The 144,179-nt window shown below is 28.2% G+C and overlaps 1 protein-coding gene across 1 annotated transcript; it reads right to left on the bottom strand.

Annotated features, from left to right (window-relative positions):
* Positions 1–42,053: 42,053 nt before the first annotated feature.
* On the bottom strand, positions 42,054–116,086 carry LOC129962820 (neuromedin-K receptor-like). The gene is made up of 4 exons (XM_056076821.1): positions 115,295–116,086; positions 77,451–77,551; positions 68,229–68,319; positions 42,054–42,353 (listed from the first exon to the last, which is right to left on the bottom strand). The coding sequence occupies exons 1-4, from the start codon at positions 116,084–116,086 to the stop codon at positions 42,240–42,242; spliced, it is 1,098 nt and encodes a 365-aa protein (XP_055932796.1). The 3' UTR covers positions 42,054–42,239.
* Positions 116,087–144,179: the final 28,093 nt, after the last annotated feature.

The raw sequence follows: 144,179 nt of genomic DNA, 5'->3' as shown, positions 1-144,179 counted from the left end.
TTCTCTTTCATTATTCCTCAATATGTCTGAAAAATTGTTATACTCTTTTAACTAAAATCAATGTGAAATAAAATTTAATTTTCAGAAAAATGCCATAATTATCACTTATTGAATTTCAGATATGCTTTAATTATTCAAGACCCTTTCTTTTTTTGCAAATATATTAACCAACACTAGAAAATACCAACCCATCTAGACCAACTTTTAGCCAACCAGTCATATCTCAGAATTGTTTGTCAAATTTACTCATAAATAACGCAATACAAAAATATATGCACATCGGCGGAGTCTTAAGAATTAAATCAATTGCTTCCTTTTTGTGGGGTCACCCCAATCCATATTGCTTACCAACAAGCCAATCAAAATTGGACAGTCATTTTACTAACAGAAAAAAAACGAATTTACAATTACAAAATGAAATTTCTACATCAAAATAAGAAGAAACCTTCAATGAAATTAAAATTGCACTGACTTTTAGCCCACCAACTATAATAAAAAAATTGCCTTGAACGCTTGTTCAAAACTTTAACCATAAAACGGAGAAAAAAGTGGTAAATTGGTCCTTATTAATTTCTTTTTCTTATTTGCACAGAAAAAATGTTTTAGAGGCATAAATTTTTAAAAAGATAGTATGAATGTAATTTGTAAAATTGGTGTTTATTCGATTTGATGTATACGGTTCATATACTGTATAAAACTGTATAAAAACTGTATGTATACATCAAACTGTATAAAAAAATGTTGCCCTTCTCTTTCAATTTTTTTTGAAAAATTTACAAGAGGCATTTGTACCTGTAATGTATCAAACAAATTAATTTCTAGTATTTAATATTATTTTTAAACTATAGATCATTTTATTGAATGTATGGTGAATTTTAAAGAATACAAAAGAAAAAAAAGTCAAAAGAAAACATTAGCGATTATGTACATTTCATGCCTTTCATAGCATCCATTCATATGAAGAATTATTAATCCGTGTTCATAATGTTTAAAATGAAATAAAAATATATTTTTCAGAAATAATAGCAATAACGTCGATATTTCAAATTTGAACAAAAATATATCCGAATAGAGGGAAAATAATAGTTGTAAAATACTTATTTAATTGAATTAAATTGTTTTGGAATTATAATAATGGGTCAATATTTTACAACCAATTTTGAATATTAATACGCAAAATTCATACTTTTCCTCTCACAACACCTGGTATGATCGATTTGACGTTCGAAGGAAGAAAAGGGAAGGGAAGAATAAATCCATACATATCTTTCTAAATAAAAGAGACGCATTAAAGCTTAAAATCATAACAGCGACGGAGTTAAGCTGCCCTTTTTCATAGTACGCGAAACTATTTTTGCTGATTATGTCGATAAATTGCCGTTCTGAAAAAAATCCTTTCAGGTGAAAATACAGGGTGTCCCACAAAATATGCAGCGTCTAATATTTACAGATTCGGATTGAACGAGTATTAAGACGAGTATTTTGATGTGTAACATGCTGGGTCCTCGAATACTCTAGTCATAGTCTAATTACCCACATGTTATACATTAAAATACTTGTCTTCCGTACTTCAGAATCCGTAAATATTAACCGCTACACAGATTGTGGGATGCCCTGTATTACATATTTATACATATATGCAATAAATTAGATATAGTGGTTAATCATTCTCTTCCATAGTCTGTTTCACACTATCAGGAAAGATCTGATTTCCATGTCCCATTTTACTTGTGGATAATTTTGTACACTAAACATGAGTCTCATAATGCGTTTTTTTCAATTCTTTTTAAGCAAATTTAAAATTTTGTTTAGAACTGATTATGCTATATCCCATTATTCCTTTCTTAATATATATATATATATATATATATTCACCCATAATCTACTTTTGTATTAATACATTTTTTTGTTGATAATATGGCCAAATTCTTATACGCAATTTTTGATACTAATAACTATTGGTATCAAAAATAATATAATTCGCGAATAATAATATAATTCGATATTGGTTTTTTAATAGCAAAGCAATATTATTTTAATATGGTTTGCTATGCAGACTTTATCATCAATACCAGAGGTAATCGAAAAAAATGAATCTGCACCCTGAAAAGTTACTTTAGTAAAGGTATATGTTTAAAGAAAAAGTGAAAAACAGAAATTTTGGAATAATATCGGATAAAGGAAAAGCACAGAAACAGTACTTTTCCTTTTCACATATTATTAAGATCTGATAGCTAATACTGACATATTTAAATTGTAATACCATTGTTATTCCATAGAGAGACAAATTTATAGCAGTTAGCAAATTAAAAACCATGCAATTCTCAGATGATACAAATATGATAGTTAATGACGAACAAATCGTGTCCGTTGCCTTAATCTTTTTTTTCTCTAAAATTCGTGTTTGCTCGTTTTTCAAAATTTTAGAAATTATTTTAAAAAATTAAATTAGTTTTATGAAAAATAAAGCAATAGGAAAAAGGTATAAATGAAAATGATTTGCCAAAGAATGCTCATAGTTTTTATATATTTTCAACGTTCTATTTAGATCTTTGGCGGGTTCGCGATGCACGAGGATGGAACCTGGGACCTTGTGGTTCGCAGTCCAGTAACATAACCATAATGTAAAAGCATTTGACTGTACAGCGTAGTTGTTAATTGGCTTATATGCTATTCACCACAGATCCTTATATTTTTTTTTCTTTTAGAATATATATTGTTGGCGCCAATAAATCAGCATATCACCGCCTACTAATTTTGTAGTACCATCAAGCGGCAAAATGATACAACCCTTTAGTGTGTTCCCGTGAGTCTTGAAAATAAAGCAATAGTGATACAATTCAATATTTTGTGTTTGGTTTATATGTGATTGTGTTTTTTTAAATTTTTTTTTAAATCTGATCTATCATGGTTCGTTGAGCCGGAGATGGTTATGCATCTATTGAATAGTGATTCATTATATGTAATGTGTGTGATTTATTAATGGTGATGACGAACTTAGTGCTAAAATACCAAGAATAAGAACTTACTTATGGATACTAGGTCCCGTATGACAGCAGTTTCAACAAAGAGTAGGAGCAAAAAATTCGATCAGAACAGTAAAATAGAACTAGAGCGTCTCATATTAGAGAAAACTAAAATAGAATTATCACTGACTTTTCAAGTCAGTGGGCTTGTTTATCATAAGTGCCATTAGAAACAACAACAACAAAATAGAATTACAATTAGCAATTAAAGGCTAATGAAAATAGTATTCAGACTTCCGAAAATCAAGGATGTAAAACAGAACTGTAATAGTCACTGGAAAGTTTATTACAGTCTGTGCGAATATAGTATATTAAACCACCAAATAATGTTGAGGACTGGAATTTCTTTTTTTCTTCGTTAGAGAGAGCATTTAGTACTTAAAAAATACCTGAGAAGTTTTAAGCTAAGATTTTCTTGTTTTGTTTGTTTGTTTCTTATGGCACTAAGCCTGAGGGGGACGTCTCTTATTTTTTTATAGCAGCGCCAACTAGGGCCAAGAGTACGACTTTGCCACTTCACGCATCATTCATTCGCTTGCACAACCCCTTTTTACAGGAGGGCACATTCACACATCTCACAGATAGAACAACAGAAGAACAACCATGCCCAAACCGGGACTCGAACCCGGGACGCCCAGATCACGGGGAAGACGCACTACCCCTATGCCAGGACGCCGGCAAGATTTTCTTAAATTTGTAAGAAGGAAAAGTTTCTAATATCCTAACTTTTATCGCTGAGAAAGATTTAAATAATTATGATGAAGTTAAATCAATCGTAAAGAGAATTCGAACCAACAACGGAAGCGGTTTTAGAGATGTTTCAAGAGATAACGGATGTCATGTGTAATTCGCGTCATGCTTAGTGACGAGTTTTAAATATTATTTAAAATTAATAAGGGGTAACAGATTTCGGGACCCTAAAACAATGGTTTCGGATAAACTATTCGAAACTCTAGATAAAGAACAACAACTCATATCAATATTAGACAAAATTAAAAGTAGTTTACACCTCTCGAATTAGGAAAAGAATGTCATCTATATTTTGCTTCCAAAAGCAAATTCATAAATGAAACGGAAAAATTTACAGCAACAAATTGAAACCGGCATCAAAAGTATTTTTCCACGAATTACGAATGTAGAAACCACTGAAGTCATAAATAATTCGCAATCGGAGGTGGGGGGGGGGGATTCTGATCAAGGTTCGGTTTCTCACAATGAGTAGAGTATGCCTGTCGTTGCAACTAATCTAATCGAAAGTAAAAAATGTAGTTTTGTCTTCCGTAAAAAGTTTAATAAAAGACAGATGTTCGCAATGGCAAGAAGCGAGGCGCCTCTTGGAAAATGGTTCACAGTCTTCTTTTATGAGTCAGAATTGTATGCAGAGGCTACAACTAAAAAGTGAAAAAAATAAATCACATTATTTCCTGCATTAATTTTGTCTCGCTGGTAATTAATTGCAGAGTTACAGCTACTGTGGCTAGTAAAAATAAGAGTTTCGAAAGAAAAATTTGGATGTTAGTGGTGTCAAAAATAGAGGATTTATTACCAAATTGGATGATCGATACGCGTGTACTGATTCCAGAATCAGTTGACCTTGCGGATACTAATTTTAATATTCCGGGGGAAATAGATATTTTGATTGGTGTTGAATACTTTTATGACAGCTGGGAAAATTAAATGCTTAAAATGAAAATTGAAGTTACTGATATCTCCATTTGGGTATATTGTAGGAAGTAGCGTTATGAGTTCAAATAAATTAAATTCTAATTATTGCGGTTAATATGTAGGGCAGAATTAAATTCAAACTAAAGAAAACTTGGGACATTGAGGAAGTAGGCAGGGAATTACCTAAATGTAAAGAGAATGCGAGAACACAAGAGAAGAAATGAATAGGAACACAAGAGAAGAATTAGGAAATATACTGTCGCGGTGTGTGTGTGTGTGTGTGTGCGTGTGTGTGTGTGTGTGTGTGTGTGTGTAAGGATAGTTTTTATCTATGAATTATGATTACACGATTAAAAAGATTTAGAAATGTTCACTTATATTAGTATAGTCAGAAATGATTTTTTTTATTTAAAACTAGCCGCCTTTGGCGACCAGCCGGTTCGCCAATCTTAATGTTCGTTAAAATTTTAATAATTAAATATTTTATGCAATTCCAACTTTAATAGATTCTTCAGCAAAATATTTTAAAACTTCAAATTTTGATAGTCATATAATTCACTCATAATATTATAAAGGCCTTCAGTCATAACGTGATATGTATCTCTCTAATTTTCTGTTACCCCTCGTAGAATTTATGCTTTAAATTAAAGTGTAAATGATTAATCTGCAATGAATATAATAATATTTTTTACTGAAACAAAGAATTTTTTTAATAATATGATTACTGATAATAGAGTCACTGAGCGTTTAAACTTTATGGGCACTAAAGAATATCTTTCTTAATTTATGTCATATCTCAAGAATTTGTCAACAAAATTTCTCAGATTCATCATGAACAGATCGATTAATTAACAATATTTCATTTTAAATGCATCAAACACTAAGAAAATAAAATAAATCGTTTAAAATAATCGGTCGAAAACAGGTTTAAAAAAACTTTTTAAAAAACGATGTACTTAAAACTATAAGCATATACAAAAAAAAATATATAACTAACATAAATACAATTTAATTACAAAAGCATGCAACTAACCTAAAAATAATTTAAATCATTGAAAACAGGTTAAGAAGAACTACTTAAAAAACGATGTATTTAAAACTATAAGCATATACAAAAAATATATAACTAACATAAATACAATTTACTTACAAAAGCATGCAACTAACCTAAAAATAATTTAAATCATTCGTTAAATCCGTCATGGTTGTCATGACAACAATCAGAACCCAATGAGCATGCTTGAATTTTCTTCCCCAGTTACGATAACGCAGATGCGTGAATTTTTCTACGCCAGTTGGGGTAATGCTATGCAGATTATACATTTTTAATTTCCTTTATTCTGTGTTATTTTAATTCAAAAGTACTTCAGAATGAATCTGAAACATGGATTAATTAACAATGTTTAATTTTAAATGCATCAAACATTAGGAAAATAAACAGAATCGTTTGAAATAATCCGCCGAAAAATGTTAACCCTAGCCTCATTACTGTTGGAAGAAAAAAATACTGAAGCCTTACTCATTTGGCGGTGGGAAAATGGAAGACTTTTTTGGCGGAAAAGTTGGCGGTGAGGGAAATGAAAGATTTTTTTTTTTGGCGGGAATGTTAATTTTTAATTAATAATTAAAATTTCAAAAAAGGGACCCCAGGTGCACATTCCCGACCTCTAAGGTATACATGTACCAAATTTGGTAGCTGTAGGTCAAATGATCTGGCCTGTAGAGCGCCAACACACACACACATTGAGCTTTATTATAAGTATATATTACAAAAATGTTTTGATTGATTTTGTTGGAAATAAATATTTTATGAATGTTGCTTCACAAGTTTTCGAAAAATAGGATTTTACAAATCAAAATGTATTGAGCAGACACATAAAATCCAAATTTTTTTAAATAATCTATAATTACAAACTAAATAGACATATAGTAACATATGAGCTCATATGACATATAGTAATAGATATATAGTAACATATGAGCTCTCTCTTTAATTGAAACTCTTAATAGAAATTGAGAAGGCAATGAGAGTAAATAAATGAAAGAATAATTAATACAGTCTAATTTTTTATTAATTGCGAAAAAAATTGCTGCTTCTTTTAATAAAATTAAGATTTCCCAATCATCCATCATTTCCAGTTAATACAAATAAGTACATTATTTTTCTTTTCTCTGTTTGGTAGCTGAAATATTATTTAAAAAATATTTTTCAATACTGTGATATGGGAGAAATTTCTTGATCAACATTCATTGCGAAAAACATAATTTGTAAAAGACTGAAAGTAATTACTAAAAACTTTTAGTTATTTTTTTTTTTTTTTTTTTTTTTTTTTGTAAAAGGCTGAAAGTAATTACTATAAAGGTTTAGTGAAAATAATTTTTGTAGCTTTTAGTCGACCTTGAAGGTTTAAGCAATTAAAGTATTGGTAAAATTCAAAACTGGTTTTGAGCATAATAATTTGAGGAATCGAAAAAACTATCAAATTTGAAAATTGTATTCAAGGACATTCAAGAATTATTGATTTTTTTTTTCAAAAAGAAAAAAAAGAATCAAGAACTTTCAACTAAATTAATAATCTGTACTTATTTTATTTTTACTCAATCCATACCTTTGCTAATTTTGAAACTTGAATGCAACAATTATTTTAATTTTCAGTTTTCATTGTCTTTAAAAATTAGTTCACTACATCAAAAAGAGTTTTTGTCCTTTTTCTTTTTGAGAAAAGGAACTGTTAATATTCTGTAGGTTCCACACATGTAGATGAAGATGGGTATTTTTATTTTGTGAATAATTATGCATCGGATTCCTTAGGGCAAAGATTTAATGTGTTGAAGTAATTTTGATGACATAAATGTCTGTTGAGAAGTCCTATATCCATACTTCTCTGACTTCTGAACCAACTTACCGAAAAAACAAATGTTTGCTTATCGACTTTTTGCTATCAAATTTCCGCAGGTAATCCGTCTGCACTTTTATGTAGCACGTTCATTTATTTCGGTTTCTTTCTTAAACGCAACATACAAATTATTCTTTTCCTTGCTTATGATGATGATTGGCCATGATTTATTTATTAATGCTGTTATCAATATTCAACTATTCATTCAACGCAGCATTCAATTTTTACCAATAATATAATTTAAGAGATTTAATTTTTTTTAAAAAAATTCTATCGTAGTGTGAAATGTATTAATGTACATGAAATAAGTTGGCTAACTCACACTACATATACATTATTATTTTCCTTGCTTTTGGTGACGTTTAGCCAAGATTTACTAATGCTGTTGTCAATATTCAACTATTCATTCAACGCAGCATACAATTTTTATCAATAATACAATTTAAGAGATTTAATTTTTTTTAATTTTTTTTTTTCTGTCGTAGTGTGAAATGTATTAATGTACATGAAATAAGTTGGCTACCTCACACTACATATACATTATTATTTTCCTTGCTTTAGGTGACGATTAGCCATGATTTATTAATGCTGTTGTCAATATTCAACTATTCATTAAACGCAGCACTCAATTTTTCACCAATAATGCAATTTAACAGATTTTTTATTATTTTTATCGCAATTTGAAATGTATTAATGTAGTCACTAAAACATTTAAGAAAAAAATCCTCTTAAACAAAATTACATTCCATTACATGAAATAAGTTTGAATAAGTCACGCTACATATACATTATTATTTTCCTTGATTTTGATGATGATTAGCCATGATTTACTAATGATGTTGTCAATATTCAACTATTCATTCAACGCAGTATTCAATTTTCACCAATAATGCTATTTAAGAGATTTTTTTTCTGTCGTAATTTGAAATGTATTAATGTAGCCACTAAAACATTAAGAAAAAAATAATCATAAATGAAATTGCATTCCATCACTTGAAATAAGTTTGGTAGATTCAGTTTGAATAAATATGATGTATTTCAATATGTTTCTTCCCATTTTTTAAGAACTTTATATGCATATGTATGATTGCAATTTTTTTGTATGGAATTAATTTCTTTTTCTATAGAATTAATTATATTATAGTTTAATAAAAATATTTGCATTCAGAATGTTAATAATTGACTTTAACTACGATGAAATAAATAGTGTTTTGAATATGTAATGTTGCTTGCATGCGCTGTTAGTTCAATCACTGGAAAGATCGTTTTATGATCAGCTCTGTTGGATGCTGAGCGGATGCCGAATCAGTGATCTCAGGGGTTGGCAACAAACTTTGTGACGAATTTGGCAACAAAATAGATAATACTGGAATCTTCCAGAATTTTGGTAATAGAGCCAATAGAAATCGAAATACGCCTGATTGTTCCAGAACCTTCTCTGCCCAGCTCCGGGAACTATAAAAGGTCGGCAATCTAAGCTGAAGATAGTCTTGGAAAGAGTTACCGAAAGATTTAGAGTCGCATAACGAGTCGGCAGCGAAGTAGTTGGATTAGTCCAGGTGTTGAGTGGAGATTAAGCGATTGCTAAATTGAGCTCTGTGCCGAATCCTGGAATTTATTGTAGAAGCGGCATCGAGTCGTGCGTGGAGTAGCCAGTGATGTAGTAGTGAGTCGGCAGTTGGATACAGCCAAATTGAGAAGACAGTGAACTGCAGGCAATTGGAGAGACCGAAGAGAGTAGCTACGAAGATTCTCTCCTCCTGTTGAATTCTGTCTGGCCACTTTGTGTCCTATGGTTGTTATTACTGCCGATTACCACTTGTGGACTGCTGTCTGTTATAGTGTCTTCTGTGTGTTGCTTGTGTACGTTTCCGTTCGCATTTGTTGTCTGCGCATTCTTGTTTTCGTGTTAATAAAAGTTGTCGTTTGTTACTGAGACCTGTTGATTGTGTTTTTTCATCGACTAACATATCGAAAGAACCCCGAATTCCTTGCAACAGGAATGACACTTGAATACGCATTTCGATTCTTTCAATTATATTTGCTACAATAACTATAAAATAATACACCACTCACATTTTCATTTTACACTAATTCATTGCTTATAAAAAGTCATAAATATTTAAAATGCGCATATAATATTTAAAAGAGAACATACAACGAATCAATTATAAAATAAGTTCAGATGGTTAAGATGAAATACTTAAATTCTGTAAACTATATTGCTACCATTTCATCTTTAAATAAAATAATTATAGAATAGTATGAAACAAGAAGCATTAATTCCACGCATTTTAGAGAAGAAACTGATTTTTTAGCGACTCTATAAGAATTAAATCTTTATCCCATTGATAAAACCTATTTTGATTTTCTTCATCTATCTTAAATTTTCTACTTTGTACTTATAGCCATACAAATATGTATTAGGTTTAAACAGCTTTATAGCAATACATCTTCTTGAAAATAGGGCACATTTTCAACTTTTGCTCCGAGCAAAGCAGTATAAGGTCTCGGTTTCGAACCCGGAAGGTTTTAGGTTCGAGACCCGATTCCACCCCAGAGCCGTGGTGTAGGCGGGTCTGGTCATGTTAAATTAGTCGGGGCCAAACGTTCTCCCGCTGATGTGGAGTGTAAGTTTGGAAAGAGGGGTGGAGGCTCAATTGTCGTCCTCTTTATCTGACCGTGGATCAAAATTACGTCCCCATAATATCCCTAGTATTGCTTTAAAATGGGACGTTAATAATATAACTAAACTAAACCAAGGTGAATTCATTTTTGAAGTAGTATATTATATCATTCAATTCATTTGATCAGATTGGCCTTTAAAATATAAACTTATATATGCATGGTAAAATTTAAGAAATCTTTTCAAAAAAGTGGATCTTTGGAGTGCGAATATTGTTATCAGTTTCTATAAATATATGTCAAGATCAGGTGAAGAAATTTTGTTTTCAGCTTAATCAGTTCCTTTTCTGTAAATATCTCAATTATTCTAAAATAACCGTACAAATTCTTTTCGATAAAATATTGTCTAGAATGTGTAAAAATCGTTTTCAAATGATTGCCTCAATTTGTTTAGTGCTTGAGAAATAAGTTAATTATTTGAATAATGGAATTATATTTACTTTATTCTTAAAAAATGAGATTATTTGTTGAAATTAATATTCAAGATATATACTAACCTCTAATATTGATTTCTAAAGAATTCCTGAAGACAGTTATGAAGTCAGTTATAATTATTTTAATAAGATAGTGATTTTCCATTGAAATTGATTACATTTATAAAAATGAAGAGAAAAAATATTAATGTAGACTGTACATTAGTTTATAGTAAATGACTTCCATTTTAGTTGAAGACAGTTCTACCTTAAAGTACATACTTTCATCAGAAAACTGATTACAATATAAAATTAAATTTAATTTTAGATATTTATATTTTTCTAAAGTGAATGCCGTATGATTGAGTATATAGGTATCAGTTATTAATTTAAATAAATAGATTTTAATTTGAGTATATAGATCAGTTATTAATTTCAATGCATTTAAATTATTTTATCCTGCTTTTGAATTATTTCATCAAAGTATTTATATACATTTGAAAATCTTCGTGTATGTAGTATTTTTTCATGCCGATAGGTGGCGCGTAGAAGCACGAATTCCATCTTTTACAAACGTTGACAAAAAATTCTCTTTCACTCACCTTTAAGTTCGTCTCATTCTGTGCGAGATCAAATAAAGTCATTTATTTTAATAATTCAGAAGATTTTCCTATTACATAATTGACACCCATTCTTTTATTTCGATTAAAAGCCAAGCAGATTAAATTTCCATCTTAAAATGCAAATCGAATCTAGGATTTGGACTGAATAAAATTAAATACAAAATAAATCGAACAAGAACACCTTTTCTTTTCAAATCGATTAATTTGTATTATTGTCTTTCGAAATTGCTCCCGCATCACAATTCTTTGTTTGTGTTTGCCTTTTTATTTTAAAGTTATAAATGAAGTATAAAATGTAATTGAATCAAAAGTTTTAAAAAATAAACATGAAATGTATCTTTTCCTTTTATTTTATCATTTATCTTGTGAGAAAAAAATTTCTAGAAACACTGAAACAATTATTTATTGAAAAGAAATTAATTACTTCAATCTTTTTCCTCGTCTGATTTCTCGTGAATTTTTCAAACGGAAAATGTCAATCTCTCAAACAGAAATATCCATTCAATTTAAATTGCGTATTTTGCACCGTTATATGGCCTGAAACTGTAATTTTCTTTTCTATGAGACAATTTCTTCGTAGCAAAATTCATCGGAAGAAATTATTTTTTCCATATAAAAAAATATTTCAATAAAAACAATTTCCATAGTAAAAAAAAAAAAAAAAACATTGAGAAAAAAAACCCTGCGAACTCTGCAAATACAACAAATAAAGAAAACATTCACAATACTTAATAAATGCAGTGAATTAACAATGTTAAACAATCAATCATTCATTTATGAGAAATGAATTAATTTTATAGCATCAAGATATGAAATAAAAACAGTTCTTTGCAATTTAATCTCGTCTGGAAAAATAGAAAAAAAACTATTCTTCATTTGTTTTTCATAGCTAATTTTTTTTTACATAACTTTAGCGGAATTAATTTTTTACATAACTTTTTAGTAAATATTTTTTTAATAATGGTAAGAATGGTTTAATAATGGTAATGCAATTTTAGAATCAAAAATGATTTAGAATATTAAAGAAATTGCAAAATATATATATGTAAACACATAATTTTTGAAGCAGTTTCGTGGCAGAAGATAGGGAAGACATTTTTGAATTTTAAACTTCCATTCTGGGAGGCATGATTTATGTACAAGAAGAGCGGATAAAACTGACGTTCGTTCATCCTCGATACAAGAACATAAAAGCGAAAAGAGCTCGAAAAATTTATCCTCAATGATTATATACTATGAGATTCTGTTAGCGATTTCTTTACTTTTAGGTAAGGGAATTATAGATATCTTTTAAATGAATAATAAACCTTTGACATTTTTAATGACAAATAAACCTTTTTAATGACAAATAAATCTTTTACTAAAGTATTTCATTGAAAAAATTATATTCTATATTTCCCCGTTTTATTAAAATGTTTCTTGATCATTAGCTTAGCATTGAGGTAATCATAAACCGATATTAAATCGTAAGCTCAAAATATTGATTCCTCTCTTATTTATTATTATTGATATTCTAATGGGAATATTCAAATTCTACTAGAATTCAAAAAATATATGAATGGCTTTATGAATTGATTAAAATATATTTACATCACAGTTTCACTTACATTCTTTAAATGCAAATGATGATGCCGACTTTTTCTTCCTTATTTTAAATATTTTTTCATCTCATTTAGGTAAAAGCATCGGAAATTAAGAAGCTGTAAACAATTCGGCTGCAGTTTTTCATTTACTACATAGTTTTTCAATATTTTAGGACAAATCATTCTTTTCAGTTTATCACGTTAAAAAATATTTGTAAGAGAGAAATCATCAAAGTCTTTATAATTTTAAGCACTATGCCATCAAAATAAATTTTTCGTGAAGATTACATTTCATTATAATATGATAACTGCTTTTTTTTCTGCTTTTATTTCAAATACGTTTTATTTCATTGAGAGAATTCAAAAATTTGTAATTTCTGCTTCTTCATCAGTATTAAATTAATCAATATATGTTTTATCAAGAAAATAAGATTAATTTATTAATTAAAATGAAATTTAAAGTATTATGAAGATAGTACCTTCATGAAATGAGAGAAAAATCTATCTCAAAGGTGTTAATTCGAAAATTAACTTTCCTTATTGTTTTTAAAGTATGATAGCTTCAGTTTTGTAAAAGACTTCTAATTATGATCACAAAAGATATTAATTAAAAAATTAAATTTAAGAAACGAGGATGAATAAAGTATATTTATTCTCTAACACCGGAAAGGGTACAGTAAAATTAATAAGATAATTAGTCAGATAATGGAATATTTAAAATAGGGTGTATTATGAACAAAATATATTTTAGTGCCTTCTCAATATTGTTATTATATTAATAAATGAAAGTAACTTATTTTAATAATTAATAGCCTTTATGGTAGAAAATCGAAACGACATTAATAATACGTTTTTAAAGAGATAGGAAAATTTTGTTTTTAATATTACTTGACACTATTTCGACACATCACAATCTTTGATAATTATCAACATTCTTTCAAACTTTTTAACAAACGGCAGTTAGGAAAATGGGAAATGCTTAGGAAAAAACTTCAGATTTTAATTAAATAGAATAAATATTTAATTCATGACAGTAAATATTCAGAAAATTATAGTGTATTTCTAGATTACTCTAATATATATTAATCTGGATATATGTAAAAAAGGGGTCTACGTATCGTTTTGAAATTTTAAATAATGATTAAAAAAGAAGTATGTTAAACAAAAATAGTACATTCATGTAAATATGAAAGACAACATGAATTAAAAGTTTGATAAAAATATTAATATCAAAGTATTTCTCACTTGCATAGATTGCCGTCCATGTTGAAATTATTTACACAATTTTAAGACAATAGAAAGTATTTAATAATGTTGAGGCCATGATTTTTCAAAAATATTGATAAATATTTTTTTGCAAATGATGATTACGTTTAATGAAAAATGATTGAGATTTAGGAGTACGTTCTTCAGAAATAAATTTTATTCTTGTTGTTGTTTCTTATGGCATTTGCCACGGACAAGCCCGTTGTTCAAAGACAGCCAAAATAAGCCTAAGGGGGAGCGCTTCTTGTTTTAATCGTAGAGCCAACATGGGCCAAGAGTACGACTTGACTACTCACGCATCACTCATTCGCTTGCACAACCTCTTTTTACAGGAGGGCACATTCACACATCTCACAGATAGAACAGGAAGAACAACCATACTCAAAAAGAGGACTCGAACCCGGGAAGTCAGCTACGTGAGGAGCTGCACCGCGGCCAATGATTAGCCCTTATAGCTCAGCCTTATTTTCCGCTAATGCTGTCCAGTCATTCAGATTTTTTTCGTGTGCCTTCTGGCCAATTTTCACCCTGGGTCCTGCGGCATGGTGTGAGTATCTCGTTTTGAGCTTACCCTATTTATTTAATGGAAGCTAAAAATATTTTTTTTACGATAAAGTTAAATCTATTTCTCACAACTCTAAGCAGATAATCTTTATGTTAACTTCCTTTCATCAATAATGTGGAGAAGGAATTCATAAAAAATCTTGCATCATTATTTTTGATATCATTATGGTGGTCAACATATCATTATTATTATAACAATATAGAGACTAAAAAATAAAAGTGTTCAATAAACATCAAAATAGTGATTACTCCAGAGCTTTCGAACATTTTTAAATAAAAATCTCTCTAAAACTCAACCATTGAAAGTCGATAATTCTTTAGAAAAATTCAAAGTATTTTTGAGGAAAATATCTATTTATATATGTCTTATTCCAATCAAACTCTGAAAATTATTTCCTCCTGTCTGAAAGTTACCATTTTTTCATATCATTAAGGATAGTTTCTTTTGTTGTATTATTTCCTATGAACTATGTTTTTATTATTTTATATATATTATTTCTTTTATCAGATAGCATTTACTAATTTTGTATACATAAACTAGTTTTCGAAGTATAGATGCCCTAAAGCATTTGCTATGAATGCAAGGAAGAGAGGTTTCATGAAATATATGTTACTAAATCTTTATTTAAAAATAACATATTTTTAAAAGATTTTATCATATATATATATATATATATATATATATATATATATATATATATATATATATATATATAATTGCACGGCTATAAAATTTGTGTAAAAAGAATGGTTAATGTAGAATATATTTAAAGGAATGATAAACTCTGCAGATGGAATATCAAAACTATTAGAAAAAAGTCTAACGCTTCGCGTAGTACCTTTTTCTTCGATGTGCTTACATTATGGAAATTCTGTAGAAGCATATAAATTTATTACTCTAATTTAATGTACATTTTTTTATATTTCTGATTTAATATGCATTTTATATTCTGGTTTAATGTATAATTTATCCATTTTAATCATCGAGATGATAAGATTTGCCAGTGGAACAGAAGCATTTTCTTACAACCATTTATATTTTCTTCTTTACTTTCATTATGCGCCAAGAATGCTTGAAAAATATCTTGTAAATAGGATTACAAAATTTATTGAAAATTTTTTTTTCCATATGACAAGACTAATGCATTTTGTATCTCAATTAATTTATATGATTTATTAAAAGAAAAAATACTAAGAACCTAGGTTAGTAAATGAATGTTTTATGCAATTTAATATTCAATAATTCTATATATTTGAATCACGATTAAAGCAAATACACCTTTACCCCATTGTAATATCTTGATTAGTGCCGATCAAATCAGAGATCAGCAGAGGTCTCGATGAAATCAGAGAATAAGCCACAAAAAAATCCGCTAATAGGCTATTATCTCTAAACGGCTATTCCATGGCAGTTTCAGAAATCCATTGATCTTCATGGGGGGGGGGGATCACTAGTAATATAGAAACCCGAATTACATGGAGCTTCTCAAAAAATCAGAAAAAAACTTCTCCGAACACCGACGTCTCTCCAAATCCCAATTCCAAACCTTTCTCTCCTCGCTGGACAAAAAACCGCTTTTTATTTTCATCAGATATATGGCTCTGGTTTCATTAGTGGATTTGTGTTTCAGCAACGCTACCTCAATGGTCTCAACTCGGTCGAGGGAATGTCTTTCAGGCCTACCCCTTTGAACACATGTTAATTATAATCAGTTCGTATCTAACATCGGCTGAAGTGCACCTGGGTTTCTCACTAATGACAACGATTCCTGGTTATTGATCGTTTCCTGATGACTTTCGGAGTCTCTTCATAAGGAAAAAAAAGTTTAGCATCTGGATGTTTTGACATTTTTGACATGATAGATTTGTTTGAAACGACAGGACAACCATCTGTGTTCCCACACTTGGATAGCAATAAATGACCAGATACAATGATTCTCCTAATAAAAGGGATCCACATCTGGCGGTCCTTATGCACTTATTTATGTATGGCGAAACGGGTGACGTTACATGTAACGGAAAAAGGGAAACATTACACCATAAACAAAATCACTAGAAAACTATAGAAAATCATTCTAGTTTACGTCTATTGAGCAATTGAAACATTTTAATTGTCATTTCAACACTGCAAGAAATATGCTTGAGTATGACATTTGATTCAAAAGCATATTTTATTTCGTGTCAATTGATATCTAATTGCATGTTGCTAAAATTTTGTATTTCTATTCCTCTTGTAACGTACTTGGTTGATTAAAATATTATAATGGAAGGCGCATTTTTGTTGTTTTATAAAACAAAATTTATATTATACTTTATATTATACAAAAATTATTCTTTCTCATAGAAATTAAAGAATAAATAGTATTTATCTTTCCCTGTATGGGGTATGTTAATGAGCATTTTCGAGGGTTTGGCATTAGATTCCAGAAGAGGTGATAAAATAATGTAAAAATTCATAACAACATTTCCAAAGAATAAGAGAAAATAAACTTTTTCATTTTTTAGCTTTCTGCAAAGAAAAAAAAACTGCACTTTTTTATATAGAATTTTACAGAGAACAATGTCCATACAAAACTGTTTAAACTTCACAAGAGCAATGAAATGTGTTGTTTTAAATAACACATCAAATACTTCAAGAAATTATTCAATGCTAAAAAATTACTCGATAACAAAATTAGCATTATCAAAAACATAGTTTTTTTTCTTTTTTTCCAAATTTAAGAGGGTACAAAACCCTTTTGCGTCAGATTATGCCATGATATTGTCGAGGAAAAATGCCAAATCTTTGCTTAATACTCAATGGATTATTCCATGATACGCATTTTTATTCTTTAAATTATATCTTTGGTTATTTCGGTCGATTGAATGATCTGCCTTATTGAGGGCAAGTGACAGATATATGCATTCGTCTTTGTTATAATTATATATATTAAACGGTTACTTTTTTCAGTTTGAAAAAAAAAACCTTTGTAATTTATGTATTTTTAAGAAAGCTAAAACTAAATGAGCGAATAAATTTTTAGTTTACTTTTTTTTACTGTGTGATTACAGTTTTGGCCACATTATTATTGTGTATCCACTCACTGCCAGTGTGTATTACTAAAAAATGTTAGAGTGGGAAGTAGAGAGGAGATTTCGTTTCCTTGAAATGAAACTATCTTGAATTCATTCAAATCTGAATAGGCTGTACATTTTTAATGTGTTTTGTGATTTCTTATTTTAAACATTAGGATGAAGAATATATTCTGCTCATTATATTTTAACTATGCGAAGAATTTTCTCCTACTTTAAAAGTTAATTGCAAATTTAAGCTTGTATGTTAGATTAATAAGAGATAAGACTGATACTCAAATTTATAAGGATTTCGAATGACAACTTAATAGGTGCAAAAACACTTCCTATTTCCGAATCGAAAATTACTTGAAGTAAAAAGAAATCTCGCTGATACATTTATAATCAAAGAAAGATGAAGAAAAGCGTGCCTAGCAGAGATATATTTAGTATCTGGATATGGCTATTTTATTCGTCGATGATTCTTACTTTATCTTCCTTATCTCATTGCAATCTTATGTAGAAAGTCCAAACAACTTAAAAATTAGTGTTTTTGAGTAAAAATCATCAGCCTTTCATTGTTTTTTTTCTCTATACAATTTATTTCTTTTCTTTTATCGCATAATAAAAAAAAAAAAGCTTCTCTTATCAAATGTGAACATTTTTGGAGTTACCTGCAATTTTTAGTACATAAAAGGGTAGATACAGAATCTATGAAAAATATATGAAGGAATTACAAATGTATCAAATTATTCCTTACAGGTGTTTACATATTTTTAATTATGATTCATCTTTGTGGAGATAAGATTTTGTAATCGATATTTTATTCATTGATTTCACAATTGGCAGAACTTATTTTTAGATTAATTATTTAATTTAATGAAATTTTGATTCTGTGGTATTGGTATGATCTATTAATAGAATTCATAAACAAATTATGTTTCGATTCCACTAAATTAAAAGTAATAAGACAATAAAAATAAATTGAAGATTAAAAAAAGATAAAAATAATTGAAATAAAAAATATCGACTTTTTAGAATACAAACAAAAATGTATTTTAAAAATTGTTAAAATTATTCATTTTTATTCTCTAAGGAATATTTAGTTATAGATCATTTTATAGAATATAAATATAACTCCACTTGTAAAGGTCTTTTTTTAACACTTATGCTTCAGTTTCTTTATCTTTTCATGTTTTTTGTTTAAGGCTAAAGTTCCGGAATAATGCTTTGAAGGATAGTTTGAATAAAACCGCATGAAAGACAAGAAAATAAAATTTGAGCGGAAAATTCCTAAAGTATTGTCTTTAATGCATTATTCAAAAGATTCCCTCAAAATAATATAAGCAACACGGGACACATTTCATGTCTTTACATTCATTCTACAGCTCCAACTTTCTTTCTTTTCCTCGAAATGTTTGTTCCCTTTTTAACATTTTCAATTCTTGTTCTTCTGAAACTTATAATATTCATCGGAATGTATTTTTTGTAATGGAATTAAAGGTCAAGCATATGCACACATTTAAATATAAAAGAAAAAATTTAAAATTCGAAAATTCACGATATGAAAAAACGAGAAATATGGAATTTCAACATAATCAACATAAAAAAACATCCTATAATTCAAACATTAAAAGAAAATCTAGTTTTCACAACTAATTTGATAAATTAGAAAGTATATAATTTTGACAGTTGTCAGATATCACTTGTGAAATCACTTGCTTCTTTAAATTTTCACACCATGCAGGAAACAAGCATTTGATCATGGGTGATTTAATATTCCGCACGCAAGAATGAATAACATATTGTCTTTGGAAATAGATCACATGATCTCTTAATTATCACGGTTACTCAAATAACTTTTGGGATCATGCACTTCACTGTCATTTTTCACACCTCATCAGTAGAAAGAAAGTTGATCTCGGTGTATTTAACATTCCCATACATAAATGAATGGCACATTTTCTTTAGAAATAGGTTACACGAATCTCTTAATTTTCACTAGTATTCAAATGACTTTTGGGATGATGTTCTTCTCTGTAATTTTTCACAGCACATCAGTAGAAAGAAAGTTGATCTCAGTGGATTTAACGTTCCCATACATAAATGAATGGCATATTTTCTTTAGTAATACATCACACGAAACTCTTAATTATCACGGGTACTCAAATAACATTTGGGGTGATGATCTTCTCTGTCATTTTTCACACCTCATCAGTAGAAAGAAAGTTGATCTCGGTGGATTTAACATTCCCATACATAAATGAATGGCACATTTTCTTTAGAAATAGATCACACGAATCTCTTAATTTTCGCGAGTATTTAAATAACTTTTGGGATGATGCTCTTCTCAGTAATTTTTCATAGCACATCAGTAGAAAGAAAGTTGATCTCAGTGGATTTAACGTTCCCATACATAAATTAATGGCACATTTTCTTTAGAAATAGGTTACACGAATCGCTTAATTTTCACTAGTAGTCAAATAAATTTCGGGATGATGCTCTTCTCTATAATTTTTCACACCTCATTAGTAGAAACAAAGTTGATCTCAGTGGATTTAACGTTCCCATTCATAAATGAATTGCATATTTTCTTTAGAAATACATCACACGAATCTCTAAATTATCACGGGTACTAAAATAACATTGGGGGTGATGATCTTCTCTGTCATTTTTCACACCTCATCAGTAGAAAGAAGTTGATATCAGTAGATTTAACATTCCCATACATAAATGAATGGCACATTTTCTTTAGAAATAGGTTACACGAATCTCTTAATTTTCACTAGTATTCAAATGATTTTTGGGATGGTGCTCTTCTCTGTAATTTTTCACAGCACATCAGTAGAAAGAAAGTTGATCTCAGTGGATTTAACGTTCCCATACATAAATTAATGGCACATTTTCTTTAGAAATAGGTTACACGGATCTCTTAATTTTCACTAGTAGTCAAATAAATTTTGGGATGATGCTCTTCTCTATAATTTTTCACACCTCATCAGTAGAAAGAAGTTGATATCAGTGGATTTAACGTTCCCATACATAAATGAATGGCAGATTTTCTTTAGAAATAGATTACACGAATACCTTAATTTTCACTAGTATTCAAATGACTTTTGGGATGATGTTCTTCTCTGTAATTTTTCACAGCACATCAGTAGAAAGAAAGTTGATCTCAGTGGATTTAATGTTCCCATACATAAATGAATGGCAGATTTTCTTTAGAAATAGGTTACACGAATATCTTAACTTTCACTAGTATTCAAATGACTTTTGGGATGATGTTCTTCTCTGTAATTTTTCACAGCACATCAGTAGAAAGAAAGTTAATCTCAGTGGATTTAACGTTCCCATACATAAATGAATGGCACATTTTCTTTAGAAATAGGTTACACGAATCTCTTAATTTTCACTAGTATTCAAATGACTTTTGGGATGATGCTCTTCTCTGTAATTTTTCACAGCACATCAGTAGAAAGAAAGTTGATCTTAGTCTATTTAACGTTCCCATACATAAATGAATGGCAGATTTTCTTTAGAAATAGGTTACACGAATCTCTTAATTTTCACTAGTATTCAAATAACTTTTGGGATGATGCTCTTCTCTGTAATTTTTCACAGCACATCAGTAGAAAGAAAGTTGATATCTGTGGATTTAACGTTCCCATACATAAATGAATGGCACATTTTCTTTAGAAATAGGTTACACAAATTTCGCAATTTTCAAGGGTTTCGTTTTCAAACCTAACTTTGTAACTTTCGAGACTTTGTCAGCTGAAAGGTACTTGATCTAGACAGATTTAACGTTCTCATACACAAATGAATAACATATTTTCTTCTAAAAAGGTCTCGGCAGAACTATTAATTTTCAAGGGTAGTCACAAAAAATTTGAGATAACACTCTTGTGATAATTTTCATGGATGCTTATATAACGCTATTCGACTGAATATTTTTTTACATCATACCAACGGAAAGGTATTTGTTCTCAACGAATTCACCATTTCCGTATAAAGAGAAATGAAGAATTTAATTCGGAAAGGGACATCGAGACCTTTATCATGAGATTTCATATCCAAGACAATAGCAGAACATTACTGCTATCATTAACCTCTTCGTCGTCCTTAACGCGTCTAGCGCGTTCAAGTGAAACTTCTGCAGGACGGCCGTAACGTGCTTCAAGCTTTCTTTTAGATTTTAAAACTTTTAAACGTTTAAAACGCTTTTTAAATGTTTACTCGTTTGAGTTTTGTTTGTTCTAATGCGGTGAAAAACAAAACTTTTTGAGAACAGAAGAGGACGGCGAAGGGGTTAAAGCTTCACACCACACACAAAAATCACTTTTATAAAAAAAAAATTAAAATTTAAGTGGAGAAATATGTTTCAGAAAATGCATTAAAATTCAAAAATAAGTATTCAGATATTTAAATTATATTTTTAAATTTTATTATGAATGACTTAATAATAAACTGGCTCACATATCTCTTAAACAAATAACTCAAATAGCCAGCAGTAAATTTAAATTTACTTATTCCACCACACATCATTTATCTACACTTATCATTAATTCATCATTCAATGCGAAAAATGTGTAAATCATCTTTATTATATGTCTGCATTTATGTTAGCAGATAAAATACTGCTATTTTAAACTATGCATTGAATCTGAATTGAAGTGCATTGATTGCATTTTGAAACTCGGACTTTCAAGATGATGAATAATACATACATCTCAAATATTTCAAACGAAATAAGACTTCAATAATGCTTTTAGAATGCATTTTAGATATCATATACATATTTATAAGCCGTTTCCTGACTTTCAACGCTATATAATGTAATATAAATGATTGCTATTTTATATGTAGCAGGATAAGTGAAAATTCTAATTTATTATTAAGACAGCCGTTCGATTGTTAGTATTTAGTTTATTAAAAAACTCTTCCAAGCTTTCAAGCGGTGATATTTTTTTAGACTTAATATACATATCAATACCCATTTGTTCTAATTATAAAATGTTACCTTTTTTTATATACAAAAAGACATGTTTTCTTCAAGATTTGTTTTAATGATCCTCGTTTAATTAATTTTAAGACTCTTTACGATCTGACTGTAAGGCTATCTGTTATTAAGTCAAGAAAAAATTAACTTAAATTTTGAAAAATAACGTTCATTACTTAAAACCTCTATTGCAAAAAATAGTACTGTTATTGCTATCGTTTACATAAACAATATTATGACATAAATTTGATGCAAAAATAGACAAACTATGAATGAAATTAAGCAGTCATTATCTAAAATCTATTAATTTCACATGAAATGACAATAATACATTATTGGATTGAAATTAATTAATTACAACTTGTGCATGAAAAAGTGATTAATTCATTTGACAAAGGAACGTTGCTTATTTTGTATCATTTGTAGAAATTTTTGATTGTCTAAAATCATTAATGCAAAATTTACATTCTTTGTAAGTTTAGAACAAACGAAGTTTTATTATTCTCATTGGAATTGTTTGGTTTATTTTTAGATTATGATAGTGAAAAAATTTAGATTCATCCTCAAATTTGAAACTCGATAAAAGGAGTAAACTTACAACTAACATGAAGCTAATACTGCTGTCTGAATTAAAAATAGTATGTGAATTGAAAAAAAAAACACTATCTTACTCATAATTGAAGTGGAAGAATTGATTTATCGAGCATTGATATCTAACTGAACTTAGAATTTGCATCCGTACAAGCTAAACAATTGAAAAATTTAAAAAAAAAATATTGTGCATTGAATTTTTATTTCACTGAAAGGGCTTAAAATCGGGAAGAATAAAGAAAACCCCCAAACTTTCTATTCTCCTTAAAACTATGCAGACTGCTGATAAGTTCCTATTCGTGTCTAAATATTAAATCTTAACAGTTTGATGACACAAAATGTTTGTTTAAAAACCATACATTAAATGTTCTCACTCCTTAACCCTAATTTTCTACGAAATTTTATAAAATCTCGGTGTTTTAACGACATGATAATGTACTCAGTATTTTAATAAACAAAAGCAACAACAAAATACACTCCGCACAGTAACACAGAAATATACCTTGAGTGCAGAAACGATTGAGTTTATTATTACGTTTGAAGAAAAAATAGCTGATAAAATATGAAAAAATGAGTACTGAAGAATGAGAGAAAATGAGAATAAGTAATGCTGAGTCAATACCATTAATATCGGCAAGTGGACTTAGTAGAGAGATAAACAAGTGTAACTGAAATAGCTTTAAAATAATGAAAATGGCATTTGGGAATCGGAACTCATTGATTATGGTGGTAGAAACAAACATAAGATATGAAGAGTGGACAAAATAGTATTATCCGTGACATGGATGTCTGGATTAGTTCCCCTTCCTAACTCTAGATGGAAGCGCATTCCCGTGGCCTTGAAATTTATGCAGAAACGATTTCTTGTTTGCTTAATAGTCGAGAAAAGTAGACGTTCACGTGTAGTGTGAGCGATCAGTAGCTCGCTAGCAGAACACATTTATTTTAACAATTAATTTTTTTTTTTTATTATTCAATTATTTTTTTATTGTTTTTAAGAAATATTCGTAACCGTGATATGGAATTGTTTATTAGAAATTGTATAAAAACAAGGTGTGGCTTGATGTGAATAAATGGAAGACTAGTCATGCAAACTGTTTACTGATTTTTCTTGCTTAGAATCTTCTATGTTTTGCAAATATTTCGTTAGGGAAATGTCCCCTATATTCAACAATAGAGATCCCGATGCGTTCATTAAAGAGGTACTTTTGCTCTTTTCACTGACATGGGCAAGTATTCAGACATTTATATGTGTATTTAAATTGGAAACTGCATAGAACAGGGCCATTCACTGGAAAATATAATAGAAAAATGAATTAATTCCGAAGGAGCACCTATTTTAAAATTCTAAGCAATAAAATTGAATGAAACTTAATCAAGTGTCTTATTCAAGATAAGATACATTTTAAATGTTGTCAGAACAATAGAGACAAGAGAATATTTTCAAGATCTAACAGCATCCTCACTGGATTTTATCCACCCTACCTAAAAGTATACGTATTAAATTGAATGAGTTTCGTCTGACAACAAAGAGATGGTTAATTCTTAATGACCATCATCAGCCACAGTACACTTCCTCTAGTAAAAAATATGCCCCGTAACTACCAGAGAGTGATTTCTTGCATCCATATTATTATTCAGAAGTGAGAACTTACCACTATACAGAAAGCTTTCCATCCCCATAATTTCCTTCCCTTATGATTATAATTGACTGTAAAAGATACCAGAATTTTTAATCATTCACAAAGAATGACCTGTGCAAATCGTTTCAGAAGGTTGTTCATTTAGGAAATGAGTCTTGCAAACGAATTCTTTTGTATAACTTTTATAATATCTTGGTCTAGATCGATCAAATTACGGAGTAGCATAATAAAACAATTATTTTATTTACAGTCTTATAAATGTACAAAAAACAACTTGGGCTCATCTAGGTTAATATTATTTACAAATATGAAATAACATTTCAATCACGAAATAATTTCTTGACCAAATTCCTAGAATAAGTGACTAAAAAAAAACGCTAACAAATTGTTAGCTCTAAATGGCTGTTCCAGGGCCATTTCCAGAAATTCACCGATCTCTATCAGATGGATCCTAACACTGAAACCCGAATCACATGCAGCCCCCCCCCCCAAAAAAAAAACAGGGTCAATTTCTCCGGACACCAACACCTTCCGAATTCAAATTTGCATTTCTTTCCTCTCCATCTCTGAGAAAAAAATACCGCATTTTAATTCAATCAGATATCCGCCTCTGTTTTTCTCATTGGGGAACTTGAGTTTCCTTTCAGCCAATAGCTGTTCAGGAACGCCTCCTCAATGGTCCTAACTAGATTGAGGAAGTGTCTGTTTAGGATCCATCTTTGAGGCCGAGTCTACTGGAGCACATGTTAAATATAATCAATTCACGGCTAACACGGGCTGGAGTGCACTAGGATTCGACCTTAATGACAACAGTTGCTAGTGATTGATCGTTTTTTGGTGATTTGAGGAGTCTTTTCATAAGGGGAAAATATTTAGCATCTGGATTTTTTGACGTTCTTCTTCTTTGAAGACATGATGAAGACGAGATAACGACGGGACACACATTTGTGTGCTCTCACCTGGATGCAACAAATGACCAGACACAATGATTCTATTTGTGATAAGGATTCACATCTGGCGGTCCGTATGCAATTAACTATATGTGACAAAATGGATGACGCTACAGCTGATCAGAAATCCAATTGCCATGTGAGGGAAAAGGGGAAACATTACGCTTTATACATATTTCTGCCTATTTCTACATATCAAGATATATCAATTCGTGAACTGAAGTATTCAATATATTTTGTTCTAGCAGCGAAACGTTAGCGAGATGGTATTGAAAGAATCAACCATGCTGTGATTAAATGAAACTTGTTTGCTTGTCACTCAGGAAAAGTGTTGTGGATTATGATTTTGGATGATAAACAGCATAAACGAGAGCCGAAATATAGAAAAGTATAATGGGCAATAATCAAAATCCGAAGTTTGTAAGACCTTTTAAAACACCCTTAACACATTTAATGCCATAGGCTACACTGATATCATAAATTGGATAAAATTCAAATTGTCAGCTTCTCGAATGAAGAAAAAATTAATATAATATTGACCAATGAGAGAAAAATTTCATCCTATTTTCCTCTTCTAGGAGAAAATTATGCACAAATGTTGATCAGAATATCTTTAAACATTTATTTTGTTTTCCAAAATTATATTTTTATTCCAAAAAACATACATTACATCAAATGTTTATTTATTTCATGCATTTTTTACTACTGACTTCATAACGGATGTTTCTGATTTCTCTCATTTCAACCACACAAAGACTTCTTTTCTTCCTTTGTAGATCTTCGTCTAATGCTTCAAGGTTGTGTTTTTTCTGCACTTTCTAAAGGAAGGAATTTTGACAGAATTTATTTTATTTTCGTATTACTTTGTCATATATATATATATATATTTGCGATTTCTCATTCTATTCCACTAGAAAAGCAATATCTGGAATCTAATCAATATCTATGCATGATTGTCCCTTAGCAGAGAAGAATAGTATGAGATTTTTCTCTGGATGTTCAAACGGATTTTTTTCATTCCAGCAGAACTGAGTGAGTTTTTTTCCACCGAAATATCTAAATATATAGATATTGCATTTCAAAAACCAGAATGTAGTCAATTTTTGAGATTCCGTAAGAGATAGAACTGGTAGGACAAGAATAGATGTTACTAAATATATAATACGAGTTTTAAAATAAATATAAAATCGGATTTGTGCGCAACCGATATTGCATAGAAATGGTGAATAGAAAGGAAGACGGATAAAACTTCATTCTACGAGTGATTTAACTACACTGGTACGCAAAGGTTGCTTAACAACAGGTGCTTTTTTTGCCATATATCCATGAGAAATCATCTGAGAGATATGAAATTCAGAAATGGGAGACAGCATTTTGTAATTAAACGATGGCGGAAGCATAGTTTCCCAAAAGTGAATACAATGCATATAGTATGGAATCAAACAAAAAAGTCTTTGTTGAACTCATAGTATCGCTACACATGATCATCTGTACATGGGAAGAACAACAAGCAGATATTCCTTAGTATGGGATATGCTCTCCCCTTATTTCAATGGTTATTTCCCACCATCTCCCATATTCAGCACCAGATTGTCGAAGAGTTTTTGAGATGATAGTCTCAATTCCTCAATCAGCATCTGTTTCAGTTGTTGAGTGTTCCCCGGAGGATGTAATCGTACTGCAAGGTGTCTCCCCAAAGCAACCCACACATGTTCTATGGGATTTAAATCAGGAGAGAACGCAGGCCAATCCATTTGAGTGATATTTTTACTTTCCAGTAGCTGCTGAACATCAGCAGTTCGATGTGGCTGTGCATCGTCACCCATAAAGAGGAAGTCTGGTCCAATAGCATCTCGGAACAGACGCACATGGGGAAGGATCACCTCCTTACAATAGTGATCTGCGGTTACAGAACCTTTGTCAAAATAGTGGAGCTCTATCCCCCCCTTCAGTATAATGCATCCCCGACGACAACTCCAGGACCACCAACCAGCATAGCTCTCCCCGTGATGTTACTGGGATGAAACCGTATCCTCACCTTTCTCTAAATCAACTGGCGTTGAGAATCACTTGTGGCATTGAAACGACTCTCATCTGTAAAGAGGACGCGACTTCATTGATGAGACGTCCAGTTTTAGTGCTCCTTAAACTACTCTAAACGGTGCCACCGATGGTCAACTTTCAAGGGATGCAGCGGTCAGGAAGGAGGGCGAATAGGCCACCTTGTAAAGGTGTCTGGCTACAGTAAACCGCAATAATTGTTGCCGTACACAGTTGCTGAGCAGTGGTACTTGCTGACTGATATCGGGCTCTTTTCGCCTGCAGGACGATATATCGGTCATCCACGGCATTTGTTTTCTTATAGCCGCCACCACCAACCTTTCTAACAACTGTACCTATGGTTTGGAAGGGTTTCCAAGTGCGAGAAATGACACTTTTGTTGATTTAGAATTCTTCAGCTACGCTGGTCAAACTGCGCCCATCCTCCGGCTTTCATTCTTTCACGTGTGAAGACGTTCAGGTGATTTCTTCTAGCCATATTTCACGATAGAACTTACTTGCACTTGCAGAGAATGTCTTTAATTCAGCATCCGTTCTTACTTTCCTTGTAGTGTTGAGCTGTGAGCACCGACTGAACACGTTTTGCGGACAATCACGTAGCCTATGATGTTTTGTTCCTGACATTTGCATACCAATCACTTTTCTACTGAATTACGTGTTAATTTTACTGATCGCAATAACCCCTTTTCTGCAAATTTATATTACTGCTTAAGTTTTGCACACCTTTGTGCTTGTAATTGATTTATTCATAAATTTTCAATGAGTCATTGTCCATCAGATCATTCTATGTTTCATTAATTCAAAGAGTTATTATCAAAAGTATCGCAGCAGCATTTGTGGAAGTGTAAGTTACCATTGTGATAATTGCAACATAAAGAATAAATAATAGAAGAACAAAATGTAAAGAGAGACGAGAATAACCGAATAAAAGATTGGAACTGCTAGAAAGAAACTAAAATTAGAATAGGCCTGCAAAGTATCAAAAGCAGCGTTTATAAGGCATACAATGTGATCACGAGGTGAAATTCCCGATTTCGTCCATAAAATATATTGGAAAAATATGGAGGGTGTCCTGAAATAGATTGACTATTTTCAAAAATGCATAACAGGATAGCGGCTAAGGTTAAGAAAACAATTTTTGAAGCAAAACCATGCAACAGGGAGTAAATTTTTACTCCCACAATTTTTGGTTTTAGTTCAAAAAGTTGTCGATGGACAGTAAACATTGAAATAATTGAAAAACATATAACTAGTTTTTTAAATCTTTTAATAAATGAACATCAATGTACGTTACTTTAAAAATGCCCACTATGAGCCGAAATTCCATGTCGCTACCTGAGGACAAAATTGGTATTCATTTTCAGGAAAGTGACTGAACGAATGTCTCCACATGCGTAACTGATTATTTCTGCAAGTTCCCCAAGTGTTCGGAGATTTATCTGGTACACCACATCCTTCAAGTGGTACCCTAAAAGGAAGATATCGCAAGGATTTAAGTGCGGTGAATACGGTGTCAGTGCATTCGTTTTCGTGTGAAGCATGGGTAATTTAAAGCGATTACATGATTATGAAATTATTCCTCTCAGGAATGGAATACGTCAGAAGAAATATAGTGATGCCTAGTGCCATTTTGCATAAACCAGGATGCCGCAAATGGTTCGACTAAACCATTTACAATGGTCAAAAAATCATGGAAAATTTGAATTTATCGTTTTGAAATCGTTGCATCATATAGAAAAAAAAAGGTCCAACTACACCCCTATTGGGTACAGTTGCCGATACAGTTACTTTTTTTGAGAATAGAGTGATTTTAGAACACCTACATATAGGTTCTCAGTTCCGCAAGTTAGACAATTTTGCTTATTGACGAATTTATTGAAATGGAAACGTGCTTCATTTGAAATCCAAATAGAGTTCACATCAATATTGCTACCGTCAGTTATGTAAAGGGATTCATTCGCAAACATGTTTCTTTTCTCTATGGAAACGGTATGAATCGTTTGATATGTTCTAATTTTTTACGGGAACAAGGCTAAGCACTCACGTATTATCTTATGAGTCACCGCTTTGCTCACTTGACACGTGGGTGCATTTTTCTGACAGATTTTCTAAGAGAATTTGCAATTGTTTGCTCAACTACCTGTACATTTGCTTCTGTAATAGCTGAACGGTTATCAGTCTACAACAGTACCAGTTCGCTTGATTTTCTCATTCAACTTCTTCATTGTATTCGAATGCGCACCCTTAGAGACTTGGAATTTTGCATTGAAAGCTTCTTCTTGTGAAAGTAATACTCTCCCTAATCAGTGAAATTCCATTACAAGAAAAAGCTTTTTTCCGTCATTTTCAAAACTTTCTAACAGAATTTTCTGTTCAGTTCTCCATTGCTCGTCCCCACACAGAACACTTCTTTTAAAGTCAAAACAATAACCTCTTCTAAAGCTGCTCATTTCTATGATTTGCATACGGAAAGAACGATAAACGCTACTAGCATCGCCATCTATCGACAACTTTTTGAACTAAAGCCAAAAATTCTGAGAGGTAAAAGTTATGCCCTGTCACATGAATTTGCTATAAGAATTGTTTTTTAACCTTAAGAGTTTTCCTATTATGCATCTTTGAAAATCGTCAATCTATTTCAAGATACCTTGTATATCCATTTATGTTTCCATAAGAAAAAAATGGATTGACGTTTGAATGGTAGTATATTTCAGATCAATTTCAACCAATCAATTTCATAACATCGTTTTTTATAAAAGAAAATTAACTTGTTCATTAACCTTCTCAGTACTATTGCAACCCATCTGATTGTGCATGTTCTGCATATACAGTTGGACCGTTTTCTGTGTCAAACAAAAGATACAAGATATAACGAGAATTATCACCAAGAGATAATTACCAGCTATTCATATTTAACAAGGATAAACTACTTTTTTTCCCAAGATCGTTTCAGAATTTAAAGAAAAAAATTAGGCGTTAAATCAGAATAAATTCAAATGTTAACTCAATACAGAATATTTAATTATATTATATTCAAATATAATACAAATCTTGTATTAATATTCAAATTATATTAATTAAATTGAGCATTCATTTGAATGGAAAACATATTTAAATAACAGAATATCGAATATAACATGTTTTTAGACTTTCATTTATTAAATTTGATTTTGTCAAAAATTTTAGAATTAAGTCAAATGTAATTTGTGCCGACAATTTTGATATACAATATTTCTTATAAACTAAGTAAACTTACACTCCAGAAAATAAAATTAAAAAAATATATGTATATTTATGCATGAAAAATAATTTTTGTGATGATTTGGCTTGATTAAATGAATAAAGATTTTAAAAATGAATAGAAAACCTACCAATCCGTGGTAAGTGTTTCTTTTTGGTAACTAACTGCCTTTGGCGACCAGAAAGTCAGCCAGAATTTATGGCCGCTAAAATTGTTAAATAAATATTTTATGTGTCTTAGTCTTAATGCCTCCTCAGTAAAGCATGTTTAAGTTTCAATATTGATGCAGTAAAATATTTTTAAACTTCACTTTAATTCAATTGTTATGGTCATTTTGCTTTACTTGTCATTTATTCTTTGTCAGTACAATTAGTACAAAACAGATATACTCGGCTATTTTTAGCCTTTTTACAATGTAAACTAATTTCTAACCTGAAAAAATGAAAAGCCTTGCATTTTCTTCATGCTAATAGTGTTTTAAATATAAATTCAAATATTTTGCAGATTTTTATCAGAATCAAGAAAATTTATTGCTTGCTTTCCTCCAACTTGTTTTGTCTCTAATAATTTATTTTTAAGGACACAAGTTAAATTCCATTATTTTGTTTGTATTAATAAAAATAATAATATGGACTACAAAACCAATGAGAAAAAATATCTGGTATTTTAACAATGGCCCTTTATCATGAACTTTGATATTCTTTCAGAATTCTTATGTAGTTTATATTTATATTTATATTCAGGCAGAATATTAAGCCTTTTATATTCATAATATTAGAATTCTTACATATATTTGTAATCTTGTTGGGCGACAAAAAATTGCTTCACTGAACAGATGAATATCTAAGTTTGAAAACATAATGTAAAAATAATTTTTTACAATAATATTTTCTATAGTTATTGCAGAAAAACTCCTAACTTGAGCTTAATTTTTAATTAAAATTGAAAAAATCCACTCTGAGATGCACATTTCTGTTTCCCAAATTATATATTTATACCACGTTTCGTAACATAGGATCAAACTGCCTACCATAAAATACCAACAAAAGACATATATATTCATCTTTAGCATAAGTAAAATAAATAAAGTATAAGGATATACTAGAATTTCGAAAGTTGATACACTTTTGTGGTCTATCGTGCATAATTTTAACATTTTCGTAACCAAATTATCAATGTTAGATCAACTCTAATTTCAATATACGAAACGCTCCATGGTTACAAATTCAATTAAAAATTATATAATAATAAATTTTGAAATAAAAACTAATAAGTGAAAAGTAATTAAAATATTTATTTATTTATAGCACGCTTATAAAAACCCATCCTTAAAAATTGTTTTCATTAAATTTGTTTTCTTTCAAAATTAATGCCTCATATGACAAAAATTTGTAAAATTATTAATTAATTAATTAATTAAATTTCAGTTTATTCATTAAATAATTAATTCCTTAAATTCCAATGCTTATAGTTAAGAAATATCATTAATGAAGCAAATATCAATAAAATGATTTCATTTTTAAATGTATTAACGGTTAATAAAAACATTAACAGTTTTAGACGTAACCTTTTAAATAACAATATTTAAAACACTTGCAGTAATGCGTCTTCTAAACATTTTCAAATTTAAAAAATTTAAAAAGCAAATACTTTGTTAAAAATATTTTACTTTATACATTTTATAATATAGATTTAGAAATATATGATAATATCCACAGAATCCAACGCCGAAGATTTTCTTCTATCTTAGTATCATTCAATTTTCTTTATTTTATATTTGTATTATGAGTGAGCTTATGGGTTTAAGGAAAAGAATGATTTTTTTATTGATTATTAGGTATTATAAAAGACTTCAGTTAAAATTTAATTAATCACAACTATGTTATTCTAGAATCATTGATCACAATATAATATAATTTATATAATAGTTTGTTAGATACGGCAAGTTAAATGCATCCAATATTTTGAATACATGTTAAGTGCGTAAATTACATAAAACTGTTTTCACTTTGTTTCTTTTTCATTATTGTGTGAAGAAATATAGACATATATAATTTCGTTTGATTTAAGTACAGAAGCTTGTGCATTTTTCAAAAAGTCTATTCCTTTCTCTTGTAACTATTTTAGACAGTGGCTGATAAAAGACGCATGTATTTTTCATATAGAAACATAAGTCTCTCTATGTGAAAGAAATCCTTTAACCTGTTTGAATTGCTAATTCAGAATCTACCGTCAAATCAATCACAAGAAGTATATCCAACTTTTTTTTGTATTCGACAGATGTCTTAAACCTTCAAAGAAGAGAAAAAGTTACACATTGCGATAGTAATATATTTAAAAATATTTTGTATCTTAAGAATGGTAATATTACAATGAAGAGGTTTCAAACTTAGTCTGTTACGATATGAATCCTGTACTATAAAAAGTTTGTTTTCATTTTTGCAAGGTGAATTCAAAAATGCAATATGAAGAATAAAAATTATTTTCTTAATGTTCTTTATTCACAGGTTCTTTATTTACAGGTTGTACCTCGTGGTGCATCTCAGAATGAGAAGTTTTCAGAATGGTGGTTGGTTCGTACCGTCCTGATGGGGATAAAAATAGGGTGGAGTGGCTACCTCCTACCAATGAAGGAACATGCTTCCTTCGGGAGAGGTTGTACTGTGACCTGTGATAACCTTTAAATCCCGTCAATGTTTCATTCTGTGTTTGAAATGACTATTCAGAGATGCCTATGTGTCTTCGGGCTTTTGTAGTCAGTGATGATTCGTGTACGACATGTTTCAAAGTCTAAAGAAAATTAACATCTGTTCAAACTCGATTGCTTACTGTATCAGTCAATTATGGTTTTCCCATCATTTATAGTGATAGTGAAGATCGCAAGTGGCGGGCGAGCCCACTTCACCATTCCATATGTATAAAAACCTACCAATGACATTATACTCAAGTTTAGACTAACCTTCAGGAATCAGAAGGATAATTATCTTAGATACTGTCAAACTATGGCTGAGACTACAAAGAAATAATTGCTGGAGATTACACATAGAAATCTTATATTGTTAAATGTTGCAAAGTTATTTGGAATATTTTATCCTATCTAAATATGATTGAACTGAAATGCCCTACCTAAATATGGAATCGTGTACTATTAGACTTTTAGTTGAAAACATTAGGAATAGTACTTAAATTCAAAATATATGATTTAATTTACAGTGTTTATCTACAATTATTAGACAATATTTTGACAAGTATAGTTATGATATAGTTGTAATTATCTTGGGTAAAAGCAGCAAAGAATTACAAGTTATTTTATTAGCCTAAAAAGGCATCTGTTTATTACAAACAACTTACACAAATACCCAGGATTTAAACATATTTTTGAGGGCTGTTTGTAATAAATTTAAGAAAAGTTTAAAAATGTGATGCGATTTTCCAATAAAACTCTCATACTGCAAAATGCCGAACTATTCGCAAAAAGCTATGCTTTCATAATTGATCTACGTCAGTGTCATCACACATATAGAAAAATCAGTACGTCAAGAAATTCAAATCTAAATCTTAAATGTTGTGAAAGCTGTTATTATGAATTAGCTATTTTGTGAAAACTGTTAGAACGAATCAGCTAAATGGAAATCAAAGTTCCTTTCAGGATAAACTATTTTCACTGGAGGTTTTTTTTTTAATTTTTTTTTTATTTTTTTTTTATTGTAATGGTACTAAAGTCACTTATTTCAAGTGCCATTATTTTTTTTTCTTTATATGATAATTAGATTATTTTCCGAGATATATTTCCTATTTTCGAGCCATGACATTTTGAAAATTCTTCCCTTTTTCAGAATAATTTCTTTTTCTTTTTCATATATTATGTATATGGTGAACAGTCTTTGGTGAAACAAAGGAATATTCAAAAGGATATTTTAGGACAAATTCCTTGATTTTCAAATAACTTCTTGAAAGCTTTTGCCTACGGTCAAGCTTTTGCCTACGGACCTAAAAGACCTGAATCACAAAGTACTATGCATACTTTCAAAACCTTTTACCTTATCAAAATAATGCTAACGATGAGATTCAGCATTAAAGGGATGACATTTTAAAATATTTTTTTTCAATTTTTATATGTAGATGTCTTCAAATTGCTTAAAATCCGTAATACAATTCTTTAGTTCAGATAGATTTAAATAATAAATAAGTAAATAAAAAACTTACTCTCAAGCTTCTAATCTAGCCTTATGGCAAAAAATCACCATAAATGTTAAAAAATTGTGCGGAATAATTTCAATGCTGTTATTTATTTACAAAATAAACAACCTATTTTTAAATAAAACACCTGAACTACTCAACAAATTTAAACTTGGTCAGAAATAGAGGATGACATCTGAATTTGCACTCCATTTCCAAAATTACTCATTACATCAGCGAGAGAACACTTGTTCCAAATTGTTTTTTAATTATTATTTTGATTCAATTACTATTAGTACCGAGAAATAAGACTTTTATGTCGAAAAATCATAATTTTAATATATAATTTGAAATATATTGAATTACAGAATATGTTAAAGAATAGAAATAAGAAAATGAAAAAAAAAATATTTTTTTAAACATACGCACTTTTATTAGTTTAGTAACGAGTGATAAGTAGTTCAGTAAAAAGTGATAACGTAATTGTTAATTGTTAATGAAATAATGAAATTGAAATGAAAATGCGAAGTAAAATTCATTAAAATTTAAAATATATAATAAAGGTGATTTAATTCCGGTTTACTTGCAATATTTTTATCAGAATTTTACTTCTTTACTGAATTTCTTAGACATCTATATTTTCGATAAAAAAGTATCTCACTATTATATGAAAATTGTCATGTAAACCTCGCATTTTATTCGCTTTGTGATTGGTAGATGGCGAGACATGTTACCTATGACATTTGAGGTTTATTTTGCCAGTGTTGCTTGAAATATTTAATGAAAATAATTATTATGACGTAGTAAGTATTTATATTGCACTTGAAGGTGAAATGGGGACGAAAAAATGAAAAGTATTAAATAATATTAAAGTAACATCCAATGAGTTTAAAACTATATAATTTGTTAATTCAACTTTTAGATATACCATTTGTGGCAACAGCAATGAATATCTTTCCCGTTCAACTCTTTCGAGAAACGAGAATTGGTTGGCTAGCAATCATCTGAATACATAAGCAATGCAGGTGTTAACTCTGCATTTTTTTAAAAAAAAGTAATAATGAGGCATCCAGCGATATCAGTTTGCAATATGCTCTATTGCATTTCATTTCTATGCAAATTACTTTAGAATTTAAAGTTGTAAATAATTGTGTTTTTTGTATCCACTTCTCTCTAAAATATATCGAGTAGTTTTTGTGTAAATGAGTGTTTATACTTTGTAAAATATACAGAGTTTTAATGTAGGTTTGCCTTCTTATTGTCGACCATTCAACTGTACTATTACATGAGCCATTTTAAGTAAATAAAAGTGAAATTAAACCATTTTTGTTACATGTGAAGATTAAACATACATAAATTAAAGGATCACTTTGAAACACATTTATTAACACAAACCAACACAGTTACATGATAATTCAAGAAATGACATTTATATGAACAATAAGAAGAATCAGTACATGCTTTAACACATTTTATATTTTCCATAGATATAAAAATGTATTACAGGATAATTGAAGTCAATATTTAACAATAAAACATGAATAATTCGCATCAATTTATTACAAAATGTTCACAATTCCAATTTTCAACAGCTTAATGCCTGAAGTGCATAACGAAATTGAATGTATAGGAAATATAAATATTGTTCATTTAAAGACAAAATGCCGTGGAATATCAATTTGTTTTTGAAAAAAAATTACTAATTTTCTTATTTCCAAAATTATTTTGATTTACTTTTTCCCATAATTATTTCAGAAAATAATTGATTTCTGTTATTATATTCAAATTTTATTAACGTTTTTTTTTATTATTATTTTATTTTATTTATTTATTTTTTTGCTTTGTATGCGTGCAAAAGTTTTTTTGAATCCACATTGTTATTTAATTTTATATTAATGAATAAACAAATATTTTATAAAAAAAATATTAGAATCAGATAGCAATCGTTTAAATAAATGATATAATTTCATTCAACTTCTCTTACCTTGTATCTGTAAACTCCAGAAAATGACGAACACTCTTGCAAGCTTTGCTAATATTTCATTAATTAAATAAAAGCTATGTTGATATATTATTAATCGAATAAAACTATACAATTTATTAGAATATTCATAGATTTAAAACGAATAGTTATGATAGATATTATTTCCTATAACACATTTTTTTTTATTAAAGCGTTAAGTGATCAAAATCAAAGTATCTGTCGATAAAATATTTCACATTCAAATTTAATATTTTTTGGAAGCAATGCCAAGCACGGTTGCAATATTTCCATAACAAATGTTTGTTCTCATACACTTCATTCACAAGGTTGGTTTTGTGGTGTTTTATGGCGCAAAAGCCATATCTGGCCATACTGCGCCAAGCAAATAGTTAAAAAACACAGTTAAAATAAGAAAGTTCGAAAATGGAGACAATTCCATATAGCACGACGAAAAGACAATGAAACCATACGTAAAAACTTGAGCAGGAAATAAAATACAGAGAGCATATGATAATATTTTATAAAGGAATAAATATAAACAATGCATAAAACATTAAAATACAAGTTGAATGATAGGCAAAATGTTGAATACAAAGATAAAATGTGCTAAATCCAATGTAAAAACCTAATAAAACTCAAAAAGTTAAAAATATTAGGGTGGTGTTTTTCACCTACTAAGTCGGGAAGAGTCAATGATGTTGAATTAAAAAAAAACGAATAGGATAGGAGTTAAAATTTGGACACTCAATTAAAATGTGCTTCACACTAAGGTCGACATGACATCGAGAACAAACCGGTGGTCTCTCTCCGAGAAGAAGATGTCGAGGAGTAAACCGAGTATGCCCTATGCGAAGGCGTGCCAATTTAGCATCAGGGCCACTCATAGGCAAAGCTGGCCATATGCAGATAGAAGGCTTAATAACGTGCAGTTTATTATGGATATGTTTATCCCATGTCTCTTGTCACAAAAAGAAAATATGTTTTGCAATTGATTTTTGAATATCACAGTACGATAGTTCATAATGAAAAAAGGTAGATGCAGTTTTAGCAGCGTGAACGGCCTGTTCATTTCCAATGTGACTAGGGATCCAACAAAACCAAATGTTAGAGCCCCTATGAGGGAGAGTCTGCAAGAGTCCCAAGATCTTAATAGCAACCGGATGAAAGTTAAAATGATGGAGCACTTCTAAAGAGCTCATACTGTCCGTATAAATACAAAATTGTCAATTCATTCACAAAGATAAAACTTTAAAAAATAATTTTTTTTATTTTTTATAATATGGAGGAAACAATAATCAACTTATTTTTATCTCAGGTTAAAAAAAAAAGAAGAAAAAAAAAGGAGTCAATATGTTTTTTCGAATTGTTTAGCAAATTGTAAAGGAAACATTTTAGAAATTTCTATAAGCTTTTATTATTAAATAAAAAGTGCAAATATTAAATATATTAGAAACGAAAAGCACGTAAAGCTTGCCTTATGAACATCATTCTTAGAGGTTACAGAAAATAAAGTGAAACCTCTTTTGTACGTTTCAACAAATTTATAGATATTAGAAAGTTAACAAAAAATGTTCGAGTTTCATTTTTTTTAATGATTTATAATTAAATTTACTTAAAATTGTACTGCATTACAGCACAACAAGCTATTTTGTATAAAAATATTTTTCTAAAAGGGTTTTAAAATATTTATTCTATATTGTTAACGATTCCCGATGTATGTTTGTGATTGATTTCTTTCTCGTAATAAAAATTAGTTACAGCATTCTTCGAACATAGTCAGAGATAAACCTGCATGTAAAATATGAAATTGCTGACAAATGCCGAACTGTATATTTTGTGTAAAGCCATAATTAACATTTAATTAAATGCGGTATATTACCGCATTTGCGTAAAATGAGCTAAATAAAAATTGTTTTAAATACTTTTTTTATAACGATTTCTATACGAAGCTTTATTTAAGTTACGAAGTTTAAGTTTATTAGATACAGTTCAGTAAAATAAAATCGTATAGCTTATATTTCTTTTTTTCTTGTAAATCATTCTTAGTGTTTTTATTATTTTTTTTCGAGTTAAAAAATTCCATATATTGAACTTCTGCGATTTCAAAGATACAGGAAATTTAGCAAATAATACATTTAAGATATATTATAAGTAGCTAAATAAAAATATTAAAAAATTAACAGTTCATATTTTTATTGAAAGATATTACACTTAATAATATATAATACAACAATTGCAAGTAAGAATATCAAATTTATATGCTTCATTAAATAACGTAGAGTAATGATATATAGTGCAAAACAAAAACATCCAATACAGACAATGTATGATTAAAATCTGAATACTTGAGTTAATTCTCAAGTTATGCATAAGAGCACACCGAATGTTCAATCACATTACACATTAATGCTTCCTTTTTTTAATATAGTGATATGAAAGCAATATTTATTCTTATAGAAATGAAAATGATATCAGTGATTAGAAAATCAATGCATTTTTAACTAAGACTTAAGTTACAGTATGCATGCAAAACCGTTGTAGTGATACAAGAGCAAACTGAGAATAAAATTAGAAAAGCAGTATGTTTTATTATTAGAACTTAAATCACAATAGGCATACAAAAACATTGTTTTGATTTAAGAGCAAAAGTAATTATTAGAATATAATATCCTTCTTGAGAAGAATAAATATTTCATGGATCAATTTAGAATTTATCAGATATATATATATATATATATATATATATATATATATATATATATATATATATATATATATATATATATATATATATATATATATATATATATAACACTGTGCAGAATACATGATAATATAACTTGAGGAAGCTCTCAAGATACTTTTAAATGCAATATAATTATACAGAATGTTTAAAAACATCACATGACACAAAGCTCGCGTATCTTATATACAGTGATGACAATAAAATGATATTTATCCATATACAGAGATCTCAAACATGATACTAATGCTAAACCAGTGATATTCTCAATGAGGGATGTTTTTTACAAATAAGTAGAGGAACTATAAGGAGTGGAATAAGAATCTATTCATAAGTGGATTTGAGACGATGACGATTTCTTTACTTTTCATAGTTTTGACTCACTTAATAAAAGTGAAAACAAAAATTTACTATGAAACATTTCTATATTCAGATAAAAAAAACTACACACTAAAGCTTATTTTATGTCCTACAACAAAGCGTCTTAGAAACATCTACCATAAGAACAACGCTAAACATTATACACTACAATATATATTTTTTTCTCAAAAAAACACATTAGGTTTTAAAAAGTAACAAACATTTTTAAGGACTTCTTTAAATGATAACCAGAAGCATCTACGTAAAAGCTCAGAAATATTTCTTTGCAGAGCTTTGAAAAATCAGTTAAATTCTCATATTAATTATTCATTACAAAAATATGCACTAATTCAAAGCTTCCTTTGAAATATTTTGGTTGAATAATTTTTATTGATAATATTAATCAGTAAATGTGTAGTTTTCTTTTTCTCTTTTCTTTACTATTTTAAATTAAATGCATTAGTGCAGGATACACTTCTTCATACTTGTCCAAATCAGGTTGCTTAAAATGAAAAGGAATTATTTAAATGAATTCAGTTTACTTCAAACTTATACTGTACATTTTATTTACTTATTACATTTATTTAGAAAATATGTGTAAATATATGTTAAGGATCTGTCAGAGATAGATTAGAATAATTATAATTTCAATCTTTATTAATTATTTTCAATAATAGCTCGACTATCTTACTTAAATAACTTGACAAATATACTACCAAATTTTTATTTAAAATTAAATAATAAAAATATTAAAACCCGAATAGAAGCTTTTAATTTTTTTTTTATTTCAAATGAAGCATTTAGCAATAAACACTTTTTTTTCCACAAATCATCATATTTTCTAAAACCTGACTGAAAAAATTCAAATATGTTAATGTTTCTAATAGAAATTATATACCCGCTATTTGGATAAGTTTATCATACATGCCTAATCCAACTGGTGTGAAAATATATAAATAAATGCAATTTTTTACATAGTTTCAGTTTGCGGGATTCATTAAATTCGCGCAATAAACAATTTTTTTTTTTTTTTTTTTTTTTTTTTGCAATTTTTAATTTTAGTCAGTTTTTCTAATTACTTAAGTAGAAAAAACTTTCGCTATTTACATAGCGGTATCAATATCAATTCTTGGTCAAACTGTCTCTATAAATGCAATTTAATTTATACTTATTTGTTTTTTTCAGCAGTTTCTTAACATTCACTTCAAATTATATGTACATATATATGATTCCTAATAATTGTCCCAATTTAAACTGCTTAATTTACTCAACTAAAATTTTATTTCAATCATACCCATTGATTTCGCAGTCAGTCTTATATTTGAAAATATATAAAAGAAGTAAAAATAATACAGTGTAATGTATTAGATATAGGTATTAATACATCCACATTAAGATTTAACCAAAATTATCTATAGACATTCAGTATTGATAATCACATTACAAAACAGCACCATTTGATTATTTTTAAACATCAAAGAACAAACATCATATCTCTTCTATGATATTGAAGATAAAATTGACACACTTGTACGTTCAAGAGAAACATCGATTTACATTTAGCATGCTTATTTAAAGAACAAAAGTATTCAGACGCTTTCCTCAATCTCCATGCTGTCTTCATAGTTATGTTTGTGACGGCAAAAAGTTGTCATCCTCCTAGCGTCCTCATCTTTCCTCAGAGTAGTTGTCCTTGTGTTGGACATAGCCATCTGTCAGCCGTATCGTGAAGATAGGGAGGAATCGGTTGCTTTTTCTCCAGAAGAACGGCGGCGGAACAAACTCATGCAACACTTGAATTTATTTTTGAATTCTGTGTTGAAACGCTCCTAGAATAAATATAAAAAATATTAATCAGAGGTGTAGTTTACATCTTTGTATAAAATGTGACACTGATTATCAAACTTCCCCCTCAGGTTTATCATGAATCCTTATGTTAAAATCTTATTCCTCTTTTTGATATTGTATATGAGAAAGAAAAGTAATAAATCTTCTTGATTTAGAGGCTAAATAAGATCATTTGTTCAATAATATGTAACAAGGGAATATGGATATGCTAATGGAACCAAGATAGTTCTAATCCATGGCAATAAAGCAATAGACTATACTTTAGCGGTATGCAATGCGCGAAGGATAGAACTTGGGACCTTGTGGTTAGTAGTCCAGTAACTAACCCATTATACCAAAACGATCGCTAGGGTAGAAGAGTTGTTAACTGGCTTATATGCTATTCACCACAATACCATAAAATGATTTTCCCTCTTCAAAGAATGAAAAGTTTGTTAAAATGGTTTGATCATTGTGTATATCCACTAACATTAAGGGTATAGTGGCAGGAGGTACAACAGAAGGGAATGGAAGGGGGAGGGCAAATACCCGTAACCAGTCCTAGGGACCTTCATGAAGACTAAATAGTAGTGTCGTTATATTATTTATTTAATATAAAATATCCTGAAAGAGCAGGAAAATAATGTCATTCTCCAAGTTCAATTCATACTTGTTAAAACATTCCCTATGGCTGTGGTCGAAAAAATTAAATATATGGATTCTATACCAATTACCCTCAAGTTTCATTCATGAGGCTCAAACGCCACTGGCTGAAGTTTGAAACCTCTCAAATAAGAGATAACGGAGTGTACAACTGGATTTTAGCATCAAAATCTTGCTTTGGTAACGAGTAGTATGACTGACTTCCGAGCAAACAATGGTAACTCTGCATACTTCTTTTCCCGTGATTGTTCAGTCAAAAATTTGGTGATAATCATCTGAAAGCATCCTTATTCTCTAGAACTAATTTTACCAATCTTTTTTAATATTGAAATGAAATCTATCTTGGAAAGTCAAAGATTAAAAAAAAAGAATAAAAAAATGAAAAGAAAATTCGCTGCGAGTTTTTCGTCCAATCACATGAAAGGATTCGCAGAAACCATTTCAATAATGGAAGATACGTTAGAAACAGTATAGAAATAGAACCCAGTATCTTGAGAAAGTCCAGTTTTTTTAAAATATATTCTTATCGAATGATATTTTATTTTAGAGTTTTAATTTCTTTTCTATAGATCGTGTATCAGTATGTCCATATTCTACGAAAGTTTTTTTTTTTTTCATATCAGAACATATTGTAAGGCAATGGACTGGTAGAAATATGTTAAAAACACTCAGGCGACTGCCTAACAACTTCTATTCTTAATCTAAAAGCTAAATAACGCATATCTGCTAAAAACTGAATTATATTTTTAAAAAATTGTCCAAGGATTTTTCTACTAATCTTAATTTCAGAGAAAACAACACTCATTATATATCAAGTGAATAAACAAAAATTGATAAAAATAACAAATATAAAATTTTTAAAAAAAACCTTAAAAGTGATCAAGACATGTATTTGGTCTCTTCATTCCATTTCCACCCAATTTATTAAAAAGACCTCCCCCCCCATTTATCTTTTAAAACTGGATAATCCCATACAAAAAGCAGTTATTAAATTCCTGTTTTTTTTTTTTTTTTTTTTTTTCTGTCATGAAGTTCCTTTGCTTCTTACAAATAATTTCTGTTTTAAAAGATGCCCCAAAAAGTTGCTCGAAAACTTGAATGATAATTTAGGTTACAGAAATAAATCATATTTATTATAAAATGTAAGAAAGCAAATAGTCAGTGTTATAAATGACATCATGTGAATGTTGTCTAGCTTCAAAATGCAAATCTTTTGAACACTCCTTTTTAGTTCTTTGAATGTTATTTGTTGACGCTGCTTCTATTTATCAATAAATGTACCAAACTGCGTACTGCTGGTGATATTGTTATGATACAATCATGTTTTTGTAATATGAATGCATGTTCTACTAAACCTTTGTTTAAAACTTTATCTGGTATATCATATTAGTATTATTTAAAGCCTAGGCAAAAAATTGTATTGTGAAGATGACTTTTTCCTTTATGTCTGATATATTCTTTAACATTCATAAACGACTTTTTGGATGCTCTATATGTAAATCATTTTCAATGGTTCATGCTATTTTATTATACTTTATAATCATAAATTATTTGTAGGGAAGAATACTTACATGGAACATATTAGTTATAAGGAAATACTATCAATTAAATAAAGAATCCAATAAGGATCTCGAAATGAGTTTTCTTAAAAAAATTATCTATATTTAATGATACCTCTAATGATATATTTAATCATAATCTGTCGTCGCAATATTTTATAGAAAAAAAACCCCAGCTATATAACATGCATTTTATTATTAGCTTGAAGGAAGAATCCTTATTCAGTTAATATAAAAGACATTCATATTTTTTGAAAAGACATTCTCGACCTACTGTAAAAATAAAATTAATGAAACGATCAACTGCAGTGAATGTCGAAATTGTTACCTCGTTCCGACTGAAAGGTTTCACTCAATTTATAGCGTGAGATAGAAAATGCAGGAAGAAAAATAAAAATCTGATCCATGGAATATGTCTGAATGTGTTTTAATATGTGTTTTTTACTGCTTATGTTTAAGTCTTATATTTAGAGAAGTAAATTTTATAGCACAGGAGTCGTAGTTTTCAACGCAAAATAGAATTGCCACAAAACAGAGAGATATACAGACAGACAAATACATAAAATATTAATGAAAGTAGAATATGTATTTCTTTTGTTCCAAAAGCTGTTTCAATCAGATGAAGCAAAGTAGCTGAGATTTTCTAATAAATCATATGTGAAATAAAATGAAAGTGTGACGCAGATTTATGATATGATTAAAATAAAGCATAAAATAGAAAGATATGTTAGTATATAAAAGAATTCCTTTCAGACAATCATTTCCAATTTAATGAATTTCGCAGAATTGTACATTGAATAAGTTTTCTATGAAAAACTGAGCATATATTAAACTGCGGTTTAAATGGCATACTTCACAAGAATAGAGTTTGACTAAATATTTGAAAAATAAAATAAAATATTAAGAGTTGGTAACATTAGAGAATCAATTCTTTAATAATGTTTTCTTGGAATCTTTCACAATTTTTCATAATATACTAAATGATGAATTTAATTTACATGAAAGAAAGAGAAGAAAATTCCCAAGCAATTCTTCAAGCAGCGGAAAATACTGCATCTGGTCGATACATCCATATCTTGTTGTAAAGTTTCCGACAAAATAATTTTAGCAAAAAAAGTTAAATCGGATTCATAAATATAAAATATGCAGATATTTCACGATGGTTTTGAAAAGATGAGCTGAGCAGAAAATGCAGGTTAACGAGTCATATCTCGAAAGCTTTGAAGTTGTTTCCGAATCAGAATATACATTACAAGTAGCAGATGGTTCTAAATGTTAAAAATGATTGGGAGAATTTCAAAAATAACAAAGAAATGATAAATTCTCATTTATAAGTCTTTTCATGAAGTTTTGTGAAATTTTTTTTATGAAACATTAAATACTAACTCCGGAAATCTATGTTCGCCAATATTTCATAAATTTTATGAAATATAATATATATATTACATAATAATATATTTCATAAAATACATAATATTAATAGATAAATAAGTTTATTAAGAATTGTTTTATGTGAATAGACATGATAAAATTGAAAAATACTACAATACATTTTTAATATAAACTTTACATTTAAAAAAATCTAAAATAAAAAAAAAATGAATTTGAAATTTTTTAAATCGTATTTTTTATTTAGACAAAAAAAAAAATATGCTACATGGAGCTTGTAGTTTTTTTTTTCTTTTATAATTGTCATAAATATGTTTCATTTATTATCACTATTTGATGGAACTTCAGCGTGGATGTGTGTAAAGGTGTCCATATTGAATATATGCAAGAAAAGCTAGGTTAGTTTAATTTCAATTTAATACATGATTTGCAGTATAATAATCTAAATTGATATTCTTTAATATACTATAGAAAATAGGATTTCTTTGATGGACCGCTAATATTTTAATTCCATATTTAGATTGCATATTTAACTAATGCTATTTAATAATCCCTGAATAAACTAAGTTTATATATTATAACAGGTTCAAACAAAAATAATAATTTTGGCTGAATTTTTAGCTGATTTTTTACAAATTTTCCGCATGGATGAAAGGCGATTTGTACGGCTTCTTCATTAACGAATCGATGTATTTTCAAAGGAAATACTGTGAAGTAAGTTATTTTCATAATTTATTGTTCAATTAGTAATAATATGAGATGTAGGTATTTATGTTCAGTTGAAGAAAAAATTATCAGGTAATATTAATCAAAACGATATATTAATAAAATTTGATAAAATAAATGTAATTAAAATATACAAACAAAAGACAATCCTTTTAAGAGGAATGAAATAACATCGATATATCGATAATATTATTCTATATTACTGTTCTTTTAAAACAGTTCAAATTCGTTACGTGTGAAATAGAAGACGCGAAGAGAACAGAGGGATACATGACTTGTGAAATACTGAGCAATTAGCAGAAAATATCACTGCCAACACCTCGGACCATTAATGTCAAGCATTTTATTTTATTTTCTTTGATTATATAGTGTCTGCCAACTAATATCTAGGATGTTCGATAGAACTCGTTAATAAACTCCAGCTTGCTGCGCTGTGTGTATTGAAGTTGGTTGTCACATTAGGGAAAACTTCTTGTAATAAGTATGGTCTACAGGAGTTTTATTACTTCTCAGTTACATTTATTTATTTATTTTAATTCAACCATCCTGTTCAACATTATGTGCCCTCTACTATATGTAGTGTTCATTATTATCCGACAAACCTTTACGAAACTTGTTTTGTTTGGCATATAACAACTGTCATTTCGCGTTCGGTCCATTTTCTTTTAATGAATCTGCCCAAATAATTAATTTGAACGTATGTAAATATATATATATATATATATATATATATATATTAGTGAAATTTCTTACTTTTGGAAATATTAACAAGAGCTTAGATAAGAGGAAATAAATAAGTATTACTTATGCGTATTCAAACATACAGAATACACCTAAATTTCCTTTTATTGTCTTCTCCTTAATGTAAATGCAGAAAAATAAAATACTTTAACTATATCCTCTGTAGGATAAAAAGAACCCACAACTTTTATGTTACTGTAGGTAAAATGTATGACGTATGTATCAAAATGATTGTGGATAAAATGATTATTGATGTATATATTATTTAAATTTTTGCATTGCTATAAAAGATTAGATTTAGATACATGTTTACAGGGTGTTTTAATGCAAAAATGCATGATTATTCATTAACAGGAAAAGAAATTAAAGCACAAAAATTGGTTTGTATTTATTAATTACTTATAAGCTTGAAAATAATTAACAGAGTAGTTAGTTTTTCTGGCAATGATGATAAATATTTTTGAACCAAAAAAACATTAAAAAAAACTGTATTGAAAAAATTTCCCATGAAGTAATCAATGAAAGACAACACGGGTTAAATATTTCTTAAAATTTTTGCTCAGAAAAATTTCATGCTAATGAAACTTTATGGAATGAAATGAAAGAACTTGAACTGGCTTACTTTTATATGTTAATAATATGTTCCTTTTTCAAAAATAAATAAATTAATTTACGTCTGAACATCTAATTTTATTACTCTCTTAAGCCTTACAATTCTGCTGATATATTTAATTAACTATGAAACCGTGTTATATTTTAAGTCTCCCATTTCTTATATCACATAATGCAAAATAACCAGTTTTCCTTAATTAAAGAAAATAATTTGATTATGATAATTTAATTATGATGAACAGCAAATATTGAAACCCTAGAAATTTCCATCAGAATTTGCTATTTTGTTATCTTTTCATAATATAGATATACTTAACTGTATAATTTTTTTTTATATATATAACAGCTTTCTTTAATACGTATTATAAATTTCTAGTACGAATATTGAATAGCAATAAAAATAAATTTGGTGCTTGAAATAGATAATAATTTATATATTATATATAAAATTACTTATAAAATTAAGAGTAACATTTCTGCAGTTTTCCATAAAATGTTATACTTAATTTTCTTCTATGTGCTTGTTTTTTATTCATTGAAATTAAAGATTCATTTGAATCTTATCAGAAATGCGAGATATTTTTCTATTGGTATTTTCAAAGGAATAATAAGACGTGATCACTTTGTTATCAACCTTCTAATTTGTGCTTCTGTATTTCACATGCATTATTAGAAATTTCATTATAAGAAAAAATAATAATAAAAGGTTATGCAAAAAAGATATCATTTCATTTTTTGTATTGAATGGTGATTTGTTTTTGAAAGTGTATAAAGATATTTTACAAATGCGAAAATAAATAAATAAATAAACTTATTTGGTAAGAATTATGTTCAGCATTCATACATTCTTATGTATATTTAAAAAAATATTTCTACAATTTATTCTTTCGGAAAATGTAAATTGTGGATCAAATATGCCCTTGGTTTTCATTCACTATGCATCTGTTTAGAAATATTTATTTTACTATTTAAACTATTGATCGGGTGGAATTCGAGAATTCTTATGCGGGATAAACTTCTAAAAATTGATTTCTTCAAGTTATATTTTCAAATATTAATTTCGAAAGTATTTAAATTATTGAAAAGACTTATTCAATTTGCTGGATCAATGTTATGCTCTGTATTCAAAATATGAATAAAGGAAATCAATAATTCGTACAGAATTTCTCCCACATTTGGACAATTTATTTCCTGCTGCTTTCTCTGATAGTATGAAAAGGATATACAACATTTATAAACTAAAATAATGAGACCGAAATCTCAGAATAACAAGGAGATAAGCAATAATGCTTTCTTTAAAAACCTATTAACTAATATGAACTTTTAAAACAAAATAAAATTTCATATATATCCCTGATATCAATATAATATAGATATTAAAAGTTATTTCGTTCGTTCAATCGCTCTGTTGTTACGACAACAAATTCCGTTCCATAGCTCTAACTATAGAACAGATTTTATTTTTAATATTATTATCACTACAACAAGATGAATTGTATTTTCTGGGAATCTTCCATAAAGAAAGAGCATATCCTTTTTGAAATAAATAAAAATAAAAAATAAAAAAAATAAACATATAACTGAAATGCTAAAAGGCATTTACATGTAAACAAAAGAACTTGAAATGAAATTGCATCATTTAAATATTGCTATGAATATTTTTTAGAAAATAATTAAAAATTTAGGTATATAATCATTCACTTGCTTTACATTTGCATTAATGTTGAAGCAAAACTATATCAACTCAAATATATATATATATATATATATAATAGCTGAATTAAGATTTGCTGAAAATAAATTTTTGTAAAAATACATTATTAATAACTATTTTTTAAATAACGATTACAAAACATACACTTCATTTATTGTTTCAAGGAGAAGAGTTGCTTTGTATATAGTATATTTCAGTTAATAGTTTAATTTTTGCTTCAAACTCAAAACACAAAAACTGAGTAAAATTAACGAAGCAAAAAAACTCATATTTGCTAATTGCAAAATGCTATTAAGAATATATATTTCTAATAAATAAATGGAAAATTTTACTATAAAAGTTTAATATAATAACCTATACATCTTTTCGACCAAATACTTGAATATATATAAACATAAAACTATTGAACGATTCAACTTCTCTGTCTGAAGTTACCAACGTACATAGCACGAAAGTTAACGCGAGTTTAACTGTAAAAAGTTTTAAAATTTTGAATCAAACCTTAAATTATTATTTAAATATATCTATTACAGAGCTAAAATTTTTAATGATCTAAGCAGTTCACGAGCGCAGATACTTTATAAGATATTTTTTAAAACAATTCAAATTTATAACTTTATTGTTTATTTTACAGAACGTGATGAAGCAGTAATATTTTGGCCTCAAAGTCACGTTCCTTATTATTAAGTATTTATATCTTTTGGGAAAAATATGATACTAAATTTTAATTTTACATATTGGTAGTTATATATATATATATTTTTTTACTGCAAAATGCTAAGCAAATCTCAGGAAGACTAGAGTTTATTTTTTATGTAATGGCTGCTATAAGGAAAACTTTCCTCCAATTCATCTTATTGATACTGCAGTTTATGTAATACTATTAGCAGCTGAGTGAATATTTATAATATTTATAATTAAATCTTGAATTTCAAGCAGTCAATCATTTTCCAATGAGATTTTTAGGATAATAGGCGACACAAACATTTCATAAGTTCAGGAAAAATAAAATAAAATAAAACTTGGAATAGAGAGCTAATGTAAATATAGCATAAACATAAAATAATTTTCATTCTTTGGAAAAATCTGCAGTTAAAAGTAATAAGTAGGTTGAAATTAAATTCTGTATGTAGATTTTGGAAAGGACGAGAAGAAATATTCCATTCAGAAAATACATTAAAAATTGCAGATTCAGTATTTTACACTCAAAGAAATTGACCTCATTGAGATTTTGCATGCCAAGTGAGGAATCCTGAAATTGATTAATAATAAATTATTTTCTGAGAATTCCTTGCTTTAAGTCAAGTGTTTTGTATAAGCGCATTCCATCTCTCGAACTATAGTGCAACTTCGTATAATCCATTTTCCTTGCATTTATTATATTTAAAGACTCAATTTCATTCTCACAACTCAAGGTCCATCCAATCAGTGACTTTTATTGTTAAAATTGCTTTTCGAGACCTTTCTTCTGCTAATTAATTTCCAGATGGAGAAAGTTATTTAAGGTCATCTGCATAATGCTAGAAGTCTTGTTAAATAGATTCAATTGTATTCGCCTGCTCAGAATCTCAAAAGCATCCCAGAGAAAAAAAATATAAATAAATAAATCTTAATTGCAAGACTGAATCAATTACGACCTCATATCTACTTGATAGAACCTTTTGATATTATTTACAGAAAAAAAAAGAAAAAGATCAATACCTGACGTGGGACAGATCTTTTCAAGTAATCTTCATTCATCCAAAAAAATTTGCTAACAGAATGCCGCATAGATTAAATGTCTGAATTTAAAATAAGAGATTTGAAACGCTTAATTTAATTCCGTTTTTTTACTATAAAAGAGTAAACTCATTAATTAACACTAATTTAGGACTTTATATTTAAACAAATATGACTTCCAAATTCCAGTAATTTCAACATATGAAAGCTTATTTATGTGAAATACTAGTTATTTTCTGAACCACTTTACACATGAATAATTATTCTTGGAATGCAAAATCCTTTTGATTTACAATTATAAAGAGAATGTCATAGAATTAAATAGTTGAAATCTCTTAAACCGTTTAATAATATTTAAGGTTTAGAAAAGAAAGAATAAAAATAATGATGTATTCATCAACCTCGATGGATTATCAAATACAATTTATATTACCAAAAGGGGAAATGCAATTTATATTATCAAATTTATATACATATGTATATAAAATTTATATACACAATGCGTATATATACAAATTTATATGCCGGCGTCCTGGCATAGGGGTAGCGCGTCTTCCCCGTGACCTGGGCGTCCCGGGTTCGAGTCCCGGTTTGGGCATGGTTGTTCTTCTGTTGTTCTATCTGTGAGATGTGTGAATGTGCCCTCCTGTAAAAAGGGGTTGTGCAAGCGAATGAGTGATGCGTGAAGTGGCAAAGTCGTACTCTTGGCCCTAGTTGGCGCTGCTATAAAAAATAAGAGACGTTCCCCTCAGGCTTAAATCGCCGTCTTCGTAACAGTGGGCTTGTCAGTGGCAAGTGCCATAAGAAACAAACAAACAACAAATTTATATACATGTACGTGTGCGTGTATCGCACCATCTACTATTTCCAGCGATGTACAAAATGGAGAGCATTTACTTATTGCATTGCATTTTATATATTTAGTAGAATTTCTAGAAAGCAAATGAACGCATACAAATGAAATTTGTTACATATTTATATTTATGTGAGGAAAAAAAATCATCTAATGCAACCTTCATGGTCAGAAATTTTAATAGATTGCAAAGTATACATATTTTATAGATTGCAGAGCTGAAATATTCAAACTTTGCCTTCTGAGTACAGAGCATCAAACGAGTAATATATATAAAAAAATTGTAAGTCAATTCCTACATTGAACTCGCATTCTTCATCTTCAAGTGAAAAATATTGAAAACCTTACATTTTACCGATTGAGCTAATGCCTGTTGATTGCAATTTTCATTACAAACTGCTAAAACTTTAATAAAATAAATAAAGTAATTAAAAATTAACTAAATTTAATAATTAATGAATTAATATTTGAAAAACTATATTAACGTCAAGTGTCATCCACTACAAGTTTAAAAAAATGTATTTGCATTTGAGTGGATGAATAAAAAGCATTTTATTAACGACTGAAATCTGAACACGATATATAAATATATATATATGAAGACTGTGAACTAATAGAAAGAATTGAATAAGCGTAATTTGAAGCTAGTATAATTTTCTGCATGCTATACTATTCTATCTGTATACACTAACTTCACTGCCATATTATCCACTAAATAAGTGGGAGTAAATGGGTTGTGAGATAGTCGCTAACGAATTGCAATCGCCATTAATTGCAATCTGGATGGAAAGTCATTTTATGTGCGACAATCAACGGTGTTTGATATCATATTTAGGCCATATAATACTTGCATACATGTCTTATGCATATAATTTAGACTCCAGTTGGCAATTAAAATGAAGCGCAACTTGGAATACATAACAGTGCATTGTTTTATTCTTTTTTAGAATGAAATAAAATAAAAGTTAAAATAAAAGGAATTATTATTTTTGTAGCTCTAATTTTAGTAAAAGATTATCTCTGAACACATTTTGAAATAAATTTAGTTTAAACCTGAATTCAGATAAATTTTGTCAGCGTAAAAATAAATATTATTCTGATAAGTGTAATCAATTTTCAATTTTTTTAGTTTATTTCAAACACAATACAAAAGGAGTACTTTTAGTTATTTAATCGCAAAATACATGTCGCTATAACTAACTAATTTTTAAATTTATGCATTTGAGAGGAGATGAATATTCATTTCACAAAAAAATTTAATTGAGAAATATTTTCTGGAACGTGATATTGGAAGGACACTATCATTTTAATTATATACAGCTGTTTAATTGCAAAATATCGATGTTTAAATATGGATGTAAATATAAATTCCACAAATAATAATTTAAAAACAATTAATAGTATACATAAATGACACATGCACTTATTTTAAGAAATGTTTTCATTCGTAGATGGAGCATTCGCTTAATATGTGCGAACATTAGAAAATAATAAATCTGATTACGGGAGCAATTTATGAAAATTTAAATTTTTAAATTTTACAGTATTCAATTGTATATAACATTTAAATATACATGCATGTCTTAAGTTTATCAATATCAGTTGGAAGCAGGGGAACAGATAAATGAGTTTGAGACAGCCTAAGAAAAAAAAATCAAGTATCGCCCTACACGCATATCTGCGTTCTTTTACAGCTTCAAAGTAGACATGCAGAAAAAAATATGGGATGAGTTATAATGCTTCGATATCCTTCGTATTTCTGTTTGAGACAGTCCCAGGAAAAGAAAATCAGGTATCGTCATACATGCATATTTGCATCTTTCTACGGCTTCATACCAGACATGCAAAAAAAATTGTGGGATAAGTGATCATACTGCTTCAATACTTTTCGTATTTCTGAAGAAGCTCATATCTAATTTAAATTTTCAACTGTTATTTTTGATTTCTGAAAAACAACAAGGCTGCAATTTTGTTTTATTTTTTAAAAAGATCTTCAAAGTTAGGATATCCATTTGTAAATACCCTGTATATTGATAACATACTCTACTAATCAAAGTTCTGTCAGATCTTTTAGAATAAATTTGAAAAATTATAATTCTGAAAATTTCCGGATACATTACATAAATTAAGCTATTTCTAAAAATACACCATCTGTTGATATCGGTTATGTTAATTTAGTAAAAATTCAACAAAATTATCTACCGGGATACATTTAATAAGATTTTTCAGCTATCTTTACTGGATTTTGATTTCTAGGATTTCTTTGTGTAATCCTGTCTATGGTTAAACCTTTTCGGAGTAGGAAGTAAAGTCCTTACTTCCTGAAATGCGTCTTGCTTGAGAAAAACCAATCCTTTTATCTAACGAGATGAGGTTTATAGTGCTCTTTGGAATTCCGGATAAGAAAGGTTTCACAGATTTTCTTTTAAGTCAGAACACTTTTCGAATGTGCCTTTCATCTATAAAAATAATTCGACATTTTTTTTTTTTTTTTGTACTTAGTTGTTAATTAACATCCTTTCTATAAAAAAATCAATAGAAACTTGAGGAAACTAGTCAAAAACATCGTTTTTGGTATTTTTGGTCTTGTATTTTGCTGTCTAAACAAAACTGTTCCTTCTAAATAAAAGGAAAACTCTAATGTTTGATTAAGTGTACAAAAGCAAACTATTTTTAGATTAGTAATCACTATAAAAAGCTTTTTGTCAAAAGGTTTCCTAAAAAGACAAAGAGACATCATATAAAGTATAAAATATCAGTTTAATAGAACACGTATTTTTAAAAGCGTAACAACTCAGTAGTATGAATAACATCTATATAAGTCCAGGGATTGAGTAAGAGTACATGAAATGAGGATCACGGATTTATTTTTTTCACCCTTTAATTATGTTTGCATTATAAAATAAAACAAATTCAATACTCTTTGACTCCACTGTGTCTCTTAACCTGGAACCAGGTACATATATGTAGCGGATTGTTATGAGCGAGGACAGAACCTGAGACCTTGTGGTTCGCAGCCGAGTAACAAGACCACAAGACAAAAGTAAGCACTCTTGAATTCTGGTCTTGTTACTCGGTTGCGAACCATAAGGTAACCTCGTTCATAACAATCCGCTACATTGGTGACCTCGGAAGATGAACCATCAACCTTCGAACAGCTGTTGTGGCGCCATCTACCCACAGCAACCCAAAGCCGTCAGACTCACTTGACGCAACAGCAACCACTCACCCACACTCTCGCCATAAGCTTGGCGCTACTCAAATGAGTAGAGGTACATTAGACACAACAGCTAATACATCACCCCTCAACAGCCATATCGTTCGTCTCACTTCCGACTCACTGGAGGGAGAGTACTGTGGTGAAACGCTTATAAACCAGATAACAGCTACGAAACACGAGGAATTGCTTTTGCATTGTGGTCTTGTTACTCGGCTGCGAACCACAAGATCCCAGGTTCTATCCTCGCTCATAACAAATCCGCTACATATGTACTTCTGTTTGTCATCGGTTGCTATGCGCTTCTGCACAAGTCATACACAACTTAACATATACAGTGTCTAATGAGATGCAGTATTGTCAACGAACTTTAGGGATACTTCAATAATGTTATGAATTCTATGATTCTGAATTATTTAAAACAAATATGGTTTATATATCTACAATATGCCAACTCTAATAGGATCCCAACACAAAATTTCTAAGTAATTATGTTTACTTAAGTTATTCTAATATGAAAATTGGCCTATCAGAAATAAAGAATATTATTTTAAATAATTTGAGAAGCTAAATGTTTTATTGAATTTCATATTTTTATATTTTTATACAATAATTAGTTTCTCTGAGTCATATTTATTAAAATATTCTTGAAACATAACATTTCCTATGAAAAGATGTGTACATAATATTGTGAGTAAAGAAAATTTGAAAATTTTTATGTTATAAAAACGTGCGATTTTAGACCAATCCATTGACCGTCTCAAGATAGATATGGCAAATAACATCTAGAGTTAGTCCAATATTATTAGCTTGGAATTATGAAAATGATGCTTGTCCCAAAATAGAGAAATTTGGAATTATCATTATCAAGATTTGATTTCAGAAAATGGAAACGTTTTTCTTATTTCATTCCTTTTTTTTTATTTAAAGTTTAGATTGCTAAGTATACTTCTCTGATTAAGATTCTTTCTGATCAAAGGACAATATAAAATTTAGAATTCATAAAATTTTCAGAAGTATATAATTTTTAGAACAATTTTGATAAAACATCAAACATATGGCTTACAATAGCCGAATTAACATTTTGTGATAAAAAATATACAAATATACAAATTATTTCATTAAAATTTGAATACTATTTAGCTATTAATAAAAACTCTACATGATATTGCTTTTTCCTCTCTCTCTCTCTTACGACATAAAGAAAACAAATAATTTTGGTTATTCTGCAAGTGACACAAAAGGGAAAACCTTTTTCCTTTTCTTTTGTATAGTGAAGTCGTAAAATTTATAGACCAATAAATCAAATTCTCAATGGTGCTTGGATGTAAGAATGGGCTTTACTCACGCGTATATATGATAAACACCTTTCAGGGTCGAAGAATTTTTTCCCCATTACAATAGTCAACTAATTTTTAGCTAATATTCAGTTTAGGTTGGAACATAACAAAGTATTTTGAATAACTTGAGATGTAATTCTTTAATAAGGCAAAAAAATAGTCGTATTTAAATATATCAGAAGTTTCAAATAAGTTATAGTTTATATAAACGTAGGACATAAAAAAAATTCAGAAACTTTTAAAAAAAGGTTACTTTATTATTTTATGTTAAATGTTCAACAGATTTGCAATTCGAAATGATATGCGCTTTTTATGTTGTTATTTATATGAGGACGGTATTGTGTTATCGGGATTTTTTCCCACGAAAACTGTTTTATATACAGTGGGTAAAAAAAAGTTTCCGTACGGAAGATTAAAATAAAAATAAACTAGCATAATTTCTAATCTTTGCTTTTTATCTTTATAAACTATTTATATATTGTTAATATGAATCTTTAAAAGAGAGTTTCATAATAAATTTATCTTTTTTACAAAACTCAGCAAGTCCGTTTGCAATTTTTAAGATGAATGACGAAGTATCATGCAAAATGAGTTTCCGTACGCAATATGCAAATTCCTCCTGACGTGCTCTACAATTAATCCACAGTAAATATTCCAAGTTTGATGGTTTGTCAGAGTGAAGAATACGACATAACAGCAGTTGTTTAGTTCTAATGTTTCGCTGATCGTCTTAAAATGGAAATTCAGAAATCCATTCGAGAGTTTGAGATTCGGTTGCTGAAAAATGGATTATTTATGAAAAAAAATAGTGAAATGACTTACAAACCCAAGTCTACAGTGCAGTATATTATTGAAAGATATCGTGATGTGTAAACATTTGAGGATAGAGATCGATCCGGAAGAACTCCGAAGTTAAATCGCTTGCATAAAAGAAATATCATGTGTAAGGTGCAAGATAATCTCTCAGATTAGTGCACCTCAACTTGCAACTGATTTAATGGTTAATTACAACATTAAATCTGCATTTTAAATTGTGAGAAATGTCATTTAAAAAATGTTTTAATCGATGTGGGGCCCGTAAGAAGCCTGTTATAAGTCTCTGCCATAGCAAAAGCGTCTCGAGTTTACAAAGAAGCATATCTTTTTGGGAATCGGTCCTTTTTAGTGATGAATCAAAATTTAATATCCGTGGGTCAGATGGTCAAGTTATGATCTGGAAGGAATCAAAACAGTATACATTACTTAAGATTTTATGTGGAACTGCGAAGCACGGTGATGGTTGGAATATGATATGGGGGTGTGTAAGTGCTGCTGGTGTCGGATATTTATGTTTTATAAATGGAAATATGGATTGGTACATACATCTTGACATTCAAAAACAAAACGTTTTACCCAATGTAGATAAACTGTTCCTTGGAATGGACTTTACTTTTCAACAGGACAACGATCCTAAGCACATCTCCAAGATTTGTCAAGAGTAATGTCTCTATAATGTTGGAAGAAATCGGTCGTTAACTAAAAAAATATGATACGAAGAACAAGGTTGAACTCAAAAGGGTTATTCAAAACATTTGGAGTAGTATTTCTCCAGAAACAACAATAAAACTGATGGGGGTTATACCACAACATTTGAGAGAAGTGATAAAGGCCAAAGGAAGGTTTACCGATCATTAAATGCAAGTTGGTCAGCATGAAAAAGGTTTTTCATGTACTATAAAAATACCGTACGGAAACTTTTTGTTCCTTATTAGTGACATTTTTTTATTCTTTCAATTTAAGCATTTAATTTTCTTCATAGTTTTTCCTTTATAATATTCATAAATAATAAATGAAATTCTGTTAAACCAATTTTAAAATTTTCATTTTCATAACAAAATATTTTGTGCCAAAAATAAAATTTTTATTAACAGTCATAGCTGCGTACGGAAACTTTTTTTACCCACTGTATATTTTCTGGTGTTCTTTTACAAAACTCTTCGGAAAACAGCTTCTGCAACAGATGTTATTTACTTCTGTTTCGTTTCCTTCTTATGGCATACTTACTATTACAATTAGTCTAGAAAAATCTGAATCATCTTTTACAAATCTTAAAACACCTCTCACATTTCTAAATTTGAAGTTTAACGTATATTGTATATATCATGCAATCATACATATTGGAACTATATCAGCTCTTTATTATAAAAAAAAACATAAAATATGTAGTGTTTTCAATATGCAAGTCGGTATATTTAATTTACCTCCTTCTGACATGAGATCTTCATTCATACCACATTTTTTCTAGATTTAAAAGTAAATAAACTTTGTGCAATGCCCTAAATTTGCTGAATTTCAATAGTCATTGTTAATATAAATTTTTATAATAATTATAAACAAATTTAAAAATACATTTTTCAATGTGTTGAAATAAAAATTATATTTCTATCAAAAATTGGGAAATGAAAATGAAAACTCGTAAAAACATTAGGTACAAAAATTTTAATCGAACTCACATTTATAAGGCTTTTTATATAAGGAATGTTTGAGATTTTCAGCTCCATATTATCTTGTTTATATTGTTTTGTTTTGTTGTTTGTATATCTATTTACATTATCAAGCCTATTTATATATGTATATTTAATTTTTTTACTTTGCAATCCTAACTAAGCATTTGGATATCAAAGCAAAACTTTTCTTCTGACATATATTAGAATTTTCATAATTTTTTATAATGTGTTATATATTATTGAATGTCCAAATTTCTTCATCATATTTTCATTTTTTTTCAATTTTAATATAAATAGATTTTAATTATTTTTTTATTTCCTGCTATTAAAAACGATAATGATAATCTTGTGTTTAAAAAATCTTTAATTTTAGTATTATTTTTTTTTAATTTTTAATATATGTCATAATTTATGATTGAAATGTAGGAATTAAAAAAAATAATAATTCTTACACTGAACTCTAGATGATGTCGCATTTCTGAATTTTTTTAGCAAATTTAATATATTAAGGAAAATTAAAAGCTCTATTAAAATATATGCTACTTTCTTTAGAAAACAAATTGTACCAAATTTTAGAACTCTAATACATAAGTTAAAAATTTTTTGCACATTGGCTTCCTCTCACTTTTTTTTATGCGTGATACCTCAAGACAGGCCCTAAAAATTCCATTGTCTTTAAGAATCTCAAATTACTTTTAAATTTTACAAAGGTTTCAGAATTGAAAAATTTGCAAAAATGATGGATTGAAATTGAAAAAATGTTTTACTAACATTATCAATGCAATAGCGTTTTCCTTTTAAATATCATATACAGAATTTTTCAGTAGTTCATTTCATATCATATTCGATGTCCTTCGGCAATAAAATTTTATTGGTTTTACTCAGTAATTTTGTATAAATTAAGGATGCATTCAAATGATTCATTATTAGATCAAGAAATATTCAATTAAGAGATTAATAAACATTAAGAAAACCATAATAGGCCTATGTTATCAAATTCATATTAGCAATTTACACTATTTCTTCGATTAAATTATTTTTGAAAAAAGAAAACAGTTAAGGTAGCCGACTACGTTCGAAGCAATATTTTTGAAAAATTGGATTTTTTAAAATCTATTTATGGTTTTTAGATGTATTGTCAATTATAAACACTATATATACAAAAAAATTATTTGGAAATATAATATATTTTGAGAAATAGGAAAATTTGTAGTAAATTTTAATGAAATTTAACCTAAACGGCTAACACTCTACACAAAATTGTAATGCAGCTATCCTATTTTTCTTTGTACACAAGTTATAGAATATAATGATGAATGAAATGAACCAAAATCTAAGAAACATTTTGAGATGCAAAGAAATTATGGGTAAAAATGTACATATATATACATTTTTTCCATAAATTTACAACTTAATTTTTCTAAAAACACCTATAAATAAAAAAGTATTTCACCAACAATAAAACTTTTGGTTCATTTCATTGCCCATAGTATTTAAAACACACGCTGAAATTTTTATGTAAATACCTTTATTAGTTTTTGAGATATCATGTTAACGGTGGAAAAATTTTATAAAAATTAAAGTTTAAGAAAATTGAAGTTAAAGAAGTATTTTAGCTAAAAAATTGTTTAAAATTATCCTGGATGATAGATCAGACCTTCCTTTTCCTAGAAAATACTATTTTGGAAAGAGGAAAGCCTGAACTACAAGAAATAATAATAAAAGAAGAATTCGCCAATGTAATCGAAAACCAGTATTTTTAACGTAGTCGGACCCCTTAAGTGATTTTTTTCTTCAATTATATTATTAAATAGGAGAAAACTGTTAAGGGAAAATGTTACATATCCAGTATGTCTTGAATTTCTTCTTCTTTCGTCTGACAATATTGATAAACTGGAAATTTATTCATGCAGAATACATCTCAAATTTTCTCTTCTCTATGTAGTGTTTCTTTCCATCTCAGATCCTCGATTTTCTCATCACAGTTTCGATATTGAGGGTTCCATGTTCAAGACCGTTTTACAAGCGAAGGATGGCGAAAGTCAACCTGATGTATGATAAATCCGCCATGGTCTTAATCTTCTTGCAATCGCTTGGCAGGGATATTTGTAACAGAGGTACCAACTCAATCCTCATCTTCATTCCTCAATCCTCATCTCATTCGTTGTCTGAGCACGGTTCAAAATTATGAAGTCTATCCCAAAAAACCCGTACGGTTTTTAAAAGAGACTTCATAACTACACTAGACTGAATTAGTTACTTTCAAATAATAGTTCATCAAAATTAAAACAGTGTATTATTTAATATTTTTCTCCACAAATTAAACTCAATACAAGCAATTAAAAATATCCATTTTATTTAAAAATAATTTTTATTATCATCATCTTGTTTTCTATTTTAATGCATTCTATAAATCAAATTATGAATTTTATGAAATCTTGAAATCTCGAATTCTCAATCAAAATGTAAATTTATTAAAGAAACATTTAACTAAATTATTAATAGAACTATATTTAATGTAACTATTCATTTATTAGCTGATAATTAAAATGTTCAAATAGAATATCGTTTTAAAGAATTCACAGTGCTCAAAACTTTAATTCTCTAGTGCATTACAGAGTGAATAAAAATTGGTTACAAATTGTCATGCTGTCATACGTCCAGCAAATCAAGTTAAATAAAAGTATGCAATAATTTGAAGAAAATATATGCTTTCATTTAGCCAGTCAAGATGTAAAGTTTTGAATTAATATGAGAAGTCATGTCAAAATATATTCTAGAATCCTTGAAGTTATTCTAACCTTGCCACTAGAGTTTTAGTTAGAATCAGGTCGAGGAAATGAATATTAATAACTTAACAAGGGCTCGATTGAAATTATTCAGAATTTCATATCCTTTAATGAAAACTCTTGCGATGCGCATAATCCCTTCTCAAATGATTATTCCTTACGGTTTCATTTCTAATCAGAGATGTGATATAAATCTCTAATGCCGTAATAATTATCTATTTAAATATTTGTAGAGATTTTTGAATATATAACTCATAAAAATTGAATTTATTGGGAAAATTCATTTCTATTTGAATTAAACTATTACTAATGTTTCCTGTTTTACTTTAAAATATAATTTGTGTAATTTTAATGTAATTAATTTCGATAATGTTGTTACTTTGAAAATAAGATACTTCTGTAAAGTTGGCATTTACTATTACATTTTCACAAACTTATTGAAATTGAATTAAAAGGATAAATTCATTCCAATCGACCAACAGATTGACCGAGTAAATTAACTGCTAGCATGATTTTCTTTAATTTCTTTCGCTAAATCAATTTCCTATCATAAAATAATTTTCAATAAAAATTAATTATTAATTCAAATTAATGGGGTTTCGTGAATTACAGGAATATAAAAATGTTAAATGAGTTTTGTGAGCTTTTGACAATATGCCTGTAACAATTATTAAAATTTTCGCTCGCTGAAAAAAAATTAAAGTCTGAAAGGAATTCATAAAGACCAAAAATGATATTCTAAATCAAATTTAAACAGTATTTAAAAAAATTGTGATTTGTAACAATAAAGGAAAAAAGATGGGATGTTAAAATGTCGGAACCATGAACGTTTTATGCATATTTATAAAAAATAAAGGAAAACAACAGTAGCTCAGTTGACAGATAATGTAAAATTTTAAGAGATAATATATTAATAGCTGCCTTTGATGACTAATCTGTTCTCGCAGATTATTTACTTTTTAGGCCGTTTAATGATTACTATTAAATGCACTCTTATGAATATGCATATGCACTATGTTATTTCATAAGCCTGAAAAACATGAATTCAGTTGAATTATTTTTACTACAAATTAAAATTTTAAATATTATGAAATAAAAATGAAAGTAAAAATTCTACTACGGAGTTAATGGTTATCTAAATCAAGCGGTTGAATGTTTATATATATATATATATATATATATATATATATATATATAGAGAGAGAGAGAGAGAGGCTATTTTTGAGTCTAAAAAACAGGCCCTTTTTGTTAAATTTCTGTAAACAAGCGATTACTCATATTTTAATTCAGACGCTTAATTTTTTTTTTATTTAAAGCCTGTTTCTTGATTGTTTTTTTATGTCATTTCCTCTAACTGAATGGACTTTTAGAAGTCGCAGTCTCTCCAAAAAATTTCTAATAATATTTTACACCTCTACTAGAGGCATTAAACTAAATACAGCTGTAAAAATGTTCAACGGTGTAGTCTGAAATTCGTGCGATGATTTGTTTACATTTGATCACTCCCATTCGATAAATAATAAGAGCGATTTCTGTTCCACGTAGTTATATATATATATATACATATATACTAGTATTTTTGTTTATAAAGGCCGGGATAACCAGGTTGGTAGGGCATTCGATTCGCATTTGGGTTACGAACCTCCCTGGCTGAAGACTCTCCGTATGTGTATGTGTGGTGGCTGGCGCACGTATAAATCTATCTTGGTCACAAAGCCCTTCATATCGAGAGTAATACCACTCTGGGTACTGGATTAGGGGTGATCATTTTCTCATTCAGATCTAAATTACGATCTGTGGATGAGTGAATGAAATGCATGAATGAAGTTCGTCCCGTAAAAAGGGTTTTGACGCGTGAGTAGCTAAGTCGTACTTGTGTCCCAAGTTGGCGCTACTGAAAAAACAAGAGACCCTCATTCGGCTTAAATCGCTGACAGATATCGCTGTCAGCGGGCTTGTAAAATGCCATAAGTCACATAAAACACATTCAGGAGCAAATTAGGACTTTTACCCCTTAATAAGTCCTAATTTGCTTTTGTTTCAAAAAATTTTATTTCAGAATTCATATGATATGTAGTCTTTAGTTCTGGACTTACGATGAAATAAATTAGTTTGAAATGTATCTGAAAATGCTATATTTTTAGAATTTTATAGATAGTTTAAATTGCTCGAAAAAGGGTTTAAATGGGAATATGGATGAAGCGAATTATTTTGGCTTAGATCTGAAGAGAGTTGTTGCTCGTTGTACAAGAGAAAGTGCACGAAGGTTACCTGTTTTGATCTTGCAATTTTTTATTCTTATTGCTCCACCAGATTATTTTGAAGATAAGCTTATTAAGGGGTAAAATAGTTAGAATATGCCATACAAAATAAATTCAAAGTTTGGAATGGAATTGCACGGTAAGAATGAAGGCATATTTGATCGAATTATTTAATCTTCTTGGGCTTCGTAATGGAAAAAAATTGAGATAATAGTTAAATATGTTAATTTACTCGATTAATTGTTTAGTTATTGGAATAAATTTTCTCCTTCGAGTCAATTCTATCGCCAGCAGTATTTTAAAAATACAAGAATGAATACATGAATATAGAAACTTTCATTTCAAAAGTAACATATAGTGCGTGAAATGATATGCCTTAACAATAATTTGTAATTATAGTATTACTTTTGTTTGATTTTTTTTTCAAATCTATATATCATGTAGAAAAATATTTCAAGGTTTTTTAATACATGAATTAAATATAAAACAAAAAGCTATGTGAATGACAGCATGTAATCATTCTTCATTTTATTATATGCAATTTTAATTTTTTTAAGACTTAAATCATTTTCTGAGAAAAGCAAAATTGTTTCGAGGCTATATTTGACCTAATTTAAAAAAATACAGGTTTAAATATTATCTGAAAACTAAATTTACGAAATAACTCCTATTTATTATTATCATTTATCAGCCGAATTTTTTCATACTAATCCGTTATTAGAATAAGCATTAAATATACAGATTTATTTCAAAATAATCAAGCATTTAAATATATATTTGATTTACATGTCTATAAAAAGTTTTCATTTCATCTAAAGAGTAAAATTTATTCTAGCTTTATACAAGCATATTAGAATGTGATACAAGCATATTACAGAAAGAAAGAATATATTACATAAAATTCCTGTATGTATTCATAAGCCTGAATATATTTTATAATTTGATATTTAAAAGTATGATAGCGAAATTTTCATTTCCATTAAATCTTTAGATATCATGTATACGTTATATTTGCTTAATGATTTTTTTTCTCTTTCTGAACAAATTGGATTAGTTGAAAATGATGTATTTTTATATTTTTGAAGATGGATATGATCCATTATTGAAGTCACAGATAAAAAAAAGAAATGAAGTTAGAAAATGGAAAATGATCATAAAAGCCAATGAAAATTCTTCTGATCATTCATAAGCTAAAGGGATAGTAATAAAAAATAAATGATCTTTCTAAGAAATATCTTCAGATGTCTTTATGACTTATTATTTTAAACTTGAAAGAGCCACTTTGTAAGAGTCTTTTCATTTTTATTGGAATATGCCATTCCAAAGCAATTTCTATCAATCCAAGGACGTGAGAGTGCTGATTGTCACGTAAGTTTATCCCATCTTCCCCTTTCAAAATGTTTTCACTGTTAGATTCAGATGGACTTATATTATATTTATGGACAGATCTCTCGTTTATGCATTGGATGAGATCTCTAACTCGATAACCAAGGCATGAAACGATATTTCAAAAAGCTTCATGTGTAAGATCCTGTTTCGTTTTTATCTGCATCTACATATCTTTCCTATTTGGAGCAATATTTTTTATTTTACTGAAATCCCTCGCTCTCTACATTTCAATTTTTAGTTTTGAATTCGCCTATAAATGCTTTAGGTTTTATTGATTTTAAGATTTCCTACATTATAACGAAAGGTAATATGAGAACCGTGATACAATCTGTTTTTAACCAGCTATATGCATTACTTTTTTCCTTAGGCATTAGAATGAAAATTTTGAATTATATTGACAATCAACTTTATATTTTGATGTGATACTACAGATACATGCATGACAGAAATTTAGAAAAAACTATTTAAGGTTGTTAAAGAAAATTATCATCCACTCCTCTAAGTTTTTCAGGGATGAATTACTACAATCAAGGTAGGGGGGGGGAGGCTGAAATAACATTCGCTTGTAGTACTACTCAGACTGGCAAAAATAGCGGAAAGAATTTCCACCTATTATTTGAGACTACTATCTCTTTCCAGTAATATTGGGTTGGCAACTAAATCATTGCGGGTTTTCTCAATAGATAATTTTAGCACATTCTTTTGTTTCATCAACGTGCTCAAAGCACCTAATTTATATTGTTTTCTTAATGTTTGGACTTTCACCTTTGATTTAGTAAGAAAATTGTATCTATTAGTTATATAGTTTCGCTTTTACCCAATTTAAAGATAAAATTAGAAGACGCGCAATTCAGTTATATTTTATTGTATTATTTCCGAAAAGACAAAAACTCATCGGAAGCACACAAGAAGTCATGTGACAAATATGGGAATGAAGACTTGAAAGAAAGGCAGTGTCAAAATTGGTTTGTCAAATTTCGTTCTGGTGATATTTCATTGACAAATTAGTAACGACTTAACCGTCCAATTGAAGTTTACGAGACCAATATCAAGCCTAATATTGATTCATATCGTCATAGTACAACACGTGAGATTGCAAAAAAGCTCGAAGTATTACACACATGCATTAAAAAAATATTAAAACAGCTTGACTGCGTCAAGAAACTGGATTTACGGATCCCTCATAAGCTTAAGAAAATTCATTTGACCCAACGCATTAGCATTTGCGATTCACTTCTGAAAAGCAACGAATTTTATCTATTTCTGAAACAACTAATTACTGGTGACGAAAAGTGGATAGTTTATAACAACGTAAATTGGAAAAGATCATGGAATGAAGATGATCCAGCCCAGACTATACCAAACGCTGAGATTCATCAAAAAAAGATTGTGCTGTCAGTTTGGTGGGATTATAAAGGAATTTTTAACTTTTACCAAGAAACCAAGCGAATTTATTCAAACGTTACAATCAACAACTCACCAAACTGCGCGACGCAATTCAAGAAAAGCGGATAGAATTGGCAAATCTTAAAGTCATAATGTAAAATAATAACATTTAATTCGGTTTTTTTTTTGAAAGTTGGAAGTTATATGAACATGGAATTATTACACTGCCTGATAGGTGACAAAAGGTTATCGAAAAAACGGACAATGCCTAACTGAATTAAGTCATATTTTTAAGCAAAAATTTTTAATTATCTTTCTCATTTAAAATCCGCAATCACTTAGTTGCCAACCCAATATATACGATCCGGATATAAAGATCAGACGTAACTTTTTTTTAATTAGTTCTGATAATAATGTAGAAAATATTCATTTAAAAGGTAGTTATTGAAAATGTGTTGTTAAAAATCTACGTTTTGTGTATAGTTAAATACGATTTAAGCATAGTTTTTCTAATTCAATATAAAATATGACTCTCATATAGTTTAAGAATATTAAAAAAAAAATATATTATTTTTAAATTACTGAGTTTTTCTCAGATTACTGTAAAAATATGACAATTTAGACCAAGAGATAATGTAAAATGTAATTGTCGCCTCTAGATAAAATTAATTTGATAAAAGCTATAACAAAAAGAAAGTTTCTTCTAAGTTCTTTTTTTTTAATTTACTGTGACTCCACTGACTCCTTGATATCCTGTTGGCGTTCTAAAATCTCAGTAAAGTTGTTTGAAAATTCAATAAATAGACAGCAAGTGTCAGCTATTTATTAAGTTTACCAAATATATAATATCTGAATATCTAAATCTGTATTAAAATTTTTACATTTTGTGTTTGTTCATTTGGAATTTAAATATTTATTATATTTCAGTTATAAAATTTTGTACTGTGTATGCGTTTTCGTAGGGGCATCCTGTATGTTATATGTGAAAATAAATATGGAATAAGACATCTTACATGCTGGAGATCATACTCACATTGTAAATGGCGTATATGAAAGGATTGTAGCAAGAATTGCTCATAGCTAGCCAATGGCAGCAGAACCATATGACGTTGATGTACTTGTATCTGAAAGAGAAGTATGAATTTGGTCATAAATATCATTCTAACATATTACTCAACAATTTTTTCTAACATAAAAATAAATCTTGTTATTAAGTAAAATTATAATATTACTTAGAAATCTTTACTTAGAATACTGTTTTAAAACTTTTATTGTTTTACACATTTATAAGGTAATGAGATTTTATTTAATTAATAATTCACAGAAATGAATGCTAATGAAATGCGTAAAATATTCCAATAAATCAAAAATTAAACTTAAAAAAAAAGTATAATTAAAGTTACATGAAATAATCAGCTAAGTTATTTAAGAAAAATAACAAACGGTATTCCACATGTTTCTTTATTTTCAGTTCAACAGTAACATTATAATAATTTTTTAATACATTATTTTCGATAAAAATAATTTTTAAGGCAAATTGTCAGAATTTATAACAGACAAAATAAGTTAAATTATTTTTCCATTTTCATTCGACATTTTGTTTTTGAAATTCCATTCTAAAATATGTTTGTTCTTTAATATCTTCCATTCTGGGAATAAATATGTTGCCATGTTATTTCATAAAACACCAAGGATTGTTCTCTCTCAATCAATAAAAAAGTATCAAAGAAACTATTTCAAGTGAATTTGGCATCATTTAAGCATTTTGGCATTGGTTAAAAGTAAATGATTTGCTTTCCATCATATATATTTTATATATTTACTAGCCACCTTTGGCGATTAGCTGGTTTGTCGAGATAAATGGTCGCTAACATTTTCAATTAAATATTTTATTTAATTCTGTTTTAATGGCATTTTCAACAAAATATTTTTAAATATCAAATTTTGATAGTAATATATCACATACTATGTTACATTGTTCTATTCATCATCTTATGAATGACTAATTTTCTACCATCTATCCTAAAATTTAAATTTAAACTTAAATTAAATAAGGTAATTAATAATTAAAAGCAGCAATTAAACTTCGGTCATACTAAAATGCTTTTGATCGACATTGAACTCTTACGTATACTTCAGAAATTTATAATAATTTATGCAATATCTTAGAGGATTATTCAATAAAAATTTTTCTGATTGAACATAAAATTTATTTCAATTTATTATAGCGACTTCCAAGTGACGGAAATGATTATAACATTAAATAAATGAGAGAAACCTTTAAAAGTGAATGCATTTTAAAAATTATTAGATCAGAATAAATAGTGTGTATATATAAACCATGTTTCCTTCTAATATTAAAGCTTGCTTTTAATACTAATTATTGAATTAATAATATAGATATTTTAATGAGTCACAGAAACCTACATTTTTCTAGAAAATATCATTTTTCATATTTATTACATTTGCATGGTTTTATTTCATACAAAGATGGACAGAAATTCTAGTTTTTTATTCTTGGTTTGTAGTGATATTTGTTTTAATCTTTTAATTTGCGTTTATGTCAGCGTGATGTTAATTTGTCACGTTCGTAAAAGTTAATTTCCCTCCCCCCCTTGCATGCATAATGTGTTTGAATAGGATGAATTATATTTTTATTTTATGTAAAATGTATTGTTTAAAAAAACACTTAAAATATTTTTTAATTGATTAAAAATAGTACAAAAAAATTTGTATGGAAAAATATTTTTCTCAAGATGCACAATCATACCCTTCAACTATTGAAAATTGCCATCATTGCAAATTCTCACTATCCTCACACAAATTTCATTCTTCCTCGAGCTACTTCTTGCAAGATTAAAGCAAGAATTTTATGATTCTCAATTTTCAGTCCTTCTGGTTAATGATTAAATGTTACAGTGTTACTATTCGACCATTCTGTTTTTAATAGACATTTGAAGGTTTTGATCCCATATCTTTTTGTTAAATAAGGAAGAAAATATTATAAGTTGTAATTATATTATAATAATATCGAGAGTTGTTTAAACGTCGATTGGAAAACATTTTCATACATATGTTGGTCAATGCAGACATAAGCAGACTACTAACATATATTTGGTGAATAAAAACAAACAAACTTTTCTTTTAAATATAAATAATATTTTCAGTTTTAAGGGAACAAAATATTCGAATAGCTTTAGTGTGAGATTTCAAATATCTGGGTTTCAAAATAAGGGATTTATCAAATGTGAAATTCAGTGCCTAGTCGCTATTGCTTTATGCTGTTTTCTACCATGATAGTAATGGTTAAAATAAAGATAGGATAATGCATCCATATATCTAAAATATTACTACCGTAAATTTTAGTTGGTATTCTGAAAACTCGCTTTAAACTATATCAAAATATTTTCATAAAAATAATCGAAATGAAAAAGACAATACTATATCCTTGTTTAAAATATTGCGTTAAATTGTGTTGTTCGTTTTACAAATATTCTTATTCGCATATGCCCATTTCTATCGGCACTTTTTTTGTTTTCTGACGCTCTTTCAAGACTTACACATTATTCGAATTGAGTGCATTTCCTATTTGAAACGTATTTCAAATTCCATACCAAATCTCTATTTATATTTCTTCTAGACAGGGAGAAGTTTTTCGCTCACCATTAGCAGTCAGACCAGTTTGGAGTTAGTCTTTAGGAAGAAATGTAAAGTGGACCATTTTTACTAATTTTGTTTTATCAAATAGATATTTTTTTAAATTTTATTTGTTAACTTTAAAACAGCTTATATTATCAGAACATTATAACTTATAACGAATCATGAAGTTATAAGTTCATGATTCGTTATAAGTCCATTTAATTTGCCCTTTTGTGGTTGATTATGTATTTAATTGCTTATTTATCATATGAAAAGTTCATATACTGAATAAAAAAAAAAGTGATAATAGAGAACGTTTTCAGATACATCAGACATTGGACAGATTTATACTTATTGTGCAAGATCTCCCCCTTTGTAGTAATATTCTTTTCACCTATTATTGCTAATTTTATACAATGATATAATTTTTAGTTTAAAAATGAATAGAAAACAAAAGCAATTAATATATTCAACACAAATGAGTAACATGACAGTTTAATTGTAGAAAACTGTCAATCTCTGAGAAAGGCAGCTGTGGCTTTTGGATTTAGTTGCAAAATACTTGCCATTGGCAGGTATTCTAGCGACTATATATATATATATTCCTGTAAGCTACTTAAAGAGCTTAGTATCCTGTAAAGGCTAAAAAGACTTCTTTATACCACATGGCAAGCTCTATGGGATCTTGAAACAAACAACAAACTACATGCTATTAAATCTCATGTGCAACCGTGGTCTTCATTACCGAATCGAAAAGCAGATACAGTGTTAACCCGTTTATGCACTGGGGATACTATATTCATCCATCTCCACTTGTTGCTAGGTGAACAACCACATCTATGTTCTGAATGTGACTGTCAAACTACTGTCCAACATATAATGTCAGAAGGCCTAAGTTTCCATGCTCAGCGTTTGCTATTTTTCGAAACCTCGAACATTCCATTACCTTTCTTACTTTGTAAGATACTACAGGCTCAAACTTTTGCATATTTGAAATCCATCAAATTTCCTGCACTCATTTAAACTTTTTTGATTTTAAGTACACTTGTACACTGTACGTTTTTGATTATTGTACATTGATATAGTTTTAACTCTTGTTTGGCGCAGCATAGTCAAAACTATGGCTCTTGCGCCAGAAAAATCCAAAATCAAAATACTTTCCCAATATCGTAAACAATTCAGTGTCCCAGAATATCTATAAAGATTTTTCTTTTAAACAACGAAATAATTTAAAACGTAGATTTTATATCTGAGATTCCATCTCCTTCTGAATCTAATCCATTTCTTCAAACTACTGCCCACGCTTTAAGGCCTCCCACATAGGTTATTCTTGGACAAGTTTACCCATTTCCTCAAACAAAGCTTATACTTTTGACCACTCAGTTGCTGCTTCAAGAGCCTCAGGTACTATAAAGCCATTCCAAACATCTGACGATGCAGACTATTTCAAAATGGAGAGCCCAGTAAAAGCAGTAAGAAAGGTAAACATGAATTTTTACAGAAACACTGTTAAAAATACTTGGCAGGCACAGAAAGAGAAAAACCATTAAACAGAAAATTAGTATCTGTCCATTATACTAAATCCCAGCCAGCAAACTCTATAAGATGACTTAATGGTAATGAATAAAACAGTGTGGATAAAAAATTTAAGTATACAGACATTCCTTGTTCTGGAAGGAAAAATGGGAAATCTATACACGGAAAGAAAAAAGAATAAAGCTTTTTGACTTTGATAAGCATAGCGATGGGAATTATTTGTGTGCTTACTGTTTAAAATCATACGAAGATGAGTACAATTCACCGATTGTAAGAATTGGCTCATGAGAACTCTATTTCCATAGGTATTTCCTATTTTTTCTTTATTTGTATGAATTGTGAGAGCAAATTTGTAGTATGGCAGGATTTACTTTAATTAATAGAAGTAGTAAAGAAAAAATATAACTGATATTTTTAATAATTTAAGGCACTTAAAATTATGCATCAGATGTCTTTAAACCTTAATAGTTATGAAAATGAGAGGATTATTGTAATGATTAAAAATAAAAAAAATGAACTTTACAAAATGTGTAAATCTGTCCTGGTCTGCTCTGTTAGGTAATAATATATTAACACCGTCTTGATAAACTTCAAACTATTTTCTTTGAAATTTTTTCCGTTTGTGGCATTAAATTTGTAATAATTAAAAATTATTGTTAAAATTTCAGCTACGCATCTTAGTATTTATACATTATTTTACATCAGTCCCTAAATGGCGCATTACTTTTAATAAAATTTAATTCTATGAAATGTGATCGAACAACCTCTTGAAAATTCCTGTATGCGCCACTTTCTGAATACAGGAATAAAATTATTCATGTTAGATAAGGCGGTCCATTGTAGTTGTACCTCGCCTCAAAATATATTTTCATTGTTTTGGATTATAGAGAAATATGTGGGCATTTAAGCTACCACGTAACATAGGTTATTCAGATTTAAATTTTATCTTTGCTTATAAGAGAATTGCGCCTAATAAATTTCCAATTTTTATACATCCAATTCAAACTAGCTATTTCACAATAAGATTAATGTAGACAGACTCAATGTAGAAAATGTTTCTTTTGGAAAACAAATGTTTAATGGTGTTTCGTTTATAATCAGAGTTCTCAACGAAGAAACAATTGTGAATGATTTCTTATTATTAAATTTCATCACAGCCTTAAGTTCAAATACTGTTGTTTAGTTTTTATACTCCATTTCGAAATAAATAATTTTGAAATTTTATATAGTATATATAAATATATAAAATTTAAATACTGATAAGAATGAATTCCAATAAGAATTATTGTTATTAGTTATATTGCCTAGGTTCGTTATATTTCCTCTACACGCAGAAGTATTTCTTTGCAATTAAAAAAAAAGTATTGCAATGTTTTACTCTTTTCGGCAATTCTTCTCCTGTGTTTTTATTATATTTTCGTATTGAAGAATACAAATCTTATTTCGGCATATAATTTCATACGAATGATATATTTTATTTTCTTCCAAATATTAAAATTATTTTTCTCAACATTAAGACAGCATTTTTTCTTAACCAATTTCAATATTTAATCTATAAAATACATCGAATGCACCTGTAAAATTTAATTCTGAAATATTAATAACTTGAATATATTTTCAAACATTAGCCTATCAAATAAATAAATAATGGTTTAATATTTTTGAAAATGTCGTGAACACTACCTTTCGAAGAATAAATGTGAAATGATATAGAAATATTTAGTAAATTTATTATAAACGATGCAATTAGTAGCTTTATATTCTACAATTTCACATATGTACGTAATAATGGTGAATTTTAGCACTAAGCAACCCTAGACTGCAAACAATATAAAGCATTTTTTTTAAAAAGATGGTTAATTGAGTTTCAGATTACAGTACATTTTTAACATGCTAAGGATATATTTTAGGTTAATATATTTATTTTTTATAACTTTGTAAATATATAGTTGTTTTTTTTATCTATTATGACACCAGATTGCACCATTTGTATGCAGTATTATCTCTGGAGATAATAAATGATTATAAACATTTCGTGTTATCAATGATTATAAACAAAAGGAAGCTAATGAAACACACAAAAACCGGACCAATTATATTTAACAAAGTATTAATATTACTATTATATCTTATAATTATACAAATTGCACTTTTTGCAAGAGTATTTATTCTGCAACATGAAAAATAAAGTTCCTTGATTGATCTGTTGCAACCTCTGCGGCTTTAGGCCTACTCAAAAATCCAGCATCGAAAAGCAAAACAAAAAGCTCTTTAGAACAACTAGATGAACGGAAAACCCGCTTCTTGAGAGTATAACCTCCCATCTGCTTCATATATGTGACTTTATTTGAGTCATAAAGCGACACAATCTATTCCTTCCTGATTCCGGAAATACGTGACGCAGTAATGCGGGTTTATCAAGAGGTAGGTCACAAACTAATCCTCGGGCATCACCAATGATTATTCCTCATCATTTCAGCTCAAACACAGACTTCATTGATGATGTGAACATTATCTCTGGGAGAGAAATTAGAGGAGCAACATCGAAATATCCGATTTTAAGTTATGCGAGAATGATTTCGAATCGGGAGTTGAGGAAAATATGTTTGTAATAAAAGCTCTATACATCTCACATATCTATTCGATGATTATGCGTTTGTAACAGCAGAGCAAAACATAATCAGTCAATCATGCTAATTTTATTATCATTTGGAATTCGCATCAAGGCAGTTTGGTTAAATTCTTTGATTGTTAAAATTCACCAAACTTGTTACTTTAAATGCAGTTGCTTACTTTTAAAATTAGAATAGAATAAGAATATAATAAAATAAGAATAAGAATTTATGATGCTATAATAAAATTTTGTTATTCATTTTTTGAAATGATACTTTTATGTTTGAATTAAAAATAACAACATAAAATTAAGAACATAAAATTGGTTTCCTTTCTACTCATTAGCTTTGGTATGCTTATAAATAGCCTCCTTGTGTTTCAACTGGAGAAAACGGGCAACTTGGATATATTTTTTAAAAAACTTTTATCAGAATTTTAATCAAATAAAAATTTGTACAGATTTAATGTTTTTCAGCGATTACATTCGAGGATTATTTAAAAAAATTAGTTTTGAAACATTTTAAGAATCACAATTCTTTTAAAAAAATATTTTAACAATCCAGTGATTTTTTCTGGAAATTTAATAATTAAAAAAATATATTTATTTGCATTACGTTTAGCAGTAATTTTTTTTTTGTTGCAGTGAAATGGAAATTATGTCTTACAAGATAATGAAGATTAATGTATTTTTTGCGTGGTCTATACTTTTATTAAAATTCTCTACTAAGAATAAAAACGCATTTGTGTATATTAACACTCTACAATCCTGACCATTTGACTTCAAACTACCAAGTTTGGCACATAAATATCTTGACGGGATCGATGACCTTGTTTTTGTAATTTTAAATAGAATTTTATTTAGTTAAAAATTAATCTATATTGTTGTTATTTCCTGTGATAATTCCGAAAAGAAGCACGGCAACACCGTTTCAAAATTTAAAAGAAAATGTCTTTTTAATAATACCAATTTAATAATTGTGAAAGTCTTTTTTGAATTTTAACAATTTTCAAAAACATTTTTTTGTTTACTTTTCAAAAATAACCCAGATAATTTAACATTATTGACCTGAACTAATTTAAACCGATTTCATCATTTCATCAAATAATAATCACGTGAGTTCCTTCTATCGTTGAAAACCAAGAAAGGGAGATTCTGTTAAATATTCTTGAGGTACACGTGATGAATAAAAAAACATTGACATTACAGTACCATGACAGTCAGAAAATAGATCAAAGAGACAGTTACAATTTCAAAGCGTTATGATGTCTTAGGACTATTTTCCATTAGTAAATTTCATGTGCACAATGAACAAGAAATACGTAAAACTATTTAAATAATACCACTTGATTATTTATGACAACTTGCGACACAAAAATATTTTGTTGACGGAATTGGGGACATGGAATTATGTCTAAAACATTTTATTCAAATTAGATACAATCCTTGACGAACTAGCTAGTCACTCAAGGCGATTAATAAATTATATTTAGAGTGTGTGTATATGTTGGCATTCCACAGCTTAAACCGTTATTCGGTACAAATGTTTGGAATGTCCACCTCGATTGTTTATATATCATACATTCTCATAATAGTAATAAATTACATAATATTTATTTAAAATAATTGTTAAGTTTTAATACATTTTCTGCAAATTATTAAGAATAATTACGCAATAAATAATTTCTGATATTCTGGCAATAAATCTTGTCTGAAGATTAATCCTTCAATCCTGTCAACGCATTATTTGATAGAAAGAAAGATATGGCAAAATACGAAAAGTTAAGACTCTAAATCTAGTCTTCTTTTTTTATGAAAGCAAAATGACTTTCTGAGGATTGATAGGTGATAACTTATATATCTTAAAGTATCAGAATCGTTCAATGGTACTTTAAAGAATGTGCTTTGAAAAGAAAATATACCTGAGATAGCAGGAAGTAAGCTTTATATTTATATCAGTCAGATAACATATAATCTTTCACTGGAAAAAAAAAGTCTGATAGTTTAACTGACATTGTATAGCATTCAAGAATAAAAATTATTTTGTTATATTAATTTGAAACCAATGAGTTTTAGCAGGCTTATTTATATTTCTTACTCCAAGATACATTTATTTCCTTTTTCTGAATAATTTGGTAAAAACTTTATGGACTTTAAGTTTATACAAATTTGATTTTTGACAGATAATCTTGTTTTAGTATCTTATGTGTTATCATGTTGTTATAGTTACTAAATATATTTAAAAAAATATTTTTATTTAATTCACTATCAGTTACAGAATCTTTTTCATCCGAATTAAAAATCACGATTTTATTATAAGCTATTTGTTTGTACTAGCAGTATTTATGTTATAAAGTGCATCGCATAAATTATATAAATATCAAACGTTTTATTTGATAATAAACGATGCTATCGATATACGAGATAATTAATTCAATCGATACGACAAATTCAAAGCGTATGCATTACTTGTTTATCTCTGGTAAAATTTCTTGCAGAATATTGTAGAGTTGAAACGGCAACCAGCAAAGAGCAAAAAGAAGAACCACGAGTATCAACATCTTGATAACCTAGAAAAAACAAATGATGTTATTAGAAAAATGACATAAAAGCAGTTTGTGATATAAGATATACAAAGGAGAAAAAAATAAACTTGAATTCAAAACGTTTTATTTTTTCAGTAATTATAAACGCTGAGAAGTTGTAGAATGATTTTTTTTTATTCTGTTAGTTTAGCTTGAATTTAAAAACGCTTTTATTTCATTGTTCATTGTTGCTGTCCTATATATATTTTTTATCATCTTTCTGAAAGTTACATTATACATTTTTTTTTACCTTATTGCACTTCGTTTAGCCCTTAAAACTAACTTATTTCATCCAGACCGATTCTCTTAATATTCCAGGAAGTTCTTTACATTTAATGACGACTAGATTTATCCTAGACATTTTGCCTTTTAGTACGGTTTAAAAGACTTTACGCGGAAGTTAAGGCTAATAAATCTTACATTCTTTTCTTTAAAAGAATGTAAAAGTGAGATCTTGAAGTTTAACACAATTAAGAGGGTTTTTTTTTTCTAAGCTGTTTGTTCCACGTAACGCATTTTAATGAAAAATTTAATAAATTTACTTTGTCTGAGGTTCTTTCAAAGTTAATCTGTGCTTAATATGTACTTTTGTTTGCATATTTTTTACTTTTCAGTCATTTTTTAATCATGTTTGTAAAATTTCCATGAGATAAATTTCACAGGGAACTTACTTAAGAAAGAAAATATTTATTTAATTTAAATGCCAAAGAATGTAAGAATACAATAAAATTCTCTCTAAAATGAATTATAATTCTGGATTTCTTCACTGATATACTGAATTCTTATTGTGATCATGTCTGTAGTGAAAGCTTATAAGCCAGTTAACATCTCCGATACGCGAGCAATTGCTTTTGTGTTGTGGTCATGTTACTGGGCTGCGAACCACAAGGTCCCAGGTTCTATCCTCGATCATCTCAATTCGTTACAGTAATACCAAATGTCTTTAATGAAGCAATTATAAGTACTTATCTCAATGCTTTAGTGATGTTGAATCGTAACGCTCAGATAACATAAGTAACTTGCCACTTTCTTGATCGTCTTAAAACTTCGCGTAGATTTTTATTTTCCATCATTCAAATTCTTTTATGGACTGTTGCCGAGGGGTACTGGGCATGTTTCTATTGAGCCAGAATTCAATAAAGTTTTTTTGTAAGCCACCAATGTTTACTAAGATTTCTATGTCAGGCTAGAGGGGATTAACAATCCTAACATTGTTTGGGTTAATTTTCATCTTTTTAAGCTATTTATAGAGGTTTCTAAACTTATATTTAGAACACAATATAAAATTTCATGAATGGTTATGACGCTTAGGATCAGGTGCTTATCACTTCATTTCAAAAGTCACTTTCATGTAAAAAAATCCAGGAAATTTTGTTTAGATCTACAAGCATTATTATTAAAAAAATCTTATCAATTCAAGAGAAGACAGATCAAATACTTATCACAATTCCTTAGCTCCAAACGAGAAAAATAACTTTTTTACAACATTGCATATAGAAACAGACGGTAATTATTTTCCCTTAGAATCTAATCTTTATGCCGACAGGTTACTTTCTGAAATTATATAAGCTCAAAATAGTTTCGCACAGCTTTTGTTTTTCTGGAGTACTGATTTCCTGATAGGTTCTCTGGGCTTCAATCGGCTTAACTTTGCCAAAAATTCTTTGCAATAAATAAATTAGACTACATATTAAATCTCTAATTAAAAGTTAACTATAGATATAATTATGTAGCTAAAACTTTTTTAGCCATCGCTATAGAAAAAGAAATGTTTTAATGAAACACACAAACACACAAGTACATTCATTGAGTGTGTATAAAGCAATATTCGTTTTCGTTCAAAAATTTGACGGTAGATGGCGCTCAGACGACGTCGAAACATATAAACACAGAAATAATTGAAAATCACATCACAATTTTGCAAAATATTTTAATAAATAAAAATCATATTGCAATATTTTCGAAATGTCCAACAGCAGCCGCAATCACATGTCGTTGTCGGAGGACAAAGTTGGTAGACATTTTCTGAAAAGTGGCCAAGTCACGATTATTTCTTCAAGTTCGTCATATGTTCGGGTCTAGAACACCGCATCCTTCAACTGATTGCAAAGAAAGAAATAGAAAACATTTAAGTCTGATGAATACAGTAGCTAGTGTATTCCACATCCTGTGAAGCATGGATAATTTAAAGCAATTACACAGTTATCAAAACATTCCTCTCGTTCTATTCGTTTGAATTTCTCATGTAGTTGCTTTATTATATTAGGCTGCTGACTCTTCGAGACTTGAAATGTGCATTGGACGCTTCTTCTTATTGCAGTAATATTCTCCCCCAGTCGGGGGAATTCCAATACAAGACAAATCTTTTGCTCCAACGAATACGTCATGTTCAAAACTTTCCTCCATAATCTGCTATTTAGTTCTCTACTGCAAGTTCATTCACAGCTAGTTCTATTAAAGTCAAATCAGTAACACCTTCCGAGTTCGCGTATTTTGCAGATTGTCTTGCTGGAAGATTGATAAAAGGATTTGCAGCCCCATCTATCGACAAGTATTTGAACTAACACTAAAAACTGGAGAATTTGTTGCAAGAACTGCTTTTTACCTTATATATATATATATATATATATATTTATATATAACCAATCTTAAGTAAGAAAAAGTTTGAAAACGAAACTAAAATGAAAACGAAACAAAACAGTTTCGAAATCGCAACTAAAATTTATAACGTAATTAAACTAAAACCAAAAAAGAACTTCATAGTATTTAGAGAGCGCAATTGCAGCTACTTCTAGAACACAGATGAATTGATACAAAAGTATTAGAATCAAGTTAATAGGAAAAACAAAAAATCAAATAAAAATTAAACCAAAAAAATTATAAAAAATATAAAAAAGAATCCGGCCTGAAGACTTTTTCAAGGGTCACCCTCAGGCAGGGATTCAAAGAAAGGGATTTTTTCTGTGAGGAAATACAGACATTGTCTAATAATGATTCCTCGTGATCCGAAAATCCCCTGAAATTATGCTCAAGAGATATACCATTTTAACAGAAAGGAAATATAAAACAACAAATTAGAAGAAATTAACCACAACAAAGTAAAAATACAATAACAAAAATAACAATAAAAACAAAAAATAGCACTAAAATTAAAAATTAAAAACGAAAAGGCCAGTACATACCATCAACAGTCAAGGAAACTTTAAACTATCGATTGTGATTCCCTGTTTTTAAAAAACTAACGGTAAATTATGTAAACAGATGTAGGCTCCCAGCGCCATCTATTGAGTGATCCAATATGCAAGGAAAGTTCTATTTTCATTTAAGCCAAAGGATTAATCCCAAACCATACCTTGTTTAATTAAAAAATTGACATTACAGTAATTTCTAGGAAATTCATTTTTAATTAAATTTTTAAGGAGGTTGTTTGATGCTTCAATATAAGAATTTTTATTATTGCAAACCCTTTTGATCCTCTTAACTTGTGAGAAAATTAGATTTTTGAAAATTTTAGAGTTTAGATTGGAATGGTAGTTGCATAGTTTTGTTATTTTAAAGGTGAAATCATCCCTTTTATCGTATGTACCAACTATTGTTTTATCATTAGCAATTTCGATTTTTAAATCCAGAAAGGTAGCCTCAAGTTGATTTTTATTTGTATCTTTTAGAATTAAATCTTTTGGATAGCAATTAGTAATAATATTAGTATTGTCGAAGTTAATCAAAAGTAGGTCATCAATATATCTCCACCCGTTTATTAAATTATATTTAATTATTTTTTTCTCATAGTAATGCAGGAAAATATTAGCTAAAGCACTTGAGAACAGCTTTCTTCGACAATACTAATATTATTACTAATCCCTTTCTTTGAAAAAATCCCTTTCTTTGAATCCCTACCTGAGGGTGACCTTGAAAAAGTCTTCAGGCCGGATTCTTTTTTATATTTTTTATAATTTTTTTGGTTTAAATTTTATTTGATTTTTTGTTTTTCCTATTAACTTGATTCTAATACTTATATATATATATATATATATATATGTGTGTGTGTGTGTGTGTGTGTGTGTGTGTGTGTGTGTGTGTGTGTGTGTGTGTGTGTGTGTGTGTGTTTTAAAAGCTGAGATTGTTTTTCTACTATAATTTTTTTAAATCTGTTTGTTTTTAAGAGTATTTACCCAGTAGTGAATTAATTCTAAACTTTTCAAAATATCAAAATTATTTTATGGAAACTAGCAAAAAGCAAAATTATTTTATGTAATTATCTTCATGCGTTATTCAAATGTTTTTTTAAACAGGGAATTAAAGATTAATTACTATCTTTTCTTTTTTTTTTATTCAAACGATTTATAACCTGAGCAGACACCATAAATATCCTAATCGCTTCTGAAATATATTATGACATACTAGAAGCTGGAATTATATTTGTCAAATATAGTAAATATTTACTGCGAAAGATTGATAGAAACATTTAAGTTCACACTCTATAATTCAAAAGTCAACAATGTATTGAATACTAGTTGTTTATACGGAGCAACCTGGTTCGTCAGGAATACTGGCTGTGTTGAATTTCAAATAAATCTCTTATGCATAATTTGAAGTTCATTAGTGACACAACAAAATCTTTTGACACATTAATATACGTCAGATATTCAAACAGTATTATTTCAATAGTTATACTCATATTACCTTCATTGCAGATATGCATCTTAATAGGGTTTTATAACTTTATATGGTATTTAAAAATAAGTGTTCTTTTCATTTATCTTTTAACTTTCATGCTCCTCACATAAACTAGACCATAAACAGAAAATTTTTCTTTTTTTTTTAATAATAATAATAAAAAAACTGAAGCGAATAAATATATGACGGAATGATAAAATCTGTTTTTAAAAACCTACAAAATATTTTTCTAAAATTATCAAGGCTCATTAAATAAATTGCAAGGCAACTGAGTTAGTGTCCGTTAAAAACATTTTTAAATTTAAAATGATACAAAAATTATTTTTGCGCGATATTATTTTCAGAAACTATGTTTGCCTCATTTCGAATTAATTTCAATTCCAATTAAAATTTCAAAAACAAAATCACTTGGAATATCCTAAGTGTTTTCATAGCTCTGTCTCAATTTGTTAGTCTAATTAGTTTGTTTCCTTTTTTATTTCTACAGAGTATCTCCCTTAATGACAACGATAATTAAACTTTTGAGATCCTAATATTTGATGGTCGGAGTCAATATTCATGTATTTGGGAAACATTCATCACAGACAAGTAAAAGATAATTTTATCTTCAGCCATTCTTCTACATTTCAATGCCTGTATTAAATCTCTTGAGGAAATTAAATCTAATCAGTCTATTGTCTTAAACTAACATCATTAGTCATCATTAATTGGCTGCTATTGAAATGTTAGCAGCGAATCCAAAGAGAATTAATTAACGGAATAATGGGAACTAAATAAAGGGATGATAATTCGAAGAACTGCATGTAGTGGAGAAATCCAAGTTTCCCCATAATGTAATCCTATTATGGGGATTATACAAAACAAAATTGTATGTGTAGCTCAGGATAACATATCTTTTTATCATTTGACTATGCTTTTTTGAAGAGATTACACCTCAAGATCTACAGAAGTGCATAGTTACGAGTGATCGTTATACATCAATGAATCAATGTTGATCAATTATATCGTTTCCGAAATTCAACTACGAAATCAGACTTCGAGTGGATGCAAGATGTTTCTACTCATTTGTGGATGTAGTGTATTCTTTCAAACGTTAGGTAACTCAACGATTTGGCAGGATTATCTTATATTATTTCATATTCTTCTTCCCACAAAGGTTATTCGATCACACTCTAGTGGATTTCCAGCTTTGGAGAGAATTGCTATTTTGAAGAAGAAATGGAATCGCAATGAATTTAGAAGAATCTATTTATCAGAACCATTGTTTTTAGATAATCTTTTTAGAGAAGACTAAAGAGAGCTTACAAGTAAGAACAAACACAAGTTTTTGAAGGTACAAAAGCATTTCAATTCCCTAGTCAAATACATTTTTATTGTTTATAGAATGACTACATCTATGTTATGGATGATGAATTTAATGTTATTTTCATATTTTAAAATGAGAGTTTTTTTTAATACGCTTGTAAATATATATTTTTTTTATTATTAAATCGAATTTCTACTATTTTAATATCTTAAATAATATTTATTTTTAGTATTGCAAATAAATGAAAAAACATTTTTTTTCTTTACTGACTCCAGTAAATGCTCTATTCTTTCCAGGATTTTAAAACAAATGATTTTTATAAAAATATGAAAATACAGGAAATAAAAAAAGAAGCTAGAAAGCACACTTTCAGTAAAACTTAAGATATTAGAAAAAATCAAAATTTAAAAGTCAGATGAATGTTCCGTCTTCTATGATTAAAATGAATACTAAAACTAAATTGCTTATACTCAAATTTTATTTTCAGCAGAATTTAATGACTTTTACGGAGTTTTCTAAGCAATTTAAGTAGCCGTATATCGATTTTTTGACTGTTGAGTCTCATTAAAGAGCCGAATTGATGTTCATAGCGGGAACCATGATATCGGCAAAACCATCAGTAAACCGATACATGGAATGCAAATGATCCAAATTCATAAAATCTTTGCCTTTACAAATTTTTAGTAAGAATTTTTCTTCCTTGATGTAAAAGGAATGGCGTTTCCATGCACAAATGATTTAGATTTCACATCTGGAAATGACACTACGTACAAAATATATTTGAAAAGATTAAAAAACAAAATAAATGTCCAATTTCTGAAGTGTCTGCTGGATCAGATTGCATGAATATATGAATTGCTTTGGGTATACTGAATAAAAAAAATGTTTTATGAATTCTTCAAAAATCGAAGCTCATAAGGTTTGATTTAGCAATTATTGATTTAAAATTCAATCAAGAGATGGACATTTATAGCTATATGTCATGGTCTGAAACTTTTAAATGCATGAATAAAGGATAAAGCGAAAAAAAATCTATTCTTTTTAGCGGATCGTGTTTTAAAAAGGTCGGGTTTATAATTTGAATGCGAATCAATGATAAATTGCAGCTTAAAAAAACAAAATACAGCTTAATTTATAATTAAGTAATTAAGTAAAATTCAAATTAAATTTTTTGTTAAAATTACTTTGCGTTTCACATTTCCAGCCTAATATATATATATATATATATATATATTTTAATTCTAATTTCAATTAATTAATTTCCAAGATTTTATCTCAATTTAGCTCATAGTAACTTCATTCTAAAATATTCTCTTATTTCGTGATCCAATTCCACTTTCGGTTTAATTAATTCCTTTGTAAAAATAATGCGCCATCAAGAACTACGTTTCAAATGAGAGTGGGCCACGCGCCGAGGGTCATTCCCTCGGCGCGTGGCCGGAAATCCTATGCTATAAAAGGCGAGTGATCATTTGTTCGGCCCTTTTTGCCTTCTGTTTTTGTGCTGCGTTGTGCCTTTTTGTAAATAATCATGTTTGCCTCCCGAGAGAGAATAAAACGGAATTAAAAATACAACGTCTCGTCTATATCTTCAAACCTGCATTCTACTTAAACTAAAATATGTTACATATATATATTTGGTAACTGTATATCAAGCGGTCTAATCTACACAGTTACACATCTACACATACACAGTTATTCATCTTTATGATTAGTAGAGTTTTAATATGACGTTAGGCGAAGAAAATTTGTGATACTATTGAGGAATTTAAAAAATCCGTTTTTTTTTGTCTTATAAATGTTTAGATAAAATAAAACAATCAAATTTATTGAGGGACAACATCTGCAGAAATTTGATAATAATTTCACCCCAATATTTAATGAAAATTCCTAAAAACATCTTCCGAGCTACTTTTGTATAATTTCACAAAATTATTAAAATATCTGGCATAAGGTTACCAAGATTCCCGATGATTGATTTTCATTTTAGCAGAACTGACGTATTTAAATAAAATCTGCTTAAAGGACATATTGTAATTGCTTAGTAGAGCCATGGTTGCCTCATAATTCAGGTTATCAATCACTTTCAAGACATCAGTCAGTGGCATATCATGAAAATGACTTATTACTCGTCGGGGCCATTAAAGTATGACATTAATGCGGCGGCAGTGCCAAGGGCAAAATTGCGGGAAGACATTAGGAAACTGTGAAAAATATCTTAGTTTTACACCATTAAATCATAGCTCTCAGAAATTCTTTACATTCAGAACCTTCATTGTTTTATTTTTTTTAATTCTGAAATTAAAAAATGGATTGACATAATGTTCCAGTTTATTGCTTTTGAAAGAATATTATTTTTCTGTCTGAAACTAAATGTGAATGAAATAATTGATTTCCCGATTTGATGATTTATTGGATTCATTATATATATATATATATATATATATATATATATATATATATATATATATATATATATATATATATGTTTATAAGACTCCGAACTTCGTAAAACATACATTTCAAAAGCATTTATAACTTTCTGCTCTTGAATATTTATTGGAAACATTTGTCATTTAAGCTCTGGATATTTTGTTATTTTGTGCTAATATGCTGATTCTAAAAATAATTCCAACCCTGTTTTTATTTGCCTGTCTTAATTCAAATTAAATACTCGGGTTTTTCAGATTATGTTATCTTCCTCTATGTGTTAGGTGCTTGCATGTATTTTAATCAGCGACATCTATTGGTAAACATGCGAAGTATCTATATTAACAACAATGGTTTTGGGTTTTACCACTTTACTATTACTTTATTCTTATTATTTTGAAATTATTCCATTTAGTATTATCGAGTTCAGTGTATAAAGACCTCAATCACGGAACGCTCCAAATTGCATTTTCCACCTTCATTGCTTTTTTTTTTAAATTTATTGAAAGAAATCTGCTGCTAAAGCTCAGCAAACACTTTTTGGAACTTATGGTAATGCTGCTCCGTCATATCCCAATTGTCGGTTTTTGGTTTCAACGATTTAAGAGTGGGGATTTCGATATCAATGACAAAGAATGGCCTGGATGTCCAAAAAAATTCGAAGACAATCTATTTCAAGACTTATTGGACAAAAATGGGAAAACGTTGTAGAAAATGATGGAAAATATTTGGAGTGATATGCATTGTACCAATTTTTCTCAATAAATGTCTTTTTAAGGTGAAAAAATTATCAAGATACATTTAAGCACCCGATATATATCTACTTCCCCGAGAGGCATCCAAACTTTTGGAGATAAAATGTTTCAGGTATGGTATTTATTGCTCACTCTTTCCGGCCGGACGTGAAAAAAAGAAATGGAGCTAAATTACGCCTGCTCTGCCAATATTGGGATATGCCTCTTACAAAAGGGGTTCAACCGCTGGCAATGATAGTCATTGTTATCTCCATGTCCAGATTAATTAATAAAATCTGCATACCTTTATGAGGTATGGATGTAACTCCAATGTGATTATGTATATAGTTCTTTATTTTTAATAAATAAAAAACATTTATCGTTTTCCACAATTGTATAAATGCCCCTTAAATTTCTTAAAAACTGGTTTCGTCGAAAATATTGTAATCTTTAGACACAATGGTACTACCAATAAAAACACTGATATTCATCACTTTAGTTTTAGGCACAGTTTCTGTAGAAATTACCACGATACATAAAATCTCTTAGCAGAAAAGATTTATAGTTTCATAAAATTTAAAATACGTAGATAAAATTTTTAACAAAAATTTGCCATTTGCATTAAAATCAAAGATTGAAACCATCTTTTTTTATCTTATTCGATGAATGTTTCAAACTGAAATTAAATTAATTAACGTTACTCGATAATCCATGAAACGCGTTAAAAAAGTTCGAAACAATTGGCAATTGATTTAAGAAGAATCATCAAAAATATCCAAAAGATCTAGTGATCATTCATCCGTAGCATAAGATAGTTAGTTATTCGCTTACCTTAAAATTTAAGCTTAAGCTTAATTTAAGATTAAGCAAGATTCTTATACCTAAAGTCTGTATACTTTGAAAGATAAATATATTTATTTCATGAACAGTTTTCTAAAATAAATATTTTCTAAAATATTACAAAGCAATGAATTTATAATTATATTTGTAATGGAAGAATATATTTGATGCTAATAATTTGTTTTATCTCAATAGGATTGTGTGTCCACTCTACTTCATATTATAATAATATTATATAAGATCTTTTGCACTCTCTTGAATAAGATTTAAATTTCAATAGTGTCTCAATAATACAGGGTGTTCATTAATTATTGTCGGGGCTTCCGTACCTCATAACTTTCGAATAAAAAATATTACGCAAAACCCGATTACGTATTCGTAAATTACAACTCAAAGAATTTTATTAATGATATTAAAGTGTAAAGGTTGCACAACTTGCACTTTGTAGGCATTCAGCTGAAGTTGATTCTTTGAGTTGTACTTTACGAATACTTAATTCTTTGAGCTGTAATTTACGAATACGTAATTCTTTGAGTTGTAATTTACGTATTCATAATTCTTTGAGTTGTAATTTACAAATACATAATCGCCTTCAGCCGAATGCCTACAAAGTGCAAATTGTGCAAGCTTTACGCTTTAATATCATTAATAAAATTCTTTGAGTTGTAATTTACGAATACGTAATCGGTTTTTGCGTAATATTTTCTATTCGAAAGTTATGAGGTACGGAAACCCCGACAATAATTAATGCACACCCTATACTTCACGCAGCTTAAATATTGTCGGATAAAACAATTGACTTTCTATCATTCGCCCATTATATTGCAAAATCACTCTTGTTTGCACATCCTAATCTGACTTACACTTCTTCACCCTTAAAATTTAATTCTAAATGAATAATGCTAAGGTTTTTGAGTACTTCTTATTTCAACTTAAAATTTCACAAAACATCCGATATTTTGATTTAACTGTTCATAACTAGAAAGTTTTAATATAATTAAGGAGCAGAATACTCATCATAAGAAATAGGGGCTTGTAGATTTTGCCTTATTAATTTATTATTAAAGCAAGTAAAATTATTGTGTTCAGTATTAAACAATTTAGACAAAGAAATTTTAATAAAAGGAAGGTTCTTCCACCTTCTAGCATAGTTTAAAGCAATTTTGTATTTTAATTAAATTAACACTTCTGTTTGTTTTGACAGGTCTTTTCTAAAAACTTCAAATTAATGACAGTAAAGCTTTCTAGTCTAGAACCTATTCGAAATCATAGACAAATTAAGTTAACGCTTACAGTGTTTTAAAATAAGATTTCTATTAAAACTTAAATTGCTTATTAATTCTACATTTATATGAATTACCCTAGTTCAGTTTAAGGATTTAAAGTCTAAATTTTAAATTCTTTGTGTAATGCATAAGTTTATTAGTTTTTGATGGTATATTTTTCTAAGAAATGTCTTACATCTTAAGCACTTTCATTTATATTCCAGGAAAGTAAAAAAAATGTAAAGATAGATATAAACTGTGAGACATTGAAAAAAAAAATATTTCCGAAAAAATATGACAAGAAAAATTATCAAAATGAAAAAGCATATTGCTATCTGCAGGAAGTAATTAATGCAGTGAAAAAAAATAAAATCGATAATCTATTGTTAACTTTCACCATCAAAGGTGAAACAAGGTAAAAGTTTTAATTTAAAAGATAAATTATCGAGAAATAATACCATTATGAGTTAAAAATCTTAAAGATCAGTATTTATTAATTATTTCAAAGCAACAAATAAACGGTTTATACTTGAACAAACAATAGTGAATATAAGCGTTGAAAAGTAACATCTTATATAACTATTACTACTTACTATTTCACCACAAAAACATGTTCAATTATTTTATGACACAACAAAATTCTCTGCTAGCATAAAATAAAACCGATACACAAGAGAAAGGTTATAAAACGCCTGAAGTTAACAACAAACACAGTCGCGAAACCGTTATCCATTACATAATAAATTATGATACTCAAAAGTATTTAAGAAATAAGTAGAAAATTAAGAAATAAGTAGAAAAAAGTAGAAAAAACTTATTCAGTACCGGCTATAAGTCCATAAAATCCATTAGTGGTTTATGAGACACTTAAATGCAACTTTATTGGAAAATTATTTCTCTTCTTATAAGCAATTATATTTTTTTCCAATTTTTTTCAAAGTATATTTCTTAAGTGCATTTATACCCTTTTATTTGAAAATACTAATAAAACTCAAAAATTATCAAGCTAAATGGATCAAAAGTTAATATATCTTAAAAGCAAATAAACCTTAATATTCAAAGTCAGAAATAACGTTACATTAGTAAATAAGAAATGTGAGCATCGAATTATGACATTTTGCTCAACCTGCAGAACATAGATCATCACACCGTGAATTTTGTATTAAAACAGATGTGACTAATAGTTCGGAGAAAAGTATAGATAAAGTAACATCCACAGAGAAAAGTATAGTTAAATATATTTCAACTCTTTGCATTTACAAAAGAACATTTCGTCTAATAAAACTTCTGACGATAATTTCAACTTCAGGACCGACACTGATGGATATCTGGCCAGCAGATGTGTAGGATGAAGAAACTGATAAACTCTTCCGATACTTTCCGTTTCTTAGACAGAAGAATTATTATTTGTGAAGATAATATGTGAAAAATAATATGTATAATTCAATTTAGTGTATATTTCTTTGGTACATCTTTCATTGGCAACTGACGAACTTTCATTGTCGGAAAGGAGCATGAAATCAATAAGTGTTGAATTTTAAGTTCAGTTAATAAAAAGATTTTTTTCCAAAAACGGGAGTCAAACTCAATATAAGCTGACATTTTGAATTAAAAAAATTAATAAATAATGTAATTAAATTAATTAATGCATTGAAATGCGTATTGAAAATACATGTATATTGAAATAATACATATAATTGAAATTTATGCCTGAAGAATTATTATAATAAAGGAATATAAAATAAAATAAAGTCACAATGTGGATATTTATATTCCCTTCTTTTGGAAAAGTTATAAAGCATTGTTAAAACATAACCATACAAGCAGAATCATTTGATAAACAAAAACAATTTCAGTGAAGCATTCGTACCTTAAATAGTAAATTGCTTTACTTAAACAAAGTAGACAAAAAGAAATTATATTTAATTTCAAATTAATCAAAAGCTTAATATGAACATAATACTACAAATAAACTTGTAGTATAAATGACAGCTCAAAACATTTAGAAATTAATGATAAAATGCTTTGAAATGAGTCGGTTGAGTTTAATGAGTTAGTATGTATTTATAAACAATATAATATTCCAAAGAATTTATTTGACAAACGATTAACATTGCTTACATTATTTGGAAAATTGTTTATTGATTTGATAAAGGATAATGGGCGTAATCGGCTTAATCTTTTTTTAATTATTTGGCATGATTATAGAATGCCGATTTAATTACTTTGAATAGTAATATTTCGAAATAGAACTGTGAAACAAAAGATAAAAAGATCTTGTTACTAAAAATAATATTGACAATACTGATACAGTAAAAGGCATTCAATTCGAAGTCTGGAAGTTAATTACATACCAAAGAAATAAAAACAACATTCTGCAGAAAATAGATGAAATGAACACCGGCACCCAGTTCATTTACATCATTGAGTAAACAAAATTTTTATTAGGAAATAGTAACAAAAATCAAGTACTATATCGGACTGATTTGTTTATATAAAAAATTCTATTATATTTTACGTCTTACATAGGGTACATTAAATTGTGCAATATTTTTAGAATAATAAATAGTCTTTTAATAAATAATATTCTACTTATTTAAATCATAATATTCTACTTATTTAAATCATAATATTCTACTTATTTAAAACATTATATTCTACTTATTTACAACATAATATTCTACTTATTTAAAACAATATTCTACTTATTTAAACATAATATTCTACTTATTTACAACATAATATTCTACTTATTTAAAACAATATTCTACTTATTTAAACATAATATTCTACTTATTAAACATAGGAAAAATAATATTCTGCTTGGTTAAAACATTTTATTCTATTATGTGAATAAAAGGCTGTATAAATAATGCAGAAGCTGTTTATCGATTACTTTTCTTTTACTTGACACATCTTCTTCATTAAATTTTTTTTTCAGAATGTTAAATTATTTGAAGCGAACTATTGTTCGATATTCTGTTAGATTGTTTAGAATAACTTATTAATAACTAAAGAGAATTCTGAATAATAAAGTATTTAAGGAACGAGAACAAAATACTTTATTAAATAAGAAACATAGCTTTTGTTAAATTAAATTTTTAACATCTAGTTTTATCGGGATAAAATAAAATTAGCTGTTAAAACTACTACGTTCATAAAAGATATAAGTGTTTAAATATAGCTTTTATTCTTCCGTTTTTTTTTCCGTTCTTTAATTTTATTTCTTAATTATTTAAAAGGTTTTCTTAGCTTTATTTTGAAAAGATCAAATGGGTAATGTCGTGGCTGGTTCGTGAGTGCTTTCAATAAATAGGCAAATAGAAAACTTAGAGATTTATTTCAGATTCGTTCGAGTTACTCTGCTCAGTAACTCCTTCTCCTCCAAGAGCCAGCACTAGAATGGCATCCTTTTAATTACACTCGCGCTAGTGGTCTAGCGCCATCTATGAACGTTTATTTCCTAACGCCTCAAAATCCAATCACTACAGGTAAAATTCTTCTTCTTAAGAAACAAATTTTATAGAAAATGTTTTAAGAAACACAATCAGCAGTCTATTAATAAGCAATTTTGCATTTTAATGGTTTTTTTACTTTTTAGCTTTTGATTTATAATTAGTTTAATAAGAATTTTAAAATCTTGAAATGAGGCAAAGTAGAGAATAACTTATTTCTAATGAAAATGTAATTAAATTAATCTATCATCAAAGAAACAAGTTCCGAGAATATTAATATATTTTACCAGCATATATAATTCAGCATATATTAAAGAAGATGAAATTAATTACAAAATTGGAAAAGAAACTAAATAATCAGGAAGTGAAAAAAAAAAGATTTAAAAGTATGTAAGGATGAAACAAGGCAAATGAAGAAAAAAAAAATGTAGAAAATTAGTAGATAGTCAATAATATTTTCAAGGCCAATACTGAAAAATTGCAATATTTCAAATCAGTAAAGCAATTACTTGTTTCAGTCAACGAATCGAACATATTTGTTTTTAAAGGAATGAATCAATTTCTTTTGGGAGCATTCTAAAAGCAGATATATTTTTATTCCAAAAATCTTTCTACTTCCATCTTTAAGATTATTTATAAAAAATTTTTAAAAAAGTTTTGACAAAAATTTAAAAAAAAAACAAACTTAAAATGACTCCAAATTTATGGAATTTACATGGAAGAGATAGAACATAGCTACTCAAGCATTAATCACAATACACTATACGTTCGGAACTGAACTTGTGATGTGTTTAATGGCGTTTTCCAGCAAGATCTTTCATACAATTTTTTGAAATAAAGATATGAGTATTATTATGATGCAATGATATCCTGTAAGATAGCACGAAATAATTTTATTTTATTTGAATGATATGTTGTAACCTCAGTAAAATTCTTGAGTTCGTTAGATAAGCCATTCTGCTCTGTAATCGTATTACTACCAACAGAATTTACACTGAAATTTTTCTAATAGAATTCGAAGAATTTGAATCTAAATTACTATAGCGATGTTTCTCGCTAGATAGCTTGAAAATACCCTGTAGCACTTCATAAGCTGAATTCTAAGCTTACAGTGCATGGTAATTTATGTATGTCTCGCTGAATTTTATCATCTCCTAATGTAATTAACATGAATTTTGAAACATCAAGTTATTATTTTGCAATCAGCAAATTTAGCCACATAAAGAAATGAGATAAGACCAAAAGTGATGTTAAAATTAACTAAATTTCATATTTTATTATAAAATATCTTCATTTGTTTTTTTATAATAAATACGATTTTTAGATTAAAATTCAAACAAATTTGGAGCTTCCTTTTTATTATCACAATATAAACTGATTTAAATTTGTAATACGTTTAGAAAAAATTAACCGCATATTAATCATTGTATTTTTTAAACTTTAAAAATTAAGTGATAATATTTCTTCTGTCTCAAATCATGCCGTTCTATTAATGCCTATCTATTAATTTCAGAACTGGAGGTTTAAAGATAAAAATATTGTACACATTTTAAGATAAATTTTATGCATAACTGATTTGAATGAAACAAAATCTTATGAAACACCTTTAAAATAAGCAAAATAAAATCAATAAAACAGACAGTTAGATCTTATTTTTTAATTTATGTTATTGTTTATTGATAGATGATCACATTAATCTTAAAAGTGGACAAAAGAGTCAAAACAATTTTTTCTTAATTTTTATAAAAAATATTTGATTGATAACTTCTTTTGTTTTTAGCTTCTATTTTAAACGAGCTGCTTCGTCAAGTACGCAAGCATAATATCAGCAGACGTTCTTTCACAATGACTTGACAAAATAAATTATTCTTTATCTTTTTTTCATAGTTGTTTTATAACTAAACCGAATAGTTTGGTATCAGAATATTCAAGAGTTCGTTTATCTAAGAATAAAATCTATTTGTAATGAAAATATTCATTAGAAATATTTTTTTTGAAAAAAGGCAAGATAACAAAAAAAAGATATCAGACTCAGAGAAATCTCAAACTTATTAAATAAAATTTGGTCGTCAAATTTTTAAAGATTTCATTACATAAGAAAAAGGAAAATAATTTTGGTTAAAAATTATTTTGCCATTTTATATGTGTTTTAATTTACTGAGGAAATTGAGTTAAGGCACTAAACCTTAATGATGAATCTGAGGGGTTAAAGCAGCTCTGAATAATGAAGAGGGAAGTAATATAATTAGAAATAGAGTCTTTGAGCAATTATGCTTAACTATAAATGGAATTAAATCTGAATAATGAAGAAGTTTAAAATTCTTTATCTTCATTATTTATGCGTTGCATGAAATAAAAAAAAATGATTAAGCAGTTTTACAGTTTGACCCTTGCATTTTATATACTTTTAATGAAAACCAATATTTGCTGCTAAAAATTATGGACTGAATCATCAAATATCTTCTTAAAAGCTGAACATCATTTACCTAAACGGATCTAATTTATTTACAGCTAAAAGAATCGCAATAAAATGCTATTAATATTTATACACAGATATCTACTTTGAAAATTGTTCGTAGGTAGATTCAACAATGTGTTTTAGCTTTTTTATTTGTATAATTATTTTAAGTTTACAGTTGTTTTCATGTATTTTTTCTAACATATATATCTACTCCATTAGCATTAAGATATCACGGGATAACTCTACGATGTTATTTAATATTTTGAATCCCGGCTAAAATCTATAAGATATCATTACAATGTTTCTGAGAATTTTGTACTAATGGGGCTGTGTATCTATATATAGGTAAATTATAGAAGAAGACTTTTTAAAATACTTATATAGGCAAAATAAGAGGAAGACTTTTTAAGATATTTACTTATACCAGGCTGCGAAAAGGTAATATAAATATATATATAAAGAGAGAATATAATTCACAGGTTTATGTCTCTTTCTTCTGTAAGAATTATAAAAGCTAAACCGTCCCAACTAAGCAACATCAATTAATTGTTAGTCAAAATTAAATTACAGACATTTTAGAAAATGCAACTGTAGAATTTTAACGATTATATAGAGTAATAATTATCTAACACAAAACAATTTTTTACTTTCAAAGTTTTATGCGTCAAAATATTTTTAATAAGTAATGGTTAAATTAAATGCTATAATTACAACTATTTCACAAATTAAACTTCTCTTCTGACAGTGAAAACAATATTTATCATTTGTTAATTATTTTGCATAGTTTGCTATTTGAATGTTTATTTTATAAAATCACTGCACCTGAAGGTGTTTATCTGGAATACTGGTATAAAATATTCAATTAATGCATAATTCTTGTTATTAAAGATGGATTTGAATAAAAAAAGGTATCGCACATGAAGCAGAATGGGCTACTTGCCTTATTGATAATGTAGCATCTGCCCTACTAAAACAATTGGAGTTCTATCATAAAAGAATTATGGCGACAAAGTTGAAGATTCTGAATAATTTGCGGATTTCAATCTGATGTATGAATATTTATGGAAATATCTGAAAGATAATGAATATATCTAAACAGCAACTTCAATTAAAATCCTGAGGGCATTTCTTGCAAGAAAATCCATTAAATTTCCAAATTACATACTTGACAACATTCGTAATAGCACCACTTAGTTTTGTAGTTTATAGTGTGAAGCTTGGACTATAGTCAACAAATTACAAGGATCAGGTATGAAATTTCATTATGTGCTAAGTTATGAAATTTCATTATGTGCTAAGTTATGAAATTTCATTATGTGCTAAGTTATGAAATTTCATTATATGCTAATAATTGCTTATTTAATAACTGCTCGTTCCCGGTCTTAATATTTTCTCTATTTGATTGGTATTTAAATTATTCATTTTGTAATTCTTAATTCTTCATTCTCCTTAAAGCTTTTTCTAAATTAAATTTTACTTATTCACATTCTTTCTTTTGTGCAAAGAATAGTTTAATTAACTAATCTTTTATTATTATGAAAAAGAATTATTATCTTAACAGATAAAAAAAAATTAGTTTGATACTTTTATAAAAAGTAACCACTTTCAGAAAATATTTGACTATTCACATGTATAATTATAATAATAAGGTTTTAAATTAATTATTTCCTCTATTGCTAATTATTCTAATTTTAATTACTTTTTTTAAGAAATTAATTATTGTAACTCATCAATGCAATTTTTCCTAATTAAAAGATAATAATAGTTCAAAACATTTTTAAGGATTCGAAAGCTTTAATGTTAGGTTTTGCTTATCACTAATTAATAAAATTTAAATCGTCTCCCTGCAAACGTTTTGACAAAATATTTTTGTTTCTAATTATTGGTTATACTTTAGATTGATTAATTTTTTTTATCTATCCTTTCAAGAAATTTTAATAAAAGAACAAAAAAAAGTTTTTTTTTTTCAAATCTAAGTAAAAATTTAATTCTCTAATTTTTGTTGCTATCAGATAAACAGGGTTGCATCCAATCCATTTCCCATCTCCAAATCACACCGAATGGAAAGTATTTTACAAAAGGTTGTTGGCTTAATATGTACAAAACTAATTATCCATGAAAGAAAATTTCAAACTTTTTTGCTATACAAATTCCGCTCAAAATCTTGCTCTCTATATAAAAATATTATTGTGCCAAAATTTTTATAATTATATGTGTTTCTTTAAAATACATTATAAGTAGTGTAATCAATTTTTTAATAAGAAAATATCACTTCTGTAGAATTTAGAATTCAGAGTGCATTTTGTTGGTAAATGGTACGTGCTCTCCAACCATACCTGTCATAGTCTGTGATGGAATATAACATCTTTTATCTTGCCTTCAGCTCTTAATCGTAAGAAACTATTAACACATATTATGTCCTTGATATGACCACAAAAGGAGGGGGAAAAAACCAGAAAAATAATGTCAGGAGAATCTTTGTCCCGTTGCCCCTTGCTATGCTTATATCAAGATTATTAACAACATCGAAGCAACATTGGGCACAAATGGGTGTTTCGTTTCGTTATAATTATAACCTTATAATTACAGTAATAAGGTTCTAATTAATTACCTTCTATAGTGCTGGTTAATCTAATTTTAGGTTAATTAAATTAATTAACACTATTAAATTAATTTAAATTAAATTTAGATTAATTGGAAACACACGTTGTATTTTTTTTCTTTCATTGTAACCATTTTAAGCAGAAATGATATTTTTCTTAAAACTCGGTTCACTCTGGATGTAGAAAGACAACGAAATATTGTACAAATACCAGCTAAAAATGAGCTATTTAATGATGTCGAAATTATATTACATTCAGCGATTATTTGATAAATCATCTATCTCACAATATTAGCAGGCAGTGAAGTGAAGTTTTAATTAAGGGCGAATGTATGAAAGTTGCGAAGCCTTTAAACAAAATTAATGTTCCAAGGCATTTTTCATTTATTTGGACTTTTTTTAAAAAAAATTAAAGCTATTTTTCTAATTTCATCCATTGATCGAAATCAGCCATTTTATTTTATTTGTATATTACCCTCTGAAAAAGAAGAAAAAAAAGAGTTTTCAAGTTATGTTGGACTTATGATTGTTCAATTCTTGATGAATTAAAATAAAGTGAAAAGTTGCAGAAAGATGCAATTATGTTAGATACAAAACAATTTATGTGCAAAGGAATAACCATATATAGAATCAAGAGACGTGATTCTGAAAATAATTGTTGAGGTAAATCTAATTCTAATGCCGATTCCCTGAAAAATCATAAATATTAAAGAAAATGCCATGAGTAGGAAAAAAACTTGGAAAACTGAGACCTTTTCCTCTTAGCAGAGGAAGCACTGCTAGATCAGAACCTCACCAAATTGAAGTTTTAAAATCTAAATTATTCCATATTTTAAATTTAAAAAAAATCCGTTAAAACGAATTTCAAGCAACATCAAACCATTTCTTAATGAAAAGATTAGGAAAGTAAAGTTTTTCTGCTAAGGGATCGTATCTATTTAATTTAAAATGAGAAACGTAATTACTAAAAAATCCAGTTAGTTTAGTTACATTAACATCCCTTTGTAAAGCAACACTAGGGTTATTTTAGAGCTAGCACCCCCTTCTCCACATCTCACCAGCGGGAGGAAGTTTGACCCTGAATGATTTAAAGTGCAACCCCCTTACACGGCGGTTATTCGGTGGAATCGGGTCTCGAACTTGAAACCCTACGGCTCACGATTCGAGACTTTACCACCAGGCACCGCGGTCCTTAGATAAAGCAGAATCTATGTGAACAATCAAAATAGCATTAGGATTAACATTTTTGAATATATTGTTTAATACAGTTTTGTTATACTAAATGTCTCGCTTAATATTTATTCCTTTTGCTTTTATTATTTTGGGACAAATTAAATTCATCAACTTCTACTAGTGTTATAATAAGAAGCAGTAATTAATTTTTATAATCAAGTCAAAACTTGGTCTCAGTTCTTCGTACTTCAATTTCGATTACAGAAGTTAAATTGGAATTGAAATGCTAGAAACATTTTCGCCACACAGAATATTTTTCATCGTTTAAGAGAATATTTTTGTCTAATTTCATTAAAAAATTAAAATAATCTACCATATCTGTTAAAAATTATTGTTCCATTTATTGTTGATATACGTACTGGAGTAAAATATCAAGGATACGAATATACTTTATCATTCGACATTCCTTTTGATATTATTTTTTATATAAACTTGCCTGTTGAATAAGTCTTCCAAAACCTGCAAGAAAACCACAAGATATAGAATCCTAATGCCAGTAATTTTATTTTGTGTCCGCCATTTCTTTTATGCATGCACTTAAATTTTAGGAAACTTTTCTCATTATATTTGATGAGGCAACAGCTCGGAAAGACCTGTTCCTGCACATTTAAACTTTCTAGGTAAAGATTAAGTTATGTGATTTCTGTTCCTAATAGTTTATTAGCTTCAGAGTAACTTATGCTAATATATTCAAAAATAATTATTTTTCTTATATACATTAAGATTTTGTCATCAGTGTCATTAAGCCATCTCTTAATTATCATAGTACGGATAAATTAGATATAAACTGATGTAAAACTGAAAACTGATTTAATAAATTTGAGGATGGATCACAAGTTTCAGGAAAATGGATTACTCTCCTTTTGATAAATTCTACTTATGAATTTCAAGAATTATATAGTGATTATAGAAATAAAATAAGTTTAAGACTCAAACCGAATTATAGAAGACTAATGCATTTCTTTTCAAGCATTTTGAATTATTTAAGTCTAAATTCTGGCATTTCTTTTCGACTAAATTAATTCGGTTATATTTTCTTTACTTAAAAGAAACCACTCTTTTATAATAAGTATGAGATTTTATAATATGATTTTAATTTTTAATATTTTCTATTGATGCTTTGTTTCAGAAATAATAATTTTCACCTCCAGGCGTTTCTTTGGGTATTTCAAATATGAACCTTTTGCTTCCTGAAACGTTTTGGTGTTCTATTGTGAAATCTGCCTTCTGTAGCTTTAATCAAACACAAAGTTAATCACCTCTTTGTATGAAAATCAATTTTAAATTTTGTATCAAATCATGTAAAATAAAAATAATAAGATTCTTTTCTCACACATTATTAGATTTTTTTAATTGTTTTTTCCTTTAAAGAGCTATAACATTTAAATATTCGAATCATTTGGATTGTTCTTATTTTCTCAACAAAGACTTCTTTTAAATAATCGATCTACAACCTGAATTTTATCTCCTTGAACCGAAATTCCGAGTTAAAATTCTATAGAAATTTAATTACGTAAAGTATTGCAAGTGTGATTGCTAAAATCTTAATTAATCACTCTTAATTTAGTAAGGGGCAGATTTGAAATGAAAATAATTTGCTAAAATTCATTCAATAAGTCATTTAAAATTATCAATACATAACACATTTCTAAGTATGAGATATGAGAAATCCTGTCTTGGAGAATAGAAGCCATTAACTGAACTGAAAGGAATTATTGAGTTTTCCTTTCCTCATAGATACGTAATTAATTTCTTTTTGTTAACAGATTCACATAAAAATATTTTAAATTCGAATTGCCAGAACAATGGCTATTTTCATAAACATTTCTTTGAAAATTCCTAATGTATATGGAGAAATTTGTTATTTAAATGACGATGAAATTTCGTAAAAATTTTAACACTTTTTTGGAAAGTAATGTTTTATAGTTTTTGTGTGACGTCGTCATCGCACTGCACTTTGGAATGAGTGTATCCTACGTTACTTTAGGGACAATGACGCGCGACGCTACCTAGTGTTGAAAAAGTAAACTGACACTGGTGCGAATAAAATATGATGAGTTACTGATTTCTTTAAAATGAACTTACTGAACGCCTGCCATTAACTCAATATAATTTTTTAAAGCTCCGAATTTTTTTTATGGACTTCCTATATATCTTCTGTCGGAATACAACTTGTCTTTTTGAGAAATGCCGTTTGTTTTGAAGATTAATTTTGCAATGTAAATAAAGGGAAAACGAATGGAAAAATTCAATATTTCCGCTTCTTTCTAAGATTGATACTTTGTTTTATTTTAGCTTATCTATATTTAATCCCTGTTTTTAGAGCCGACTTCGTAATTTCAAAACATGAGCGAAAGGCAGAGAGAGATTTACCTTAACTATCAAAAAGGCTGACCATTGGATCTAAAAGTACCTTATGTTATATATAGTCATTACTTTAGAGGTAGGTACTCACTAAAGAAATGTTTTTAATATTTTAAAAAAATAATCAAATCATTAATATTTTGTTTGAGAAAAATAGAAAAACAAAGCATCTTCAAAAAGTTATAATGATGAAAATTGATTATATCTATAGAAAAATATCAAGCAAAATATTTTCCTTATTTTTTATTTTACCTCGTTGAATCATTTATATATTCTTGGAACAACGTTTTCTTATTGGAAAGATACAGATTTCTTCAAATATTTACCAAAAATGAATAAGGCTAGAATTCTACATTTTCTAAGGTATTATATTATTTTTCATGAAAAGGAAAAGAACTAGGCTTGTAAAATATCAGCTTTAAACGCCCCGAATAGTTTCTTGCTTGATATCGTTTACAATGCTGAAATTGCTTTTACTGATCCGGAAAAAAGTGCAATCTTATATCACGTATATTTCATTCATAGTCAAATGATCCGTAGTTTAGATACCACGTTTTAACTCGGAATTTCTCTGGCTTGTATTCAGCTTATATGTTTTTTTAGAAAAAAAATTGAAGGAAATTACAGTTTTAATGCGCTTTTCTCCTTTTTAAGAATAATAAAAAATATTCAAGTAGATAGAAAATGCCATCCATTTACACCGGAAGTAGGCTGCTTTGGAACCTTATTTGCATTTTTAAATTACTCTACTTTTTTTCTGGAAGTGAATTTTCGGATATTTTTATGATCTGCATGCTCAACAATACTCCATAAAATTTTGATATTCGAAGCTTTTTAAGTAGCTATTCTGATAATGAAAAGTTAATATAGATATTATTTACTTTATAAAAACATTCTGAGTTTTTATATGAAAATTTCAAGCATAAAATTTATTTGTATTATCATGCATCATGTTATTTCTTATACATCCCTCATTTAAGAAATCCTACTTCAGAAAATGTTAAATTGGTTTAAGTCTATAGTAACTGCAAAGAAAAGGCGTTATGAAATTGATTTTATTATTTTATTATTAATTCAACAAATTCACAACTCTAACTTAAACTCAAAAAATACTTTTTGTCAAACTCTGGATTCATGTATTTTCTCATATATTCTATCTTTCTGCATATTATTATTCCAAATAATTTTTCTAAAATTTTTCAAAGTTGAAACTCCTTGTAAACTGTTTCACTTTATTATTATTTCTTATATATTTGTAAATTCTACACATAGTTATTTTTTGTTTTTTTCTACTGTAAATATTTTGGTATTTCATAAAATTCTCGTAACATGCCCGTCAGACCATTCTCAATCTTGTCTTTTGAAAAAAGAATTTTAATTTCATCTCCTATCCGTTCCCTTGGAAGTGCTTTTCTTGGAAATATTAAAAAAAAGGATGCACTTTCCATTTTGCCATTTGTTCACTGTGTAGATATATGTTCTTCCATTCAGGGGAGGGGTGTGATGGAGAAGTTAAAAGATTTACTGTTCGAAACTTCTGGTCACGCTTAAAAGTGAATTTCTCTTTCTAAATATCCTGGCAAATAAAAGAGGGAAAAAACTAGATGTACTTGCGATCGACCTTAATCAAGAAGACCTACCCCGGTAGCACCCGGTGCCATATTTAATGATATTAAACAATATTCCACACTATGAAACAACATTGCGAATATTGATCAATGTCATACAATACTGTACAATATTGTGTGCTATTAGGGTACAGTTCCAGTTGAAGTTGTTGCAGCAGTGCATAGTGCAATTACTGCTGGCTCTTTGCTTAGTGCAAAAAGTGCTGCTAGCATTTTCGATTTACCAAAACCTTAATTCTCTGGTTTGAGTGCTCTGTTTTGCTGTTATTTCCTTATCGGTTTTAGCCTATCCAGATGTTTCAATCTGGAGATGAGTAACTGCGTATGGACTTCGCAAATCCTTTCCTCTTCATATATGATGAAGGTAACAGATGATCGCTGCGAATCGTATGGACGAGGTACATTTCTCTTTAACTGGATACATTGATATCAAGAACTGCGTTTATTGGGCCTCAGATGTGACACCAGTGCCTTTACACGTAGCCAAAGTGACTGCGTGGTGTGACATCGCCAGTACATTTGTTCTCTGTCCGGACTTCTTCGGAGAGGTCACTACGACAAGTGTGAAATCATGCTCCGTCATAAGCTTGGTATACCACAAAGTGGCTACTCCGACCCACCGGAAGGCACAGGGAAAAATTTGAATGAACGGACCATCTCAACAGCAACACTAGGGGGAACTGTGGCTGCTTCCTAAGGGCCATCACTCGGGCATGGTACAGCCCTTCATTAAGGAAACAAGTCTTTTCGTCGATGGGTGGAACCATACCCCCACCTTTTCGTGTAACCAAAAGATGGGAAAACCAACTATTACGTCGGAAAATTCTCATCATCAATTAAGAAGTACCCAATGGGGGACAAAATGCTAGATATAAATCAATGTTGCTGAATTACATTATACCAGAATTGCAGCAATGAAATGTCATTTGTATTATTGTATGGATGTCAGATGGGGCTCCTCAACATGTCTCCCAATGTGTCCAACCAGGAATGAAACAACACTTTGGTTATAGAGTCATCTAACTTTGCATTTTCGTGGCCACCGTTTCCCACCGACCTGTCTTCTACGATTTCTGATTCTGGGATATCTGAAATCTAAGGTGTACACGTTTAGTCCAAAGGATGTGACACAGTTGAAAGCTCCCATAAAACGTGCAACTATGCAAATTCCTCCTATTATGTTAAGTTCGTCATTGTTGTCAAGAATCTCCCGTATGCAATGCGTTGTCGTATGCTATAAGGTGGACATGTTGAAAACTTGTAATTCCAATAAAAGCTTTTTTCCCTTTCCTCTCTTATGTTGAGATTGATCTTTTACAAAGGCTTTACGCCAGCAATTTTAATCGCATGCTTATCGTCCCATTTTCATTCATGGTTTTTCAGTATACTGATCAATTTACACAAGGAAAAAGTGTGTATTGCCATTCTAAAAATTTCGAAATTCTTTCACTGTAACTTTAACTGTGAACTATACGTTGTTTAAAATCACCACAATCTTGAAGAAGGTTTATAAGTTGTTTGCATACCTTCAAATTTACATTCTGAAATTTTGGTTCCATTAGTTGAACGTATAGGCCACTTGGTATTTATATATAGAGGATGATTTTCTTCTTCTTCTTCTTCTTCTTTTCATTTTTAACCACCATGCAGTTTCCGAGCCATTGTTCAAAAAAATTTAGAGATCGTTTGTAAACATTTTATATCTTCATCTCCTGAATGATTTTGAGGATTTAACATTTCACTTTTCTAATTTCTTTTAACTATTTAGCCATTTACTAGACATCTTTGATGACCAGCTTATTCGCCCCAAATACTGGCTTTTCAGGCTGTTAAACTATTATACGGAATATATATATATATTAAAATTTCATCTCGTTGTTTAAAATGACTGAAAGCTATGACTAAAATGGAATTAATGTAGAACAAATCACTGTTCTGGCAAATTAATACATGAGATAGATTTCAGAGTAATGTATAATCACAAAATTTGAATTATTTGGGCCGATTTTTCGTCAAATGCTATTATGATAATATTTCTATTGTAATCCTAAAACGATTTATTACCATTTCTCACAGTAATCAGAGATGATACATTTTTGGCTAATTTTGTGCTTGTGCGACTTCTTGGTGAAATATCATACATTAATTTTAAATCTTACCAAAATGGGCAGGCTGCCGTTAAAGTATATAATCCAGTTATATCACAAAATTCTGAGGTTATTTCATAAAATAATTGATCATGATTCATCAGTTATTTTATAGAAAGTTTAGTTATTTCATGAATCAACTTATTGTATATAGTATGAAAAGATTTAATTTATGATTTAACAATAATCATAGTGATTTCCTGTTGTGAAAAATGATAAGCCTAATTTCGTGCTGGTATTAAACTTATTGTTTGACGTCAGAATCCTTTTCCGATCATTTCAAATAAGATTTTGCAGCTCCATTAATTAGCTAAGCAAACCGTTGAATTAAATACTGCTGTTGAAGTGTTCAAGGAATTAGTCTAGTTTAATTTGAAAGGTCTTTGTGATAGTTCTAGCTTCAGTTGCTTTATCTGAAATTATCCATCGTCAAGCAAATAGGTGAAACATTTGAAAGATTGTTCCTTTACATTTGACTGTTGCCATACGACAATAAGTAATACCACGTTCGTTAGTGTATTATATAGATAATTAAGCAAAATAATTTTAATTTAAATCTGAAAATGAAAATATAAACATTTTGATATTTTATAAAAAAGCACACCTCCCCCACTTTTATAAGACTTTTTAATTAAAATTTCACAGAAGAGATATATATGAACTTCTTGACATGAGAATAATGTAGTATCGGAAAACTGTAATTATGAGAAACTTAGGCTATTATTTTAATGGAGAAAAAGACGGTTTCACTAAAATGGAATGCACTTCAGTGCTATTTTAAACACGCAAAAAAGAAATTAATAAGCTGTTGATATTTAGAATATTAAGAAAAAAATACCATCATCTTTATTTGTCACGCAAACAAATCTAAATTATTTTTTCCAATAATTTTTTTAAGAATCCGGATGATGGCTATTTTCGCGTTCTAATCATTTAAATTCCTTAGAAAATAATAAATTTAAGAAAAATGGTTTAATGTAGAAATTTTTCATTGATTTAATTTTTTAATCATAAAATCTGGGAATTTTTTCTTCTTCTTCTTCTTTTTTTTAATCATAAAATCTGGGAATTTTTTCTTCTTCTTCTTCTTCTTCTTTTTTTTAATCAAAATGAATCTATGTAGCGTCATTTTTATGATATCAAAATTCTAATGATTTAATTTATAAACCTGTAATTACATGGTGTAAATATAAAATTTTATCACCCAGAGCATTCAAGTATATGAAATTACACAAAAATTTTGCCATCAGGGAGCGAGTTTCTTCTTCTTCTTCTTCTTTTTTTTTTTTTTTTTCGCTTTGGCAAATTTACTACATGGTAACGCCATTTATATAATTTCAAAATTTCACTGATTTAATTTATAAATATGTAATTAAGTGATGAAAATATTAAGTTTGATCAGCCAAAGCATACAAGTATAAGAAATTTCACAAACGAAGCGTCAGGGGAGTGTGTGGAAAATTTATTACAAATCCCCTCCATCTAAATGTGCTAAATAAGAATTTATATAAAATTCTTGTGGTATAAATAAGTATTACTTCAGATGTACATTATTTATTTAATATTAATAACTAGATTTAAAAATGTTTCATTAAAAATATTGCAAAATTCTACCAAGGATTAATAGTTTTTCGAAAGTATTTGTTGTATATGAAAAAATTGCAGAGCTATTATATTTACTTCATTATGTTTATTTTTTCATGATGCGAAAATAATTATAATATTTAATTAAATAGCCAATTCATAAATATAAAATTACAGAAGATTAACCTGCAATAGAAATTATTAATCATCCTTATTAGTAGTAGCAGCTGATAATATTAAATAAACAAATTGAAATCTTTCGGCATATTATATGCCTTTGGCGACCAGCCCATTCGCCGATCTTAATGCTCGTTAAAATTTAAAGTTACATACAAATATTGTATGTGTCTTTTACTCCTTCTTCATCAAAATATTTTAAGCTTCACATTTTGATAGTCATATAATTTACTCATACTATTAAAACGGCCTTAGGCCATAATGTACTATGTATATCTGTAATTTTCTGTAAATGCCCGGAAAATTTCAATTTTAAATTAAAGTGGAAATGTTTAAACTGCAATCAATATAAAAAAAACATTTTTACTGAAACTACGTATTCTTTAAATATGAGCACTGAAAACAGAATCGTGCAGCATTTAAGTCTTACGTGCACTACAGAATAATTTTCATACTTTATGTAGTATCTTAAGAATTATTCTACAAACATTTCTCAGATTCGTCATAAAATTCAGTTTTTAGTTTTACTTTCAAAAGGATTTAAATGACGTTAAATATATTTTTTATTTTGTTTTTGTCTATAAATATACTTAAAAAAATTATGAAATCTAAATTTTAAACAGTTTTTTTTTTGTCCTAAGGGATTAAATTCTGCCAAATATTCTTGCAACTTTTAAATAAGTAAATGAATGTTACTTTTTACTATCAAATATGATCGATTTATGAAGTTTTGAATAGAATAGTTTAGAACAATCATCATTTTCATAATCTTAGGCCAATCAAACTTGAGAAATACTGGGCGCTGATTGGGTATCTTTGAGACAATTGATGAAGTGGTATAAAATTGTCAGTTTTTATTGAATGGTGATATTTAATTATTCATAAATAATGCATTTTTAGAGACTAATTTATTTATTGGAGTGCATCTCTTTTTATTTAAAATATTACTGTTTCAAAAATATTTTGTTAAATATGATCAACAGGGTTGAGGATCTATGTAAAACTTTGAAATTAGAAGTTCATCGAAGCCTTTGTTGATTCAAGTTACATAAAATATGATTCTTTATTTCATTTAGTCCATTTTCTTATCAGATATATACGCCAATTAATAAAGTTCTAGAAATTAGTGGTTCGGCCCTGATTAGAGCGGATATCCAGTGTACATTAAACAATGTATGCGTTAAATAAGACTGAATTATTGAATTAATTATATTATTTTAAAACGTCACAGAAAAGGTTTTTACACTTTTATTATTTTATAGAGGGCATCACATTTATTTTATTACACACAGACACATGCTGTAAATTATAATTTCCTTGGTTCAGTTTGTTGTAAGCGTTAATTTAATCTTTCATTTTTAATTTTGGTCAACACGATGGCAATGCGCTGATAAAAGCTGATCGTTTGCTGATAAAAGTTTTCCCATGAAGGCGTAACGTGAATAAAATAGTTTAGAACAATAAACATTTTCTTAACCTAAACCAATTAGACTTGAGACATCATGGGAGCTTATTGGGATATTATCTTTGAGATAGTTCATGAAACAGTCTAATATTACCCTTTTTTTATTGATTAGAGATATTTAAATATTCATAAATCAGTCAGCTTTGGAGATTTATTTAGTTGATTGGAGTGCAACTCCTTTTATTTAAAATATTGGTGTCTCAAGAATATTTTGTTAAATATGATTCACAGAGCAGAGGATCTAGATAAAAGTTAAACATTCGTCATTTATTACAGAATTTATACAAATTACATATAATTTGATTATTTGCTTCATTTAGACCACTTTACTATATGTATTTCTATTATTAAAGGTTTACAAATTAGCCGTTGAGCCGTGAATTGAAAGGATATATATAAAACCATGATTACCTGAAATAAAACTGATTTATTAAATTAATAATATAGATACAGTGAAAGATCATAGAAACCTTTTTTTTGCATTTACTTTTTTATAAAATATCCTATTTCAAATTTAATTTTCATTTCATACTTACACCTGCTGAAAATTCAACTTTGTATATTTAATTTGCAATAACAGTTGATTTATTTTTTAATTTGAGCTTTTGTCAATATGTTTTCAACACGTTGATAAAAGCTAATAATTATATAATTTTTTCTCGTGCACGCATAACATGCTTATACAAATTAAACTTTATTTATGTTTTGTACAAAATAAGTAGTTGAAAAATATAATTAAATTATTTTTTTTAAAAATACATTAAAAATATAAGTTTTATTTGTTGGCTAAAACATTAGTATCATTAAAAAGATAATTTTTTTATCTTCAATATGATGTAAAAATAAATTTTGAGCTGAAATATTTTTGGAAGTTATAGCGGAAAAACGTTAATATTTCGTTTAAATTTTAATTAAAATTCTAATTGAAAATTCGAAAAAATCACTCCGAGTGCACATTTCCGACCTCCAAGGTTTATATGGACCAAATTTGGTAGCCGTAGGTCGAACGGTCTGGCCTGTAGAGCGGCAACACACACAGACATACACACTTTGAGCTCCGAGCTCCATTATAAGTATAGATTAAATTATTTTCCATTCTTAAGACTGTTACATTTTCAGATTCTTGCAATCTACATCTGCGTAAGTGTCATTTCCTAATAATTTAGATTTATATATTTCAATTGTTTTAATAAGCATTCTTAACAGTTTTGAAACAGTTTCTTCAAAAGCATTAAAGGATCGATATTTTTGTAAGTTACTTGAAATATTTAAGTTTCTTTGATACTTAAAAATATGAATTTAATTTTTAATGAGTATAGTTAGATTAAAAGTAAATAAGATAAATATTCAAGTTTAAACAATTACTTGATATATTTTAAGTGGAATGATGATTAAAAAGACGAATTTGAAAACCCATTTTTATTTTATTTCTTATTCAAAATATTCGTTCGTTTTATTTAAGAAATAATGTATTTTCCAATTATGAAAATGGAATTTTACTTCATTTTGATTCACTATTTCATTTCATCTTCATCATTTAAGCTGTTTTACAAGGATTATTACACTTTGAAAAGGGAATATGCATTTCAAAATTAAGTGTGCATTCAAAAGATCTTATATTTCTGAGATTATTTGATTTATGTTTATAAAAGTATCAATTATCCCATTGAAATTAAGAAGACGAAAAATCTCATTTCTTTTAAGATTAAATTAACTAAATGGATATTTGATATTCACTTTTTCTTTAAGATACTTTTTTATATATTCAGGAGAGTCAAAAATTGTGATATGCCGATTAAAAAAAAGAAATTATTTTTAAAAGAAAATGCAAATTAAATATTTTATTAAAACAAGTGTCAATTTCTTTGAGAAATTTTTTGCATTAACAGCACATTAATATAAGATCCTTAAAATGTTAGAGTAGATAACGGAATCATTCTATTTTAAGAACTTAATTAACTTATATTTTTCCCAAAAAAAAAACGGATCTCTTAAGCGAAATCAAAAACTCATTAGTTTATTCAGGGGTAGGGGAGTGGAATTATTCACTTATATTTTTTTCACGTAATCTAAATGATCTTTCCATGAGTGATAATGCATATTAATTCGTCTTTAAGTGCCGCACTTGGCATCTGCTGAATTAATTATAAACATTATAAATTATTAAGCAATCTTTATTCTTTAATTTGAGAAAGAAAACTATTTCAGGATATCATAAATTTTTTTCTTTAACCAAGAGTTCTTAAGAAGTATTATAAGTAAATATTCAATTAGGATTTTTGATTGGTTTGGAGGAAGTTTGATTCATTGTATGTGGTTTTCATTTCAAATAAAAGCTAATTATTTAAGAAAGATGTGAAAATAATAAGTATTAAGTATTAAAAACAGTAAAGCTTATTAACAGATATTGGGAAAAATACCTAAGCATAAATCATTTGAAGATATACCGACAAAGATCTTTAGTCGCTTTTCATGATTGTTATACGTACAAATAATATTCATTTAAAAATTTGTTTGGCACATTGAATACTATGATACTACTTTGAAGGCGTAAATTAAACCTAAATAAAACTATCTGGTTTTTAATGAATGCACAGATTTTCCAAAAGTGCCGTAAAGTAGAACATCTTTGACAGTTTGTGAAAAAAATGATATTTCTGCTCTGCTAAATTTTTGATCCAAATAATAAAAGTATCAACGAGTTAATTTTGCAGAGAAGACACGTGATTATATCGTTTTTGCCATTCCTCTTACTTCTCAAGTCTAAAACAACTAATAGTGTTTTTTTGTTCACATCGTTGAATAAATATGTTTTCCAATGAAAGTAAATGATTCGAACTGCAATATTACATGTATTCAACATTATTCAAATATTAATAAAATTTATTCACATATTAACAAAAATTACTTATTCGGTTTAAATCAGTTTGAAAATACATCTCATAAGTACATTAATTTTTTATGTTACATTTCGATTTAATAATATAACTTGGCAAAATTTCACCAAAAATTTTGGGTGAACTTTTTTTTTTCTGAAATTCTTGGTAATTTAATCTAGTAACCTCGCAATTTTGAACCACAGTCAGATGACGAGGATGACACTTTAACTGTTACCCCCTCTCCTAACTTCTGCACCACACTAGCCGGAGGATGTTTGTCCCTGGCGAATTTAACATGCATCACACCCTCTTACACGATGGGTCTTCGGTGGAATCGGTTCTCTAAAATGAGACCTCACCTAATCCCGAAACAGAGACGTTACTACCAGGCCATAGCAGCCACTAAAATTATGATGATATTCGATTGAAATTTGTTGTCTAAATTTTGATCAATACGAAAATGACTGGAGAAAGAGCATCTGAAAGTTATACCTCTGGAAGAATTATTGAGAATAAAAGTGAAGTGTTTCTATTCGATGACGCCAGATTTTATTGAGGAGTGATGATTTATTTATGCAGGTTGGTAAATGAATCTTAATTTTCTTCATGGAAAATTTCTTTGGAGAAATAGATTCCGCAATTTTAGAATTCATGGGGATAGACCAACCCTCCCAAATACATCCACAGCAAATTAAACAGGGGATGGGGGGAGACTGTAAATAAAAAAAAACAATCAGATGATTGACTATAACAGCAGAAATGAATCTGGCAGCGGTTTTTCTTTACATGACACATCTAATAAACATGATAAACTATTCCTCCAGAAGGATTACATAATTCAGGAGATTGATGGCATGGTTTTTCAAAACTAAAGCTTGGAATGTTTGTTGTGGTATTTTTCTCGGAAAAAATGAGTGTCAAGCATTTTGCTGACATATTCAATCAATTGTACGGAAACGGAATAATTTCAAATGTCATATTTTCGTACGAATGACGGAATAAAAGTATTTTGCTCCCAAAATATGTATGATGAATATTTATTAAATGTACAAAATATTTTGTGCATAACTGATCATCCTTATATTGAAAATAGTGAGAAATTTGCCTTTTCTGTTGGAATTGTTATAATCTTTTTTTTTTAAGATTTCGAGCTTTTCGAATATTAAGCACTATATATTTTTTATATTTTGAATATTTTTGCGTATTTTTTAGAACAAGAAATTCTTCTTACTGTTTTTTTTTGTTCTGTTTTCTCGAATTCCGATAGTACTGTCCCTTTTCCAGTGTAATTTTGCTAAAATTTCTTTGAATTTTCTTAATATATAAATATTTACTAAAATGTTGAAGTTTTTACAAAATACAAGATTAGCGATCGAAATTAATGTTTTCTAATCGTTCTGAAGTATTCTTGTTCATTTCTAGTTTACAAAGCAATATAGAGAAGAGAAGCATATGAAAACAAGCATAAGTTGTTCTAATTTACTGTATTCAAAAGTTTCAATCAAAGTGGAAAAGATTTTTCTCTTGCATCTCATAGACAACATAATGGTATAATATATGAGGTCCCCGAATTGTCTAATTACGCGAAGAACGTTAATTATTAATCCGAAAGTTTGTATTCTAAATTATGATGCATATAACGATTGCACAACGTGGAATCTTCCCTGACTATGCACATCTGTGGGATACAATGAGAAGAAAAGCGCGCCTGAAAGTGAATATGCAAATTCAAGGAAAGCCTATTAAGCTAAAAAATATGTTTGTTGAGAATGAGTGACGCGTTAATTGCTAAAATTTATTGTGTACTGTAAGTAATCGTTGTGGTTCTGAAATGAGCAAATATTCGATTGAGCATCGTGTTTTCATGATGCTTGATTTATCATGAATTGCAATTAACAGAACTTCGATTCCAGATTTCACCGTGTCATTTGATCGAACGGCAAGCGTTTCGAAAATCTGTTGTATTAGAAGTTCTCTAAAAACATTGAGTTTCACAATACAAGTTTCAAACCTTAATTAGATTATGACGCTATATTCTGGAACGCCACATGTTATACATCAAAATACTCGACTTGTTGTGTTCTATCCAAATCTAAAAATATTAGACACTGTATACTCTGTGTTGTGGGACACCCTGTAATTATAAAAGATTTAATTACGTTAATACTAATCGTTTCATTAATCCATTTTTCATGGAAAGCAGCAGTTTTAAAACTGCTGCGTTTGCAATTATATTGAAGCCAAAGTCACAGTATTTGGGGAATTTGGTTTGTTTTCTTGTCTCAGAAAACAGATCAAACAGGTATCCGGTCACTCGAAGCCAGGTAAAGGAGCTTGTATTTAAACTAGATTGTTTAGAAGTTCACAACTAAGTTATATTTTGAAATTATCAAGTTTTTGTTATCAATAAATAACATTTATTAATTAACATTTTCAATTTAATCTTGCATATGCTTTGTATTTGTACTTTTTGTAAAACATTGTAATTCTTAAATTCATTAAAAAAATAGTGCTAAATTTTTTAAAAAGAAATTTTAAAAGTGATAATTATCTGAAATTATTCTTTTGCGTTTTATTTATTATGCTTTTTATGCAATGTTTTTTATGGTATTCTTTGTATTTCATTAAGGAAAAAGCATTTCTGGGTCTGTAAGGAAAAATGCTAGTCATCAAGAAAAAGAAAAAAAAATCTAATGATGAATTTCTTTGTTGGTTAAATTGATGTCACATTTCCCCTTTAAACAGAACTTCTGTCATTTGCATCCCACAAAAAATACTTTTACTTCCAACGGAACTTATTTTTTACGAAGATATTAAAAAGAAAATTAGAAATAGCTAAATTCATTTTTAATCTGAAATCGTTTTTTAACCGAAAACGGCTTTTGAAGTGTTTGGCAAATAACTTCACAAACTACAACTAATATCTCGAAAAAAAAACTACGTACAGTTAATATTTAAAACTAAAAACAAAAAATTCTAAAAAACGGAAATATCACGGATAATTGTAAAATAAAAATAACTAAATCTGTTGTATTTTATTTAGGTTCAAATTTAAGAATACACACAGAATATGCATGTATTTGAAATATTTTTTTAAATGGATTTCATTTGGAAGTAATAAATTTAGAAATATTTTTAAATAAATTTATAACTAAAAAATGAAGCAATTCTGTTAATAATGGGGAAAGCACAAAAAGAAGTTTCCAGAAATACAAATTAGAAATGTTCAATCGATGTTTTTCTCCTTGATGAAAATTCTTGAATCATTTATCTCCGTTGCAAATAATTAATTCTTTCAATAATTTATTAAATTTTCGAAACAAATGGGGAACAATTTTGATAAACCATTATTTCTTGTTTAAGGATGAAATATTTAATTTCGAAACTGACGAAAAGTAAAACTTTTTTTTTTAGCAGAGCCATGCTAAAAATAGTAGATCTCGTATTTACGAAACAATTTCTCAAGCAAAAAAGTCATAAAAAATTTAAAGAAATCATTTCATTATTGTCTTTCTATTTTTAATCTATTTTATTCCTTAAATAAGGAATAAAATTTAGTTTTAAATTATAAAATATTAATCAATGTTATATATTATTATATATATTATAAAATATTGTTCGATGTTGTATACATCGAACAATATTAAAATAGTGCCCGATGTTATATCATATATTCTGTGTTAGGCAATAATAAGCAATACGTTCTGTAATATACAATATTTCTTTGTTACTGGTGAAGAATGCTTGATTTTTTAAAAGTTCATTTTGTAAATTCTCCATCATTATTTTGAAAATTGCCAAAATTACGCCTGAGTGTTAACCATAAAATCCTCATAGAAATACACACAAATGTTTGGAAGAATTGGAAGATAAGTAGTAGATTAAAACTTGATAGTAAATTATATCAATGCTTGAAAGTAACAGAAGGAAAATAAATTTGTAAATTATCTTTCCTGATAGTATACTATTTGGACATCCACCATCATAACCATTTTATCGCATATAGTACAAAAATGAAATAATGTAACTGTAAAATATGTTTACTTATATCAAAAATTTTATTTTCACAATCATATGAATGCAATTAACATTATTATAACTACACTTTAAGAATCATAAGAAATAATATTAGTATTTCTCCTCTTATTTATTGTTAAGTATAATAATTTTCAATAAAATTTACTGTCAAGTATAATTTTTAATTTTTTCTTATTTATTATTAGGTATAATAATTTTCAATTCCCTCTTATTTATAGTTAGGTATAGTAATTTTGAATTCTCAGTCAAAGGAAATAGTTAAATATGATTATTTTTACGTATATTTGCAGATTATTCTACCGAACAAAACAGAACGCCGTCTCATTCCCTGTATCTGGTCACACAGGTCATTCTGGTCACTGAACGGTTTGGTGGGCATGTTACGAGGATTTTATTTAAATAGATTATCCCACAGAAAGAAAAATACAAAAATAACTACGAACCTTTTTCTTGTTCTTCATAATATTAGCATCTCTCTCACATTGAGTATTTCCTGGTGTCCCACTGTATTTCAGTTTGATGGCGATAGTTATGTACACAGCCGAAATGAGACACAGAGGTACAAAGTACTGCAGTGTCACCAGAACATGATTGTAGACTTTCCATATGACAGGAGATATGTGGACGTTCATACAGAATGGCTTAGTTGTGTCGTTGCCCATTTGAGCATCTGGCACCATAGTCACTCTCAGAGCAATCGCATAGGGTACACCCGCTAAAGCGCTGAATACCCATATGGCCATGATTGCCACTTTGGCGCTTAGTTTACTGGTTTTTGCCTTTAGTGGGTATACAACAGCACGATATCTGTCAAGTGCTATCGCAGTCAAAGTTATGATGCTGACATTCACTGAGAGTGCTTGGACGAATGGGCAAAAGGCACACATAAAAGGAGGTAAAAGCCATCGTTGCAGCAGTGCAGCTTGGAACTGAAATGGCACAGCAAACATGGCGATGATGATGTCAGCTACTGCCAAGTTCGCGATGAAGCAGTTGGTGACAGTCCTCATCCTCCTGCTGGTGGCAACGATGATAAGAACACAAAAATTTCCAATGATGGCAACCAGAGAAATGGCTCCATAGAAGAATGACAACAATGCAATAATGCTCGGTGGCACATCATACAACAGGTCACTGTTGCCTGAATCGGAGTCATTCGAAACAGCCAAGCTCATTGAAATGTTCTGCATTGAGTTATTAGCTGAGTCAATGTTTTCCAAATTTTGATGATGCATGATGATGATCAGAATTTCAATAGAATAAATGTCCGAAATGAATGGCTTTTACCATGAATCTTCTATACAAGTGAATGTAATTAACAAGTGTCCTGAAAAGAAAATAAGTGTAATATTAAATTCAATATTTATACAATAAAAAATTCAAATTATTGATTTACTTGAATTTTGAATAACAATATTCATATAACGTATTCAAGTCGCGCAGGTAGAATTTCAGTTAGGTAGAATATTTTTAAAATAAATTTCCATATATTAGTAAAGGATACATAAAAATGTTTGCAATATTATTGAGAAAGCCAACTAAGGATAGTTAGAAAATTATCTACTAACTATTCAACTATTTAAAAATTAATCATTTGTTAACCATCAGAAAGATATAAATTCATTGAATTTCATATAAGTAATTTACGGGTTAAAATTGATACGGTAGTTTCATAATTATATAACTTTCTTTTAGCAAAAGAAATGCAAATTATAAGCTTCTCAGTGCCATTGTTATTTCTAAAAAAATAAAACTAAACCATGCATATTTATTAAGTGTATAAAATAACTGTTTATAAAATGGCTTAATTTTTTTAATGTTTATCCTCCTAATTATTAATAGCAAGTATTATAATTATCATCAGTTATATTCAAGATACTTCGTTGTTATATTTAATGTAACTCTCATATAAAAATATTTCTACGAATCTAAAAGAAAATTGTAAACAATAGATATACATATCTATATACATTCAAATTCATAGTATTATGCATATGAGTATATTTATAATTTTATTCTATAAATAATATGTGATTTTTATGGCGCGTCGAAAAATTCAAGATTATTTTTGATCTTTATTCATTTTTCTTAAGTAAATGAAAGTAATTTTGCGTTCTTTTCTTTGACCAATTTGGAAAAAAAAACGGGTGTTCCTGATAATAAATTTATTGGTAATGATTGTCTTTCAGAAAAAATACTATTTTTAAACAAATCTAATAAAATTCGAAAGGTCATTCTTAGAAAAAATTACAAAAGTTATTTTGATTCATTCATAAATAACATCAAATCTACAAATCTACTTTTCATGTTTTTTAAAGTTAAGAGGAAAACAGGTTTACGTAATCCGTCCATTTTGAATAGCAGGCATGAAATAACAATCTAAATAGAATTGAAGAATCACTGTAGAAAAAAAGCGCAATCCATTGTAGATTCCAGAATTTTACTTAAAAACAACCTGATTAGGATGAAAGATTTCATAAAATGTTTAAAAGCATAGTACAGTAATAATAGCCCTGATGCCCTGATGCATCGGTCTTTGCCTATCTTTACTTTCTGTCCTTCTCTGTTCTTTAAGAAAAATACACTGACTCGCAATTTCTCGTTAATTACCAGACTTATAAAGTAACGATTACTGAGTATCGCATCAAGGATATTAGCAGCATTATAGACAACACTTACTAGTTTCAATAACGACGAAGAAGTTACCACTACATCATTTCTTCTTATGCCAATAACTTATTTCCGAGCAAAAATATTTATCGTTTTTCTCAAACTCAAGAAGAAACCGACAAATTGGCCATTTGGAATGTGAAAAGTAAAAGAATGTTTCTTCGAAAAGCCAACAAAAGAAAATTATATAGACCACTCTCAGCAATGATCAAATGATCAAAATAGATATATTGTTAGCTGATAGAGCAAGACTATAATGACTACATGAAAGAATTTCAGTTTTGAAATAGGACAATCGATTTTTGAGTATGAAAAGTTCGGCTCTTGATACCATAGACAATCTTCCGGATATACGGCCCTGAAGCATTCTTGCTAGAACATTTTCTCATTAAGGAAAAAGTGTTCATACTGAAGAAATTCCCATCTTCTGACTTTTGTTAAATAATACAAACTCTTTCCCAAAATGGCTGTGGTATTTCTTAACAGACAGAGCATTTCCCTAACTAAATTAGATCATCAAAGATATTGCCATATATAACTGCATTTCTTTCAAATCGCATATCTTTCTTTCTGTAATTTTAAGGAAATTATTGGAAATGAAATTTTCAGCTTTCCACTCACCGTTTTCTACCCATTTGACCTAGATTATCCATGTACTGAATTCTAAATATATAAATATATTAAATTCTGTAGCTATGAAAACGGAAATTCTACATTTGAGTTATCAGTTGGAAGATGATATGAAAAAAAAGAACAACAGAAATAGATTTATTCAAGAATGTATTATAATCTAAAAATAATATTCTTCTTTCTGCATGATCATATTCCAAATTCATGTTATTCTCCACGCAATGTGCTCATTAATTATTAAGAAATACAAGCACAGAGTGCCATATATATATATATATATATATATATATATATATATATATATATATATATATATATATATATATATATATATATATATATATATATATATATATATATATATATATATATAAAGAGAGAGTAAGAGAGAGAGAGAGAATATTCTCTTTATCAACTTTTGATAAAGAATTGTTAAACATCGTCGCATTTTCCTTTGAAAAGAAAATTTCTTCACCTTTTGCAATTCCATAATCCAATACACGAAACACACATGTAATTTACACGTGTTTTGTGAAGTAAACACAATAAAAATGAGTAAACATTACATGTTTTGCTTAAGTTCATAAATATTTTCAATGAATTTTTTGGATGTTATTTTTCAATTGATTTAATTTGACATTAGACTTTCTAACATTTTTAATAAAAATTGTTTGGCAATAATAATAATTCATTAACTTGCGAATTTTTAAAAGTGCTAATGTATGAATACACACACACCTACATTGAATCACCAATGTTTTCTGGGAATGAAGTTAATTTTAATGATAGTGTTGAAATTGAAATTTTATGTCATAACCACCAAAATAATATAGAAATCGTGTGCATCTTATCCGCAGCCAAGATAAGCTATTATCATTTCAATGGATAATTAAATTTGAGATGAATTTTTAAAACCCGTTGACTTAAAAACTTCTAAGAATAATGAAACATAATCTAAACTCAATTACACAGGTCTTTTGTTTCCCGTTATTTGCAACAATAAATCTGTCAGAATAACACTTTGATTAATAATATAATGATTTCTGAAAATAGAACCACCTTTTGTTCGAAAGCCGTAGAATCCTAAGCTTCAAGATAAGCATTAATAATTAGCCAAGCCAAAACCTGCCACTAGAAAAATTAGTCTTCCGATCAGGTAGATCATTGCATTTTTCTTTGAAATCTTCTCTCTTCTCCTAACTAACAAACACTCGAGATCAATTTTCCCATTAATATTTGAAAATAATCTGAATCTTTGATGCATGAAATAATTAGCCGAGCCAAAACCTGCCACTAGAAAAACTAGTCTTCCGATCCGGTAGATCATTGCGTTTTTCTCTCTTCTCGGAACTAAAAACACTCGAGATCAATTTTCCTCATTATAATTTGAAAATAATTTGACTCTCTTTAATTCTATAATGATGGAAAGTGTGTCATATCCATCGTTATAAAGTAAATGGAGGTCAGATCAACTACTCTAAGTTTCGGGCAATTTATTTTTAATTTTAACTTGTCGATAAAACATAACTTTAATCTATTATTTTTATATCCTCGTTGGAAAGTTGTAAAGGCTTATAACCTAATATTCTGTCTTAAAGTTTTTAATCTTATTTAAATCTAACATTTTTGAGACATGATCAGAGAACAAATATTCTCCAGATAATTATAGAAATAATTAAGTATCGCAATCATCAAATAATTCATTTTTGAGATTTCGATGAATTTTATCCTTTTTTTATCCCCTTAAATCCCCAAAATCGTTTTTAACATTATTTATGTTATTTATTTATCCATCAACGGAAGATTATCCGTAGTATTTCGTATGTTTCTTAAGCATTCTTGTAAATTCTTCAGATTACTTATTGTATTGTTTTTGCACTAAAATCAAATCAAATTTTCACCAAATTTCATAAAAAGAAAATGAATATTTGACATTTTGGACAAGGAAATGGATATTCTTATTTCCATACTTTTATATCGGGAATTTGATTGCATGTTTCATAGACAGGCTTATTTACAATAAAATACTTTATTATAACATATGATTGAAAATAATAAAAATTTCTATCATACATTCCTGTTTTGAAAGTATACCAGAAAGTCGAAGGTAAGAAAAAAATTTTAACCATATATTCTTTTTAAGTATGCAACAAAGTCGGCAATAAGGAAATAATATAGAAATTAGTAGAATTTTAACCATGACTTCGTTTTTGTATCTTTTAACTTCTTTAACTTCGTTTTAACATAACTTTTTTTTTACTTCGTTTTTGAAAGAATACTATAAATTTAAGGATAAAAACATTCTATGACTAAAGGCAATGGTTAAACTCACAGATCTTAATCAAATTCAAGGCTACTTTTCCAAAATTAATTTAACCTTTTTTTTATTCTAAAAAATATTGTTAACAATATTTAATAGCGACTTTATCTCATTGTTAATCCAGATTTAATTTAATTATACAAAGATGATTAATTCAAAATAATTAATTGAGAATAATGCATTTGACTTTTGTTTAGAAGAAATTTGAAGATATAGATTTTACGAATATGGTTTAAAATCTAAACTTTCATTCGTAAATCCAAGAATTAATAAGAAACATACAATGAACACAAACAAAAAAAAATGAATGAAAAATATGTTTTTTGTCTTTAGTATCAAACTTTATTATAGGATTTCATTCGATTAATTTTTGATTAATAACTTTAAACACTGGAATAAACGATTTCAAAAACGGCTTAAAGAAGCCTTTTAATAAATACATACGAGGGTTTTAAATATATATGGTGTCATTCTCAAACATAAATGATCTTGTAAAAAAAAATTCTCTTAAAGCACATTAAAGCAAATCTACCGGCGGTTAGTCGACTATTCACTAATTATTTTCTAAATCTGGTTCATGTAAAAACGTTTTTATTTGAAGAAAAGAAGTCTTAATTGAAGTAAGACATGACAATGTCGCAGCATTGTAAACTTTACATATTAACTTTTAATAACTTCCCTCTCTTCCGGATAATATTTGAGAAAAAAATTTAATGAATGGGTGTATCATAAGAGTGCTATTATTAATTGTTCGCTTAAAATGAAAATGTCTTTCTTTCTTTTTTTATTTTCGTGTTCATATTTGTGAATGTCTCCTATTCACTAAGATTAACTTAATTTTTCGCAAGCTCAAGATGCATAAAATTTATAATGAGGTGTAATCCAAAATAATGTTGCGACAAAAGGTGCAATACAAAATAATCTTTTTCGAAACTTGTTGGAGCACAAAGCATTAATTTTAATACATAAAAGACAAATATTTTAAATCAAGAGAAAAGAAGTATTCTTCAAATGGCCACATTGTTATAATGAGACTAATCAACATTATTTTAAATGAAATAAGTTGGTACTTAAAGACAAAATCTTTTTACAATTTATCTCAAGTATACTTCAAATGCCTGTGCCATACCTTTATTAATATCACAATACTTGTTCCATAAATCTATGAAGTGATTAAACATTACATTGCATAAAGCTAATATTTTGAAATTGTTTGGTGCATTTCAGTAGAATTATATTAGGAATTCGTATTTCAAGCAATATACATAGTGAGAAATATATAGATATATCGATATATAGACAAATACAGTTAATTAAATGCACACATTTAATTACTTAGTACAGTAAGCGATAACTCGATCATTCACTTATTGCATTGTTTAAGTAGTATAATAGTAATGAAACAGAAATATGTGAATTAATAATTTTAATAAAACTATACCTTATTAACTAAACTTTTAACCAGACGTGATAAAATCAATCTGATACAATATTAAGCTTTTCATTATGCAGAGCTTTGTTATTTCATCAGAATGAAGTGATATATGCTACTGAAGCTTAGAGATATTAAAAATTTCAAATATACATGGGAGAGTCAAAAATTAAAGGGACATTTGAAAAAAGGTTCATTTATCCTAATGATAGAAAATTGAAACACACCCTATTTTTCTACATAACCACCCTGGGCTTCAACAAACTTTTCTCAATGTTTCACAATTTTTTTAATTCTGTCGGGAAAAAGTCATTCGGTTGTATCGGTAATCAGTTTTCCACAGCATCCATGACTTCTTCATCGGATTGCAAATCTTCTTCCCCTTAAGGGAGTCTCCAATGATTCAAATATATGAAAATCACTTGGAGCCAGATCTGGACAGCATGGAGGGTGTTGCGATACTTCGAATCCTAATTTCTTTATTGATTCGGCCGTCCGTTAGGCAGTAAGTAGCCAGGTGTTATTTTGCTGCAGGATGACATTGAACCATGATTGATATGAAAAGCACTGGCGATTTCGTCTACTTTAATTCGTCTGTTTTCAATCACCATACCCTCAAGGACTTCCAAATTATCCTCAGTTGTTGACGTCGATGGCTTTCCCGATCTTTCGTCGTCACATAAGGAAGTTCTCCCCGTATGGAGCGCTCTTCCCATTCGAAGATCTTGCTTCGCGATAAGCAGCTGTCACCATACCGCGCTTGCATTCGACGAATAATTTCCGCAAGTTTTACACTTTCCGCTAACGAAAAGCGAATCACTTCCCTCATTTCCTTCTTGATGGACAATGGAGCCTCCACATTTAAAGATCTGATACACTCCAACACGTAAACCGAAAATAAGAGTGGCATGTTGCATAGAAGTTTTACCGACTACATTAATTCAGTGCTGGATATTAGCAATGTTACCAAACCTTGGGAAGAGAAACTCTAAAAGTCTCTTTACTTTTCCACTTTCCCTCCTATATGCAAAAATTCAAATTAATACATGGTCATAATAATATTATTGCTCTTGCCTAATTTTTCCTATGGGAAACTCTGACTTATCAGGTGAGTTAATAACCAAAAATTGAATTCGGATGCAATTTTTAATTCATAAGAATTCATATTTCAAACCAACTGATTACTTTAATCTCGATTTGTTATACCAACCTTAGTCTATGGTATAAAATGTGCCCAAGGTAAGGAAAGTAATGTTTTTTCAAGGACCTTGTTGCAATGTTTTTGTTGTTGCTACTTATGGCACTTTACAAACCCGCTGACAGATCTGTCAGCAATTTAAGCCGAGTGAGCGTCTCTTGTTTTTTCAGTAGCGCCAACAAGGGCCAAGAGCCCGAACCAGGGCATCCAGATCACGGGAAAGACGCGCTACTCCTATGACAGGATGTCGGCTGTTTTTGTTAAGAGTTAATATACTCATCCAAAATGCGTGCCCAATCAAATAAGTAATTCATAATGATAAATTAATAAAAAATAAAATCAACAGAAATAAACCGATAAAGACAGAAACACGAAAGCATAATTTATCATTAGTGTAGATGTTACTAATACATAACAGAGTTCGAAGAGATGTCGCGAAACATGATTTATGAACAACGTAAGGGTTTACAGTCTATCCTATCAGATGGCATTGTAATTAGTTCGCCCATGTGTGGGATGAGAACTTGACACTAGTACATCTTTACAAATCTTCAATGAATCATTCAAAAACACAACAGTCATATATAATGTTCATAGCAATTAATACCTTTCTTCTAAGCATAAGAAACATGTTCAATGATTGTATTTTCTATTATTGTCAATAACAATAATTGGTCAGATAAAATTGGTTTTTGGCTATAATTAAAAATAAAAATGATGGAGAATGAAATACGTTGCTTAATTCATATTTTTTTTTTCTTAAATCGCTTATTGGTGAGATGCGAATACAATAAAGACATTTTTAGCCAATGAAATGATCGGTGTTTATTAAAAGGAGGGCATTTTCATTTCAGGCAGAAACGATTTTTTATCAGATAGAAGATTTATTAAATATCAGTGGTGTATTTTATTATAAGAACATTACTTTAACTAATACTTTATTTAATAATACCTTAACTGTTTTATGTTCTAAGCAAGTGTTAAATATCCATGCTCTAAGCAGATGATAAAATTTATTTATTAATACTATAATAATAAAAATTTTAAATTACGAAAATGTTATGGAAGTGAAAGTGAAATTCTACTTATCTGGTTATAAAACTGCACGAGGAAAAGATTTATTGTGATAAAACAATATTTGGTATAAGCATTTTTTACTTGTCTATATGCGAATTAAATAAGGTATAGAGCTATAGTCTTCCAATAAATTTATCTCTCGTTTTCAGCGTTTCATTCATTTTCAAGCATCTCTGAATTTTTTTAAAAAAATCATATTTTAATGGCATCCGTTTGTTTGCGACCACGTTGACTCAAAAATAGAACATGTTAGAAAGACGACATTTGATATACGTTTCTTTTATTAAAATCATTAATTTGAATGAATTCATTCAAATCTTCATTCAAAATCGTCTAAAAGAGGCTAATCTCAACACCTAAAACTGTGCTAACTAATGAATTATAAAAATGCAAGGTGGATAAAATTTTGTACAGGTGTAATCATCAGGCTTGTATATCTGTAACAAATTTTAAAATTTCAGTTTTATTAGAAGATGGTTAAATTATTTATGACATCTAAATTTTTCTTTATCTTTTGATTCAATCAGTACAAAGGATGAGATTGGAACAGAAGGTACACTGATGAAACAAACAAAGAATATTAACAAAAACATATTTTGCAGCATACGGAAAAATTGTGGAGTTTAAAATCATGAATTCGCTGAGATTTTTTGAAGGACTACTTGATATTTTAAAGTCTTTTTAACAAGTTAGTATTTACAGACTGGCATGCTATCTGTAAACTGCCTGATGTAGCTTGCTGGAGTAACTTATTGACCTATTAGAAAAAATAATTAGTACTATCAAGAGATACTGTAAGAAAGACAGTAACCATTCTTTCTGTTGCGCAACGACTAACGGAATCAAAACAAATAAATATAAATTTAACTAACTGCTCTATCATGTTACAAACTCACTAACTAGAGGCTCGAAACTAGTTTTTTCTTAAACGCAATGACAGCGTGATGGGCATTCTTTTTGTTGCGCACCGGTTAACAAAATCAAAACAAATAAATATAAATTTAACTAAGTGCATTATCATGCTACAAATTCACGACTGGAGGCTAGAAACTATGCTTTTTCATAAACACAATTACAAAGATGAGAATATTACATAATATTAAGAAAATCATTTCACGGGTATTTAAAAATATGTTCCTCCTAATTAAAGAAATTTATGAATGAGTACTCAACACCAAATATAAATAATAAGTACTAATTAATTTCTTTATTTAAGCGTTCATTAATTTACTGCATGGTAAGAAATGGTACGAGCTCTTGGATCTCTATTTCATTTATTTTACATTTATTCTTAAACGATAACTGCCGGCAAAGAGCAAAAATTAAGTAACCATTCCTGCGGTTAATCAAATTTTATTTCGTGTAAATGGGAAAAAAAAACGTTAATTTTTTAAAGAAAATAATTATGTTAAATAAAAATTGTCTGGTCTGAAAAAAGTCAATATTTGAGTATTAACTGTTATATTAAATTGGCCGTCCCGTGCTTTACAGAAGATAATGTAGATGATGTAGATTTAAAAATACAAATAATTATACAGTCCCTCAAAAAGGGGGCGTAATATTGAATTATATTTTGATAACATCGATAATTTATTAATCATATTTTTTTTATTTTGTTATTCCTTCATTTTTTACATGTTGCTATCTTTTCACTTTTGTTTTCAGAAAAAGCAAAGAATATTATTAGTAATTTGAAGTAAATAAACAAGAATTAAATAAATTTGCAAATAAATAATATTTGAGACTCATTCAAAAACATTTACGAACAATTTTTTTAAGAATTGAAGCAGTGTTTGATACGAAATATATTTACAATATTATTTGAAATATATATACAATAAATTCTTTTTCAAATTTAGAAGTTCAAAGAAGTTTTTCAATTTTTTTATAAATTTAGAAGTTCAAAGAAGTTTTTCAAATTTTTTATAAATTTAGAAGTTCAATATACTTATCCATATCATTAAAAGAAAAGAAAAATGAAATGTATTAGTTGATACAAAAATAAAGCAAATGCATTTACAAGTGGTACTCGTGACTCTTCTGTAATATCGTGGCGGTAATGACAATTTGTTCAATATAGAAATATATAGTTTTCAATCGAAAAAAAAAAAAAGCTTTGACATGGAATTAGTCAAATTATTGAAATCACAGAATTCAATGTGAAGAGGAAAAAAAAAAAGTATCGTTTCCATCAAAAATGATATCATGTTCATTCAAAAAAAAAAGTACTTTTAATGTTACAGTTTCTCTTTCCAAGCCACACCATTATAAGGCACATTTATTTTTTTGCTAATGCAGTAAATAATTCTTTTTTTATTTAAAATATTTTTGGCAATATTATAATAGAATGAATGTATAACAGAGATTGGAAGCTAAATTTCTATGAAAATTCCACCTAAAACAGAATTTCCAGCGAAAATAAAACGAGAGATTAATTTCTCAAATTTACTGATGCAAAAAGAAATAATAAACTAGAGCGAATTTCCATTTCGAAATACTTTGTATTTTGATCTATTGTTTTAAATTAAAAGGGAATTTTATTACTGATAATTGAAATGATGGAATTTTAACAAATAAAAATCTACGGAAAATTTATCATAAGTAATAATTTTCAATATATTTCCAATTTAGAATTATTTAAATGCTGCCACCTAACTCTACTTAGTAAAATAAACTTTTGCGTATTCTTGTAAACAAATAGGATAATCAGAAACTAAATAATCTTCAAGTACATCATATTTTCTTTTGATTTAACGAAACAAGAAAATATGTACGTCTGGACGGCTGTTATCTTACTAACAATATCTCAGATACAATAGTCAGATATTAGCTACTAATGTTATATAGAAAAACTCATACATATTGCCTTGACGCAGATTAGCTGACGAAAGCTGTATATAGAAAATGTCATACACAATGGCTGAATGCTTAAGAAATAAATATAAAAGTTATTATGTGTGATACACTTTAGATGCGATATATATAACATTATTTTTGTTGCAACAGAAGGCAGGTTTGAAGACATAGATGAGGCGTTGGATTTTAAATTCGTTTTATTCTCTATCTGGAAACAGGCATGATTTATTTACAAGAAGACGCAACAGAAGTAAGAAAAAAGGGACGAACAAATGATCACTAATCTCATATAAGATGAGATTACCGGCCACGTGGCGACTGAATACATGTGTTGAACTTTGTCAAGGGCAACGAAGGGATCACTTTCATTTGATACGTAGCCCTGATTCATTTGATAGTAGCATTTACAAAGGGATTAATTAAATCGAAAGTGGAATTAGATCAGGAAATAAGAGAATATTTTACTATGGGCTAAATTAAGATAAAATTTTGGAAATTAATTTTGTTTAAATCAAGAGTTTAAAATATCATTACATATATATTTAATAACATTAAGCATTTTGTGTCTTTACAATGGGATATTTTCACAAAAACTCAATATGTTCACGAAAACTCAAATCGAAACAAATTACTTTAATTAGTTTGAAACAAATAGAGATTCACTAACAGAATGGAATCAGACATGGCATAAGCATAGAATCAAAAAAATGTTACATTTCATAAAACAATGAATTATGCCAAACATAAATAAAGAGATGTAAAACAAATAAAGTAAATGAGCAATAAAATAAATAAATTTATGCAAAAAGGTTTTTGGCATATTAAATAATTTATATAGTTATTATATGAAATGAAATTAATCCATGTCAAAAATGAGCAAATTCTTAAAATCTCTGAAATTCTCATTACTGTGGATATGCGATAGCAAAAGAAAAATAAGCAAAAATGCTGAAAAAATAATAAAAGATAACAGCTCATAAACACTTGTTGCATTCGGCATAAAACGTATGTAAATAAAATGTGCAATATGCGATATTCCATAATTACATGAAGTTCAGGAACACTCAAGTTAAAACTAATTATTGGAATAGGATTGAAACAAATGCTGATCTATGACAGAAAAATAAAGCATTATCCAATACAGAATTAAAAATAATTTATGAATAGAAAAAAAATAATTCGATGTTAACATATGAGATTTTATAAGCACTTCCGGTTACTAAAAGTCAACTAACATTCAGCTCTAAATGTCATTATTATTCCTGGTCGCATTCCTCATTCTCACATATAAAAATACCAGCCGATAAAACAAAAGTTGGATATTGACTTGGTTATATAGCCGTGGAAAAAAGTTGCTGTATTTCCTGGATAAATCTAGGTTACTAAGTTTACTACTAAAAGTGCCTGACATTGCACCTGTTTGATATCACAAGCGTCATTTTATTTGTAGAATACCATTCGTGCTAACATTCAGAATCCTATGCAAAATTTGTTCAAGATAGGTCATATATAGGTCATAATGCAAAATTCGTATGGTTCAAATTTTGCTTTATTTGAGGCCGTTTCAAGTGAAAATATATTTCTCTAAAACGTTGTACATTAAATAATGTAATTTAAATGCGAAGAAAAATAAAGAATAGTAATTGATTAAAACAAATAACTAATGATTTTAATCCAAAAGTCTTCATCTAATATATAAATCCCTTTATACCCTAAAATCAGGAACTAGCTTTGAGTTGAAAGATACAAATCTAGAATTAAATTTGCATACTCGTGCATGATAATTTTAGTCAATTAAAATCAAGAATTCAACGACCAGTTGTTCAGAAAAAAATTACTATATACACTGCTAAATGTCCAGACATAAAATAATAAATATTAGAATGCGGCCTATATAATAGAATTTCAGATATCTTTGCACCTAATTTATAATTATCTAATAATTTCATTGTAGTCGGGTAACATCTCTAAATAGAATCAATCCATTGTCCCCAAATGTTTTAAACATTTTTTTTTCTTTCTTCAGTTGAGCAGATAAGTTCTCAATAATGCAAGATTGGCATTTCTGATTTGTCAGGATCTAAACTTTCATCGCCAATAGTACCTATTTATTCCATCATCTCATTCTGATTTGCCTCCGTATGCTTCAGGCACAGGTATCTCATTTTTGGCGAAAGGGCACCAAGGTACATTAAAGAAAATGATGAAAAAGATTTCTAATATTTTACTAACAGTCTGATGATTATTTGAACTCTTGTTGGCCTAGATCCTCTTATGCAAAAGCTCGATAATTAATGAGCAATAATCCCTGTTTATACAGCTTAGTTGTATGGTAAAGGGGTGACTAGCTCTAATTTAAAAAAAAAAATCTTATTTTTGCCGAGAGAGCGCCAATATGCCATACATGTCACTTTGATTTTATTGTCAAGCATATTTTAATTAAATGTCCTTCTTTTAACTCCTATCGTTTACATATTTTTCAATCACTGATATTACATTTAATGGACTTGGTGTGTGAGAAATCCCACCAAAATATTTTTAATTTCTTAAAATATATTGAATATTTTGAACATATTTCATACCTTTTACATTGTTCACTTTTAATTTGTTTTCAGCTGATACATTTCATCTCCTGATATCTGTTTTAAAATAAAAAAAAAGAAGAAGAAGAATACGGAAGTAATGTGATCACACATTTTTACCAAATATTTCGGTCAAAATATCACGGACTTAAGTAGAATACCAAAACTTTTGCTCTAATAGAAAAAAAAAAAAAAATAAATAAATATTTTTTCAAAATTTTTTAAAGAATTTATTTTGATTTAATTAAGTTGTTATAAGATTTGGCAATTCATTGTATAAATCATTCTAATACAACTTTTTAATTTTAGCATTTCATCTCAGTTTCATTTTATAAACGTAAAAAAAAGAAAAGAAAAAACGATGACAAAGCTTCGCATCTAGGTACAAATTTAGAGACCAATTCCGGATAGAAAGCTTAACAAATTAAACCTATAAATTTTGGGTTACGTATTCTTTCCATATTAACGACAATTATACTTGACTATTAATTTTCTTTTCAAGACAGCAATACCTTGTTTTGGTAAAAGCGAAAATGAAGCTGAGGATTTCAAATGATCCTATTGGTAGTATTAACCGGATATAACTCCTAGATATCGTTTATCTTTGAATAATTCAGCAATAAAAGAAAAAAAAATTGAAACGCGTTATCTCAAATTTCAAGTTATCATGTGAGAGGATTATTTTTTCTTAAGTCACGTGGCATCAATCCGACAGAAAGACATCATGTTCTCAAATGACTCATATTTCGTCATCGCCAACATTTAGAAAAGCGATGGTTTTTGATCAATCCAAAATCTATTGAGCTCTAAATTTTTTTTCTCGGGTCAAGAATATTTTTTTTTCCGTAAAAACCCAGTTTAAACTGGTTTTAAGCAATTTTTCGATTCTCAGTATACGCATCCGTCTGTATTTAGAAAACGTCGGATATTTTTTTTCATCTGAAAATAGTTCGAGCTTTAAAAAACTTTATCTCTTAAAAAAAAAAAGAAAAAAAAAAAAAAATATCCGAAATATCTATCTCTTAACCATTTTTTTTTTTTTTTTTTTTTTTTTTTTTGCGAAAATCCAATTTTTAAATTGGTTTGGAATGGCCACTGATTATTGTGTTGCGCAATCGTGAACTTTTAAAAAACAATTTATATATATATATATATATATATATATATATATATATATATATATATATATATATATATATATATATATATATATATATATATATATATATATATATATATATATATATATATATATTGATATATCCCTTCTTTCTTTGTTACTTCTTCAGGCAATAACTTCTTACGATCCTGTTCTTTATTGACCAGGCAGAAGGACAATAGGACATTTACTCCAAGAAGGTGGACATTTACTCCAAGTTGTACATTTTTGTTGGCGGTAAGTCGCCAAATGTGACAACCTTGAAAGCATAAAAGCTAATTTTATAATAACACCATAAAAGCGAAAAATTGATGCATCGAAAGCTATAAATGGCCAATTTTCTTTCCTTGCATATTTTGCCTTCAGAAACCTCGAATCAAAACAACATCATGTTTTCACATTATAAAATGTAAAAATACAAAATTAGTTGTAAGATTTTGACTCTAAGAGTAATATCAAAGTTGTATTGCTTTTAAACCTGCCTTCTGCTGCAAAAGAAGTGCAAAAATTTAATTGCATGGATAAAAAAATTAGTGGAAATGCGGACCTCTAGTCTAATGATATATCCAGTAGTATTATAATGTTTTAAGCTTGAGGTTTATCATTATTTTAAAGGATTCATATGACATTCAATATTTCTTAGATTTATCTTTATTTTATTTTTTGAATGTCACTCTAAATTATGTAGTAACAATAATATTCGCTAAAAATTACCTTTAATATCCTCACAACTTATCGTGAGTATAAATCTAATAACTGCAACGATATATAGAACAGTTAAAAATAAGTTAGAAATATTTTTAAATATTCAAAATTAGAGAAAGTATTTAGTAGAAATAGGGCTAAGGTCATTGGATTTTTTTTCCCTTCATTTTAAAATTTTGTAGAAAGGGGTTTTGCAAAATGTTGTACCTCGAAGTTGTTGAGGGAAAACATTGAAATGTTAAGCATTTTTACTTAAAAATCTAGTTAATTATCAAATTCTTGTTTTATGAGTACTTAAAGCATAAAAAGTAATTGCTTGGTAAATTTGTAAGCTCTAAGCCAATGATCTGCCCTGTGGAGCGTTTGGATTTTTTTTGTCATTCCTTTCGTACCACGCGTATAGTCAATTTGTAAACATTTTTAAGATAAAAATTTGTTCCATAATTATTTATTTTGCAACGACACAAGGAAGTAAAAATACAGAATGATTGATTTAATTTAAGGATTTAATTTTTTTTAAGAAAAAGCATGAAAAGCTAGGAATTCGGCTGAGAATAATTTCAGATGCTTCGAAAATCAGTGACTCAGGATACTTCCATTATCATTAAACAAAATATCGACATTTTTAGAGATTCATGTTGAAAATTCAAATACTAACTTATTTTTGAAGCATACAAATTTTGTGCCAAAAATTATTTCAATAATTTACTTTTTAAATTTCAATTTAGGATTTTATATTATTACAAATCATGTTAATATTATAATACAAATCATTTTTTTTTAATTTGGAAATAATTCCTCTGCCTATAATATTCTGTAAATTTAAATCCTTCCAACTGTTTTGTGAAACTTTTTTAGTTATTTATCCTATCTCCATTTCTTTACTCGTCGAAGAGTACCGAATTAAGAATATGTTGCTACAAACATCATATATCCATTTCATTAGTGTGAATGGCCAACCTGCCTACTGCATAGAAATAGAAATGATAAAAAAATTACTATTTCAGGCTTTAATTTATTACTTAATTACATTTAATTCTTAACTAATTGGTTTAAAAATAAAAGTTTTGACATAAATATTGCACTTTGAAGATACAATGGCCTTTATTTCTGCAATTCCCATGAACTTTGAGAGCCATGAATATAAATGGTAACATAAATTTAAAAAATAAAAATGTGACATTAATTTTGTTGTTGTGAAAAACAATTGGCAGCTCTCATAAATTTTGAGAATCATGAAATTTGATGAGCCAAATGATATTTATATTATAATTGAATCAATATATATTAAAGCATCTCGTTAATCAGAATACATATAAATTCTACTGCTTACAGCAAATATTAATTTAGGGCAAATTTTATATACGAACCTTATACTCTCAGTTCCATCTCATTTTAAAAGAATTTCAAAAATTAGAAATGTATATTGATTTATTATTGAGATCATTTCTAGAATGATGTCAAAGCAATGATATTGATAATCAAAGACATTTTAGCGTAAATGTTCAAAAAATATTTGTCAAGGAAAAAATGATGGAAATTGGTGTATAAGGAAAACTGAAATGGTATTACCTCTTTCCTTTATTATGCAATACAAATTTATTTTTAGAAAAAGATTTAAAAAAATTTCATCTGGCTAATGAAAACAATTAAAAGCTGCTTTTCGTGCGAAAGAGAGTTCTTAAAAAGGATAAAATATATTTAACTGATAGTTATTTTTGCAGTGTTTATAAAACCATAAATTAAATTTAATAAATATAAAATTATGAAAACAAGTGGCAGGTAATACAATTACAGTCCTTATAATGTAAAGCAGTAAACCCCTGAAACTCTAACAATTTTTAAAAAAACGAAGAATTTGCAATAAGTTATTAAACATATCAATCGATAAAAAGCATTTAGTTGATAAAGAATCTCAGAAAAGTGATCAAAAAGCAATTAGGACATAACCCTTGTTGCAGCTAAAAATAGCATCTCAAATGATATACACAACGTATAATCATATAAAATAGAAATGTTTAATATTTTTCTGTGTTTCATTATCGCTTTGCAAAATTGCCCAACTAAAAATGGCAGAACTTGCAAAGATAAGCAATTCTATTTAATCACGTTATTTCTAATTAAAAAAGAAGAAGAAGAATGCTATTTTACCAAATACCCATGAAATATTTTTTCAGTGAAATTTTGGTAATTTTATGAAAGTAATTGAAACTAAAAGCAAATGCATTTATTAACTTTGCTAATTATTTGCTAGTCTATTTTAGTATGTCATTTCTCATAAAATAATAAAAGAAAGCACAATTTTATCTTATTAAATGCTCATGAAACCTTTACTCAGTCATTTTTTTTTATGAAAGTAATAAAAACTAAAATCAAACGCATTAATTAACTTTATCAATTATTTGCTATAAAAAACCACAATATATTGAGCATCAACAGTGAATTAAAGTAAATTAATTAAAAAAGCATTAGTATTAAGCATTTCTATTTTCAATAAAAAGTAAAATTTTGCTATTGAGATATTTTAAACAGTTAAAAAAATACAATAGCATATTTATTAATTTGCAACAGATTTCTTTTCAAAATTATTTCAAATTTAGAATTGTTTCGAAAAAAATAACATAATTCTGAAATGAAAATCATTTTTTCAAAATGCTATAATGTGTTTCAATTTTAAAATAAATTGAAAACTTTAAAACATAAGCATATATATCAAAAATCTAAATACCTTCTCTTCATAATTGAAATCAGTATCATATTTCAAAATTGATAATGTTTCTAAAACAAATCTATCTCCTTTCAACAAAGAGAAAAAACTATTTTAAAGGTAATGAAAATAAAATTTCAAATTCGATGCTTGTGGAAAGAATTTTAAAAGGATAAATAAAGTGCATGTAACTCAGTACCAAAAATTCTAAGAAGATTAACACATATAAAAAATAAATCAAAACCTTAATTTATTAATTAAGGAAAAAGGAAAAAAAATATCAATAGTACGTTTAATTAATTTATTTGTTATTTAAAAATGTCAAGCTATCAATTTTTATCTTCTTTTGTTTTTACAAAAACAGAAAACTGATATCTAAATCTTCAGTACATAAAACAATAAATTACAATTTCTTAATTATTAAGAAGCCAAATGTTCAAAATTGTTGTTTGCAAATTTTTTACAAACTGCATTTCAAGCAAAAGATATAGCATATGAAACTCAATATTTGCATTTTGAAGTTTTGAGTTTCTTATAATGAAATATTATTATATGAAGGATCTAACGAATAAATATTTATAAGGGTCATTTAAATATAGATATTTCTAAGAAATTCATATACTTTTTTTAAGTAACCAACTTAATTAATTAATAATAATTAGAGATAATGCTAATTAAATAGAGGTCATGCTTTTTTTTTACTTATGCGCATTAAAAAATGAAACGTTAATATTTATTGTATAAATTAATTCAGATTTTTTTAACAACTAATAAATTTCTATTCTTAAAAAAATAGAAAATTTAAAATCTAAATTCTTAGAGCACAGATATAATTTTTAACCTTATTGTAATTTAAAATATTCTGGATATAAATACAAAAATACTTACTTCCAACGTCGCTCTGGCTAATTAAGAGAAGGAACAAAACAGTCTAATCAAATTTCTGAAAGAGAAGCACAAGAACAAATCGAAGAATGCCTTCAGCGGCTTCGCAAGAAATCCGGGAAAGTTTCCTAGTTACTGGAGACACCTGACAGGCGCGATTGTCCGGGACTTAAGTTCGGGAGCAAATACCAATCCGGTAACCACACGAAACTTTACCTTCCCATTGCTACTCATCCAGCAGATGGCGCTGAATTCCGGACTGATGCTACATCGGACAAGATTTCCATTTTTGGAAAAGTCGATTTTGGGGTGATGTAGTGGAAAGGGATCATTTATACAGAAAAATAGATAAAAACAGATTCAGAAACAGAAAAATAGGAAAATGTTTTATAGTAAAACAGTAAAATATTTGACATGCATCGTCAAATATTTTACTATTTTCTAGCGAATTTTAGGATTCAACTGAAATTTAGTTTTGGAACCTTGACATTATTCTGTTGTTTGAAAGAGTTTACTATGCCACTATTATTTTAAAGTGAAAAAAATAATATACTTTTATTTTAAATTTTAAAAAAGAAAATTATTCATTGAAAAACATATAATTTTGCTTATTATTTGAGAGAATTTACCAAATCAATATAATAAGTAAGAAAAATGTAGCTCTAATAAATTATAGAAGGATATCTTGAAATTGTGTTTTATAAAAATTATTCATTTATTGTAATAATTTATTATTACATCTCTAATTTTATGCTAGGTACAAAAGGATTTTTTACCAGTATTATTTAAATAATTTAATCCTTTACGAATATCTTGAATTCTTGAGTCCTGCGCATATTTTTCAGGACAGGTGGGTGTTATGAAAGCATTTCGTTATTTTATCCTACTCTACTTTTATTTAATTAACCATTACTTTATTTTTCATTATATAATATTAGAGGTTAACTAATAAATGATATACATATTAAGATTCTTAAAATTGCACAACCAATTTAAACTAAGAAAATAAGGCTTAAATCTTTCATTATCAATAGTAAAAGTTTAAAAGCAAAGTTCCCTGTTAACACACATATTTTAGCTAATAGGATGTTGTTTAATATTCTGAATGCTGAAAAATATCATGAAGATATCATAACAATCATATTGGGCATTGTTATGATATCTTCATGTTATATATTTCTAAAAGATGTTATATATTTCTAATTAGTGTTATATATTTCTAAAAGAATAATTTGTGATATGTTAAAAAATTTGTTTCTTCCCAGTTTAGCAGTTTAGTGAACAATTTGGTTCCAATATTCAAAAAAAAAAATCATAGGATATTATTAAACATTTGTATATGTTGCATTAGCGATACCTACACCGAATTTCTTTCTACATCAACTTTATTTTTTTTTACCTGTATTAAAATCGTTTTTGAATCACTGCATCGATTTTGCTGTCATGTTGACCTAGACTCAAAAATATGACGTACTTCTGTAAGAAATTAATGTTGTAAGAAATTAATGGCCATAAACTTTTATTATATCACGTTTCTGGAATGAATTTTAATCCCCAAAAATATTCGAATATGCCGTACTGAAGACATTGGCATTTTAAAGGGCAAAGTCCTTCAAACCAGAGGCATTTTGAACTGAAAACATAATTTTTAAATGTCTCTTGATAGTCAGATTCGTGCACGGAAAGCTTAACAGAGCCTTTCAAGCACTTATATATACATCCAGTTCGAACTGTTCCTAGGCCAATGGAAATTGTGAAAACAACCAGAAGGAATGCTAATTATAGATTTGAAAGGTGGTATGCTTTCCACTTCCGTCTATATTTATTTGCGTTACAGTGCATACGTATTGTCGCATTTTATTTTTCTCAAAACTGTACCAATCAGTGCGCAAAGGATTCAGAAAATTAACAAATTTGTTGAAAACATAAAATGAAATGCTCATTTCGATCATGAACAAATGGCTTATAACTCACCGTCTTGTACATTGCCGCAGTTTCAAATGAAAACATAATCATATATATTATTTAACATGAAACAGTATTTAAAATAGGCTCTTCAAAAGCATCCTGTTTTGATCGCAATATAAAGAAAAACTATATAAATAAGAATCACAGATTTATATAAAAAGCTATTATCTTCTTTCTTTTTGTAGTGTATTATCGTGAGAAGATGAAATATATATATATATATATATATATATATATATATATATATATATATATATATATAAACTATTTTTTACAATTTATAATATTTAATCACTTATTCAGAAGCACATGACTAACAAATTATCTTCCATACTGGAAACAAATCTTGCCATTTGTTAAAAAAATACTTTTTTCCAAAATGTTTCATATACAAAATGAAAAACAAAATTGAGTCATCTAGTAATTTGGACATTAATGAAGATCAAAAGTAATTCATATCATAAGAAAAGTATCTAAGAAATTTTCTACATAAAATTATGTTATAAATTTCTTCTTCTGGATTACTACACCTTTCTCGTTTAATCTTCTGTAAAAAAAAAATCTCTTGTAACTTAATAAATTAACAAAATGTGTCACATACTGTTGAGCAAATTAGTAACATTAACAGAAGATGTCACATATTACTGGACAAATTAGTGACAGTTAACAGAATGTGTCAAGTATTATTGAACAAATTATTAGCCTTAACAGAGGGAGTCACACACTGTAGAACAAATTATAGGCATTAATAAAAAGTGTCACCTATTATTGAACGAAATAGTGATTTGAAGCGATTTATTCAATTATATAGTTCTTAGCAGTTCAAAAATAATGATCAAGAATTGGTAGACATAGAATGTCTTTTGAATGGTCTGTATTATTTTCTATGGAATCAACAGAAATTTTCACAATATTGCAAAGTAATTCCTTTTCTTTAAATTTATATCCACATTCTTGATATGGTGAAATATTAATTATACAACTCTTGAAAAGTTATTTAGCAACTTATTTATTAACTATCTGATAAAACCGCGTTGCTCAGGACTAAAAAATTTCCACATCTAATATTCTTAAACTTTACTTTTATATAAAATAATATAATACACGAAATCCTTTATCATCTGGAATGATTTATAATGAAAATAAGAATAATAACAGATGCAGATAATTAAAAAAAATCCGCTGCTGTTTCACATATACGATAAAGGAATTGAAAGAATGTTTTTGTGATAATTTATTAAATATTTCATTTTAAATTATTAAAAAACATTAAAATAAACTGATCCCATAGATGTTTCTGAAATAATTTATTAATTGTTGGCTTTTAAACTTTTCTTCGGTGTTCTTAATATAAAACCAATGAAAAGAACGTTTCTAAAATATTTTTAAAAAATAAAAAAATATATAAAAAAAGACAGGGGAAATCAAACTCTCATCATTGCCTAACACTGGAATATCCATAAGTTTTAATTTTCCATTTATCTGCCTCAGCAAAGCCAAATAAGGCTGTTATGTCTATAAACATTACTAAACCAACCAAACAAACAATACATTTCATTATTTCAAAATAGTGAATATCAACTTAATTAATGATTCATTTTGAAAAATTAACAAAAAATGCCGAAAAAAGTTGAGGAAAATAAAGTTGGCATCATCGGCGAAAATATTATCGTTGGCGAAAATATTATCGTTGGCGAAAATATTATTTTGTAGTAAAAAAAGTTTAGAACGCTTAAAAATATTTTTGAAGAGTAATTTGGTTTAAAATTTTTTGCAAAAGAAAATTAATTAATTGGATATTTAGTAAACTTTATTTATTTTTTTTTTAATTTGCCAATATTTTTTCTCTTGTCTTAAACAATGAGAATGGATAGATTGGTCGAATTCTATCCAGGTGGTTAGGAGGAGATATCGAACATGCATAACAACATAGCCACAATAACTATTATTTATATTTAAAAGATAATTTTTACTATCCCCATCCTTAAATATACAAATCTAAAGAGGCGATTTTATATATTTTTTCATACTTTTCCTTAAATTTTTCTGTCTACTTTACAACAGATTTGATTCTAACAAACATTACCGAACAGTTTTCTTCCATATAAAAAAAGAAGCACAGGATTGTGCAAATTTTTTAATTTCGTGTAAAGGCTTATGCATCTAGCTCTAAAGATTTAACAATACGCGCGCATCCTAGTTAAGTAAACATTAAGATAAAAACAAAAATAAGAATGCAGTGTCTCCTAAATAATAATCATTAAAGGGTAATTAAGACAGAAGTTTGAAGAAAGAATAGTGGAGTTATAAATGATTTTTACGTATGTAATTATAGTATGATTCTTATTTCAACAACTATATATATATTGTAATATTTAGTAACAGTTTCTTAGGGATTGTAAAGACATTACGAAATGCAGAACAAGAAATAAAATGGGAAAGAGGCGCTCCTCCATATTTTATCTGGTTGCTTGCTAATGGATGTCTGGTTAATTAGTTAAAAAATGCAACAACTTTTAATATATAATTAAGTATTATTTAGTAACTAATTTAAGCAATTTTGTAACAGTAACTGTTAAGAAAACTTTAATCAATTTTAAAAAATGATAGATTTATTTCGCATGATCTAATTCAGTAAAGGATTTGAAAGTCTGATAACAAAATATATGTTTTTAAATTAGCACATGTGTAAATAATAGAAAGATTTTAAAATTCACTAAAATGTTTCCTAAAGTAAGAGATATAAATATATATATTTGTACTTTCCATTAGAAGTCAATCCAAACAATAATTCTGTTCATTTAAACATTACTTTTAAAAAAAGTAAAAAAAATAAAAATTTAAAAATTATAAATGTGGATACAAAGCAGAGATTTTCCCCCTTTGGATGCTTATATCGTTTCTGATTTCTGAATGTAAGCACAAACAATTGTTTCAATATAGAATGAAATATAGAATTGCGATTTCTGAATGTTCACAATTGTGTTTCGCAAATAGTTGCTTTTAATTTATTCGATTTTTTTTATTCCAATTGATAATACTGCAAGTTGATATTAATGAGATATTTAAATATTTTCTAATTAAAAAATAATTAATAAAAGAATATTACAATTGTTTTTAACGTATACCATTGAAATAAATTATTGTTTGGCATTTAATTAGAAAATATTCTAACAATTAGAGAATATGCCTTCCATAAATTTTAAAATCTACAATAAATATCATTTCATAATTGGAAAACATTCATCAAATTGAAATTTCCCTTTGAATTTTCCTTACATGGTGTCATTCAATAGTAATCATAATTCCGCGTTGAGAAATATATTTATTCAAATTTACTCACTTTTGTGGACGAAAGCTATTCGAAATAAAAGATAAATCTTTACTTTATGAATGGCAATAAATTTCCGACTAATGATAGCAACTGCTACTTCGATTCCACATACAGTTAAATAATCCTAAATCAAAACATCTGCGAAAAACGGAAAGAAAAACTTTACAAAGCTTGCTTCAAGTATGCCTCTTCCTCAGAGTATTGTGAATGTGTAAAAAATTATTCATCGATGTATATAAATATGTGTCGGTATGTGTAATGATATATCTTAATTTAATTTAAATTCTAATTAATTTCCAAACCTAAATCTTAAATTAAATCTGACATTACTTCATTCTTTTTTTTTATTTTCTGATTTTCCCATTTCTATTTAATTATTTGTGTCACAAGCTCTAAAAAATTGCTCAGTCAGTAATTCTTTACGTTATAAGCAAAGGAATAAAAATATTTAACGGCCATGCTCTTTATTTAAAGATACTTAAGATTCCTTTTCCTAAATCGGCAAATGACAAAGAAATTTCTAACAAAACCATTAGTAAGAGAATTAAAGGGAAAACTTCTTACATCTTTCACTTCTGTTAAATGTGAATAGACGCGTTTTATCAATCCTTCATTTGTACAAATCATGCCCGTGGAAGCATAAATTCAAACTAAACTTTATATATATATATATATATATATATATATATATATATATATATATATATATATATATATATATATATATATATATATATATATATATATATATATATATATATATATATATATATATATATATATATATATATATTTGTGTGTGTGTGTGTCCACGTGTGTATGTGCGTGTATAAGAAAAATAACTTAATCTTTCAAATAAGAAACAGCTGAATAAAATAATGAACAGAAAGAATAGTCAGATAACAAATAATGAAAATTCAGAAATATTACTAAAAACATGAGGCTAGCAAAGATACATTTTAACTTACCATCAGCGTTATTGAACAAAACAATTCCCGCAGATACTAATAAGAAAATAAAACGCGCGGACTAATATGCATTTACTTCCACCAGTCAAATCTTAACAAACCGAAGTTAATTCGATTTAGACAATTTGTGAGAAAAATGATTTGTCATTGGCTTTTCTGGTTTTTAAAAAAGCTACAGGCAATCATTTCTAAATGAAATTACTTTCATTTAAATAATTTAATAAGTTTGTGAAAGCGAATGCAGTATATTAGATCGTTTCCTTTATGAACTTTTTCACTATGTTGATGCTTCGAGTTCAAATAACCAACTTAATTTTCAGAAAGATATTTGTTTAGCAGTCACAGAAATTTTATTTGTTAAAATGTAGCGTCAATTGCAATGTATTTTATTTAATTAGTTTTCATTGCAGCAAAATATCTGCTACTACAACACGTAGTATTTCGATCTTCCATTACTCGGTTTCCTAAACCAAAAAATAATTTGACACTGAATATGCATATTTATTTCGTATGCCAAATTTTAATTTTAATGATTAACAAACTGTTTATTTCTTTGTTAATAAACGCTTTATTTACCTCGGTTTAATTAATTGTTTCCCAAAATGCCGTAATTCATGATGCATATAACCTATAATTAAACATTTCAGAAAATTGATTGTTGTCCCATAGTACATTTATATGATATAAAAGTGTTACAAACTTTCTGGTCGGAGAATTAGAAAGATGAGTGTTTAAATTAAAATAATTGAAACAACACACGTTTACAGATTCTTAATCATGAGTAACAGAGATTTTTAACTCTCGAAAAGTTTGTTAAGCTTAACATAGCAACTGTTTTTAAGACGAAATTCCTTTCTAAACAATGGAGTCTATTCATATTATGTCAGAATAAATACATAAATTTGGCACGCACTCTAACTGTAGGTTACTTTACGCCTGACTGTAGCGTCGCTATTTGTGCTATCATATTGGATGCTTTATGGGATCCAGAATTCAACTGATATAATGCACGTGATGTTTGTCATCTGATCATGAATTAATTCTATTTCAATCACTTAGCTGATTGGCCTATTCAAACATCTTAATATTCTTTGCCAAATTTGGGATATTTATATTAGACCAAACTTCTAGAAATTTGTTTGCATTTATTCATGATTAGTTTGTTTGAAAGGAAATTTGAGCTATTAGGATCATTTTTATTTGACACAAAGTTGTTGCTATGGTTACTTTGTTATTTTGCAAAGTAGCTGCAGAGGTTTTTTAGAATGCGTGTGTACTAAATAGAAATATTTTGAAAGACTCCTTAGATTAATAAAACTTTTTGCTGACTTATTTAATTTTGTTAACTAACTAAAGGAAATATCGTGCTCTATTTCGGCATAGAGTGAGTTTTAAAAATCAATATAAAACACTGATAAATTATATGATTTAAAATTAATAATCTACTTTCAATCAATTAGAGATAAAAAAAAGTGGAAAAGGGAAAAATTTATTAATTAAAAAAACGATTTCAAACTCCCCCCCCCCCCCCCTCATGTCTTTAAAATGTTTTGAGACAAAGGTATTTGTAATCAGTATAAAAACAAGTAAAGAGCACAAAAGTGAAATTTTAATACTTTCATATTAAAATGAAAACTGTTTGCCTAGCCCTAAAAATGTCGTATAATTAAATGTTTTATTTGAGGGCCGTTGATAACCCAATTTATTTTTGCATCCTTTAATTTACATCAGTGTGGAAAATTAAAAAAAAAAAAAAACGAATTTATTTTCATGAAAATTAATGAAAAAAAATTAATTAATCAATTGATTGCTGGTATATTAAGACAGACTTTGACAGCACACTAAGACGATTCATTTTTACATTTATTTAAAAATCAATACATAATATATTTAATTTTCATCAATTCTTCATATTAAAATATATGTCACTCGACATTGAATAAAAAATAATTTTAATAATATATATCTACTGTTCCTATTATGTCCGAAGCAACTCTTCAAATGAGATTAGGGGACAGTTAAATCTCAAAATATCTTATTAAAATTGCAATTTTTAAAACAAAAAAAGCAAAATAAAAAATACTTTCTCTCTTTATTCATTTGTATTATGGAAAAGTTTCCATTTCGATCATCATTTAATCTACTTAATGATGTCTTTCCACATTCTATTGCGTCCGCTAATCACACTCGGAGAATTAAAAGTGGACGGACGAACAAAATCGAATTAATGCAGGTGAGAAGAAGCCTTCTACTGGCAAACAAATTCCTAATGACTTAGTAGCACAGAATCTATGCTTGTTCGTTGGAAAGAGAAAAAATATAATTGGTACGATTTAAATATCACACACAATGGAAGGAATAAATGGAAATCCAATAAAGAATAATAATAAGGCAAATGAAACTGATAAAACATAGGATAAAGCGATGGAAATCATATGCCTTCACACGCCAGATATTCATTCATCTCCCGAATTTCTAAAAATACAGGATGACCAAAAGTCTTACTCTGATTACAAAAAAATTACTACAAAAGAGTTACTGAATGTAATTTTGCAAATTTTTTCAGCGTAATAATCGTATTCAGAATTTTTTTTTCAGTACGACAGATAGAACAACTAATATAGAAATAATGATTTTATATTTTATTTTTAACAAAATGTCGTTAACGTATGAAATTTTCCAGGTGTTTTATGGTTTCTGAATTCAAATTAGGCATTCTCCAATTAGGGATTGCATAAGGGACAAGTGTTTGCAACGCATTTGAAGACATAAATACATACAAAGTTAAAATCGTAAATGATGTATTTAATCTGATAACCGAAATAACAATAACAATA

Source organism: Argiope bruennichi, chromosome 1 (assembly GCF_947563725.1).
Source record: "Argiope bruennichi chromosome 1, qqArgBrue1.1, whole genome shotgun sequence".
Lineage (NCBI taxonomy): Eukaryota > Metazoa > Arthropoda > Arachnida > Araneae > Araneidae > Argiope > Argiope bruennichi.
The sequence above is the reverse complement of the archived record's forward strand: the minus strand, read 5'-3'. Positions and strand labels throughout refer to the sequence as shown.

What these genes read in the sequence shown, in the direction of transcription:
- LOC129962820 (XM_056076821.1), bottom strand. Translation starts at nt 116,086, where the DNA reads ATGCATCATCAAAATTTGGAAAACATTGACTCAGCTAATAACTCAATG. An exon ending in ATTTTACCAGAGATAAACAA is followed by an intron (nt 68,320 to 77,450) that starts GTAATGCATACG and finishes CTTCTCTTTCAG; the next exon opens with ATACAAGTACATCAACGTCA. An exon ending in TCATATACGCCATTTACAAT is followed by an intron (nt 42,354 to 68,228) that starts GTGAGTATGATC and finishes TATTTATTCTAG; the next exon opens with GAGCGTTTCAACACAGAATT.